Here is a 144,179-nt window from a genome sequence, read left to right on the forward strand (position 1 = left end):
AAGTAAAGAACCCAAAGGGCTTCTTGAAGTGTAGTCTGGAAATCGATCATAATAAATAGGTTGAAACACATTTGCTCGGGGTGGGGAAGGGTTTCCAGAATCTCTGGACTGTACGGTTTCCCTAAACTGATGGAGAAATGTTTAGCCTTGACTTTAGAAAGGATTTATTGATTTGAATGATCAGATATGATGCCCTGTTTACCGCTAAACTGTTTGAAAGATAACAAGACTAATTTGGGGGTTGATCCTTTCAACAAATCCACTCTTGGTGGGCTGGGAACAGGCAACTTTCTAAGTTGTGCAACCTTTGAAAATTGACATAGTCTGTTAAAATATCAACTGAAAGAAAGGAACAAAAGCTGCCACAATCTAATACAGAAAGCACAGTTTTAAGTATATGCACACAATGACTTTGCTTTCTTGCAGGGAGTAGGCACTGGCATATGTGTTGCTCTATTCTTCTGTTTCCAAACAGGACATTTTAGGTGATGCAGAATTCTTTCAGTGGTAATTTTTCCCCAAATTTATGATTTTCTTTTCCCACTGAGACTGGTTTGAAAGAAAGGAAAAGATAAAGACTGGTGGATTGACTACCACAAATCTAAACAACGGCTGAGTTAAGTTAAGCTTGTTAAGCTTGTTGTTAAGTTAAGCTTGTTGTTGTTGTTGTTGTTTAAGATTTTATTTATTTATTAGAGGGAGAGAGAGAGATCACAAGTGGGCAGAAAGGCAGGCAGAGAGAGAGGGGGAAGCAGGCCCCCCGCTGAGCAGAGAGACTGATGCAGGCTCTATCCCAGGACCCTGGGATCATGACCTGAGCCAAAGGCAGAGGCTTAACCCACTGAGCCACCCAGGCACCCCTACTTATAGCACCTTTCAATTAAGACACTAAATTTTTTTTAACCCACTGAGCCACCCAGGCACCCCTCCCTTTTTTTTTTTTAACACAAAGTTTTATTGTGAAATCCCCACCTCAGATGGCATATAACAAAGTGCATAAAATGAGGAGTATTGCTTTTTACTATAAAGCAAACCCCTCTGTAACCACTGTCCAGATCAAGCGGTAGACCTTGGTAGTGCCCCTCCTGCCCAGAAGGCCTTTGTCCCAATCACAACCCCTCCTTCTCCCACACCAATGACCACTCTCCTGATTTTAAGGACAGTTACTTCCCTTAAACTTTTATTTTTAATCACCTCAGTAGAGATCTCTAAATGGTATAATATAGTATTGTATATTTTTGAACGTAATATAGAAATGCAGTATTGAATTGTAGTTTTTTGTTTCCATCATCTTTCACTCAACTTGGCAGTACGATTCATTTGTCTGGTTTTGAGTAACAAGAGTTCCTTTATTTTCATTGCTAAATGGTATTCCAACATTGATGGTATTTGAGTTGTTTCCAGTTTGGGACTGTTACAGATGATATATGAGCACCCTTGTCCTTGTCTCTTGGTATACTTGGGAGTGCATTTCTGTTGATCATTTTCTTAGCTGTGGAATTGTATCTTGTCATCTCTTAAGGTACTATCACAGAGCAGCCTGTAAGAGCTTGCAAATCATGGATATAGTCAGTGCTGAGAGATCCTGGAACTACCCAAAGATGCCACAAAGTCAGTTCGGTTGGGGGATGGGCAAAGGATGGCTTCACAGGTTTGTCTTTACCTTGAGCCTGGGCAGACCCATTCATAATGGTTCAAGATCTTGTTTAGAAGGTGTTCTGTAAGAAGTTTGTGGCTATTCAGCATATGGGAATTACACTGCTCAGAGCAAGTATTTGATATTAATGGAATTAAATGGTTAAAAGAAGTCTGAAGGATGAACTGGAAGAGAAGATTAGATAGAGGGACCAGCGGGTTAGACGGTTGGGTAGGTGAGTGATTATGAGAACTTCATGTACTCTGGAGAGGGATAATGGAAGTACAAGTACGGACAAGCCATGGCTGGTGCCCAAACTGGGTGTGTTGAGTGAGGAGGAGTAAGTGTGGGGCACGTATGGTTGGCTAGATCTTGAGATGAGCCAAGAGGCAGGCATGGGGAGAGGGTTATGGGCATAGACTTTGGACTCAACCACTTCTGTGAGTTCTGAGTGACCCTGGCTACTTAACTGAGCCTCATCCTCATTTGACAAATGAGGTTAACAATAGGACCTACTTTAAAGGTTGTCATGAAAATTAAGGGAGATAATGCAAATAAAATATTGGCATGCAGCCAGTAAGAAGCACTTAGTGTTAGTCCCTGCTGCTGTGACTGGTAATTATAATTGCACTTGCTAGAGCTAAGGAGGACATACCATCAGCCATTAAAGTGTAAAAGAAAGACTTCCAGAAATGATTTCGAAAAAGCCATGATACAGTGATAATTTTAGAAATGTCTAGAATTCCTGTAGGCAAGTGTGTATAAAATAAATACAAATAAAAACCTGTTGAATTGAGCATACATGGCCTGAACTTATCAACAGCTGGATTCCTACAAGAATCCTATTCCAGGGGCGCCTGGGTGGCTCAGTGGGTTAAGCCTCTGCCTTCGGCTTAGGTCATGATCTCGGGGTCCTGGGACTGAACCCCGCATCTGGCTCTCTCTGCTCAGCGGGGAGCCTGCTTCCTCCTCTCTCTCTGCCTGCCTCTCTGCCTACTTGTGATCTCTTTCCCTCTGTCAGATGAAAGAAAGAAAGAGAGAGAGAAAGAAAGAAAAGAAAAGAAAAGAAAATGCTACTCCACTCAGGAAATGTTCAAGATCTCTCTCTGCTAAGTGAGATCTAAACCAGATAAAGTGGTATTTGAAAACATTTTAAAAAGAGTGAGGATAAACTGTCAGGTGCTGTTGCTACCTTTGAGAGGGAGGATAGAATCTAAATGGTTTTAAAGACAAGCTGTGATCTAATTAATTATGTTGCTCTGTGGCTGTGATCTACAGGGCATCTAGAAAAGTTACATAGTGGTTCGCCTCTTGGCTGCCCATTAGCCTCCACCTGAGAAGATTTTGAACTATCCCAAACCCAAAGACTGATTAAATTGGTCTCGGGTGAGCCTGTGTATTGCCTTTTAAAGTGATTAATTCCAATATAGTTACCATACAGTGTTCTGTTTGTTTCAGGTGTACAATACAGTGATTCAACAATTCTGTTCATTATTCAGTGTTCATTAATATTAGTGTACTTTTAATCTGCATAACATCTTATGCATATAGTAATTTATATCACATCAGTGGGGGCTTAAGTTTGAACCTATTCCTCCTCTCTGCGCTCTCCCCCCCTACCATGTTTGAAGTATATGGCGTCATATTTCATATTCTTTTATTCTGTGGCTCCCTTGACTGTTTTTTTATAGATATGCTTAATTTTACTGCTTTTGTGCTTCCTACCTTTCTTATTCCCACTTATGGTCTTTCCTTTCTACTCAAAAAGTCCCCTTTAACATCTCTTGTAGGGGTAGTATAGTGGAGACAAATTCCTTTAACTTTTGTTTGTTTGGAAACTTTCTCTCTCCTTCTATTCTGAATGACAGCCTTGTTAGGTAGAGTATTCTTCATTGTAGTTTTTCCTTTCAGCCCTTTGAATATATCATGCCACTCTCTGCTGGCCTGCAAAGTTTCTGCTGAAAACTCAGTTGACAGCCTTATGGGATTTTCCTTTTATGTCACTGTTTTTCTTCTCTTGCTGCTTTTAAAATTCTCTATCACTACTTTTTGGCATTTGAATTACTATGTGTCTTGGTAGGGGCCTCCTTGGGTTGATTTTGTTGGAGGATCTCTGTGCCTCCTGGATCTGGATTTCTGTTTCTTTCCCCAGCTTAGGGGAAACTTTCAAGTATTTCTTGAACTACATTCACTGCCCCTTTGTCTCTCTTCTCCTTCTGGGATCCCTATAATTGGGAATGTTATTACACATGGTAAGTTGCTGAGTTCCCTAAGTCTATTTTCGTTTTGTATTTTTTTTTTTCTCTATCCTGTTCGGCTTGATTGCTTTCCATTATGTCCTTCAGGTCACTGGCCTGTTCTTCTGCTTCCTCTAGTCTACTATTTATTCCCACTAGTGTAGTTTTAATTTAATTTTTAAACTAAGTTCTTTATCTCTGATAGCTTCTTTTTTGTTTTCCGTCTCTTTGTTAAGTTTCTCACTGAGATCCTCTACTCTTTTTGGAAGTCCAGTGAGTCTCCTTATGACCATTACTTTAAAGTTCCCAGACATATTATTTATCTCCATTTCATTTAGCTCTTTTGCTGTGATTTTATCCCGATCTTTCATTTGGGACAATGGCCTCTGTCTCATTTTGTCTAACTATGCGTTAGGAAAGTTAGCTACATATCCTGCTCTCTAAAGTAGTGGCCTTATGAAGAAGCAGTCCAATAAGTGCCCTGCAGTATAATGCCTCCTGTTCCCCAGAACCTGGCACTTCAGGGGTGTCTCTTATGTATATTGCACCCCCCCCGCCCCGCCCTGCACTGTTGTGGCTGAGCCACTTTTCCCTCCAGTCCATCTGCAGTATCTCTCTTTGCCTGTTGTGTGCAGGGTTTGGTCCGTGTTTTAGTAAGCTGATCGGGGGCCATCTTGGGCTTGAGTGAGTCAGACCAGGTTTTTGCCAGATGCAGTAGCACCAAACTGCAGGATGCTTTCTGTGTTGTCCACTGGGAAGCTCTGCTCCCAGCCCACTATTGAGGCCGCAGTCAGACTGGTGTGTGGTTACCTTCCCCTTCCCCCAGAGCAGGAGTCACTTTGGAGTGATGTGGATCCTGTGGGGGCTGCCTGCACACTGCCAGGCTCGTGGCACTACTTTGGGTGGGCTCTGGCCAAGGGCATATTGGAGGGGCCAGGTCCACAGAACGCAGGGGTGGGACATGTGGCATTAGCAAGGTCCGTGCGGATGTGCTGCAGGAGAGGCCCTGTAGCTGCCAGGGACCAGGGCTGGTGGTGTTGGATGGGGTGGACGGATCCACAGAAGAGCTGGGGGTGGGTCATGCAGGGTGGTGTGGTATGTACAGGTCTGTTGTAGGAGGCCTGGCTGGAGGGGATGCGTCCACAGGAGAATGCAGGGGCAGGTGCACTGCCGGCAAGTTAGGTAGAGTTTTGCTGCTGCACTGGTTCCCACAGGTGTCCGGGGGGGGGGGGGGGGGGGCAGGGCATGGGGGAGGGAAATGGTGCCAGCCAGCTTTTTTGTTCTTGAAGTCTCCCAAAGGCACCTGCCCCTTCAGCACCTGCTCTGAGATTAGTTTAGCTCCCCACTGTTTCTCTGTCCTTCCTACCCTCTTTGATGTGGCCTCTTCTGTGCATTTAGCTGTGCACAATGTGGTCTTCCAGTCCTCAGCTCATCTTCGGGGTTATTTACACTGATGTGGGTGTTACCTCATTATATCCACTGGATGTTGGGATCTTCCTACTCCCACCATCTTCCTGAAAGTCTCTGTGTATTCTTGGTTTTGTTTTGTTGTTTTTGTTTTTAAAGCTCTGTGACCCTAAACATGCCACCAGATTTCAAACCACTGGACAAGTAAGCTGTATTTTCATCATTATCCAAGAGGAAATGATGGGAAAACCAGCCTGAATTATAGGGCAGATTCTCCAAGTAAATATATAGGAAATTACTACTTTCACATCTATCATCTCACTTAATCCTCTAGGTAGGTAGGCAACAGCCCCTTTTATAGGCCACTCTGGCTCACTGAAGTAACATCCTCATGGGCACAAAGTGTGCCTCAGTCTTTGTGAGCTTTAAAGCCAAGACTCCTACTCACCTTACATGGATTATCTTCTCTAGTGCTCACAGGATTGGGGGAAATATGCCCAAACTAGTTATGGTTTGGACGGTCCACTTCCTTATGACTAAGGACTGTCTCAGCCCATAGTCAGTGGGTATTAACTGCTCACAGACTAGCACCCGTCAACTACCACAGGAGGCTGCGCTCCTCCCAGAGCTATGTATGGAAAGCCATCTGTGAGACACCTATCACATGTGCTCAGGCTGAGACCTTAGGCCGGTTCTAGAGTGGAAAGTTGGTAACCCCCCCACCCTAAAGCAAAGCCTCTTGCCCATTGTCCCACCATCATGACCCATGCAATGAGAATTACACTTTCTTAATAAGGTTTTTTCCTGATCAGACAACTCTTGTTCACTGTAGTAAAGCTGGAAGCTAAAACATTGAAAGATCCTCTGCTACCCAGAAATAACCCGTTAAGAATTTTTTTTTTTTTTTTTTTTTTTTGCCTTAAGAAAAAAGGAATATTGGTTTTAACCCACTGGATGGCTCAATGGGTTAAAGCCTCTGCCTTTGGCTCAGGTCATGATCTCAGGGTCCTGGGATCGAGCCCCACATCGGGCTGTCTGCTCAGCAGGGAGCCTGCCACCCCCTTCTCTGCCTGCCTCTCTGCCTGGCTCTCTGCCTACTTGTGATCTGCCAAATAAATAAATAAAATCTTTAAAAAAAAATAAAATATTATGTATACAGTTACCCCTTAACACAGGTTTGGACTGTATGGGTCCACTTATACATGGATTTTTGGATAAATATGCTATGTAATACTATAAATGTGTTTTCCTTAGGATTTTAACAATTTTTTCCCCTAGCTTATATTAAGAATACTGTGTGATAATACATGTAACATACAAAATATATGTTGACTATGTTGTCAGTTAAGACTCCCAGTCAACTGCAGGCTCTCAATAGTTAAGTATCTGGGAGTCACAAATTCCATGGGGACTTGTGGCTGTGCAGCGGACTGGTCCCCCAGCCCCTCATTGTCCAAGGGTCACCCATAGTTTGTGTCCTATTTTTCTCCATTTCATTTTTTTATCCCTGAAAACATAACAGCTGCAAAATGCCGTCACATGAACAAACTATAGTTTAATCATCCCCTCCAATTTTCCACTATTAAATCCTAGGAAGGACTATGTGAACGAGTGTGTTTTATTATTATGGAAAGAGTATATGGCCATTTTAAGGCTCTTCAAACTTACTTTCAAGTTGCCTTTCAGAAGAATTGTACAAATGGCCACAGTACTATTTCCTCATGGGACTCTTGCCAGAATATATTGATCAGTTTGATAAAGGAAAACATATAACATTGTTTAGCTGTGAACACCTTTTCGTATTTCCTAACCACTTTTATTAAGCCACTGAAAGATTATGAGCAGAGTAATCTTTCGAAATGCAAATCTGCTCGTATCAAATACCTCCTGCTGAAAGATTTCAAACGCTTTTCTTTGCAGAACCAATTGCCTTAAGAACCCTCCACCAGTCTTCACTCCAGCCAGTTTAGGGATGCGGTGGCCGTGACCTTTTGCACCTTTTCCTCTGCCAGCTCATCTTTGCTCCTTGCTTAGTTCTTACTCATCTTCTAGCTCTTGGGGGCCATTTCCTCCAGGCGCTCTCACTGATCACTGTTCGCTGCTGTCGCCCTATTGCAGATTCTCGGACCACGCGAGTTCTCTGTCACTCCTGAATCAGCTCTTTAGACATACAGCTGCTTTGCCCACAACATTATGTAGTTCTACAAGAGTAGAAATACTGTTTTGCTCACTCTTCCCTAGTGTGTACGCACGAGACTGGCACTGTATGCTGAAATGATGCAGAAATGACCAAGCTGTGCTATTAGAAGGTTAGTCTTGTGTCAAAGACGAACCTATGTGTATAGAATCTAAATCATAGTTGAGACTATTAAAAGAGGGCAGATGGTAACACTGCTGGGAACTAAGGGAGTTGAGTTTTACTGCAAAGGAATTCCAGTTTGATATAGAGGAAATAGCAACTGTCTGAGAGAACAGAGATGGGATGAGAATGGAAAAATGCACGGAAGATGGCTTTGCTATTAAAAGCGTAGTATCTCCAGAGCAGGCAATACAGAATATTAAAAAGGCAATGAAACAACATAGACACAGTATGAATTTCCCTGCCTCACTTCTTCCCTCGTCAGCTGTGTCCTCTTCTGTGCTCCCAGTTTACTTCTTTTTAGTTCAGCCATTAACACCCATGTGTTCTGTTTGTTTACTTCTGGGAGCTCAGTGTAACACCCCACTCCCCAAGTCAAGCACTGATGTCAGTGTCTACCAATGCTTTATCTCAATCCTGTTTCTAATCACTAAGTAGCTGTGTAACCGGGTAACTCAGTTAATATGTACCTCAATTTTCTCATCAGAACAAAGATAACTATTAGAATTCTTTTTTTTGGTAAAGATCTTGTTTATTTATTTGGCAGAGAGAGATCACAAGTAGGCAGAGAGGCAGGCAGAGGGAGAAGGGGAAGCAGGCTCCCCGCTGAGCAGAGCCCAATGCAAGGATCCCGAGATCATGACCTGAGCGAAAGGCAGAGGCTTAACCCACTGAGCCACCCAGGTGCCCCTAGAATTGTTTTTTTTAAAAGCAAAAGAGGTAGCACATATAACGTCTGATAGAGTACCTGACTTAATTTATTTATAAATTTATTAATTACAGACTTAATAAACATGCTATTACTATATTGTTCTTTTAGAAGATTGTGGTATAATTCTGATAACATGTGAAGAATCCAAGAATCCCTGACATACAGTAGGTGTGCACTGTTTGATGAAATCAGTGTTCATTAAGACCTTATAACCAAGAACAATCTTAATTTTACATTTTCAGTCACAGTATCAAAGGTGGAACTACACTAAAATTCAGCACTGTGGTGTAGTATACCCCTTTCTGAGAGCAATTTGGCAACACTATCCAAAATTAAAAACGTGCATATCAGAAATTCAGTGTAATCACATTCACAAAAAAGAGGTTCATAGAGCTAAGTCACAAAGGGTGCTCCGTAAAATTGTTTCTAACAGCCAAAACCTGCACATAATTTCAATGTCCATCACCACGGGAACATGATATAACCATTATAAAACAGGAATGGACATTAAGGTATACCTTCAATTTATTCCGTAGACTGGAGATGTAGAACAGTTTACAGAATATACTTCCTGTGGTGGGGAACAATCTGTGAAACTGTTTTCCTGGAAACTTAGTAAGCATTTTTGTAAATGCACTGAAGATTTAGGAAAGATACACAGACCTTTTTGAGAGTTCTCTCTGGACAGAGAAATCAGCTTAGGAAAACAATGGAATTTTACATTAAATATAATTGAATTTTTAAAATTTTATATTGATTGTATATGTAATCACATTTAAAATTCTTCTATGGGGAAATAAAAACTGGCCAGATAATCTACGTCTAGGAATTACTCCCCAGAGAGTAATCTGAAAAAGGATACATCACTTTATATACAAAGATGTTCAAATCAGTCTTATGCATGTTAGCACAATTTTTATTTTACTAATTTATTTATATTAGTAAAAACAACTTCATACCCAACAGCAGAGGGCTGGTTTAAGTAATGGTACACAATACGCACCAGAATACTATATAGCCATTAAAAATGATACTATAGAATTTTTATTAAAATTAAAACTTCTGAGGGTGGTTGGGTTATGGACATTGGGGAAGGTATGTGCTACAGTGAGTGCTGTGAAGTGTGTAAACCCGGCAATTCACAGACCTGTACCCCTGGGGCTAATAATACATTTTATGTTTATAAAAAAATATAAAAAATGAAAAAAAATGAAAACTTCTAAATATATCATTAAGTGAAAAGGACAAGTTACAACACAGTTTTGGGCAATTTGAGCAGCACTGTTACCTTTTTTAAATGGTAGGATTACAGGTGGTTTTTCTCCTTTTGTGTTTCAGTTTCTTCCCTCATCTAAAAATTTTTCTAAAATAAAGTTTTCCTAAAATTTCCTACAATGATTTTGTAATTAGAAAAAAATGCTATTAAAATATATGCTTATAGCTGACTCCAAGCCTGCTTTACAACTTGGAATTAATGTAACTATGGTGCTAGTTACTTTGGTACAAATCTAGGAAATACTTCAATATGGGTTTGGAAGGAGTTATAATGAGGTAAAAGTCACTATTTCCCAAGAATCTTAATAATACAATGTTAAAGACACTTCTTTGTTTATCAAAAAAATTTATTAGAAAATATTACATACTACATATCTGTTTTAAGAGCATTGTTTCAGTAGACAGCACTCCGTCCTCATAGTACAAACAACGTCTTGTGGACCGGGGGGGGCAACACTGGGATTCTGATGCTACATCTTTTGGATGGAACATTCAAACAGTACACACTGTGGCCATTTAAAGGAAGATAATGGAGAAAATGTGGTAATTACCAGGAAAAAAAAAAATCACAAAACTTTTGGAATGTTAAAGTAATAAGTAACTACTTTTAGTCTCAAAATTCTAGGCATCACTACAGCCTAAAACATTGGTCAATGTGACTATTAAGTTAATGGGACCAAGGAGTCAAAGGTTAATACTGAATCTTAATAAGTAATGAGAAATCTGTAACCCCACAAAATGTTTTTAAGTTCGCGCACATGCAAAATTAATGAAAATTTCTGAAAAAAGCTAGAATGGGGAATGTTAAAGCATTGTTTTTTGAACATAAAGCATGCACTTTCTAATACATTCTTAAGTATTTCTAAGTTTTAAAAGTCAATTCTAATCCAGTAACATTCTTCATTAGCATTTAAAATGCAGTGTAACCAAGTACCCCAAAGCAGATATGGAATACACCCTTGTTATTTTCAAGAAAGGTGGAAATAATTCACGGCACTGCTACCAAAGATGTGAAACTTTAACTCTGGACCATACCACCTAGTTTTTTCTTCAAAACTTTTAAACGTATTTGTAAAGCTAAATGGTAGAAACAAATTGGAAAATGTAACCCTACTCCCAAACATCACTGAAAGAAAATGTAGAAGTATGCCCTGTGTGATTAATCATCTTAGGCAATCTGCTACAAAATTTTCAAAGTGTGAACCTGCTTTAACTGAAAATACACTGTAAGTTCACACAATTGTTCTAGAGTTCAAAACAAACAAATGAGGAGGTGTGTGTTGATATTTAAAACAGTCTTAATATTTTATTAGAAGAAATATACTTCCAAACTTCTTTCCCCTTCGTATCTAAACACAAACTTTAATTAAAAATATATATATAAATCAGTAGAATATCATATTACAAATGCCCAGAAATGCAGAATAAAGATCAAGAACTGCTCGGAAATATTTCTAACACTTTTTGGGATTATACTCATAATCTAATGAAGATTATGAACTAGCACAATCATTATTGGGGCCAACAATTCAAAATATTTACCTTATCAAAGCTAGCACCAAGAAAATATTATGCACATAAACTTAAGAAACAGATCATCTTTACTTCAGAAAAGCACAGTCCTATGGAGTATTACTCTCTAGGTTAGCTAGTAAAGGGTCAATCTGTCTCACTGAGGCATCCATCTATCTGAGCCATTAACATCTTATCCGAATAGCTTTCCCATTATTTGGTATCTATTGAAAACTGTTACTGGAACGAAAGATAGTTTATCATGGATGTAACTCATGTTTTCTTCTAAGATGCCAATTAAAATAGTGGCTCTCTAACGCTTTGAACTTACCTTTTGTAAAAATTAATATATTCTAATATTTTAAAAAAGACAGTCAAATCCCTAGTCCCTGAAAGTCTAACCAAGATCCCATTATTTAATTCCTCTCTCTTTCCAAAACACAGGTTTTAATGTCTACAATTTTCCAACATGGTTAATAGCTACCATATGGTCACCTAATTAACACTTTATTCACTGTAAAGTATTTGGAGACTTCTCAAGTGTGAAAAGAATTTCATTAGTGATTAGACAGATGAGCAACTGAAAGCCACTGAAGTGAGTTTCATAATTCTACCTTCCTCCCAAGGAAGGGAGGGTCACTATTACACAGCAACTCCCCAGTTGGCAAAATAAGTTATCACTTCTCTGACAGGTAGAAGATATCATGAAAGAACATAATTTTTACAAAGTCAACACTTTTTCCAAACTGGTCTTCTAAATTCAACAGTTTTAGACTTCCAAAGTTGTAAATCTAGCAAATCAAACTGCTTCATCTCAGTTGGGGGAAAAAAAGGCACAAAAGAAAAACAAGCAGCATAACCTTTATTTGGTGATACAATAACAGTGTTCCAAAGTTTTGAACACTGAATTTTACTCATGTGATAGTTTGTTTTCTATCTAGGCAATTTATTCAGATGTGTGCTTTAAAAATACACATTAGGAACCCTGCAATTGGTATATTCTGTTATTAGAAATATTTTTCATGGTAATACATTATTTACCTTTCTATAATTAGAGGGAAAAATCATAGAGATCATACTTTATTTTTAGCCTGACAGAATAAATGTATTATATATATCTTTTCCAAAACCAGTGCACTTAGAAGACTCTAATTTATGCACTCCACTGTTCAAATCAAAAAGCTGTACATCTTCCAGTATCCACACTATAACACAGTCTTAGTAAAAATGCACACTCCTTTAACCCCTTTACTTTCCCTTGAATTTGCTTTTATTTTCGGGAAGAGGAAAGGATAAAGAAGTTGCAGTGCAGAACTATATTTATTTAGAACAAAACTTTATATTCTACATTAAAAAAAATAATTTTATCAAAACCAAATTTCAATCACAGTTATGATTTTCAGTTAAAGGTACATGTTGAAATTGCACTTTGCAGATATCTTGATAGTGTCCTTTATAGTGCTCCCCATTTCAACCTATGTTTTTTTCGGTAGACACAGGTTCTTCCAGAGTTTTCTTTTGGCTTCCCTTCCGTGAATATTTGTATTTGTCTACATAGGCTTTAACCAGATTTGCCACTTTAGTAGAATTTACTTCTCCACTCTTACTATGACAAACCTATGAAAAAAGGAGGGGGAATATTTTTCTCATACTTCAAAAGGATTACAGCAAAATGGAAAGCTTTTTGAAAACCCCCCAAAAGACAATCAGATAATTTTTTATGTTTCATATCTCATGTGAACTTATTCAAAAGGTAAAAAAGTAGACAAGAATTAGAAGTTAGTACTTATTATTTTAATAAGCCTTAAGCATTCCTTTATTAAAACAGAGGTGATTCAAACAATACATACATAACTCTGCTAAAGCTGGAACTTACTTTATCTACTGCTTTCCGTACAATCTCTTTATATTCTTCCTTGGTGATATCTTTATTTTGGTAAAATGGCTTAATGGCCAATTTTACCTCCTGTGCTGCTTTTTCTTGGATCTGTAATTTCTGGTAAGAGGAAAAAGTATAATTACTCTTTGCCCAATCACATACTTTCAAAAAATTTCTTTATAATACTGAAAACACTATACTTCTACATTGTTGCAAGAATTCTTCAAATATTGGTGTCATAAATATAAAAGTTATTTATTAACACATATACCAAACATTTCTAAAACTAATCATGAAAAACTACCAGTAACTCATTGGACACCAACATTATCTAGACAGAACCCTTCAAATAACACTGGAATTTAAGACTATCAACAGAAATTCCCTTTACCAATTATACAAAACAAAACTGTTATTTTTTTCATCTTTATCATATACAGAATATTGTAGGTTGCTCTCAACCTTGAACTTGCCTTGTCTGTCTTCGAGCTATCTGCGCTGGCTTCCACTGTAACACTTACTTTGCTTTCTGTCAATTTTACAGCAGCATTAGAGGATTTGCTGTGACTTGATGACGAAGTATTACCAGAACTTGGTCCCTGAACTGTTCCCAAATTTCCTGGGGCTGCTGTTGGAGCAGGCAAGACTGGTGTACTCATGTTGTTACTTACATGAGAAGCACTAGGAATACCCTGTTTTAAAAAGTTATCATCAGTTAATGAATTATTTGTTTTCAATAGAAGTCTTTTAGTCATTTATTAGAAATAACAAAAAAATTCAAAGTGAATCAACCTCAGTACTTAAGGAATTCTTATTTCAGGTCATGTATATCCAAAGGACTCTGAAGAAAAATGATTAACATTCTTAAATAGAGACCTATGTAAATACGTTAAGTGACTTTTAAATTACATCTGCAAAAACTGTCATGTACTGACAACACTAAAACAACAAGAAAGAAACAAACAGCATTTAAAGAACAGTATCTCTCCTGAGAGGCTCTTTATGAAAATTAACTAAAGTACATGCCTCCACTTTAAAAATAGAGGAAAAGGAGACAGTGAAGTCAAATGGCTTGCAGAGAGCTGACAGGAAAAAAAGGAAAAAAAAAAAAAAAGAAAAGAGGTCCCAAATTCTGGAATCCTATTCCCCTTATCTTCCAACTATACACTGCTGTTAGGATTCTAGAATTTGTGAAATGAAGGCACAGAACTATAAGGAACACTATGTTTACAAACTATTGTTCAAATTTTCTATATGCCTCCGAGTCACTTCTTTCTTTTTAGCATGGTAAACTCAGTGAAAAAGAAACACAGATGGCAACAGATAATGAACAGCTTTATCTGGCATTTGTCCCAACAAGACAATATTAAGTTTCATCATAAGTTACCACCCCCTTAAAATTCCAATAAATTAGAAAATTATTTTAAAGAACCCACCAGCTGATTCTAATTTGGCTCGCAATTTGGTCTTAACTTGAAAAAGCAAATCTGTTTGGACATCAACCACAGTATATACGTAGCTTAGATTTGATGATATGCATTCATTTTCTTATTTGAGGGGTGGGAGGTTTGAGGAAGGACAGTGAGGGAGGCTATGAAGGTTTACCATAAACCTAATCAAATAAATAAATGTTTTGGATGCCAGAAAGCCCTTTCTTGCACATCTGTCCCTAACAGCTAAATGCTTATAATGGTTATGTTGATTAAACTTTGGATACTAAAAACATACCTGCAATTGCTTTCCATCTGGCTGTGAAGCAATGTAGCTGACTTGTTGGGATGGTGGGGGAGGGGGTGGTGGTGGTGGGAGTCCCTGAGATACACTGGTAGGAGCAGCCACCTGCACGAGAGGCACGCCTGTGTGCAGATGCAAGGGTAGCTGAGGATGAATGTTAAATGGATTGCGCTGGATGTTCATCAAAGGAGCATGAACACCCACTGGATATGGGTAGATGTTCATAGGCTGTTGTGCATTCATCTGTTGCTGCATTACATTCATTTGTGGTTGCATCATATTTATAGGTAGCTGAGAACCATCTCCATGTTGGTTTGTTTGCTCTTTTAGGTTAGAATCTATCAAAAGAAACAAAGACTTGTGAAATAAAATCATGTTGCAAACTTCTTTAGCCAGAGAAGCAAAGAACCACTGGTTATAGTAAGGCTAAATAGCAATGAACAAACTCAGAACACCTAAACGAATCTCGGATCATTTAGTCTAATCCTGTCATTTCTAAATTATGAGGGCTGATTTTCTAACTAAAAAAAATTTAGAATTATTTTTAGGAATAAGTTCACATAACAACATCTGTCAACATTAGCAAAGAATCAGTACCTCAAGAAATCTGCTAAAGAAATAATCCTATAAAATTTAATTAGAATACTAAATTAGAAGGTTAATCACTTTTTTTTTAATCTTTAACAGCTTTTTTCTTAAAATGTTCTTCACAAGAAAAGCCAAGGAAAAGTAAATCGTTATTAGAAGAGTAACTTATTTATATGAATAATCATCAAAAAAATCCAAATGCTCACATCTGAGATAAATGAAATAGAAGTTAAATCCTGCACGAGAACATCTCAAATTCTTCTATTTTAACAAACTGTACTTATAGTACGTAAGTCTTTGGCAAGGTCGGGGGGTGCTGCACACGGGTGAAAAAGGCAGTAAATGCTGATGTGTATATATATTTATATAATGCAAAGTGACTTGTTAAACGGGGATTCAATTTAACATTATAAAACTATAAACACGGATCATTGCAATTCATATAAATGTTAAATTTATAATCTTTTTTTTTTAAAGATTTATTTATTTATTTGACAGAGAGAGATCACGAGTAAGCAGAGAAACAGGCAGAGAGAGAGGAGGAAGCAGGCTCCCCGCTGAGCAGAGAGCCCGATGTGGGGCTCGATCCCAGGACCTGAGATCATGACCCGAGCTGAAGTCAGAGGTTTAACCCACTGAGCCACCCAGGCACCCCTATAATCTCCTTCTTTAAATAAAACAGTATTACTAAATAAGCAGAACATGTTACCTTGTTCAGTTGTTTCCTCTTCTTGTCTCATCCATCCAGACTGTGGGCCTGAAGAATTCCTCCCTCGTCGTGAATAATAGTTTTGTACATCTGCTGGTAGAGTCTTTCTCACAGCCCAACTAGATGCAGATGTCCACCCAGATCTATCTGCCGGTGTATCAAATGAAAACTCCTGTTGCTCACTTTTCCGCTTATAGGGTTGCTGTTCCACAAACTTGAAAGACTCATTCCCTGAACTATTTGAATTCCCTGAGAGGGGTTTTCGGTTTTGCCACCGATTTTCATTTTGATCTGAATAGGCAAAACCACCTCTGTAAGTGCCTCTGCCACGGTTACCTCTACCACGGTTAGAAATCCAACCTGAACCAAAGTTTTTATTCCAAGAATTCCCTGAATTTTCATTTCTGTTTTCTTCCCAGTGAGAATCTTTTAACTTGTCTGGATTCCTGGTCCTTGGATCAGGCCCAGAATTTATTTTTTCTGTTACCCAACTGGGACAGTCATTTCTATGTTTGTCAGCAGAATTTGGATCATCAGCACCTGGACCGTCATTTTTTTCTTTTCTTGTATTTTCATTCTGTTTCTCTGGGTCATTCTTTCTGTACCGATCATTTCCTCGTGGACATCTCCAGCCATCATTTGCCCATCTTTCCTTCCAGCGGGGAGAGTAAGTGTCTCTGTCATTTCTACCAAATGATGAAGTCTTAATTTTTGTTCTAGATCTTGATGGTGACCTAGAACGAGATCTGGATCTAGACCATCTTCTGGTTCTCCTTTCTCGATCTCGATCTCTCCTTGGCCCATCTCTATCACTTTCTCTTTCTCTGCTCCGGGACCTGGATTTTTCCCTTGGGGAAGAATCTTTTACTCTTGATTGAGATCTTCTGTTTTCTCTAGAAGTGTCTCTTTTGGGGGAGAGTGATACAGATCTTTTGCCTTCCCTTGTACTATCTCTTTTTGGAGATCGAGACTGAGATTTTCTCCTTTCTCTTGCGACATCCTGTTTTGGGGACTGAGAACGAGATTTTCTACGTCCTCTTGCAGATTCTTTCTTGGGAGAGAGTGATAGAGACTTCCTGCTTTCTTTTCCAGTATCTCTTTTGGGAGATGGAGACTGAGACCGCTTCTTTTCTCGTGCAGTATCTTTGTTGGGAGACCAAGTTGTAGACGGGGAGTGAAATCTAGATCTTCGCGTACGAGGCTTTTTGGCTTTCTCTACCACATCTATGGGGCTTTCAGATGGTTGAGATACAGTTTCAGCATTTCCGTCTGCAGGATCAGAAGATGGCGTATTATTCTGAGAACTATGCTCCTCCACAGAATCTGCATTCAATTGTTTAGTATCAGCATTTACAGAAGGTTCAACTTCAGATTCATTCTGGTCACTGCAAAGTGAATCACATTCCATAGGTATCATTTCATTATTGTCCTCACTAAAAGGCTTCTGAATTTGTTCAATGTGTGTGTTAGGCAATTCTGTCGATCCGGAATGTTCAGTAGGAGATTCATTCGTTTCTAATTTGGTGTTAAGATTATTTTTTAATAAGTTATTTTCAGAGTCTTGAATACTACTGGAATTTTCATTCTCTGAAGTATCACATGCTGCAATTATTTCTACATCTTCAGTTTCAACATGCCCAAGCAACTGAACCTCTGAGCTCTCTATGGATATTCTGTCCACTGTTTGCGCAATTTTACCCTCAGAAGATTCTAATTTGGGGCTATCTACAAGCAGATCTGTTTTTACTGTTGAATCTTTATGATCAGTAATTTCTACCACAGGACTCTCCATAACTTTTTCTTCATTAACCACCGACTCTGCATTCTCTGGTAACTCACCTAAGCTTGGTACAGATTCGTCTACTTCAACTTCAGATCCTGAACAAGTAAGAAGATTATCTGAATGATGATCTGTACATTTATCCACCTTTACCTCTGATTCTGAAGGTCCAGATGTTTGGTCTTGATTTCCTAGTTGATCACCTTCTTTTCCAGAAATATTTTTAGGGGTCTCGCTTTCTAACCATAAGATATTAGCTTCTATACTTGTATTCTCAACTTTTTGAATGTCCTCTTCCTCTCCAACTAGTACAGGAGGATCTTGGATATGAGACTCCGAATATGAAGATTCCACTGCTTCCTCTGTATCATGGTTCTCAGTATGTTCCTCACTTTCTTCTACCTGCTCATTGCAACTTCTCAAGTCATTAACGGACTCATTTTCTACACTTGCCTGCACAGTACAACTGTTACTACTTTCTGCATCTGATTGGTGCTCTTTTTCTAACACAGGTGGTGTGTCAGATTCTGCTGTTTCTTCATCTATTGAATCACTGGAAGATGATTTTTCAGGGGCAGATATAGAGCTCCGAAGTTTCTTTTTCAACAAAGGTGGTTTTCTTCCTCTTCTTACAGACTTCCGTTTTGGAGCCTGTCTTGTTTGCTTTTCTGACGCACCTGAAGAGGAAACACTTACAGATGGATTGTTGTTATCTGGGGCATCACATCCAGAATTATTTGATACTGGGGATCTCTGAGACTGACTGACTGTTTCAGCTCTCGTATTACGTGTTGATCTCCTTGTAGGAGTTGTTGCTGCAGGTTTTCGTCTTGTTCCTCTGGTATTTGATGTACCAGAAGTTTGCTTCTTCTCTTCTCCTTCTTGAGTATGTGCTAATGCATATCCCTTGTAGGAGGTACCTAATAATATATACATTTTAAAAAGTAAAAAGTAAGTATATGTTTCAATAAATGAGAAGCCTTTGGCTTCAGGTTGTGTTACCATAAATGTCTATAACAAAGTGAAACAAAATATACTAATGAATCAAGTCATGAATAAATGCATAGCTACTAACATCTAAGTAACAGCAGGTATTTATCAGGTTCTTTTAATGCTACTGAAATGAATTATCACAAGATTTGAATTCTTGTGGGCAATCTATAGGAAAACCAGAAGAAAATATGTTTGGTTTGATAAATACCACTGCGTTATGAATAGGTAATACCTAGGCAAAAAAACAAGAGAAAACAAATATATCCACAAATATAAAGACTGACACTATTTGTTCATAATTAATAGGAGATGTAAACTACATTTTGAACACTAAAGTCCTAAACAGAAGGGAGACTTCTAGCCAGTTTCTCAAAGATTTGATGATTTAATTTCTTAAGTAAAAAAGATTTTCTACTTGGAACAATTTAAAAGTCAAGTCGCTACCCAAATATTTACAGAAATATCTAGGACTTACTATCTTTACCTTATTTTACAGTTTTCTAAGTCATGAACACTCACTGGATACGGAAAGAAATTAATAATAATTTTCTAAAGACTAGAAAAACATTACACAAACTTTACCAAAATTTTCTAAAGATATGGTACTTGTTGGAAAAATAGTTCTTGGCAACACAGAAGAGATGAGAGGAAGTACTTGTGTTTCAATATTCCAGGGTATAAAACCAATTCTGAAAATTCAAAACAAAACAAAAAAAGACATTTTGTTTAAATGGTTTAAAAAGTTACACCAACAATTTAAAATTACTACTTTCCCAAATCAGGTTAGCAACTTTAAAATACAGTGTACTTAAATTAGTTTTTGCCAAAATAATTGAAAATGTAAACTCCAGGTTACACATGTTCAAAGATGGCTACCAACTGGCTATATAGAAAAAAACCTTAAAAGTATATTTTTCTGATAAATTAATGGCAAAAGGAGACCAAGGACAACTTCATATATAATACATGTTTCTCTTTTAAATAATTTAATGTAATATTTTGCCAAGAATTTTTTTTAGTTTCTGCTTTTTTAATCCATTCTAAAAAAAATTCAACTTGGAAAATAAAATGTATAGATAAATAAAATGCACAGATTTTAGGTGCACAGTTTGATGACACCTGGCTGATGTATATATCTGTGTAACCACCACAACCCCCAACCAAAAGGTGATTTCATGCCCTCTGCGCTACCCATGCCCCTTTCTGGGCAACCAAAGGAAAATTTAGCCAAGTTAATCAAATCAAGGTTTTAAGAAATCAGCACGGTTAAAGAGTAATCAGTCCATGAATAAATAATTTAACATAACTTGGAAACAGAACTGTATCACTTGAATTTGAAGCATGTCATACATACGTGGGCTACATTTTTCACTACATTTGTTTTATAACACATTTCAAAAGCAAAAACATCAAAATAAATACATTTTTAAAAAGGAAAAAAAGAACTGATTTCTGTTGTTCTATTATATTGTGACATTCCTCAATCTAAGGATAATGGCTCTTCAAAGCTCCCAATGTCCCTATTAAGTTTCTACAACCAAACCCAATTCACCCTCAGCTTTTTTCTGATTCGTATTTGTTCAGTTCAGATCGCCTAATAAAAAAAAGAAAACCTATTTTATCCCAATGAAATCTGGAGTAGGAGCAGAAAAGCTTCAAAAACAATGTGCAACTACACATACACAAAAATATTTAAGATCTCATATTACATATCTGGACTTCCTAATTTCACTTCCATTTATATTCCACTGTCATTCCTAGAGGGAAGGCCTCTATATTACAGTGTTATATATGCAGAACTATGTTACAGTGTTATATAAGATAAAGTTATAATGTTACAGGAATGACAATGGCAAGGACCTCAATCAATCTTTTTGTAGGAAGTTAATTTAAGTATGTGTGTGTGTGTATATATATATTACACCTAGCAACGTGACAGTAGCTACAGGACTTAAACTAAGAAAGAAGGGACTACATTATAGAAAATCATGAATGCCAGGGCAGAGTATAAAGACTTAGTAAATAAATTTTAGAAAAATCTTTTGGAGAGGGGAAATGTCATGACCAAAGAAGTAGTGTGTCAGCTAACAGCACACAGGTAAGATTCGAATGAGTGAAACAACAGAAAGATGACAGATCCAAATGCCGTTACTAACAATGAATCTTATCATTTTGGTGCTCTCCCTTTTATTTTTTTAATTTTAATTTTTAAAATTTAAATTCAATTATCCAACATATAGTACACATCATTATTTCTTTTTAAATATTTTATTTGGGGCGCTTGGGTGGCTCAGTGGGGTAAAGCCTCTGCCTTCAGCTCGGATCATGATCCCAGGGTCCTGGGATCAAGCTCCACATTGTACTCCTTGCTCAGCAGGGAGCCTGCTTCCTCCTCTCTCTCTGCCTGCCTCTCTGCCTACTTATGATCTCTATCCGTCAAATAAATAAGTAAAATCTTTAAAAAAATTTTTAAAAGAATAAAAAATAAGGATTTTATTTATTTGACAGTGAGAGACAGTGAGAAAAGGAACACAAGCAGGGGGAGTGGAAGAGGGAGAAGCAGGTTTCCTGATGAGCAGAGAGCCAGATGCGCGGCTCCATCCCAGGACCCTGGGATCATGACCTGAGCCAAAGGCAGACGCCCAACAACTGAGCCACCCAGGCACCCCCACATCATTAGCTTTTGACATAATGTCCAGTGACTCATTATTTGCGTCTAACACCCACTGCTCATCACATCACGTACCCTCCTTAGCACCCATCACCCAGTTACCCCATCCCCCACCCACCTCCCTTTCCACAACTCCGTTTCTGGGATTCAAGAGTCTCCTTTTTAAATGACCCAAGTATCTACATTTATTAAAGAGATAGAAAAAGGTATTTTTCAAGGGATTCTTTAAATACCAATCCTCTTTAGGCAGTTGAGACACCAAGTTTAATTTGCATAAAACTTTCTTAGAAACATAACTATTGATTAAGATACCTCTGTTACTTAAGTATTAATGACACCTTCTGCTTACGTTAGCATGTAAACACTTCAGTAAAAAAAAATTTTATTTTACCTTCCACTTCCAGGTGACGTATGAGGAAACCATGACAAGTCCAATTCCTGTCTCTTCTGCCTAATCAATGCACTCATTTCATTGATTTCTATAAATTCTGTACTAAAAGATAAATTTTATACCCTCATCAGAATTCCAAGAATTAAGTTCAGCGTAACACTTGTGTTAAATCATGATAGCAAAAATTTTTGCTCCTAGCATTATAAACCACATTTAAAAGAGACTTCTAAACACTCTGAATATGAACTCATTACTAATTGTAAAATTTATTACAAATCAAAATTCTCTTTATCTGATTCATAAAAATCATGCTTGAATTTGTATCTTGAAGTGACAGAATTTTTAAAAAGTCAATTCAGAATAACATCCTTATTACGGAGAGAAAAAAGCAACACTGTTTTCTATCCTATGAACCAAAGCTGCAGCCAGCAGTCCCAGCAGAAATTGTATTTGCAGTAGTTTTCCATCTGAAACTAAGTGTAAGACAAAGGAAAAAATAAAGGAAGGTACAGTTCCTATACCCAAAAATGGGTAGAGTTCAGCTTTTCAAAAGGCTACTCAGATCTAATTGTTATCTTTGGTGACCTTTGCCAAGCTCTAAAACTAAATCATGCAATCTTGACCTGTCTTGTTCATTCAACTAGAGCAGGTGATTTTAAAACCCCAACTTAACCTTCAAACTTCCACAAATATTTACTTAGTATCTACATGCCAGTCACTACAGATTCAAAGATGACTGGTTCTACTCTAAAAGGGTTCTGCTTGATTACAATTTAACAAGTAGCATACTTCTCCATCACATAAAAAGCCAGTGTAGAACAATTTATTATTAATGAAGACAAAACCCACTAGATCATGGGCAGTCACTGCACGCTACAGAGGGTCACAAAACAGCAGGTTTCCTCTTTGCCAGAACTAGTTTGCCAGAAACAAGATGGGCTTTCATACTTGAGCCAGAACTTAAAATTTTTACCAAAAATTAATTATAATAATGAAACATCAAGTACAAATACATAAATTAAAATAGAAAATACTAACCAATAAGTTCTACAGGTAAAAGATTCTCCAGTGTGACTACTAGAAGAAAACATATTGGAGAAAAAATTTCTGAAGCACTGAATGGTACACTGATTTGATCTTCGAGGCTAGAAAAGTAGAAAGAAGTTAGTGAAACAGCAAACAATAAAACCTCCATGATAAATAGTATATATTTAAATGTTCTGATATAGCCAAGTTATAGTTATGTACTAAACAACGACAGAATGTTATTATCTAAAAGTTTTTCTTTATTTGAACAAACCTTATTTGTTTTTATTGTTGCATTTTTCTTTCCTTCCATTTCACTGTGTGTAGAATTTCCTGTACAAAGATATAAAAAGACTGTTACCTTGTCTTAATTTTTATTTTTTTAAGATGTTATTTATTTTAGAGAGAACATGCACACAGCAGGGGTAGGGGCAGAGGAAGAGGGAGGGAATCTCAAGCAGACTCCAGGCCCAAAGCAGAGCCCTACACAGGGCTCAATCTCACGACCCTGAGATCATGACCTGAGCTGAAACCAAGAGTTGGATGCTTACCTATTGAGCTACCCAGGTACCCTTAATTTTAATTTTAGAAGGTTGTACCCTACTACTCGTCCTGCCCTGCTCCCTCTCTCTTAAAAAACAAACAAAAACAATAAAAACCAAACCAAACCAAAACCAAACCCAAAACAAAAAGAACCAAAGGAGTGCCTGGGTGGCTCAGTCAGTTAAACATCCGACTCTTGATTCCTGCTCAGGTCATGAACTAAGGGTGGTGAGACTGAACCCCGTGTTGGGCTCTGTGCTGGATGTGGAGCCTGTTTCAGATTATCTCTCCCTCTGCCCCTCCCCGAGCCCCATTCTCTCTAATTAAATAAATAAATAGTAAAAAATAAAAAATAAAAAAATAAAAGGTTGTAAAGCAGTACTGACACTGGCCTATACTGGCATACTGATAAAGTTAAAATGTGTAGAAAAGTTGCATTTAAAATAATAGTACTTGCATTTTATAATTTTTTCAGATGCTGATTTTATCCTGTTAAACTGCCGATACAAAGAAAATTTATACAGCCACAGCACAGAAAACTGGTATGAAACTGTGCAAGTGCTGTGCTCAGAGGATGAGTATTAAAATTCTAGTCAACATTTTCTGGCAGCCTATGTAAACTTAAACTACTTTGTTACAAAAAATATATACAAGATGTTAAATTATATAATATCAGTAATGCACTGAATATAACCTTTCCTGCTGTAACTTAAAAACCAGCAACTGTTAAATCACCTCAAGCAGAGCTGACCGGAGGAACTGGGGCCATAAGCCCCATAAATTATCATTTAGCTACTCGTACCAATGTCAAGTAACCTCCTTTCTCCTCAAAACTTTAAAAGTAGGAAGACCACATAGCTTTCCGTTAGAGCAATGTTTCTGGCTGCACTGCTTATGGTGGGTTTTTTGTTTTGTTTTGGTCTTACCTGTTATATCAGGAAATTTATTTCTATGGATACACACTTCCAGGTTAAGGAAGATAAAGGATAGTTTCTGCTAATCACAAAAATTGTGTTAGCATCTTTACAGATTATTGCTCTTAGTTCTTTACCATGGACCCTATGTGATTAGTCTTCTTTGCCTATCAGTGCATTTGTTGCCTGCAATAAACCGCTGCTGGTACTGTTGTCACTGCTCTCGCCTCAGAACTCTATAAAGTGCACAGTGCAAATGACAACACATCTTTCAATCTTCAGCCTTGCTGGCTTCACAAAGGACCTAGTGACCTTGTTAAAATAAATCACTCTAACGAGGAGGCCTGCTTCCTGCTACTTGTAAGACCATATGTATTCGGGGTTTCTTCAGTCAGTCCAGTTGGTAATAGGTTACATTCTACTCAAGAGCATACTAATTTCCTTTTAAGCTACCATACAACAGCTGTTTGGTTTCCTGCTATTATCATCCTTCACACATGTCCCACCCAGAACTATTCTAACAAATGTAATTTCAACAATGGGGAAAGAGGTACTGGCTGAGTTCCAGAAACTTATTTTCTTACTCTTCAACGTATATTTAAAAGATGATACTAATTTTATTTATAAGAAAAATTTTATTTATTTATTGGAGAAAGAGATGAGCAGAGGGAGAGGGAAATTAGACTCCACTGAGTGTGGGGGCTAATGTGGGGCTCAATCCAAGGACCCCCAAGATTATGACCTAAGCCAAAGTCGGGACACTTAACCAACTGAGCCACCCAGGCACCCCAATACTGATTTTTTAAACTGTGCATCAAGTCAGGAATAAAAATGTGTGATAGGTATCCAGCCACATTCTTAGAAGTTTAACTATTTCTTTCACCTAGGCACAGAACTGCTGTTATAGTTGGACAGTGTACAACCAGTACAACCAGTACTGAGTTGTTTTCACTCAAGTTTCATTCACTTAACACTTCTAAGATTGTAAAGTTTACATAGCACTCCATCACTTGAAAACCTATCTCAGGAAGCCACCACTAGATAGAATGCTCTCTATGCGAAAAACTGCTTGTTTTCTGGCCAAATGCTAAATGAAAATTTGGTTCAAAACATATTCCACCTATCTTTGGGTAATTCTCAGGTAATTACTGAGCAGCTCCAATAACAATCTCAAAAATACTCAATACTGGTGGATATGCCTAAATTGTGATCTCCCAAAGACCATTTCACAAATCCACCCTACTAATCTAACTGCCTTTGGACAGCAATGAGAGGCCTTTACATTTCATTTTTTATCAAAGTAATGCATGCACAAACTTCAAAAAATCAAACAGCACAACAGCAAACTACAGAAATTCCTATTCCCTAAAAGCGCTCATCAAATCCCTTAACTGTTTCTTCTAATACTTGCTTCTTTATTTCTAAATAACAAGCTTATACTACTCTACCTTGATTTTTTCTGGTTTCAGATATTTTCCAATTTTTTTTACGATAGAAGATAAAGACTTTTCTTTTATACCACTGCCCTACTACGTTAGCTGCTGCTTCCACCAAATGTTCTTTTTGATATATCAACATTTGATATAAGCAATATTACTATAACTATATAAACATTATTCAGAGCTGAACCATATACTACGTTATTATACTTTTTCTTATATAACTGCTTGCTTTTCCTACGGTTAATTAACTACTTTGTTTTCTCTTTTCCTTTTTTCTCTTTATTACCTATGATTAATTTATAGCTAACTAACAAAAGTATAAATCTTCTCTTAATATACTCAAACACATCAGCTCATCCACAAACTCTGCTTCCCACTCATGGAAATGGTATTCCTTTGTCCCACTCTAGTCTGAACTGGTAACCTTCTAAAAGTTGTTTAACAGTCATTCAGAACTATCCTCTATCATCATCCTGATAATCCCATTTACCTTTTCCCTACGTCAGAACTCATTTTTTGGAACAATGTTCATTACTTTCTTATTTAGTGAAGCAAGGGCTCTTACAAGTTTGACAATGTCTATTCTACCCTAACACTTGATTGACAGTTTAACAGGGTTTACAATGTCCTGGTTTGCAATTATTTTCCCCAGAATTTTCAAAACATTGCTCCAGTGCTCCATCCATTGTTGATAACATTCTTTTATGCATAGTCTTGTTTTCTCTCTCTAGAACCTCTGAGGATCTTGTTATCTGCAGAGTTCTAGAATTTTATGAAGCACTTTAGTTCTTTCCTCATTTACCAGGTGTTAGGTTATTTCTTTATTCAGATACTCATACCCAGCAACTCTGGGGAAATTTTCTTTTGTAGTACCTTAGTAACTTTCTGCCTTTTGGCTTGTTTTCTTTCTGAACTATTATTGGTCCGTACTGAACCTTATAGACTAATACCCTACATCTTGTCAACTTTTCATCTCACCTTCTCAGATTTCTCAATTTATTCTCTATCCCTGTTGAATTTTTAAAATTTCTACTCTAACATTTTTAGTTTCCAAGTTGTCTTTTTTTAGTCTTTCTTGTGTCAATGATGAACTATCCCTTATCTCTGAGAATATTAATTTTTAAACTGTTTCCTTTCCCAGCACTTTTTTTTTTAATATTTTATTTATTTATTTGACAGAGAGAGAGGGAGAAACAGGCTCCTCACTGAGCAGAGAGCCTGATGCGGGGCTCAATCCCAGGACCCTGAGACCATTACCTGAGTCGAAGGCAGAGGCTCAACCCACTGAGCCACCCAGGCGCCGCTCCCAGCACTTGGTTTATTCTATCCTTTTGTCTCTGTTGTGACCTCTCTTATATATATATATATATTTTTTTTAAAGATTTCATTTATTTATTTGACAGAGAGAGATCACAAGTAGGCAGAGAGGCAGGCAGAGAGAGTGAGAGGGAAGCAGGCTCCCCACCGAGCAGAGAGCCCAATGCGGGGCTCGATCCCAGGACCCCGAGATCATGACCCGAGCCAAAGGCAGCGGCTCAAACCACTGAGCCACCAAGATTTTATTTATTTGACAGCGAGAGAGAGAGAGAGAGAGATCACAAGTAGGCAGAGAGGCAGGCAGAGAGAAAGAGAGAGGGAAGCAGGCTCCCTGCCAAGCAGAGAGCAGAAAGCCCGATGTGGGACTCGATCCCAGGACCCTGAGATCATGACCTGAGCCGAAGGCAGCGGCTTAACCCACTGAGCCACCCAGGCGCCCTGACCTCTCTTATATTGAAGGTTCCCCACGAATACCCAGTGACCCATGATTTGTGAGACACTAAAATACTGACTGAAAATCTTGAGGATGGGTGGTCAGAGCGGTTCAACTAATGGGTTTCACTGTAAGCTGATCAAGCAGGGATCTGGCTATTTCATTCAGAGACTCCCAAATATTAGAATCTCAAGTATTTTGTCTTAAGTAAGCTAGCATCTCAGAAGATACCTCCAATTTCCAATTTGGGAATAAGCAAGAGTACAAGTGCCATGGGTAGAGAATTAGAGGCTTTAACATTTAATTTCCCTCTTCACTGTTGTTTCCTCAACCCTCATTTGTGCCAGAGTTTAATCTGATTTAACCACTCATTCTATAGAGGAAACATCCAATTTTTGCCTGGGGGGACTCCACCCCTACCCTATTCCGCTAAAACTCTGCAGGATAAAATCCTTTAAAACACTTTAACCGGGGTGCCCGGGTGGCTCAGTGGGTTAAGCCTGGGCCTTCGGCTCGGGTCATGTTCTCAGGGTCCTGGGATCAAGTCCCACACAGGGTTCTCTGCTTAGCAGGGACCCTGCTTTCCGCCCCCTCCCTGCCTACTTGTGATCTCTGTCTGTCAAATAAATAAATAAATAAATCTTTAAAACACTTTAACCACGGGGCGCCTGGGTGGTTCAGTTGTTGGATGTCTGCCTTCAGCTCTAGTCATGGCCCCAGGGTCCTGGGATTGAGCCCCGTGTCAGGCTTCCTGCAAAGCAGGAAGCCTGCTTCTCCCTCTCCCACTCCTCCTGCTTGTGTTCCCTCTCTTGCTGTGTCTCTCTGTCAAATAAAGAAAATCTTTAAAACAAAACAAAGAAACACTTTAACCAGTTCTGTTTTTTGGTACCACCCATGTCCCTGCCTTCAAAGATAATGGAGGTCCTCAGACCCAAGACTGCCTAAGGTTCTATGGCATGTAAACTGATTTTTTCTTAACTCCACACTCCCCATGAAAGGTTCAGCTATCTGCTTAGACAATTTTTTTTCTTTAAATAAACTCTACCGGCAACACAGGGCTTGAACTCATGACCCTAAGATTAAGAGTCACATGCTCTACTCTCTGAGCCAGCCAGGCACCCCATCTGTTAAGACAATTTACCATTTACCTCACACAATCACTTTCAAGTTTTGTGGACAACTCTTATGTGCTGTCTCTTCTCCCTTGTTCTCTGGTCTTGTGGCTTAAAATTTTTCTTTTCATTCTTTTGTTATCATTTTAGTAGGGTTCTGGGAAGGATTAGGGAATTAAACAGGTGCTGTTTGTCAATCTGCTATGCTTAGCTAGAAGCTTGTCTTGAGTTCAGCACATCCTAAACATGTTTCATGAAATACTAATTCCAAAAGATGTTTCATGAAAACATCTTTTCTACAATACAAACAAGTATGAAAAAGGCTCTTAACTTAGAGCCCATTACTTGGCAGGTACCCAATTATAGCTTGATTAATTGATTCCAAAGTTAATAAAGCCATAATTAAATGATCTAGCATGTACTTAAAGAAGCACTCCATTAAGAAATACCTAAAAAAGGGATACTTTTTATAAACTGCATCAATTATAAACTATTAGTCCAAACAAAAGATTAATGTTCATTCTAAGAAGTAAGTACAAAAAGGACTTTAAAAAAAAAAGTATGACAACTCAGTTACCTAGTGTGAGTAAAGAAAGTGATATTTCCTCAACAAATTTGCCAAAGGTATGCTATCTAACCTTTCCCAGTATCTTCAAGTGAGGCACCAGTATCTTCATCATATGAAGAAACTAAATTAAACAATTTACATAATTTTACTACAGTCACAGATGATTTAATGCAAAAACCAGTACAAAACCTAAGTGGCCCAACTCCCAATAAAATCTATTAGGCCTTCTACAATGTTAACTAATGTATAATTTCTAATTCAGATAAAAGAATTTCACAGTTTCATATGCTCTGTTCATTAGTTTGAGTAGTGTATAACATAAAGATAAATAACTTCAGGCATAAAGCCATACATAAATGTTCAAAGAACAGTCCCTTCCTGCTTCAAAAAACTTTAAGAAATGAAAGAAGTACACTAAGCTGCTTCTAAAATCTACTTAAGCAGCCCTAGGTAAGGAAAAAAGGTTTTCTAAAAAAGGTTTTTATAAAAAGAAATTTAAATCATCCTTAGGACACAATGGCTCCTGTTCAACGTAACAGGTCAAGTAAATATATATTTAATATGTATAACTTGCCACTAACTCTACCTTCACCTTAATTTAATCTCTTCATTCTTTGCTCAGTCATCAAGTGACTAAATTTAAGGGTCCAAGGTTGCTTTTCTCTTGTATAAAAGTTCATTTCTATCCTAAACTTTGGGACAATTACAAGTGACAATTTACAGATTCTCTCAGTGTCTTTTAAGGAGGCAATCTGTTAATTAAAAAAAAACTAAAAAATCTCATGCAGAATATGGAAAAAAAAATTTTTTTTAAAAGGAGAAACATGGGGGGCGCCTGGGTGGCTCAGTGGGTTAAGCCTCTGCCTTCAGCTCAGGTCATGATCTCAGGGTCCTGGGATTGAGCCCCGTATCGGGCTCTCTGCTTGGCAGGGAGCCTGCTTCCTCCCCTCTCTGGCTGCTGCTCTGCCTACTTGTAATCTCTCTCCCTTTCTGTAAAAAAGAAAAAAAAAAAATTTAAAAAAAAAAAAAAAAGGAGAAACATGGGGCGCCTGGGTGGCTCAGTGGGTTAAAGCCTCTGCCTTCAGCTCAGGTCGTGATCTCAGGGTCTTGGGATCAAGCCCCGCATCCCGCTCTCTGCTCAGCAGGGAGCCTGCTTCCCATCCTCTCTCACTCTGCCTGCCTCTCTGCCTACTTGTGATCTCTGTCAAATGAATAAATAAAATAAAAAAAAAAGGAGAAACATTTTAACATTTAACCTTTTAATGTAGTAGAACCAATGAAAACACACATCAGGAAGAATGTTACCAGCAAAGGGCAGTGATCACACTGGAGCACTATTAGATGCTAGGGGCTCTTTCTGTTACCGCTTCATACTGAATGAAGGGAGGGCTGCTGACTCACTTTCTTTTTTTTTTTTTTTTAATTAAAATTCAATTAATTAACATGGTGTATTACTGTACAGTTCAGTGATAGTACTTTTAGTATTAGTGTATTACTGTAGAGTTCAGTGATACATCAGTTATATATAACACCCAGTGCTCATTCCATCAGGTACCCTCCTTAATGCCCATCACCCAGCTGTCCCATCCCCCATCCCTCTCCCTCCAGTAACCCTCAGTTTGTTTCCTATGATTCAGAGTGTCTTATGGTTTGTCTCCCTCTGATTTCATCTTTTATTTTTCCCTCCCTTCCCTTAGGCTCTTCTGTTTTGTTTCTTAAATTCTACATACTGAGTGAAATCATATAATTGCCTTTCTCGGATTGACTTATTTCATTAAGCAAATACCCTCTAGTTCCATCCACATTACTGCAAATGGTGAGATTTCATTTTTTTGATGGCTGAGTATTTTCCATTGTATATATACACCATATCTTCTTCATCCATTTATCCACTGATGGAAATCTAGGCTCTTTCCACAGTTTGGCTATTGTGGACATTGCAGCTATAAGCACTGGGTGCAGATGCCTCCTCAGATCACTACATTTGTATCTTTGGGATAAGTAGTGCAATTGCTGGGTCATAGCTCTATTTTTAACTTTTTGAGGAACCTCCATACTGTTTTCCAGAGTGGCTGTACCAGCTTGCATTCCCACAAGCAGTGTAAGAGGGAGGAAAGTGACTATTAAAGGTTAAAAACTCTTTAATGTCCTATTCCTATAGCTGTGGTTTCTAAACTTTAGTCTGAAAAAAAAAAAGGACTGATAACACATTTCTGAAAGGTAAGGCAAAATAATCAAGGTTAATTGATCTATCAAGTAGGAAACAGACATGATGCTATCAAAATGATAGTTAATTTTATATTGTTTTTTAGCTCAAAAGTACATCCAAATAAGACCCATCAAAATAAGATAATAATCTAATAAGCTGCAGACAACCATAAAGTGAAAGGCTTAAGATGGGTAACATTACTAATACCATGCTTTAATATTTCTGCGTGGTAGGAAGAGATACCAGATACGGAGTCAGAAGACTGATCAAATTCTGGCTGCTCCAACTGTTAGCTGTGTGATCCTGGCCAAGACTGAGCCTTTTAAAACTGTCTTAAAGTTTACAATTATTAATGATTTTGAACATTCCATAAAGTACAAAAAAATGACACCTACAGAGCAGACTTGACTAATGTTAAATTTAGCCATTTTTATTTAACATTAATCTGTCTCCTTCCTTTATTAAAGGAAACTACTTCCCTGAAATTGGAGGTAATGTTCTCATGCATGTTTTTTTTTTTTAAAGATTTTATTTATTTATTTGACAGAGATCACAAGTAGGCAGAGAGGCAGGCAGAGAGAGAGGAGGAAGCAGGCTCCCCGCTGAGCAGAGAGCTCAATGTGGGGCTCAATCGCAGGACCCTGAGATCATGACCTGAGCTGAAGGCAGAGGCTTTAACCCACTGAGCCACCCAGGCGCCCCTCATGCATGTTTTTATTAAACTTCCTGAATCTCAGTTTTCTATTTGTTACATCTATAGATCAATTATCTTCTGTCATCAGGTAGTTGCAGCCAAGGACAATCAAACTGTTAAGCACTTAATGGTCACTACCACTTTGCATGATAACCTGAAAAATGCCATTTAGAAAATAAGACAAGAAACTTAGAATCATATAATGAAAAAACCCATATACCCAAGACAATATACTGCATTTTGATGAAGTTAACTATAAGGCCTTGAATTACTTTATGTACCACTATGGGGGAAGGGGTAAATGGCCAATTAAATTCTCACAGTACTTTTTTTTTAATTACAGAAAATTTCAAACAATAGAAAAGTAAACAGACTAGCATAATGAAATCCCCATATACCCGAATCTCAGTCTCCAAAATTATTAATTCATGCCCAGTGTTAATTTATCTACAACCTTCTCAGGATCATTTAGAAATAATTCTGGACATTGTATCATTTAATACATTAAGTATTTCAGTATGTAACTCCAAAAAGACAAGGGGGGAAAAATCCTTAATACCATTCTCACAAATAAACAAAAACCCAGTAATTCCTTAATATCAAATACCCAATGTTCAATTTTCCCCAACTGTCCACAGTTGTATTTTTTTTTAAAGCTTTTATTTATTTGACAGAGAGATCGAATGCACATAAAAGCAGGCAGAACAGCAGGCAGAGGGAGATGGAGAAACAGGCACCCCGCTGAGCAGAGAGTCCATTGTGGGGGTCCATCCCAGGACCCCGGGATGATGACCTGAGCTGAAGGTGAACACTTAACTGACTGTGCCACCCAAGCATCCCAAGTTGTATTTGCTTACTTTCTTTTTATGACATGTTAGAATAAGGATCCAAATAAGGTCCATAAATTGTGGTTGCTTTAATGTTTGTCTCTTTAATCCACAGGTTCCCCTCCATCCCTCTTAAACTCCTTGGAATTTTCGGACTGAAGAAACCCAAGTCATTCATCTGTGTCTAAATTTTGCTGATTGCATCCCCTTGTAGTTGCTTAGTATGTTTCTGTGTTTCTATATACCCTGTAAATCAGAAAGTAGTCAGATTTTTAATCAGATGCAGGGTTTTTTGTTTTTACTGCTGTATATTTGTTATTTACTTCTATAAGGAGGTGTTTAATGTTTGCTGCTCCCTCCTTTTGTGATGCTAACAACCACTGCTGACAACTGCTTAGGAGCCATTAATTCATTACAGTTTACAAAATGCTGATATTCACAATCTGCAATTCCATCTAAAATTACTTGCTGAAATACTTCTTAAAAAAATTAACTTTCCTTTATTACTGTTCAATTATCCTCATCTATCCATTTACCGCGAGGAAAGGCATGAGATATGCTTTGATATTTTTCTTCATGTACCGGTTTTCAAAATAAGTTAACCTCCCAGCATCCTCCTAAACAGATCAATTAGTATGTCTACTTATAAGGTAGCATGATGAACTCCTGGATTTCAACTTACCTGACAGGTCTCAATAACTGTAGTTTTATTACTCTTCTTGATGCTCAAATTGTCCCATTTTTGGCAAGAGGGAGCCCAAGCAAATTGATTCCTAAAGACTTTCTGTTATGATGCAAGTAGTGTTTAAAAATTTCTTGCTTTTAGAAAAATGTTCTAAACACATCTTATTTACTACCTCAAACCTGGAATCAGTCAGTCATTTATTTCAAGATGCCCTGGTACTTTCATTGGGAAATGGTATTAGAACACAACCTGGGCACCAGGTTGGGGTACACCGTTTTCCTATCACTTAGAAATTTTATCTTATAGGGGCGCCTGGGTGGCTCAGTGGGTTAAAGCCTCTGCCTTTCGCTCAGGTCATGATCCCAGGGTCCTGGGATCGAGCCCCGCATCGGGCTCTCTGCTTGGCAGGGAGCCTGCTTCCTCCTCTCTCTCTCTCTCTGCCTGCCTCTCTCCCTACTTGTGATCTCTATCTGTCAAATAAATAAATAAAATCTTAAAAAAAAAAAAAAAAGAAATTTTATCTTATAAATACTATAACAACTCTTCAGTGTTTTACACTTCAGTGACCTTGTAAAGAATTCCCCCAAAATTCATGTCCACCTGGAACCTCAGAATATTTTGACATTCAGAAATATGATCTTGGGGCACCTGGGTGGATCAGTTAAGCCTCTGCCTTCAGCTTAGGTCATGACCTCAGGATCCTAGGTTCGAGCTCCTCTAGGTGGTATAGCAGGCTCCCTGCTCTGCAGGGAGTCTGCTTCTCCCTCTCCCTCTGACCTTCCTCTACACTTGCACTCTCAGATAAATAAAATCTTTACAAAAAAAAAGGAGAGAGAGAAAGAAAGAAAGAGGATCTTGGCAGATGCAATTCAGGTAAGATTGATATAAGACCATACTGGATTAGTGTGGACATTAACTAAATTCAATGACAGTGTCCTTATCAGAGACAGAAAATGATATACAGGGAGACAAAGAGGAAGGACATGTGAAGACAGAGACAGAGATTCCAGTGATGCAGCTACAAGCCCAAGAATGCCAAGGATTGCCAGGAGCCACCAGAAGTTAGGAAGAGACAAAGGATTCTTCCCTAGAACCCTGAGAAGGATTATGGGTCTGCCAATACTTTGACTTCAGAATTCTAACCACCAGAATGGTGAGAAAACAAATTCCTGTTGGTTTAAACCACCAAGTTTGTGGTTAGTTTGTTATAGCAGCCCTAGGAAATGAATATAGATCTAGGCATTTTTTAATAAAATCATAAACAAAAAATATACAGGTATAATAAATAGCTGAGGTATTTGTAAAACCTCCTTACATGTAGAATCAAGCTTTTTCTAATTACACACCCTCCTTAACTTACAATGGGGGTTATATCCCAATAAACACACTGTAAGTTGAAAATACCTTAAAACGCATTTAATATACCTAACCTACTGAACTTTACAGCTTAGCCTAGGCCTACCTTTAACACACTCAGAACATTAACTTTAGCCTATAATTGGGTAACACCAAACCTATTTTATAATAAAGTGTTGGATATCTCATGTAATTTATTGAATACTATACTGAAAGTGAAAAACAGAATGGTTGTACGGGTAGAGAGTGGTTTTAATTATATTAGTTTTGTTACCCTTGTGATTACATGGCTGACCAGGAGCTACCTAATATCACAAGAGAGTACTGTGCTATATATCGCTAGACTTGGAAAAGATCAAAATTCAAAGTACACTTTCTACTGAATGTGTGTCACTTTCACACCACTAAAAGTCAGAAATCCTAAGTCTAACCATCATAAATCGGGGACCATCTGTAAGACGGCCCGAAGATAAATAGTTTATTTGCATATGACATGCGAACATCCGTATTTCTTCAGAGAGCCTCTATTTGGTTGTAGAGTAGGCATCTTACATGTTCAACAAAGAATTCTTGATTATACCCTCCTAAACATTGTACCAGCCTTCACCATTTTAGTAATCAGCAACTCCATTTTAACAATTAGGCCAAGACCTTAAAATCAACCTTATACCCAACATCCAATCCATCAGCAAATCCTGTTAACTTCCCCTGAAATACAATATATTGAGAATTGAACCACTTCTCATTACTTCCACTAATACCTTCCCCGCCCAATCTACCATGATCTTTGGCCAAGAAAATGACCACCTTACTAGTCTCTCAGTCCTCCTATGATCTGTTCCCCCTTAATAGGCAGAGTTGTCCTTTAATAATATGTCAGATGTTACCCCAGAAAGTGCTTCCCATCTCACACAGGCCCTAACAGCCCTGCCCACCAATGTCTTATTCTTTCTCCTCTACCTATCTAACTCAATCATTCCAGTCATATCGAGCTCCGTAATATTCCTTGAACATATCAAGGTTGCGCTTGTCTCAGGGCTTTTGCACTTGCTGTTAGCTCAATTAGAACACTCTTCCCTGAGATATTCTTTATGACTTCATCCCTTAATTCCTTTAGGTTGCTATTCAAATATAAACTCACCAAGAGGATTTCCCTGACCACTTACATGAGATATCACCTCCACAATGTCATCATCCTTTATCACTTTACCCTGTTCTATTCTTTAAAGCATTTATCACTACCTGTCATATTACACATTTATCTTTTCATTGTCCACAGAAGATACTCTGTTAGCAAGCACTTTGTCTCTTTCATATACAGCTATACTCCTAAGAGTCTACAACTGTGCTTAGCATTGTTTGTTGAATGGGATGAATTGATCTCAATTCTCTGGCTCTACTAGTACAAACATCTCACACTGAGTACATAATGTTTATGGATTTAGAACTTAAACCTGAGTAATTTTCATTAAATACAATACTTAAATACAAACTATGTTATCAGGTACATAATCTATTTCAATGCAGGAAGTAAAACTGGCCATGTTGGATATATTAAATTCCCCAAGTACAAAGCAACATCACAGAAAAAAACTAAAAGGAAAATCACCAAGTACCCTCCAATGAATCCAGACTTGTAAACACATTTGCTCATAATTACCTAGGTAGTAGTTAGTACTTCTGTAGTCCACTCATAAAGCATAATGAGTATTTTTGACTATCCTAAACCAAACAAATAATTCAGGCATCTTAACAAGTAGACACAGCGCTACGTTAACAGGGCTTGGACAGTGTTAACCTCCTGGCAGAATAGTTTTCTCTCTCTAAAAATAAGGCCACGCAGAAGAAAAACCCTAAAGGAAATTACAGTAGTCTTAAAATTAAGCTTAATATAGTGAAAGCATGTCAAATTATTTAAAGAAAATCTAAAACATCATTTAATCTTCCTCAGCTGTACATTTTGTATCAGATCCTAGAATTATACCGAGCAAAGGCTATGCATAAAAAACGATGCTAATCTATAGCAATGACAGAAAAAGTTTTGATATAAAGTTTTTAACAAAAGAAAAATGCTATATGACCACAGAAATCCTTATATTGCAATTTCATGTAAATAGTGAATTCAAAGGCAGTAAATCTAGGGATCCATGAACCTGAGAGATCATGTTAATTCTAATCAGCAAAAGTAGCAACATCCAAACCTCATAATCTACAAAAAAATGAAGCTGATTATCATTAACTTTTAAGAACAGTGAATTCAGGGCGCCTGGGTGGCTCAGTGGTTTAAGCTGCTGCCTTCGGCTCAGGTCATGATCTCAGGGTCTCTGGGATCGAGTCCCGCATCGGGCTCTCTGCTCGGCAGGGAGCCTGCTTCCCTCTCACTCTCTGCCTGCCTCTCTGCCTACTTGTGATCTCTCTCTGTCAAATAAATAAATAAGAAATCTTGAAAATTAAAAAAAAAAAAAAAAAGAACAGTGAATTCATAATTCTTTGTATCTATAAACAGAACTTCATCGGAACCTAATCTGGAAAATAAATGTTCACCTTTCCTGCTTATAAACAAACTATGGTAAGTTGTTCTTTGGAACAGAATCAATAGCCTGTGCCCAGAGGAGGAGTCACAAAGAACTGCGGGGCCATTTTTCTCACACCGTGCTGCAAAGCCTTTCTAACTTAGAGAACCATGCACTAGAAAAGAACAAAAGACAGGAATATTTAACTGCTCATCAGATAAATAATGTAAGAGGTGCTCCATTTCCAAACAGTTTCAAGTTAGAAGTGTGATTAGAGGCCAAACCACAACTTCTTCTGGGAACTGTGAATTAACTTCCTACTGCCATACACCTCTCTCAGTAACTACAAGGCTACTGCTTACAGTTTCTGGCCCACAAGGTATTTTACCTTATCTCCCCTAAGGACTTTTGCACTAATGAATGGAGTAAGACCACATGCAGGCTGCTACCCACCAAGTAATTAGAAAACACTCTTTTCTCCTTTTCCTTTTAACACACACACACACACACGTGTGCACGCACACGTACTCACACTCAATCTCTTCCCTCCTTCCAAGCTGAGCATAAAAGGGGGGAAGAGAAAGCATAAATGATTACATGGCAACAGTTAATATAGGACTGAACACAATGTACAGAGCTCGGGAGAGTTTTCTGTATGACTATATTCTGAACCAAAATGTATCTAATAAGAACTTTAACACAAGCATCAAAGAAACAAAAAAAGGTAGAAAACACAAGTTAAAAAAGTCACTTACTATGTGTCATCTTCAAGTCCTTAAGTTTTGCATTTAACAGATCTTGTTTTATGACTTTTTTTCTGTAAACATTAATAGAGAGGTGAAATAACTAAGAGAACATTGTTGTTCTGCTCATTTTTCAGTTCACTGCCAAGCAAAATGAAATGGATTATGCACTGAGTTTTAAATTCTAGCAAAGAAAAAATGACCAGTTGCTACTCCCCATTCAGATGCCACTCTCCACTCTAATGACTTACAAGGGAGGTTCACTACCAAGAAAAACAAAAAACAAACAAACAAAAAAACCCACAATCCCCTTCCCTGGAACTGGTAGAAAGTAACAGAGAGGAAGGGGCATCAGGGGTTTTGTATTACTTTAGAAGGGAGAGGCAGCACTGAACGGATATCAAAGTGCTACAGAGACTACAGTGAATATAAGATTAAATGAAAGGAATGTTGGGGTGCCTGGGTGGCTCAGTGGGTTAAAGCCTCTGCCTTCGGCTCAGGTCATGATCCCAGGGTCCTGGGATCGAGCCCCGCATCGGGCTCTCTGCTCCGCCAGGAGCCTGCTTCCTCCTCTCTCTCTGCCTGCCTCTCTGCCTAGTTGTGATTTCTCTCTGTCAAGTAAATAAAATATTTAAAAAATAGTAAAAAATTAAAAAAAAAATGAAAGGAATGTTAAAACATCCAAAGACTCCAAAAAAGAATATACTATAAATATTCAATAGCTGACAGGTTTTCCGCCTTGGGAGAAATTATGGAGGGGCTGACTTGGTAGGCAAAAGCAAATTATTATTTTGCATTTGTTATTTCTCTATACCATCCTGCTACCACAAATCCCTGAGAAAAAGCAGTTAAGCATATGGACTACCTCAGTTGTGTTAGACCCAGTGTATGACCCTGTTATATAGGACATACAGTGATGACCACTGCACTCTCAGTAAGGGCCAAAGAACTGTGGTAATTCAGAGGAAGCATAAAAAAAGTATATTCTTGACAGTGATAGCGAGTAACAGGAGATGTCAAGAATGAAGCTAGCAGAAGTTCCTCAGTGTCCTAGGAAAAGTGTGCTACCATCTTCTATGTAAACATAAATGCAAGAATCAAAACTGACTCCAAGTTAAAAAAAAATATTAATAAAATTTGCTCTAATGCAGTTACTAACTTAGGTTTATGGCTGTTCCACGAATCCCTTAAAATCACATACAAAGTTCTGTGTATATGTTTTATGACCTGTTTTTCTGGTAGAAGCTGTCTATAGTCTTCTTCAGATTCTAAAATAAGTCCATAACTTCAAAAAGATCTAAAGAGCCGCAGTGTTATAAACTGTGGCATGATTGCATAAACCTTAACAACTATTGTCAACTGTTTTAGTAACTAAATAAATCTACTCTGTTCAGAAATCAGTATTCTGGGGGTGCCTGGGTGGTCCAGTCTGTTAAGTGTCCAAACTCTTGGTTTCAGCTTGGGTCATGATCTCAGGGTTGGGAGATGGAGCTAAGCGAGGCTGCATGCTCAGCACAAAGTCTGCTTAGACTCTCTCTCTCCCTCTACCACACATCCCCTACTAAAATAAGTGAATGAATCTTTGAAAGAAAAAAAAAAGACATCAGTATTCTGATTAAATATACTAATGAATCATAGGTTTAATTATGAATTTGACTATATATATTGTCTTAAGAATACAATTTTTGGAAAGCTCTGAATATATGTCAGATCAAAATGGGCTTAACTTCTAAATGTATTGGAACAATTTAAGTATTAATAATGAATTAATTTCCAGTACACTATCTACTCAATTTAGTTCAAAAAATATGTTAAATACCTAATAAACTCAAGTACTAAGTACTGTATTTCCAGGCAATTACATTTTAACAACAGTAATTAAAGAAAGTAATCCAAACATGTTAAAACATAAATGGTTGTTATGGTAGGTACCAAGTGCCTGCTACAATACAAAAAAAGAAAACTATAAAGATAATAATAAGCAGTTTCAATTATAACTGTCTCATAAAGAATGTTGTGCTACATCATTAGTTATTTTCTACTTTTTGTCCATAAATACCAGAGCAGTGCTACCCAAAATGTGGTCAGTGTACCAGTACTTACTCATTATTGGTTTGTCATAAACAGAAATGAATAAGCTTTAATTTACACTGCTATAATATTTTTAATTTATAAAAACATTCACCTAGGGGTGCCTGGGTGTGGCTCAGTGGGTTAAGCTGCTGCCTTCGGCTCAGGTCATGATCTTGGGGTCCTGGGATCGAGCCACGCATCGGGCTCTCTGCTCGGCAGGGAGCCTGCTTCCCTGTCTCTCTCTCTCTCTGCCTGCCTCTCTATCTACTTGTGATCTCTCTCTGTCAAATAAATAAATAATTAAAAAAAAAATTCATCTAAACAGATTACAGAAAAAAAAACAAAACAAAAAAATTCATCAAAAAGACAGTTCAAATTCAATTCTCAGATTTCAGCTGGTCATTTCTTAATATCAAGTGTGTGCTTTAAAAGAAATAATTAAATACATTTAAACACCACATTGTTAAAAAAAAAAGACAACTCTTTATTTTTTATTATTAGCTACCTTCTGGTTTTTTTTTTGTTTTGTTTTGTTTTTTTAAAGATTTATTTATTTATTTGACAGAGAGAAACCATAAGTAGGCAGAGAGAGAGGGGGAAGCAGGCTCCCTACTGAGCAGAGAGCCCGATGTGGGGCTCGATCCCAGGACCCTGAGATCATGACCTGAGCCGAAGGCAGAGGCTTTACCCACTGAGCCACCCAGGCGTCCCAACTACCTTCTGGTTTTAAACGTTTGGACTCCACTTATGAAGTTCATCACTAACCTCATACAGCTTTTAGAGTTTTCACAACAGGAGAGCTGCTTCTTAAAAGAGCTTTCAGTTTTCTTGTCTTTCGTTTCTCTCAACTGTCTTTTTACTTGAACCTAGAAGAAAAGCAAAATCCTTAGAGTGATAATCCAGCATCACAAATGATAGCCTATCAATTCTCCTCTGAAAGGGTAAAAAAATTAAAGAAGCAAAATTTTCTGAATGAAAGGGTAGCCCAAGCACATGCTTATTCATTCAAGTATCCTAAGCTATAAGACTGGTAAGTGTGCTAAGCTCCAGGGAAACAAAATAGTGAGAGGCATGTAAACAGAAAGTGCTCTTGAGCACAGATCTCTGTATATATGTAGGAGAAATGTACTATTTGAGGATAACAGAGAAGACTTTAATGAGTCGGTCTTAAAGAGCAGGAATTTGTTTAAGAAAAAAGTATTCTGAATAGAAGAAAGAACATAGTTACAAGGAACAATGAGAAGCCAATGCAGATGGGGAAGAAAATATTAGCAGGATATGAAGCTGATGTAACATATTAGGAACAGATTGTAAAGGGGTTCAAATAAGAAAATAATTCCAGGGGAAACAGTGAATAAATGTAGGTATTAAAGCAATGTAGAGAACAAACCAGTTAAGGAGAGACTATAAAGTCTGGGAAACCAGAAGAAAGCTCTTAGAGTTGTGTAGCAGATCTATACACTGTGAGAGATAAGAAACTAGCCATATGTGGTTACTGAACACTGAAATGTGGCTTGTCTGAACTGAGGTATACTCTAAGTGTAAAATATACACTGTATTTCAAAGATATAGAACAACAAGGTAAAACCTCTCAATAATTCTTTAAAAATACTGTATATTGACATAATACATTAGTTATGTTGGATTAAATATACTATAAAAATTTATTTTAACGGTTTCTTTTTACTCTTTCAATGTGACTACTGAAAGTAAAAATTTTAAATTATAGTGGCTTGTACGCTATTTCTATTGGCAGAACCAGTCTAAATGACAGCATGAAGGTCTACAAAGAAGTGATTAAAAAAAGAATGAAGAGAAAACAAATTTAAGACATTGCTCAGAAGGAAAAAAAAAACAAAGACATTGCTCAGAAGGAATAGGCAAAGATGAGAGAGAAAGAAAAAATGGGAAACTCCCAGATGAGTTCTGGATCTGTTAATGTTTACATTCCTCAGTATTCTACATGGAGATATCCAACAAGCAGATGAAAACATAAATCTAGTTCTGAGGCAAGAGATCTGGGCTAGTGATAGTTTTAGAAGCCATACAAATATATGTAAGAGCTTATAACTACTGGAGTACTTGAGATTTAGAGAGAAAGTATCCCCAGGACACTGAAAGGAATTTAAAATTTAAGAAATGATTTTTAAAAAGGTAAAGAAGGCAGAAAGATGGAAAAGATTGTGAAAGGTCAGAAAAGTAAAACATACATACAAAATTCATAAAAAGATATCCTATAAGCCAAAGAAAATAAAGGGCAGACAAAAGTACCACATGCAGAAAACAAAAAATTATCCCAAACCTTAGTGAGGACACTTTTACAGAGGTAAATGTTCAATATGAATTGAAAAGCAAGTATAAAAAGGGAGTAAGCAAGTATAGATCTCTCATTCCTTTAGCTGGAAAGGGATAAATAAAGTGAAGATTCAGAAGTAAAGGTCAAAGGAAAATATTAACAGCATGTCGTTAATATCACATAATAAGAAATACTTGTTAAGTCTGACTAAATTAGGTTAACACTCCTCCAAACATTTTTTTTTAAAAATTTATTTGAGAGAGGAAGGGGCAGAGGGAGAGAGAGAGAAAGTCCCAAACAGATTGTGCTCAGTGTGGTAACTAACCTGGGGCCCAATCTCACAACCCCAAGATCACAACCAAGCGGAAACTGAGAGTGGGGCACTCAACCAACTGCACCACCCAGGCGCCCCTGCAGACTTTTAATTTAAGTAAAATGCAAACCATATTAAAGAAAACATAAATTATTAATCTAAGCAACAAAAACAGTATTTCACATAAAGCAACAAAACAGTTTTAGAGGAAATTATCTTTGGAAGCTAGTTCATGCCAATACATCTTCAGCAACATCATATATATAGTCTGGAAAAAGAGAATCTACCTTTCAGAGAAGCCATGCTTTAATTTTGATCCTAACATTTCTATAGTATCTTTCTCCAAGACATACTAATTTATAGAGATGCACAATTAACACAATTACAACAAGCAAAATCATTTTTTACATACGTCATAATATTTGAATTATAGTCTCATTTGTTTCTTATGTCACTGAGACTCATCTGGTAAAAATATATCAAAACAAATTATAAATACCTACCTTGAGAATACCTTATGCTTAAATAGTTGTATGTCATTTCCATACTCCCTTTCTACTCATAAAGACAGCAACCGAGTTGTTATGGGCTTATCATGCTACTTGGGAACAGTCTTCCTCACTGCCCCTCATCACTGGCATCAGGTATGTATATATTAAGAATTCCTTTTTTTTTTTTTTTTTTTTTTTTTTTTGGTAAACTCTACCTGCAAACAGGGGCTTGAACTCATTACCCTGAGATAAAGAGCTGCATGTTCTACCAACTGAGCCAGCCAAGTACCGCGATACATCATTCATGACTTGTAAATGGTTATCTCAAGAAATCTTCTCATATATCTTATATAACTACTTACTCTCCTTTTGTCATTTCACCTTTTATTCATTAACTCAGGAATATGTTCCTATTTCTTTTTTCTTCTTTTATCTGTAAGCCAAAAATTAATCTAAATACAAACCATAATCATGGTTCATAACCATAAATAACATCAATGAGGTATGTATTTAAATGTGCATCTCATGAAAGTGATTGGGATTAAGTATTACAATAAAATTGTACTTAAAGAATAAAAGTCATCTGGGGCACCTGGGTGGCTCAGTGGGTTAAAGCCTCTGCCTTCAGCTCAGGTCATGATCCTAGGGTCCTGGGATCGAGCCCCACATTGGGCTCTCTGCCCGGCAGGGAGCCTGCTTCTCCTCTCTCTCTGCCTGCCTCTCTGCCTACTTGTGATCTCTGTCTGTCAAATAAATAAATAAAATCTTAAAAAAAAAAAAAAAAAGAATAAAAGTCATCTGCCTATACTAACCCTGAAACTGTGAGCAGTCTCTCTCAAGATCCCTACAAAACCCATTATTCTTCTCCAATTGCTCACTTTCCTTCAAGCACCAGCATTTAAAAACAAAGATACCATTTTATATTTAGTCTTATTGGCTTAATCTTCCAAACATAATAATGCTTTTCATGAAAAACAATTTTCAGGTCTTTCAAATTTAAGTTTTTGTGGGGTTAAGTCTTTGAATCTCATATTCCATTTCAAATCCCTTTTCAATGAAAAAATATATTCAAAGTGCTATCCAATTAATTAGTAAATGTTTCTAATATATAAACACCCTCACACTAAAAACATTCTAAAAATTTAAACCTCCTATAATTTAAGACTAAATGTGAAACTTCCTTTAGAGCATCAGAAGTCATATTTTGTGGAAAATCATAAGGTGACTACCATGGATATGTCTTCTTTAAGAGGGCAAAGAATAAAAAGGGTTCATAATTTTTGTAGCCTCGTAGAAAAGTCTAGGCTTGCCATGCTGAATAGAAATAATAATCACATATTAAACCTAAAGTAGAACAATTCATAAATATATCCAAACTGGAAATCTATTAAGGGAAAATCATCTCAACTAAGTTTATACATTTCATACTGCAAAGTAAAACATAAGCCTTACCTTAACACAACCTTCCAATGCACTCAATTTAAATACTGCCTGAAATGGTTTTCGGTCTACAGGACATGAAGCCAGTATCTGAAATACGATTAGCAAATTGTAACTTTACAAATGTTTCTTTAGAACAGATCAAAATTAAACCATAACAAATGCATTTATATAAGTTTTCCACTAGAAAAGGATACAGAAAATAATTTCTCTTCTTTCAAAGATAAAGATAAAATACTTTCCACCTGTACCATGTCAAAGAGTAATAAATATCCTAAACTTGTTCACTTCATTCAAACATTTACTGAGCACCTACTACATGCTAGCTAGATAAGTGTACTACACCAATCCACAAGAGATAAAATCTTTATTATCAAGATACCAAGATATTTTCATAAAGACCTGCTTGCCCAGCTGAGAACTACTGGTATACTGAAAGGAGAACTACATGGAAATCAACAGCTCTGTGACCTAAAGCACTTGGGCAACTCTAAATCAGCTGTAGAATGGAATGACTTGGACAGGTCCTGTACAGATTTTAATATTCTATGACTTAATATTTCTCCCCAAATCGATTGTTTTGAATGAACAGTTACACCAGCAATAATGTTTCCAGAAGTAGTTTCCTATATATCCTTTAGGATACACATACATGTATATATGGTGTATGTTTTTAATATATAGAATAATTAAACATATGCTGAACTAAATTTTTTTCTCTTAATTATGTATCTTAAACTGGTTTATATTACTATGTGAGTGGCCCCATTCTCTATTAATAACATGGTATGCTTAAGAGTTTTAATTTACGGGGCGCCTAGGTGGCTCAGTGGGTTTAGCCGCTGCCTTCGGCTCAGGTCATGATCTCAGGGTCCTGGGATCGAGTTCTGCATTAGGCTCTCTGCTCAGCGGGGAGCCTACTTTTCCCCCCCTCCCCCACGCCTGCCTCTCTGCCTACTTATGATCTCTGTCTGTCAAATAAATAAATAAAATCTTTAAAAAAAATAAGTTTTAGTTTACATTTCCTTTTATAGTAAGATTGGGCATATTTTCGTATTTTTAAGTGCTTTACAAAGCTCCTTTTCTTTAAATTGTTTATTCATTGCCCTTTGCCTAACTTTTTTATTAAGTTTCTAGTCTTTTTAAAATTGAATTGTAGGCACTCCTTACAGATTAAGGAAAATTGTCTTTTGATCACTGTGATTCTAAATGAACTTTGATAAAATTATTTCCTATACTTTCAAAATAAATGTGCATCAACTATAGGAGTTTCTGTGATTACAGTATTTAAATATTGCACAGAAATAGTTTATATTATTTAAATTATTAAAGATACAGTATGTTGCCCATTGGTAGTATGATGAAGGGAAGACTCTATACCATATAAAAATACCAAAAGGTGATATTACTAGTGCTTATGGTTATAAAAGTAAAACAGGATTTTAACAATGTAACAGCAACAGCCTAAAAGACCACAAGATAGTAGTGGAATTTTGATAAATTATCTTATATTCTCTAGTGAAAAATGTTGTTGGGGCACCTGGGTGGCTCAGTGGGTTAAAGCCACTGCCTTCGGCTCAGGTCGTGGTCCCAGGGTCCTGGGATAGAGCCCTGCACCGGGCTCTCTACTCAGCAGCAAGACTGCTTCCCCTCCTCCCCTCTCTCTGCCTGCCTCTCTGCCTACTTGTGATCTCTGTCTGTCAAATAAATAATAAATAAAATCTTTTAAAAAAATGTCATTTTTGCCTTTCTGGACTATGGAACATACCAAGATACACTTATACAAGCATAGGTCGATAGACTATGTGTAGCCTTTGATCACAGAACACATTTTCACAAAGCCTGTGAATCACTTTGAGAGCAGCCAAAATAAAATTGAATTACTTTCTATTTACTCTAAAAAGTAGTTTTTCTCTTCCTCTTAAGTAGGCCTTGATAAAATGCTTTGCCACATCTGAATTAGGAAATGTGACCTTACTGCATTAAATCAGTTCAGACTGGTAGAAGCCAGCTCAGCTTACTTCCAAGTAGTAGGGATTTAGGACACTATTACTTTCCTTACAGAAAACTTGACCCCTTAAGAAGCTTTGCAACAAGTAGTGACAAAGCTGTCCATATCTTTTTTAATAATGCACTGCAAATATCAATTCTAGTTGAGTTCTAGGAACTCAACTATGTGATTGTTGCTTACCATATTAACATTTACTATATGAAATTTCTTAAACTAGAATTTAAGGAAATTAATTTAATTTAATACAACTAAATTTAAAACAATTTAATACAACTAAGGTTGTACTAATATATTTATAACTCAAAATAATATTTAAAAGTAAAAATTTTCAAGGTGCCTGGATGGCTCAGTCAGTTAAACGCCCAAATCAAGTCACCATCTCAGGGCTGTAGTAGGGTCAAGCCCTGTGTCAGGCTCCACGCTGGGTGTAGAGCCTACTTAAGATTTTCTCTCTCCCTCTTCTGCCCCTCCCTCTGTCTCTCTCTCTGGTTTAAAAAAAAAATTAATAATAAATAAAAACTTTCAAGTTCTTATAAATAACTAAAGTTTCAGAATATTCTACTTCTATTTTAAAGGTAAATTTAGATAAACATTAAAAAAAAAGGATCAAACAATGATAGATGAAAACTCTGTTTCCATCCACATTCTTTAAAAAACCATTAATAAAGATGTATGGAAGTTCTGAATTTACTATCTACTTTCATATCTTGCCCTGATAAGTAACCTTGAGCAAGTTACAGACTTTGTGCATCTCAGTTACCTCATTTGTGAATATGTGGATAATAGAACTTCTAAGGTTCTTACGGGAATTAATGGAATTAATCTTAGAAGAGTGTATGGCATATACTAAGCATTGTGTAAAGTCTTCTAAATATCAACTAACTTCACTGCACAAAAAAAAAAGCTTAGTTCATTAAAAAAAAGACAACCCACAATATGATTTATACGTGCATGTGAGAGACCATTCTCAATGATTTTTATGGAAATTAAAATATTTCATTTTTTTGGGGCGCCTGGGTGGCTCAGTGGGTTAAGCCTCTGCCTTCAGCTCAGGTCATGATCCCAGAGTCCTGGGATCGAGCCCCATATCGGGCTCTCTGCTCAGCAGGGAGCCTGCTTCCCCCTCTCTCTCTGCCTGCCTCTCTGCCTCCTTGTGATCTCTGTCAAATAAATAAATAAAAAATCTTTAAAAAAAAAAAATTTCATTTTATTATAACTATTTCAAAACACTATGATCTAACAAATAAAGAAAGCCACTGTGTTCAAGAAACTTACTCTAAATTAGGTGCATTGAATCTTTCAAAAACTTTGAATTACGTAACTGTATTTTCTTCCTTATCAAATTTCCTCATTTGACACCAGCTATATGGCACTCCTGCCTTTAAAACTGACAGTTTTAACAGACATTCCATTTTGATGTTTCAAATAACAGGGTTCTGAGTAAGATTTTGTTTTTGTTCTGTTCTCCTTAAGCTTAATTGCCACAGATTTGTTTAAGGTTTCATTTGAAGAAAAGGTTTCACTGCTATTACAAAAACAAAAAGAAAACAGCAAAAAGTCAGAAAACCACTGTTACATATTATCAAAATTTGTATATGCTTACATTTTTCTAAATCTAGTTAGTACTAGAAAATAAGTTAATAGATTTTCTTTAGGTCAGGCTCAGCCATCAGAAAAAAATAGCTGAAAACCAAGTTATCCTCCCCAGTTAAGGAAGCAAAGGTCAGAAAACAAGCTACCTATAATATCTTTGCCATGGCTACTTAGAAATGATGATATCCAGTTCTGACCTTAGAACAGTTTAACAAAACACTTCAAAGGGTAAACAGAAAAGAAATTGGGTTATCCTGAGTTAAATCGTCATAGCATACTTCAATAAATTAAGACTGACTAAAGAAGGGGCACCTGGGTGGCTCAGTGGGTTAAACCCTCTGCCTTCAGCTCAGGTCATGAACCCAGGGTCTTGGGATCGAGCCCCGTATCAGGATCCCTGCTCAGCAGGAAGCCTGCTTCCTCCTCTCTCTCTCTCTGCCTACTTGTGATCTCTGTCTGTCAAATATATAAAGATAAATAAAATCTTTAAAAAATAAAAAAGATTGACTAAAGAAGATTAAAAAAAGAAATCAAAACAGATTTTTAAAAAATCAAGTGGCTCATTAATTTTTTGTTAATGTATACTGTAAGAAAAGTACACAGGGCAAAGTTCAAAGACACCATCATTAGCAGGTGCTAATAAAATTACATAATAAAATTACAGATAACATGATGATCAAATACCTTTACTAGGAAAGTTCTGCAAATAGAGTTTTAAAAATGGTTTGCAGTGGTCTAATTTTAAGGCATTCCCAAGGGTACTTCACCCTTATATCCAACAGACAGCCATTCAGAAAATGTCAGATATTTTAATCTTAGTTTTCATAGTTTGTTACTAATATAGATGATTTAGTTTTTAAGTTGTATGGTTTTAAAAAATGCAAAGTAAAACTAATGTAGAAAATTCTGAACTAATATGCTTATTGTGCTTAAAAATGTGACTTTAGTTTTGAAGAAAATTATCCCAAATTTCGTTTTCCTTATATACAACAAAGTAAATACCCCTTGATTATTCACCATTTTGATTTCTTATATACATCAAAAATAATCACCTATTTAAGCCAATATGACTTTCATTTCAATAATTTGTAAAGTATCTTACTTTGTTTCATAATCAACATAGTTCAATATCACCATTCAACTTGATAGAGCTACAAAATTAATAGAAATTGATCACTGCTTTACAATGTAATGTGTATTGAAAAACAGAGCATAATTTTATTGTGCAAGCTCTGTACTAAGGTTTTATCAGTGGAGGCAATTTTGATAGAAAAAAAATAAATCTTCCTAATGATTTTAGTAAAACATACCCTAGTATTCTGAAGCGTTGTAAATTCCCAGCTCAGACAAACCCATATTTAAATGTAAGAACAGGAAACCTTCCTTATTTGGAATTCAGGATTCTTGATTCCTAATATTTCTTGCTTCCTGTTGCTGCTCTATCCTCAATCACAAAGGCTGCCTACAGATAGCCCCTCCTAGAGAGAGAGAAGCAAGTGTTAAAGGTAAGCGCTTAAGACTAAATCTCAGTACTTATGCTTATAAGTAGGTTTGTCTGTTCATGGGAATCTCTAGAACATCTATTCTTCCTACTAACAAAAAGAGCACAGTACATAAAACTACAGTTCAAAAGCAAATTAAAAAAAGGATTTAGGAATGCATACCATTAGAGGCTTATTTTGAAAACCTATTCACAAGAACCTATTTTTCTTGTTAATGGTTCTAAGATACCTAGCCTGAACACCTCCAAAGAAAGTGCTCACCTGTAGTCAGACAGACTACATGATCCCTATCACACTTAACCAGTTCTTTCAAGACAGTCCTTGTGAGTCCACGTTAGTGAAACTGTGGTTCTTTGTAACAGCTTTCAGGAATGTATTCCTAAAGGACAAATAACTGTCAATGACAAAATTAACACCAAAAAAGCATTTTATCGAACTACTCAAGGGAACCCTTTCTTGTTCTTGAAAACTCAACAGTTGGTTAAGAATTACTTTTAATTCTAATTTCTTTTTACATTTAATAGTTAACACTTTCTTTCTCTGGAAAAATAAAAATACTAAATTCCATAAACTACCTACACAAATCATTTTAAAATTCTGACATTTAAAAGTAGGCTATACAGAAATACACCTTAATTTACCTAACTGGTAAAAACAGTATTAAATAAAAATCTATTACATTTATGCTTTAGATTACGAGTGTTCACTTTAGATAATGAGTGGTTCACAATGTAAAAATATTCTTTGCTTTACCAAAGGATTCATCTATGAGGTGAAACAACAGGGGATCTGGAATAATTAGTCACAAATTCAAGCTCTGGAGGACCCAGAACGAGCAACCTCTCTTACTTTTAGGATAGTGATAGACAGCCCTGAATCACTTCTACACAAGTTGTAATAATTAAATGAAATAATGCATTTGACAATGCTTTACAAAGTTTTAAAGATAAGAACTAACAGTATTGCTCCACAGATGTTTACATATTTGTTCATAGAGAACTACACGACAGAGAGGTTTAGTTTCGTCAGGAATAAATAAAAACTAAAATTCCAGGAAAAATTTGAAGAAATCCAGGCAATATAGCTTTGAAAAGTATTCTAATCACTAGAGTGTGTAAATTTCTACTCACTGCATAAAGAATATCTATATATAAAACACATCAGTAATCAAGATATAAGTCAACTAGTCAGGTTCTGATTTTTTGGTATGTATTATTAACTGAAAAATAAATTCCTCACCTGGTTGCACTGAACACTGTCATCTAACTTTAAGAACTGTACTCATCATAGTAAGACCCTCTTCATTTCTACTCTCAAAAGATAAAACATACCTTTGCCAGCTGTCCAAATTTGATTTCCTTAACCTTACTTTCTCAAACTGAAGCTATCAGCATTTGGTATGAAATGGAGTACTGAGATAAGTAAGTTGGAGGATAATTTGCTTACAGAAGGAAAGATAATCACATTTTAAAAAATACTTAAAAGATAAGGAAATATTTTATATTAAAGATAGAAAACCCTAGTGGATATCAGAACCTCCTCATCGCCTATGTGTGTCCCTCACATAATCTCTTAAATACTTCAAACATAAAATGCTTCCAAGGCTTTAAACTTTAACCTTTTTAGGGCCAAAATTTTAACCACTTCTTGGCAATCTGCCAAATCACAAATCCTATTTTCTCAACCTGTGAGTCTATGTGTGGAAGTGATATCTTATTGTCTTTAGGAATCACAATTATGGATCAGCTATCAGTACTACAGCTGTGTGTCAGACTTCTCTGGCCTTCATCTTTCTAATTATCTACTTTAAAATATACAAACTTAGGGCATGCCTGGGTGGCTCAGTTGGCTAAGCATCTGCCTTCAACTCGAGTCATGATCTCAGGGTCCTGGGATCTGGCCCCAAATCATCAGACTCCCTGCTTGGTAGGGAGCCTGCTTCTCGCTCTCCCTCTGCCCCTCCTCCCTGCTCATGATCTCTCTCTGTCTCAAATAAATAAATAAAAGGAATAAAATAAACTAAAGCGTGCAAACTCAGAGGATCAAGGTTAAACTTACAAAGTAAAAACTGTCAATATGTTTAGACTATATAGGTAAGGTAAAATATATAGATAATGTAGGTAAAATATAGGTAGGTAAATTTGGCAAAATAACTTTTTAAGTGGCTAACAAACTTTAGTGTATTGCTCTGTGCGTAATTCATCAGTTCAGAGGTCTACTTTGTTTAGTTTTAGATTCTCAGCCCTAGTATTAATGCTTTAAATAAAAATTTCAACTTTCCTTAAGTGCTAATTACTGTTTACTATTCTATTTGTACACCATCATCATCACCATTATTTCACAAATCAATAGGCCTACCATGCAAGAGTTTCTTAAAATTAAACATAGTCATAGTGGACATGCTTAATTTGTTCTAGTGTCCCAAAATGCAGGAAATTAGGTAATGGGCCACAAAGGCCACTATAGGTTCTATTACCTTGAATCCTTCTGCCCTGGGGAAGGCACACTGTATAAAATACCTACAGACTAAAGCTTAGTTACTTGATCACTTGAAAGGCCCTACATGGCTTTTGTTTTAAATAACCACAGAACCAAAATTTTAGAGCTTGAAAAGATTAAAAACTAACTTTGACTTTGGATATAGAAACTTTAGGAGCATGACAAATTTCAGGAGGGTGTCTGAAATAAATACACCACACTACCATATACCTTAAGTTTACTTATTTCTTACAGAGGAGAATTTCTTCAATGCCTAAAATATTAAGGTAAAAGTAAATAAGTACTTCTTTTTGGTTCTTGATATCCATTCTGAATCCTATTTCAATGAACCTGGAGTACAAACCTCAGACAGCTCAGCTGAATTTCTGAAAGACACATAAGCTAGGAAGATGATTCTCAACACATTTTGTACTGTCTTCTTATTATGTAGACTTCTAACAACTATAAATTTCACTTTGATTTCTAACTTCCTACTAAAAAAAACTGAACATTGGTAAAATTTTAAACTATGGATCAATTTTTTTAAAATTATTTTAATTTCAGGCTATCCCTTGAAGTATTTAGCAACAAATTGGAGTTCAGAATCCTTGCCTTAAATATTAAATAAATATTGACATAGTGATTTAAATGAAAGAATATTTAAAAAGCCTTAATATAGGGGCTGGCTCCTTAGGAGCCTCTGAATACAGATATGTCTAAATACAAACATGTATATCCAAAGTCAAAATATTCATTTATTATTTACAATGAACAATTTATTAGATTGTGTTCTTGTTACTGGTCCATTCAATGATGGATGCTCTCCTGATTAGGGACAATGAAATAATTCAGAATATTCCCTGGTTATTCTCTGCATTCAAGGTTAATCACTTTGTTTAAACCATATTACAATTTAAACTCCCCCTACTTTCTTTTAAAAGCAGTTTGGCTTTAATAAATGTTTATATCCAAAGGAGTAACACAAAAGAGAAAATACTACATTCAAGAAATGTGTTGACTGCAACATTATATATGTTATCAAGTATTTTCAACTTAAAAAAAATTTTTTTTCAGGGGCACCTCGGTGGCTCCATCAATAAAGTGTCTGATTGTTGATTTTGGCTCAGTCATGATCTCAGGCTCCTGAGATCGAGTCCCACGTCAGGTTCTGTACTCAGTGGGGAGTCTGCTTGGGATTCTCTCTCTCCTTCTCCCTCTGCCCTTTCCCCCAACACTCCCATGCGCTCTCTCTCAAATAAATAAAATCTTACAAAAAAAAAATTCAACAAAAGTTAAAAACATAGATAAATTTAGAACTGAGTTGAAAATGTGCATAGTCCACAACCTACTAGTAGTTCTACTTCTAGATATATACCCTAGGGAAACCCGGAACATGCATACCTTGATAAAGTATATGATTATGCTGAAGACACATGTACAGCATAATGATGGAGAATCATACCTATTTTATACATTCTAATTTCACAGAGAAAGGCACATACTCAGACTACGTTGCTGAATCTTACAATTATATGATCACTAAATAAAATCTTATAAAAGCACTGAATTGAAACCTTCTATGCATCTAATAATGTTACTTCTCTACTGGAAGCAAAATCTCTACTTTTAAAATATTTAATCACAAAGCAAACCAAGGTGCATTAAATTCAAGACAGATGAAATCTTTAATTGGGTGGCAGAGAAAAATATGCATTCATTAGTCAATGCTCCTGTAAACACATGGAGATTCATAATTATATTAAATAATTAAATTAAACTCAACATATTTTTTCCCAAAACACATTTTTACCTCTCCTTAGTCCCTACTTGTCAAGACCAGTTGAGGCTTTAATCTAATTAGAACTGTTTCCAGGTAGGGGCGCCTGGGTGGCTCAGTGGGTTAAAGCTTCTGCCTTCAGCTTAGGTCATGATCCCAGGGTCCTGGGATCGAGCCCCGCATCGGGCTCTCTGCTCAGCACGGGGCCTGCTTCCTCCTCTCTCTCTGCCTGCCCCTCTGCCTGCTTGTGATCTCTGTCATATAAATAAATAAAAATCCTAAAAAAAAAAAAAAAACAAAAAACAAAAAACAAAAAAAAAAAAAACAGAACTGTTTCCAGGTATACTGGTATGAATTCAATTGGTATAACAAATCTTTTTTCCTCCTTCCAGAACTCAGCCACAGCATCAGTATACAGTTATAGTCTCCTTTCTACACTATTAATGCAAATATAAGTGAAACACAGGACTTTGAAAGCCCCAATTATGTAAGAAGCAATTATCCAATGTGCTTAAGGACATCAACTTGAATGCAGCTACTGTTGAAAAAATATTTTTGTGATTTATCTCTTTTACTCATTTTTATACCCTGAAGGACTACTAACTCAGAAAAATACAGCATGATTCATATGACAATGAATTTTTATTTCATAATTCCTAACAATAGGGCTCATAATGCATACTCAGTGATTCAATGTACTATTACCATGATCTACTTGGCCTGAACTAAGTCAACATAATACATTAAAAGTCCAAAATATCCTTTTCTTAATCACTTACTACCTAAGAAGAATCTCAGTAATATCATTAACTTGGACTCTGAAATTATTTTACACTACATTAAAGACAGGAATTAGAGAATGGCAGTTCTAAATTCACTCCTGCCTCTCTAAGCTATGAAATTATAAAACTGAAGAACACTAGTATATCTGCTCTTGTTATTCCACAAAGCTGACACAAGAAATCAAATAATCTACATTAAAATTCTCTGAAAAATATAAAACACAAAACGGACAGAACGTGTTATAGTAGTAAGCAGATATTATCTCAAGAGGATTAAGTACAGTGAAGATGAATTATTGCATTTCTACCCCCTCGCCAAAAAAAAAAAAAGAAATCTGTTATTCCTATAAGGTTGTTTTTTTTTAAAGATGTGCACTTAAAACTTTTTAATTATAAAATAACAAAAAAGATGTGTAAAAAAAACTAGAAGAAAATATACTGACAGAATTGGAATAATACAGGGAAATTTATCCACCGTAAGGGGAAAAAATGTTACTTATAAAAGGCATTATCAGCTCTTTAGGTGGCATGATACCATGCTAGGAAATTAAAATACAATAATATTAGTTATTCTCAGACTCACCTCTGCCCATTTAAGAATACAGGTTATGCAGAAGACATGATTACAGCTTTCTGGAAAACCAACTTCTTTCTCTAACAGGCAATTAAGACATATCGGACATCTGTCAGCTTCACTGTACAACAGACCAGTGGTAGCAGTATTATCTTTGTTTTCTTCACCTGTAAAGTAAAGCAGCCATATACGCTTTCAAGTTTTCCAGACCAAATGACATGTTCAAGGCAGTATCAAAAACTAGATATTCTAAAGGGCCCCCCAAAAACAAAGTAATTAAGTCTTACAGTGTAATAAACATCTCCTTGAGCACAATACCCCAACATTTACTAATGTATATTTTTAATGGGGAAATAAAAAGAATTTTTAATGAATTTTTAAAATAAGTAATAATCAGATGGTTCGAATATTTTAAAGTAAAAAAAGTTATACTGACAAATCTCCCACTCAAATCTACTGCCATCCATCCAGCCCCACCAAATGTAATAAGTAACAACTATTACATTTCTTCTGTGTTCTTCCAAAGATTTTTTTTTTAATGCAGAAGCAAGCAACTCTTAAAACATATCCTTTTAAAGCTCCTTCTTCACAAATACTAAAACACTATATACACTAGTCTGCATTTTTTTTTTGTTTTGTTTTAACTTACTGATGGACTACAGTTGTAGTTTGAATAGATACTATGAAATTTTATCCCTTACGGTTTGTACTAATTTAAATGCCCACCAGCAATATAACCAACATAAAAGAATATGTACTGTTGGCTCAAAAGTAAAAGAAACTTGAAAATTCAACATAAAATGAAACAAAAATAAAGAAATTGTCAGCTGAAAAGCAAACAATATACACCAAGCAAGTGGAGAAGTGGAGATTGTCCTGAGAGCAAATGTTAGTATTGGGGTTCACATCTAAAGATTTACAACCAATCACGGCAGGGGAACTGATCCTAAGAGACTTCCATTATCAAGTCAAGACCCCAATGGGGCTAAAGTAGAGCATGGGTTTAGGAAAAAGCAAATACAACTCCTCTGAAGGAAAACATCCCTTACGTAGGCCCTCAGAATTCTACAGATTAAATTTATCAAATAAGAGTTCATAATCAAACATTACCAAACCTACGAAAATAAGTTACTTTGAGTAAGAATCAGCAGAAACAATTATTTATATTTTACACACTATACTCACTAATGATAAATGTATTTAGATGTCCACTGGCTTCAAATATCAGAATTTGCAAATACAACATAGAATGATTAAACAGTATATTAGACCCAGAAGAAAAGAATATTTGTGAACTGTAAGAGAGATCGGAGAAAACTACCTAGACTGTAAGAGACATACAAGGAGATGTAACCTGGGAGAGTGGGAAATGAGGTCAAAACAAAGTCTAACATACTAATTGAAGCCCAGAAGAAGAGAAGAAAGAATATCCAACAGTTAAAGCAGTAATGGCTGAGAAATGAGAAAACAAACAAAAAAGATCCAAAAGATAAAGGACATAGAAAGTATGGTAACCAAGAGAAATGAAAATAATCCATGCCAGAAACAATGCAGATCTGTACAACATCAAGGACATCAAAGATAAAAATAAGATCTAAAAAGAAAAATGAAAGAAAAGGCAGATCATCTCTAAGGGACTGACAATTAGGCTGAAAAGAGATTTTCTGACAGTAAAAACAAAACCATTAAATGGTTAAATAATGTCCCCAAAGTGCTAAGAGGAAAACAACAAAAACTTACCAATACAGAATTCCAGCTCTTTGAATAGTTCTGAAGAGGTCAAAATAAACACAAAAACTTAAGAATTTACCACTAATAAACTTTCTTTTTTTTTTTCTTTAAAGATTTTATTTATTTATTTGACAGAGGGAGAGAGATCACAAGTAAGCAGAGAGGCAGGCAGAGAGAGGAGGGGAAGCAGGCTCCCCACTGAGCAGAGAGCCCGATGCGGGGCTTGATCCCAGGACCCTGGAATCATGACCTGAGCCGAAGGCAGAGGCTTAACCCACTGAGCCACCCAGGTGCGTCCCCACTAATAGACTTTCACTAAAAGAACTTAAAGTTTTTTTCAGGAAGAAAGAAAGAAATGGAGGATGCCTGGGTGACTGCCTTCAGCTCAGGTCATGATCCCAGAGTCCCAAGATCCAGTCCCACATCCTAGGCTCCTTGCTCAGCAGGGAGTCTGCTTCTCCCTCTGACCGCTCACCTCCATGCTCATTTTCTATCTCAAACAATACATAAATAAAATCTTAAAAAAAAAGAAAGAAAGAAATGGCGAAGAAATCCCCCCAAATACTATCCATTTAAAAGTATCAACTAATTTGTGGTGTTTAAAAAAAAAAAGGATGACTATAACCTATAAATAAGAGTAGGATGATCAGAGTTAAAATGTTCTAAGATTCTCTTACTGTTAACAGTGAATATTAAATTATTAAATTTAGAAGTAGAGGAAAAGATCAATGCCAACTATTTAAAAAACCCAAAGCAGAAGATTATAACAACAAACATAGATTAGTATATTCATAAACCAGTAGAGAAAAAAATTTAAGAAGAAAGAGTTCAAACAAACAAAAAACCTTGATCAATCAAAAACAGTCATGGGAGGAGGGAAAAAAATGTATACACTTCTTATTCAGGAAGCTTATTTCAGAATTTAAGACCAATGAAAATAAATGAAAACAAAAAACTTTTTGTAAATTTTGAAATGTACACAAATGAACAGTTTAGAAACACTAAGTTTTTTGCTTTCAACACACAAGCTTTATAAAAGATAAAAATTTACCTTCCGTATCTTCATACTCTTGGTCGCCCACATTTAGGGTATATATAATTTTCCTCTTCATTTCTCTTTAAAAATGGGCTTCCTATAGGATGAATTATAACAGAGAGTTTTTATGTTTGTATTCTTCCAGTATCAATGAAAAACCCAGAACTGTAAGAAATTATTTTACACACAAAAGAACATAGTACAAGCCAAGCCAGTAAATTTTATGGATAATCCAGTACTCTTTTCACTCCTTGCCATCAAGCAGTCTTACTGAAAGGAAAAGCCTTCTGTAAGTATAAGCAACAAAGATTAAATGATAGATTTCGTGGTACAGCCATAAATATAATTAGAGCTTAGGGAAAAGAGATCAATTTGAACTGAGTTTTCACTAGATGTGATAGGTTATATGTGTTGAGCTTACTGCATTTAAGAGGCAACAGTATAAAGTAGTAAAATAGCATTTACCGAGGCCAATCTGACAACAACAAGAAAAATGTAAGAAGAAAGGGAGAAAAGAGGGGGAGAGAGACAGAGAGAAAGAGAGTCTGTGTGTTGTGTGTACTGAGGAGGGATATATGCCAAGAAGTTCATCTGGATGACTACGGTAATGAGTAAGGAAAGCAATAAGCAAAACAATGTAAATCAAGCAGGGACAGATTACAAATGGATCTCCAATGACTGAGAAGTTTAGATCCAATCTTACAGATTCCTCTGAAGACTGAAATGATAAAGTATTAAGACTCTTTTAAAAGAACGATCTGCCAGTAAAGCACAGAAATGGATTATAGCAGGGAGAGATCAGAAGCAGAGAGATCTGCATAGTAGGATAATTGGCTATGAAGTGAATAAAAAAGGAAGGAATTAACAAATAAGAATTTCTGAGATATGGTGACTAAATAAACACAGGGAAGGAGTCAAAGATTACTCTGGCCTTGAGCACTAAGAAAATGATTATGAGAGGCAAAATGAGAAATGTGGGGAAAGGAAATGAATTTGTTGGCCAAGGAGAGTAAGTGTATGAGGTAAAATTATTTTTTAAGTTTACTCTGAATTCTTTCTTGAACTGATGCAAAATACATGATTGAAATGATCTGTTCAAAAACATTTTGGAATATCTCAGCACAAGAAATCCCCAATTTCATCAATTATAATTCTCCCGTATTGATACGAAGTAATTTTTCTATTAGTTTCTTCAATAATTTAAACATACTAGTTTCTACATTAAAAATATGTATTGCCCAGGAAAATTCTTTTAGGCTAAATAAGGAGAAATGCAAAGACCCACACTTTGGTTCAAAAAACCAACTCTAAAGCAGAAGATAAGAAACTTAGTAGCACATGGAAAAATGATTTAAAGGTTTTAGTAGATTAAAAAGGCAGAATCAGTAAGAATTAGAGTTACTTTAAAAAAGTTAATTTAGGGGCACCTGGGTGGCTGGTGAAGCCTCTGCCTTCAGCTCAAGTCATGATCTCAATGTCCTGGGACTGAGTCCTGCATCGGGCTCTTTGCTCAGCGGGAAACCTGCTTCTCCCCCTTTCTCTCTGCCTGCTGTTCTGCCTACTTGTGTTCTCTCTCTCTGTCAAATAAATAAAATCTTAAAAAGTTAATTTAATCAGTCTGCATTAATAAAAGCAGATTGTCAAAAACAAGAGGAAAACTTCCCCCTCAGCCTGTATTTGCAATATCTGTTTTAGTTCTGATGCTATTTTATTTAGGGACAAACAAGAAAATGAGTTATGTCCATGGAAGATGACTACTGGTGACAGCCTTGGAAACCATTATCACGTGCAAAAAGGAAAAAAGTAGCAAGAATGTTTAGCCTGGAATAACAGAAAGCTTAAGGAGAAGTTTAGCAGTTAATTTCAAATGGAATGGCTGTTCTGAAGGGAGGTAGAATAACTATCAATGAAGGCATTTAATCAGAGGCCCAGTGACTTCCTCATGGGCTATTTTTTTTTTAATTCAAAGATTTATTGAGTGTCGTAAGTATACTATTACACAATGATCTAAGTATAGCATTGAACAAGACAGACAAAAATTCCTGACTTTACATTCTAGCAGGGAAGATAACACTAAACACACTAAAATATCTGGTACGTTGAGAAAAGTAAAATACAATTATAAAATAAACATACAATTATGGAGAAGCTGTTATTTCATACAAGTATTTAGGGAAAGCCTTTCTGATAAAGTGAAATTTGAAATGGCAATCTGAAACAATCAAGGGAGAGAATTATGGATTACCTAAAGGACCTGCATTCTAGGCAGAAAAGAACAGTAAATATAAAGTCCAAAGGCAGTAAAGAGCAGTATGTCCGATATGTCCAAGGAAAAACAAGGAGGCAAGTGTGGTTAGAACAGAATGGAAGACAGGAAAAGCAGTAAGAGGACAGACAGGTAGTAAGACCACGCAACATCTTAAGGGCTAAGGTAAACAGACACACTGGCTGCTTTTCTGAGTGACATGGGCCAGTGGAAGATTTTAAGCAGAGGAGGGGGCAAAGGAAAAAGCAAGTTGACTGGTCATCTAGGGAAGGAGAGGACAACGGCTTGTACCAGAGTAGCAGCAACGGTGGTGAGAAGGGATCAAATTCCAGCTATTTTCTTTTTCTTTTTTTTTTTTTTAAAGATTTTACTTATTTATTTGACAGAGATCACAAGTAGGCAGAGAGGCAGGCAGAGAGAGTGGGGGGAAGCAGGCTCCCCGCTGAGCAGAGAGCCCCATGCAGCGCTAGATCCCAGAACCCCAAGATCACGGACCCGAGCAGAAGGCAGAGGCTTTAGCCCAATGAGCCACCCAGGTGCCCCTCCAGCTATTTTCAAAATACATCCATCAGGATTTGCAAAAAGACTGAATGTGAGGTATGTGTTAAAGAGCAAGACTCTAGGATAATTTCAAAGTATTCTGATTTGAGCAACTACAATAACGGAATTATGAGACAGAAGATAACTTAAAAATATTCAGTCGAAGATTACTCTACAGTATCACTTGGGAACTTGTTAAAATGCAGGATACCTAAGGCATCACTCTAGACCTAGAACATGCATTTTATCAAGATCTGGACATTATGTAAAAGCCTGAGAAACACTGCTCTAGGTAACTTCCCAACTTGATTTTGAAGGCATACTGTGCTCCTGGTATGATTGATAATTGACTGTAATCTTTATGTGGGGAAATTCATACCATACCAACTCCCCTGGTATCCTAAGAATAAAAAATATTTGAGAGTTAATTAAATGTGAGAAAATGCCAATTTTAAAATTAATACCATATTTTAAAAATCTAGGAAGTTCTCAAAACATGCAATATACTACAATATACTATTCCTTTACTTAGCTAAATAATTTATGCCCTATTGGATAGTCTACGCTGTTTTCACATTTCCTTCCTTAAGAATATTAAACTTATATTCTTGTATTAACAAATAAATTGTAATCTATAATTAACATTTTACAGCAAATACTCCCCTCTCTATTTTAACGCATGCAATAAAGTACATAAGCAATAGTTTATCACTGAGAAGCCCTCAATCAAGTTACAGACTGCCCTTCCTTGTTAGAAATCTGCTTAAAACACCAAGTACTCCAAATTCTTAGAAGCTGTACGCTTCTTCTTGAATACATCATGTATTAACTGCTGCCATATCTAACACCAATTATGCTACATTACTAGTTTATTCATTCAAAATGAGGGGGTTTTAGCATTTCAGTAGATAAAGGTCACAACTTTTGGTTCAATAGCATATAAAGTTATAACTTATTCATGCTTATTTGTTCTATTTGCCTAGATTCATTTTTAATCTAAGGATTCATGGTTTTTAATACCAGTTTTGTTTTAAATTTCCAGTAACAGGAGCACAGGAATACGATACAGACACCATGGTCCTAAGTCAATAATTTGTGGTCAATTAAAAGAGATAAGCTTAAGAGATAAGCTGTGGGGGTGGACAGAACTTTCCCTCCTTGTGGTTACCCAAAAAGTTAGATTTAACTTGATTTCATGATATTAACTATTAATGACTCTTAATCATATCATATTCTACCTTGACTCCTTAATAGTTTGACCGAGTTCTGTAAATTATCTATAAATCAAACAGAATCTTCTTTTAAATTTGGTTTACCACAAATGAATCTCAAAGAATGGTTGTTCATTCTTGATTTTAATTGTTTACTTTTCAGATGACTTTAATTTACAAATTTCAATCTTTAATATCTCTTCTCAGGCTCCACCTTTCCAAGCTAAAGTCTCTTTTAAGTCTTTTATCCCTAACATAATGATCTTAAAGCACTTATATCTTATAAGTTGCCCTTTTTATTTCAGTATATATTGCTTCTGTTATGTATTAGAAATCCTATTCCAAATATGCTCATAAAATCAGTTTGGGAAGAATGACCCAATTTCCAAATTTTATTTATCATTAAAACATCAACTTTTAGGGGCACCTGGGTGGCTCAGTGGGTTAAAGCCTCTGCCTTTGGCTCAGGTCATGATCCCAGTGTCCTGGGATCGAGCCCCACATCGGGCTCTCTGCTCAGCAGGGAGCCTGCTTCCCTCCCCCCCTCCTCCCCGCCTACTTGTGATCTCTGTCTGTCAAATAAATAAAAATTTTTTAAAAAATCAACTTTTAGATGTGGAATTTTAAAAAAAAAGCACTATTACCAATCAGTTTTCAGAATTCATAACTCATTTTCCCACACATACCCTGGAATACATGGAAGCAAGAATCCCAGGCCAGCCATTATAGTGCATTCAAGCAACAGTAGTATAGAAGATAGTTCAGTTCTCTAGAACAGGATAGTTTAATTCTCTAGAACAGGCCTGCCCAACAAGAACTGTTCTTTTTTTTTTTTAGATTTTTATTTATTTATTTGACAGAAAGAGATCACAAGTAGACAGAGAGGCAGGCAGAGAGAGAAGCAGGCTCCCCGCTGAGCAGAGAACCCGATGCGGGACTCGATCCCAGGACCCCGAGATCATGACCTGAGCCGAAGGCAGCGGCTTAACCCACTGCGCCAAACACCTGAAATGTGGCTACTACAACCAAGGAATAAAATTTTTCATATTATTTAGGTTTTAATTAATTTAAATTTAAGTAATCCAATGTGGTACTGGTTACTGTGCTAGACAGCACAGTTCTAGGATGTAACTACCATTCTCTATAAAAGGAAATTATTTCAAGTTACACCTAAGATGCTAAGACACTAGCAATGTATTTTCTATTGTAGTTGCTGAAGCACAACAAGCTCAAGGAATCAGAGAAGGGACAAGGGGTTCCTGCTAACAGAAACTGAACAATTTAGCCTTGGCCAGCTCCATTTAAAATTTCTATCCTTCCCTTCTCCCTATCCTTTTCTCTTTCCAAGTCTGTTACCTTCCATTTACGTCCAGTTCACTTCAAACCTCCTCCTCCTTGCTTCCTCCTACTGCCCTTCAAGCAAGTCCATGGTATCTAAATACACGAACATCCTAGTTAAGACTTAGAAGGACATTCAAATCACAGCTCCCCTGCCATGCAGTAAGTGGCTGTTATTATCATTACTATTTTTTTCTAAAGATTTATTTTTAGAGAGAGCTAGTGTCTAAGCATGCATGGGGTGGGGGCAGGAGGAGGGGTTTGTGCAGCAAGAGAGGGAGAGAGAATCCTCAAGCAGACTCCCTGCTGAGCACAAAATCTGACATGGGGCTTGATCCCAGAACCCTGAGATCATGACCTGAGCCGAAATTAAGGGCTAGCAGCTCAAACAGCTGAGTCAACAAGGCACCCCTATTTTTATTATTGGTGCTAGTAAGAACAGAAAAATAGGGAAGGGTAATAAAAGTGTTAACTGCCCAATTTCTGTGTTTTCCCTAAGCAGAAGTGAAAGACAAAGGCAAACAGAGGGCTGAAAAAACAGGAATCAACACTTCTGAGTAACAACTAAAATTGATAAAGTCTACTAATATTCTGTCAAGAGTAGTCAGATCCATTGGGTACAAAAAGAGAGACATATGAAAACCATGAGAAGTTTAACTCTATTTCCCACCCCACTCTCACACCCAATTCTGCCATTATAGACTATCATAAAGGGCACAGACATGATAAATGGGAGCCAAGACTGAATGAAAGGGATTTTGGGAAAAAGTAAGAGCTGTCCCTGTGCTGAGCAAACTTGTGCCAAGGACAAGCATATTTCATGAAGATGCTAAATACTATACTGATTCACACGGCTAAGGTCTTCAGAGAATCCAGTGACTCCCAGAACTACTCTAAGATAATCTATTCTTCTTCCTCCTTTATTTCCAATCCCCTATCCAAGATAAACGGGTCCCCAAATTCAATCCCCTGTCCCAAAAATTCAGTTAAAAACAAGGGGGCATTGAATGAGGTACTCTGAGTGGTATATTTCTGTGATTAATGACTTGGGCACTGGTGTCAGGCCAACCTGTGCTTATGACACTGACTAGCAGTAATAAACACGCAAATGTTACATTACTATTCAGTGCAGGATCTTTCATCTCAATCCCAGTCTTAAATAAAGCCATTAACTGGGGCACCTGGGTGGCTCAGTGGGTTAAAGCCGCTGCCTTCAGCTCAGGTCATGATCCCAGGGTCCTGGGATCGAGCCCCACATCGGGCTCTCTGCTCAGCAGGGAGTCTGCTTCCTCCTCTCTCTCTGTCTGCCTCTCTGCCTACTTGTGATCTCTCTGTCAAATAAATAAAAAAAAAAAAAAAAAAAAAAGCCATTAACTGCCTCCCAATGCTATTAAAAATTTGATCTTCCAAGGCTATTTTTTAGTGATGTCCAGGGAGGGATAGTATCCATTATTATAGGCCAATGTTCAAAAAGTGGCCGAGTTTTTCTGTAAATAAAGTTTTGTTGAAGAATAGCCATGCTTATCCCTTTAGATATTGCCTATGACTTTTGCACTACAATGGCAAATATAAGTAACTGTGAAGAAACTATACTCTGCAAAGCCTAAATTACCTACAACGTGGCCCTTTCCAGAAAAAGTTTACAGATGTGGCTCAGTCTCTCACTTGCAGAGGGCTCTTCAAGCTTTCTGAAGTACAGGCATCTCCACATCTATATTCAACCTGTACTCTGGCACAACAGTTACTTATTACACATTTGAGTCAATGGTTCTACAGTGTTGTCCTTGAGTTCCTTTTAAAACACCCCTGAAGGCTATGTGATTTTGTTGATTTATCAACATTTATTTTCTCAGTGTGGCTTAAACTATCACAGATATTTGCTCTAGCACCTTCAATTAATTCACTTCAGAGTAAGGTTAAAGCAATTAACTCCTTCAGCTTAATAATTATTTCCTTTACAGCCTCTCTGATAATCAACTCAGTCCTGCTCTATAATTTTTGATTTTTAAATCCCTTACAAAATGCTCCAATTTTTTTTCTACCTGTACCGCAATGTTATTTGAGTTTGTAAGTAGACTTCTTTGCTTCAGGTGGGCTATTCTAACATGTTTTTGTACGCTTCCATATAGAGACAGAATGACCCTTTAAGCACAGGTTTTTAGGAAAAAATTGTCTAGGTTCAAACCACAACTAGTCTGTCACTTACTTAATATCTTTAAGCCTGTTTCCCCATCTATTAAATGGAGATAAATGTAGTAACCACTTCAGTCATTATGAAGACTAAATTACATAATCACATAATCCTTTTATTTTTATTTTTTTAAATTTTTTTATTTATTTGACAGAGAGAAATCACAACTAGGCAGAGAGGCAGGCAGAGAGAGAGGAGGAAGCAGGCTCCCCGTGGAGCAGAGAGCCCGATGTGGGGCTTCCTGGGATCAGGACCTGAGCGGAAGGCAGAGGCTTTAACCCACTGAGCCACCCAGGTACCCAGGTGCCCCTCACATAATCCTTTTAAAGTGCTTAGCACCAAGACTAGGACAAAAGAAGTACTCAACAACTAACAGTCACAAACACCGCCCCACCCCAAAAGGATCTTAGATGTATCATAGGATATAAGATGGTTAATCTGTATGACTTCCACTAGGATAAGATTTTCATTATTTTAAAAACTTCTGGGGGCGCCTGGGTGGCTCAGTGGGTTAAGCCGCTGCCTTCGGCTCAGGTTGTGATCTCGGGGTCCTGGGATCGAGTCCCGCATCAGGCTCTCTGCTCAGCAGGGGGCCTGCTTCCCTCTCTCTCTGTCTCTGCCTCTCTACTTGTGATCTCTCTCTGTCAAATAAATAAATAAATAATTAAAAAAATTAAAAAAAGCTTTTAAAAACTTCTGTATTTCAAAGAATATCCACATACAGAAAGAATGTGAGAAGGAAAGAGTTCACAAAATTCAAATTGTCAAATAGCTTTTTGAACAGATTTTATATATGGATAAACATGTTCTTTATTCTATTTATCTGGAAACAAAAATGTCACAGCATGACAAAATCTAGGACTCAAAAGAAAATAGTTCTAGGATTATTATAACATCCTATTTCCTACTTTATATATGTATAGGAGATAAAACACTATGTTTTAACACGGCAACTCCAGCAAAAAAGAAGTCATACATAGTTAAGTAAAGCTATAACCACAATTCCCGAGGTAGTACCTACAAGTGCCATTTTAAGTTTTTCATAAGTATGGAAATATTCACAAGCCCTCTTACCTTTAAGATTCTTCAGGTGGAACAGTCACGTAATCAGTTTTCCAGCAAACTATTCTGGGGAGGGAATTATGAAAATTAGTCCTATTTTACTTCACTTTCACCCAGCTGCAACCCATTTATCTTGGGTTCAGAATAAAAGAGAACAATTAAATATAAAGAATGATTTATTCCAGAAGGCCTTGAGTAGTGAATACATTTTATTTAGAATGGAAGACATTTTGACACAGTTAAGTATATGCCTTCAAATATGAAGATACTCACAGGTAATGGAGGCAAACAATGAAAACATTTTGTTTAGTGGGAGAAGCACAAGTCACATTGCAGCATATAGAAAAAAACAACTGAAAACAAAGTAACGGAGAATTAGAAAAGATCTACCCCAACAAACAGACTGGCCACATCACCTAAAAAGACGATTTAGGAAAAGATATAGAAATTCAACAACTACTAGAATTTAAATTACTTCCTGAACTCCAGACCTTAAGTATGCTTAACCAATAGTCACTGTTCTCTTTTGTTTCCCCCTCTCTTTCTTTCAGTTAGGCCCTATACCAGACTCCTCACCTTGCTACAGTCTGTATTTATTCATTCAATAAATACTTTGCCAGTGCCCCTATTTTCTAGGTACCATTAGGCCTTACGCACTGACATACCTAACAAAAACAAAAACAAAAATCAACAATTATAATGCAGTACAGTAAGCAGGTGCTATAATTGGGCTAAGGGCAAGATATAAAAGGAGCACATAATAACCTTCAAATCCTTGCAACATATCTACGTTTGTAAAAAAGGCTTCCCAATTGAGAGCAAATAGATTAAAAATATATTTTTCTAACCCCCTGACCATTCTGTACCACTGGAGCATTTCCATCTTTAAAGGACTTGGAACTGGAATTGCCAATTTAGACATGATAGTGAGAATTTTAATTTTTTAAAAAATTCATTTGAGACAGAGAGAGTGAGATAGTACATAAGGAGAGGGGCAGGAGAGGGAGAAGCAGACCCCCAATTGAGCTGGAAACTTAATTCCAGGACCCCAACGATCACGATCTGAGCCAAAGACAGACACTTAACCATCTGAGCCACTCAGGTGCCCCAAGAATTTTAATTTTCAAAACAAAGGACACATGTGAATCAGAGCACATAGGTAAGCTGATGTGCTTGCTATGTTAGACTTCCTATATGGAAATGACCATTGGGCAAACATAAAAGATAACACTGTGCCCAACCCCACACCATAAAGGCTTAACCTCCAAAAAAGGTTTTCAGACAATGGCTATACATATACACTGGTAAAAGAGAAGGATCTTTTATCTTTCTACAAATTTTATAAAATAGTACATTTCACATAATTATCTGAGTATATTAATTGTCTAACTGAACACCATATATTTAAAATAATAATTGGGGCAGGGCACCTGGGTGCCTCAGTTGGTTAAGCGTGTCTGCCTTCGGCTCAAGTCATGATCCCAGGGTCCCGAGATTGAGCCCCACATCAGGCTCTCTGCTCAGTGGGAACCCTGCTTCTCTTCTTCCTTCGCCTGACCCTCCGCCTGACCCTCTGTCTGCCACCTTGCCCACCTGTGCTCTATGAAATACATAAATAAAATCTTTTAAAAAAAAAAAGTACAATGAAGAACGAGCAAATTATGATATGTATTTACAAAAACAGCAACAAAATTTTCATTTCTACCAATAGTTTCAATTTCACCCCACCTTTATAACTACCAAGAATAAAACTGAAATGGATATGAAACCTAAGACTTTCAACCAATTTTAGGTTTAGTGAACTCATTTACATGCTGTTATGGTCTGAATGTTTGCATCTCCCAAAATTCACATGTTAAAAGGCTGAATATGTGATGGTCTAAGTGGGGCTTTTGGGAAGTGCTTAAATCATCAAAGTGGAACCCTCATGAATGGGATTAGTACCTTATAAAAGAGGCTACAGAGAGATCCCAAGCCCCTTCTACCACATGAGGATGCAAGGGAAAGTCTGTAACCTGGAGAAGGGCCCTCACCCAACCATTCTGCCACTCAGAAACTCTGAGAAATAAATTTCACTGCTTATAAGCCACGTGGTTTGTGATGTTTCATTACAGCAGCCAGAACAGATAAGACACATGCTCTTCTTTCAGTTACTACTGCACAACAGTCCCTGAAACTACTTTCTAATTTAGTTTTTGGTAAGATTTTCAGTGATTTGGTTGCTTGTCAGCACCTGATCAACAACGGGAATTTCTGGAAATCTTTCATATTCAATTCATTGAATCAGGCAAAAAAGCTTGTTTTCCAAGGACCATTCACTGATGACCAAATAATCTTATATCTTGTTGTTTACCAAAGAAACTGAAAATAGAAAAGATGAAGTCATCTACACTTATCAGTCTTATTATAAAATCAGCTTCCCATATCAATCTAGGAAGTGAGGATATGCTTCAGAATGTCTCTAAAATTCCTGTGGAGTGTCTGCAACATCATGTGAGAGCCAAGAGTCCACTAATATGAAGCATATCACTTCATACTAAGCTCTACAATGACCAATAACCTAATTATTTAGAAGAAAATTATTTTTTAAATTCCATTTATTTGGAAAAGAGAGTGCATGCAAACATGAGAGGGGAGGGAAAGAGGAAGAGAGAGAAGCACACTCCCCACTGAGTAGGGAGCCCAAGGCAAGGCTCAATCCCAGGACCCTACATCATGATTTGAGCCAAAGGCAGACACTTAACCAAATGAGCACCCAGGCACCACTAAGCAAATCATTTTTAAAAGGTTAGAATGACTAAAGAAAAAAATTTCCAAAGTGAAGGGAACTGAAAATCCTCAGGCAGAAAACATAGACTAAACTGAAAATAGGAAATCAGTTTTTTCAAATGTAATATAATTATGGAAGATTAGATTTCATGAAGACTATGCTCTAAAAGAGAAATTAATTTTCCTATTTCCTTTTACATTTTAATGTAGTATCATCTCCTCAATAGGGCTTGCACTGGGGGCGCCTGGTGGCTCAGTGGGTTAAAGCCTCTGCCTTCCGCTCAGGTCATGGTCTCAGGGTCCTGGGACAGAGCTCCACATCGGGCTCTCTGCTCAGCAGGGAGCCTGCTCCCATCCTCCCCACCCCACCCCACCCCCCTGTCTACTTGTGACCTCTGTCTGTCAAATAAATAAATAAAATCTTTTTAAAAAAAATAGGGCTTGCACTGTTACATGTTAAAAAAATATTATTGATAAACCATATATAAATAAGGAGATTCGAAGTTGCCATTATATTCTGAAAGTGGCAGTAAGTAAACTGGGGAGTTCTGGTTCTAGGTAAAATGGAGTAAGCACATTCCACCTTGTTAATCTCACTGACTGAAACTATAAAACCCAAACAGAATAAATGGAGCAGCTAATTGAAATTTTGAAAGTAAATAACAGCAGGTGGATTGAGAAAGAGGCCAGAATCTGATATATTTTCAGGCTGGTAGTGAGCTCATGACTTTTCCACCTAGTTTTGCCCCCAGCCTGGGCTTAATGCAACTTAAAACCCAAAAAGCTGTTGTCAACAGGAGAGAGAAAGAGCAGCGAAAGAGAAAGCTCTACGAAAGGCCCTCTGTCTCTGTCCAAAGAGTGGAAAAGAGGTCTCCTAACTGCTTAGAAAGAGTAAGGGAAAGCTCTTTTTTTCTGTTTCTCATTCCCCATGACCCAAATCCCAAGCAATCCTGCGGTGACAGCTGCAACAGTGGCAGGCAGTGGGGCCGGCAGAAAACTCTGAGGGAAAGGTACCATCCTCACTGACTGAAGAAACTGGACTAATCTCAATTTTCCTCCTGTCTTCCTGTCACTTGCCTCCAGATGCAACTGTAGAAAATACATACCACAGTGTAATTAATGAAATGAGACTGGGATTTCCAGCCAGAGGACGGGGGCGGGTGGGAGGGGGTGGTCCAAGGGATCTAGAAAATACCATGAGCATAAAAGATGGGAAAGAGTTTTAGTAACTTATAAGTTGTTTGTGAACTCCTAGCTTACCCCTGAACTGTTCATCTACAGGTTTAATCTTAAGCAGCATACCACAGACTCTGAAGATTAAAATAAAATATAGGATAAACCCCCATGCAAATCACAGATTGGCTACTGGGTAATACACATTATGGGAAAAATTCAAACGTACTACAAAGGTTTTGAAAACAGAACTGAAATTAAAACTATAACCTGGGGACGCCTGGGTGGCTCAGTCGGTTAAGCCGCTGACTTTGGCTCAGGTCACAGGGTCCTGGGATCGAGTCCCACATCAAGCTCCTTGCTCGGCAGGGAGCCTGCTTGGTGTGAGCACTCTCTCTCTCTCTCTCTGACAAATAAATAAATAAACTCTTTAAAAAAATAAAAATAAAAAATAAAACTACAACCTGAAGAAAGCTGGTTAGAATTGTGGCCTAAAACCTAACTGAATCAACTGCCTACCCAAACAAAAACATCAAGTCTCTACAGCATTTAAGCAAGACACTAAGATATAGCATAATGTTCAAAATCTCCAAAACACAACCCAAAATTACTCGGCAGAAAAAAACAAAAAAAAAAATCTCAAACTCCTGTGGGAAAAAGAGAACCAAGAGAAAACAACACTGAGATAACACAGATCTTAGAGCACTGGGTGAATTACCTGACAAAGACCTTAAAGCAGGTTAAAAAAAAAATGCTCCACAAGAGCAAATACTCTTGAAATAAATGGAAAACTAGAATGTCACAGCAAAAACAAAAATCCCACAAAATATAAAGAACCATCAAATGGAAATTTTAGAACTGAAAAATGCAATAACTGAAATAGAAAAATACACAGGACAGACTTAATTGCAGAATGGAAAGCCAGTGAACTTAAAGACAGATCAACAGAAATTACCCAATCTGAGCAACAGAAAAAATATTGAAAAAAATATTAGTGCCTCAGGGACCTGGGACAACACCAAAAACCTAACATTTATGTCAAGAGCCCAAGGAGAAAAAAAATGAATTCAATGCAGAAAAAAAGGAAGATAAAGAGAAATAATGGCCAGAAACTCCCAAATTTGATGGAAGATACAAACCTTCAAATTCAAGAGGCTCACAAACCCCAAACAGGATAATGAAATCCATGCCTAGACACACCATAGCTGGGTTTGTGAAGATGGAAGAGCAACAGAAATAATAAATACCTGGATAAATATAATTAACTACCCTCCTCTTGAATTCTTTAAAACATATCTGACAATGAAAAGCAAGTATTACAACTCTTTTTTTTTATTTTTTTTAATGACACTTTCTAGTAAGATTTCCTGTAGATGTAGATGTACACAAGACAATTGCAACATCAAGGGGAAAGGGACCAACATGATGATAAGGTTTCTATATTTCACTTGAAGTGACAAAGTATTGATTCTAAGTTAACTGTGAAAATATAAATGTATTATAATCCTTAGAGCAATCACTAAAAAAATGATATATAGGCAAAAACACAATAAACTAAAATGGAATACTAAAAAACATTCATATATCCCAAAGAAAGAGATTCCATAAGAACAAAGAGGGAACGAAAAAAATAAAATGGGGGCGCTTGGGTGGCTCAGTCAGTTGGGCATCTGACTCTTGATTTCAGCTCACATCATGATCTCAGGGTGGCGAGATCAAGCCCCTCACCAAAGGCATGGAGCCTGCTTAAGATTCTCTCCTTCTCTCTCTGCTCCCTACCCCCTTGCACATGCATGTGCTCTCTCTCTCTAAAAAATAAAAAAATAAAATAGTAGAACTAAATCCAAATATATCCAGTTATAAATGTGAGATGCACGGTAAGCATGATTGCAAAGTATTTACATCAGAAAAGGTCTCAAATAAACTTCTATGTTAAAAAACTAAAAAAAGAAAAAGATATACAAAGCAGGCAGAAGGAAAGAATTAGAGAGCAGAAATCAATGAAATCGAAAACAGAAAAACAGAAAATCAATGAAACCAAAAGCCTATTCTTTGAAAGGAAAATCAATAAAAATCCTCTAGCAAACAGCACTAAATAGACCTAGTACTGTTTAAAGAAATTAAATCTGCAGTCTTTCAAAAAAAAAAAGAAATCTCCAGGCCCAGATAATTTCCCTGGTGAATTTTAAGAAATAACAACAGTTCAACACAATCTCCTCCAGAAAATGGAAGATAAGTACTTCCCAATTCATTTTATGAGTCCAGCATTATCCTGATAGTAAAACCAGACAAAGATGGTAAAAAAAAGAACAAACTGACATACTAGATTTAACAAAAAATAAACTATGGTACACTCAGCCATGCAATGAAATACAACTCAGTCCAAAAAAAAAAAAAAAAAAAGGAATGGACTAGCACTTCACTCACCAATTTAAATGAATCTTAAAGGCAATATATTCAAAGAAGCCACTGTCAAAAGGTTACATACTACACAACTGCATTTATATGACATTCTCAAAAGGTCAAAACTGTAATGACAAAGAATTCTTTGATTAGTTGTCACTTGGGTTTGAATAGGGTTTAACTACAAAGATAGTGTGAGGATCTTTTAGGAGGTAATGGAACCCTTCTGAATCCTGACTCGTGATGGTAATAAAAACCTACATGTGTATTAAAATTCAAAGAACAATAAAACCAAAAAAGGTCAATTTTACTTATAAAATGTTTTATAATTAAGACTATCATATGAAAGTAATCGGGGGCTAGAACATAAATTGTTTATGTTTTCAACAAAGGTCCTTTTTCACTGACAATTTCACGGTCTCAATCTTTCCAATGGCTCTATACTATTGCTAACACATAGAGGTCACCCATCTTATATTGTCACTGATGAGCTTGAGAGGAGGTATCTAAATTTTCTATTTCTGGTTCCTGTATTTCTGTCAAAGGTCATGTATTCTATAGGCTGTGGAGAAACAGAGATTAAAAGCAACAGGCACAACCTCACAATTCCATCAAATTCTAAGGCAGTGTTACAGATCAGTTCCAAGACCCTAGTAATGGCATGGAGCTGACGAGTTTTTCACTACTTGGGGGAAGACTAGGATTACAGATGACTTCCAACTGGGTGATCCGCTTTTTTTTAAGACTTTATTTATTTATTTATTTATTTATTTATTTAGTGTGTGTGCACTGGAGCAAGCAGGGGGAGGAGCAGAGAGGGAGGGAGAGGAAGGGGGAAAGAATCTCAAGCAGACTCCGCATAGAGCACAGAGCCTAACCCAGGGCTCAATTCCACAACTCTGAGAGATAATGACCTAAGCTGAAACCAAGAGTTAGACGCTCAACTGACTGAGCCACGGAGGTGCCCGTGGGTTACAGTCTAATGTGACAGGTGTCCACCTATGAAAAGAATATATCTATGATGCAATACTTTCTTTTAAAAAAGAAAATGAGTGTCTTCTATGTGCCTGGCTATTTTTCATCATGAAATGGTTGATAAGAAAATCATATGAGGGGCGCCTGGGTGGCTCAGTGGGTTAAATCCTGTGCCTTCGGCTCAGGTCATGATCCCAGAGTCCTGGGATCGAGCCCCGCCTTGGGCTCTCTGCTCCACAGGGAGCCTGCTTCCTCCTCTCTCTCTGCCTGCCTCTCTGCCTAGTTGTGATTTCTCTCTGTCAAATAAATAAAATATTTTAAAAAAATTAATTAAAAAAAAAAGAAAATCATATGAAAAGCTTCCACTATTTCTCCAAATGAAAAACATTATAAAGCAATATCATGTTATATGTCCTCCAATAATTTCAATACATATTTATGCAATTCTTCTCTAATAACCCCACCACCCCTGCTTAAGGTATGGTAGATGGAAGAGAAAGGAGGAACTGATTGTGCAATCGTCACCTGTCTTCAAGATTCTCATCTCCATTTTCTCATCCCTATCTACTAGAACAAGATGACATAACTAATCAAATGGTTAAAGGCAAACCTAACACTCTCACTTTTTTGGTTTCTTTCCATCAGCAATTCCTCAATGCCTATTACAGGTCCCTTGAAGGGGAGAGTTATAAATGTGGAAAAGCAGAATTTACATTGAGAAGATTAAGTGTTATACCTACTACGGACAAAGAACAAAAGAACAGTGCAGTGGTTGAGACTCATCTCACAGCCAAACTTCCCAGGAGGACTAGCTATAGGGGAGCCCTTGGGCTCAACAGCACCACACCCTCTTATCTGGCAAGAAGAAGAAAGTCATCCTGGATGGAAGTATGGGAAGTAAAGGAACTATTATCTTTTCATCCTTTTTTTTCCTAATCCAAAACAGAAAAACTATCAATTATATCTTTAACTTAACATTTGTTCTCCTTTAGAAAGATGCCCAACCTGAAATGGCAATCCCTGCCTACCCACCTCCCCAAAACATACATAGGACAGAAAACACTCGCAAATAAATAAACAAATCCTAAGAATCAAAGAGGAGTTAATGACAATAAATGACCACATACAAATGCTTGTTACAGTGGAATGGAAATGGATTTCACATGTAACAGGGAAAAAAAGGACAATGTTCAAAACATAGTTTCTGAAATACTTTGTTTAAACAAGATTTTAAAAACCTTAATTATAGAGTTTCAGAAATTAGTCTCTTTTCTGCAAAGATGTGAAAGGTCACTCTTGGGTTCCTCAAGAAATGTCATTCTCTAATCCTCTGTAAATTGGTACAAATTGCTATAGTGAAACTAGTACTGAAAAGAAAAAAAGCAATTGTTTTGTGTAGTGAGCAGGAGAATCACACTCTCTCTACTTCAGTCCTGCCTATTATCTGAATTTCTTAAACTCACCTAGGCAGTTGTCTCAGATAAATACAGTTTTATGTTACCTAAGTATATAATTAATGTATTCTCAAATGAATATTTCATACATAACTTAAAGAGACATTTCATCTTACTTCTATAAAACATTACTATTCTAATCCGGAAATATGTTATCACATACTGTGAAAACAAAAAATGAAAAAGAACACTCTTCTACATTAACACCAGGCATGGGCAGATAACTGGGATTCTTTCCTAACTGTAATCTTATTATAAATGCTCCAAATGCCCCAAGAGCTGGACTTTCAGGTATGCATTCCACACTGTTTATAGATATTACTTTCTGACATTTCCTAAATGAACTCATTTAACTTTTATAGTATTTTGTGAAAACTTCTCCATCCTATATACAATGAAATTAAGTAAATTGTCTAAGGTCACAAAGCCAGTTCTAAGTATCAGGATTGGAACTCAACTAGCCCTTTGTTAAAAGGGCTTAAAAGAAAACAGGTATTAATCTGGGTAACTATATATTAAAGGAAATTAATGGAAAGCCAGAGATTCTCAGGAGAGAAATAATGGCTATAAAATAATTGAGAAACAAATGGAAATTTTAGAACTGAAAAATACAGTATCTGAAATAAGATCTCAGCATATTGAAAACACAAAGGAATGAGTCAGTAAATATGAGGATGTATCAAAAGAAATCTAATTAGAAGAAGAGAGAAGTGAAAGAATGAAAGAATATGAAGAGTCTCTGAGTCCTATGGACAATATCCAAAGTTCTATTTATGTCATCTGAGTTTCAGAAAAATGAGAGAAAGAGATTAGTACATTAAAAAAAAAAAAAGCAAACAAAAATGTTGAAGAAATAATTTCCAAAACTCTCCCAAATTTAAAAATTCACAAATTTTGCGAGATGATGAATAAGATTAACCCAAAGGATAAACATGCCTAGGAAAATCATAATCAACCACAAAAAAGCAAAGGGGAAGGAAAAAAATCTTTAAAATAGAGAAACACAGCATGTAGATGAAATTAATGATTCAAATTACTGCAAACTTCTCATCAGAAACAACGGGATATACAAAGGCAGGACACCTTCAGTGCTAAAGAAAATAACTCTTAATCCAGAATTTTGTATCTGGTAAAGAAATCCATCAATCCATCAGAAATAAAGTGGAAAAGGCATTTTCAATTAAGAAAAACAAAGAGATATGGGCTATGGTGAGTGCTGTGAAATGTGTAAGCCTGATGATTCATAGACCTGCACCCTTGGGGCAAATAATACATTATATGTTAATAAAATTAATAATAATAAAAAAAGAAAAACTAAGAGAATTTATCATCAGCAAGGCTACCTTAAAAGATATGCTAAAGGAAGTTCTCCAAGCTGAGGAGAAATGGTATTAAGAAACTTGAAATTCCATTAACAAAAAAGAAAAATAGTCAATAGCCACACATAGATAAGAGACTATTTTTCTCCTCTTAAATTCTTTAAAAAGCATGATTACTGCAAGCAAAAGTTACATTATTGTCTAGTGGGGTTTTCATTCCATATACATGTAATACATACAACAACTTTAACATAAAGGTCACTGGAGGAGTTGTTTGGCTTCTACAGTTGTAAATATTAACTCTAAATAGATTATTAATATTTCAGTACATATATAATTCCCAGAGCAGCACTGTCCAATAAAAATATTGAGCCACACATAATTTTAAATTTTTAGTAGTCGTATTTAAGATAAAATCAATCTAGTATATTTTATTAACCCAAAATGTCCAAATGTTAACCAGTAAAAAATTTATTAAATGAAACATTTTATTTTCTTTTTGTGGTAGTAAATTAGTCTTTGAGATCTGTATTTTCCATTTATAGTATATCTCAAATAAAGCTAGACACATTTCTAGTTGTCAAGAGTAAACCTAATGCAACCACAAAGACATAAATCAAAGAGATATAGTCAAAAAGTCAACAGATAAATTTAAAGTAGAATATTCAGGGCACCTGGGTGGCTCAATGGGTTAAAGCCTCTGCCTTCGGCTCAGGTCATGATCCCAGGGTCCTGGGATCGAGCCCCACATCTGGCTCTCTGCTCAGCGGGGAGCCTGCTTCTCCCTCTCTCTCTGCCTGCCTCTCTGCCTGCTTGTGATCTCTGTCAAATAAGTAAATAAAATCTTTAAAAGAAAAATAAAATAAAATAAAAAATAAAGTAGAACATCCAATATATTCACTTAATTGAAAAAAGAGCAGGAAATGGGAAACAAATTAGTATATCATATCAATAATTACATATAAATAACCTAAACATACTGAGAGATTGTCAAGATTAGATTTTACACAAACGAATTACATGCTGTCTACAAGAAACTCAATTAAAAAAAAACTTTTTTTTTTTTTGAGTATAGTTGACACACAATGTTACATTAGTTTCAGGTATACAACAAAGTGATTCAACTTATCTATATGTTATGCTATGTTTCCCACAAGTGTAGCTACCATCTGTCCCCATACAATGCTATTACAATATTAAGACTATAGTCTAGATGCTGTGCCTCTTATTCCTATAATTTATTCATTACACAACTGGAAGCCTGTATTTCCTGCTCCCCTTTATCCATTTTGCCCAGCCTCCCACCCTCCCCTTCCCTTTGGCAACTATCAGTTTGTTCTCTGTATTTATAGGTCTGGTTTTGCTTTTTAAGAAATTCACTTTAAATATAAAGACACAGGTTAAAATGAAAGTACAGAAAAAGATAATGCTATGCAAACAGTAATCAAAGAAGCCAGAGTGGCTATATTAATATAAAATATATTTTTAACTTCTTTTAAAGGCTTGATTGGATTTGTGTCTCCCTCATTGTTTTAACTACTTCAGTAGCAGTTTTGAAAAATAAAAGTATTTTCCATTTCAAACATCTCCCTCATATTACTCACACTGATGTCTAAGAAACTGAACACGTACAACAGTTCCTAAAGAAATATGGCCTTAGTGCATTAAAGCTGTCCTATCTGAAGGCTCTTCTATGATAAGGTTTTCAGGTGAATGATAGCTTACAAATTTTTTAAGTTACTAATATTTATTCCCTATTAGAACAATAATTTAAAGAAACAATTTTCTTGACAGGCCATCTAGGCATACAAAATAGTGTTACAAGTATATTTACCTTAACAGATCATTTATCATTTGTAAGCTGTTTCACTTATCCCAGAGAATTTTCAAAGCAATGATGCTGTGGCTGCTCTCTTGGATATTTGTTTTCTGTTTTCATTTACTTTAAGCAGCTGAACTACTAAAATGGCCAGGGTATTGATCCTGGCTTGGAATACAAAGACAGATTAAGATACTATAACCCTCCCTGCTGCAAAAGCTAGAGCTAGAGAAGTAGCATACAAAAGATGAACAAGATAGCATATGCTAAGAGCCAAATGTGAACTACAAGCATTTTTCAGGACTAATTTAGTCAGAAAGAATTCATTTAGTACAGCAATAGGAGATAAGGGTAAAGACATAATTATAGGCCAGAATGTAAAGGGAGTTAAAGTTTAAGTACAAGGTAGGACCTTAAATTGTGTTTTGTACAAAGTAGGAAATCGCTAAGGAAAAGAACACCTTGATCCCATTTATCTAATTTGACATGTTTAAACTGGGTGTTCTGAAATAACGTAGCAGCAGAAAGTGGAGAAAGAGAGGAAAGTATGGGAAACGAATTAGGAAAAAATGGAGGAACATTGGGGAGCAAATTAAGAAGGCCTGATTAGGACTAAGCCCTTCAAGGGCAAAGGCCATGTTTCATCCCAGATCTCCCAGAAACAGATATTAACAAATTTATAGCAGATTATGTAAGGGAAATGCCTACTTTATATCAGGCCATAAACTGGCATGCCTTTGCATATTTAATCCTCAAGATCCCATACTACAGAACATTTTAAAAATTAAAACACCACTAATATTTATACTAATAATATTGCATTAAAAAAGTTTGAAAATTGCTAAACAGAGTTAACTTAAAGGTATGAGACAAAAGGGACTGGAGTTAGCTGCTATTACCATTGGACTCATGTAAGTGTTCCTTAAAAATTAAAATAGGTGAGGACACTGATTAAGTCACCAATAAAAGGTGACAATCACTATCTGGGACAACTGGAATGCAAAGCTAGATCTGACTGACTCCAAAAAACCAATTTTTACTTTACTGTCAAAATTTTACTAAAAGGACTCTACTGAAAGTACATCTGAGAACTCTTGGGTAAATGGGAAAATAAGGAGGAAGATTAGTATTATCACTAACAGAGATGTCAGAGTCTCAAGAGGATTTAAATTTTAAAAGTTGAGAACCTATTTGATCATAATTTTCACTACAAGTTTTGGTGTGATAATCTTTTGTAAAAACAAATGAATATAATCTTTAAGAAAACATGTCTGTATGTTGGTATTCGGCCTGGAGGTGTTGGAACCCAAGTTAACGCCAGGTGTCCATATGAAGGATATGAGGTAGCCCAGAGTGAGGTACTGGAACTCAAGCAGAACAGTGAGATCCTCAATATGAGGTATCCGAGGGGCCTAGGATGAGGAATGCCTCCTGGCACAAATCATCAGAGCCTTAGGAAGAGTGAAAATGTTATGCAACATGGGGGAGGAATTTGGCTACATCCTGGTGATTGATCATAAATAAATACACTAAGGATATTGGGTCAGGTTTCTCCTTCTGAGAGAAGGGAGTTATAAATTTGGAAAGGGAGAAAATGAAAACAAACACTGGAAAACAAACACTGAAACTGGAAAAATTAGTACGAGCTCATGGTTTTTTATATATACAGAAATAAAAATAGCACCCAAATCTTGGTTCTCTAAATACCTTTCTCCACTAAAAGAAATCCCTCCTTGAGATACAGCTGATTTCCAGGGTCACAGCAGGGAAAGTATGTGCAAGGTGACCCTAGAACATTTTCTTGTGTCAAACAGTAGGGAAGCACTCAAAGCACACAGAAACCAGCTTGAAGGGGCTTGCATTGGTCAAAGCTGGGACAATTTGAGAATAAATAGCCAATCTGATAAAGAATGGGCTATTTATAAAGTATCAAAATACTTCCCCACAAAATGCTTGTTAGTTACTAAAAAGAAAAAAAAAAAACTTTAGTGAAGAAGCTTGAGAGACTTCACCTTAATCAAGTGATCAAAGCGTACATCATCAATAACAGCACAGACAGAAATGGTATGCCATCCAATAGGATGCAATGAGAACACAGCATCATTACTGAGACACTCCTAAGGGGAAAAAATGCACAATTTGAACCCAACCATGGGGAAATACCAGGCAATTCTAAATTGAGAGACATTTAACAAAACTAACCTGCAATCTTTTGAAGTGCCAAGGTTATACAAATCAAGAAAAGACTGAGGGATTGTTCTAGGTAGAAGTGTAAAAAGACATTACAGTTAAATGCAACACAAATCCAAACTGGATCCTCCTGTTAACAAATGAAATTACTGTGGAAACTGGAAAACCTGAATAAGGTCTGAGAATTAAAGTGTAGTAATACACCAATGTTTAATTTCCTGATTTTTATATATTTATATAAAAGAAAGTCCTTATCCTTGTTTGGGGTGATGAGAATGCATCTGCAACTTACTCCCAAATGGCTCAGGGTTTGAAAAAACTTCTCTGTACTTGTATTTGAGACTTAAGCAGGATTGTGTCTGCAACTTACTCTCAAATGGTTCAGGGAAAAAAGTCCTTTGTATTGTACTTAGAATCTCCTGAAAGTTTAAAATTGTTAAAAAAAAAAAAAAAAAAGACTATAGCACCTAAAATGAACATATAAGCAGACTATTACTCCTTCCAAATGAAGAATATGTGCTTCCACCTCTTCTTATAAGAAAAGACTCTATTATTTATGGGATTCTTAAAGACTTTTGATCTATATCTGCACCATAATGGCTATTCCTTCCCTCGGCTGCGCTGGCCATATTTCAAAAGCTCAACAGCCACATTAGCTACTGTACTGGAGGCAAAGATACACATTTCAATCATCACAGAAAAGTCTACTACTAGATAGTACTGACACAGAGTTTGAAAGACCAACTGATAGAACAAATAACCAAAGGCCCAAGAATCAGATGGACTTGAGTATGTATTTCTTAACAAGTTCCCTGACACTTAGCAAGTCATTTAACTTCTCTAGAGCCTCAGACTCCTTTCTGTAAAATGGATTAATATGCCCAACATTGCAAGGCTGCTGAAAAGGTCAAATGAAAATTTATGTAAAATGTCTAAAACAGAGTGGTTGGCAAATAACAAATGTCTGACAAACATTAGGTCTCTTCTGTAATGTGGACAGATAATTTCTTAATCTTTGATCTCAGTTTTTTTTACTAGTTAAGTAATTACAGGAACATCAATTTGAAAATAAGCAGCTTACTATCTTGCTTATTCAAAATGCCAATCAGCTCCTTGTTGTTAAATTCAACTAAAAAATCTTTTAGTTCTTGGGGCATCTAGGTGGCTCAGTCAGTTAAGCATCCTGACTCTTGATTTTGGCTCAGGTGGTGATCTCAGGGCGGAGATCCAGCCCCTTTTGGGGCTCTGTGCTGGGCATGGAGCCTGTTTAAGACTCTCTCTCCCTCTCCCCCTCTTTCTGTGTCTCTAAAAAAAGAAAAATCTTGGGAGGCCTGGGTGGCTCAGTCCGTTAAGCATCTGCCTTTGGCTCAGGTCATGATCCTAGGGTCTTAGGATGGAGTCCTGAGTTGGGCTCCCCGCTCAGCAGGGAGCCTGCTTCTCCCTCTCCTCCCCACTTATGCTGTCGCTGTCTCTCTCTCCCTCAAATAAATAAATAAAACTTAAGAAAAAAATCTTAAACTTTTACATTACTCAACTCTCATCAACACCTGACCCTACTGATTACTCTTCCCCTAAAATACTCTATTCCTTTGGTTTCTGTTAATACCACACTCAATTCATACTTCTCTGACCTTCACAGTATTCTTTGGGAGCTTACATTCCTCCAGCATACTTTTTTTTTTTTTTTTAAATGTTAGAGACCACTGTGATTCCATTCAAGTTATATTCCCTCCCTTAGGCAATTCCACCTGTAGTTTCGACTATCTATATCTGTGGCTCCAGTTTTCTATTTTCAGCTCACACCTCTTCTCTGAAATTTAGAACCATATTATGTAATTTCCATCTGAAAGTTCCAGAGATACCTTAAATGCAATATGCCAGAATCAAAAGCACCTTGGACCTTATGTGGTATCACCATCAACCCAGCTGTTTCCGAGTTGATGGTTGAAATTTCTATGTCCCGCACTTTCTGTCCATCAACAGAGGCCTGATGATCTTAAATCCACTTAAATTCACTTTTGCCCACCTCCACAATTCTCATCCTATTTCAAGCTATCCTCCATCTCTTCTGTACTACTACTGCAAAAGTTCTAATCTCCCTATACCCACTCTTGCTGCTTCTCCTCCCTTTTGATACCCACTACCACAATCATAATTCTACTTTCTGGAACTACCAAAAATAAGTCCAATTTGGCTTCTAAACAACAACATTTTAGACAGTAAGACAGTTATACCACTTTACTCTTAGCTAAGTATTCTTAGTTCCATTTATATCCTGACAGATTAGTTTTAAGATCACATTCGATCATACTCTCCTTTGAAAATTTCCCCTGAACTGAATATAAACCACAGATACAAGTAATTTAGAGTTCATGCAAAAGACAGGCTTGCAAGTTTAAAGTTTTGAACCACAATTACTATTTTTAATGTTTCCAGCTGAAAGCAGGTTGACCTATTAAATATTAAATAAGCATCTACTACATATCAGGTATTGTTCAGATATTTGGGGACAAAACAATGACCTAAACTGACAAACCCTGTTCTCACAGAAATTCACTAAAGTGAAAAAGAAGTACAATAAACTTAAGATAGGAATGTATACAGTATACAGAAAGTGATTAACGCTATGGAGAAAATCTGGCTTACAAAGTGACAGGAAATGTGGGAGCAAGGTCTGCTATTTTATACTGAGTAGTCAGAGAAAACTTTAGTAGCAGAGTAGAAGTTGGTGGAACAGAGTGAGGTAATCAAGTCAGAGAGGAAGAAGAGAGTCAAAACACAGAACCTGGTAAACCACAGACTTGGATTTTACTATGACTGAGAAGGGAAGCCATTTGAGAAGACAAGTGACATGGTTTGACAAACTTCATCAAGATCACTCTGGCAGCTGAGTGTTAAAGACTATATACTAAGCAAAGGTCATCGTGAGACTTTTTAGGAAACTATTTTGTAAGTAAGAGATTGGTATTGTTTTTACATTTTATAGTAAAACTGTATGTGCCTAAGCACCAGAATTAACAAAGCCACAGATTTAAAAAAAGACAATAATGAAAATGCAAAGATGAGTCTTGGAAATATTAAGAGAATACCGGGTATTTTAAATCTGAGCTCTACTCAGTACTATTACCAGTTAGTAAAATTCAAATGCAAGATAAGGTGCAAAGCTACTAATTTATTCTTTGGACAAAGGGTATAACTAAGAATTTAGGTTTTAAGCTTCTTTATTTCACTGGGCAGGGTAACATTGGGCAAGATCCAATGTACATCACTAAAAGGCAAAGAAGGGTAGATGATGGCAGACCTTGCTAAAGGGAAGCTACAATGAAAATTATTCTAAGGCTGACTCTCTTTATTACGTCTACATCTGCCACTCTCTGGTTAGGTTTCACAACTGTCTCTCACAGGTGTACCTAAAAAGTTCAGTTAAGTCGATGAGTAGTAAATACTTCTCCTACCATTAAAACATGCTACTGATGGTGAATCAACAACATCAGGCAACTGAACTGTTTCCTCTTACCTCTAATCAACAGCACAGCTTTTCAGGAAAATTGCCTAAACACAGGCTAGGGCCCAAAAAATAATGGGGAAGCTGGGTGACCCCTGAAGAGTTTCAATCTTAACTCATGGACCCCACTACCACCACCTGAAGACACACCCAAAAAACACTCTTAAAATTTTTTCATTACACATTTGAGGCAGGCAGTATATTTATGAACAATTTTCTATTTTCCTCTACAGTTGTATTCCCCCTTAACATACTGAAGAATGCTTTTAGAGTGTGAGTACACTAGGCGTAAGCAAACATCTAAATCTTATCCTACCAAAATCTTAAAATGTACTCAAAATCTTTTTTATTTTGATGTACTCAAATTCTCAGGCAAAAAGGTCACCATCTGAACGTAAAAGTTAATTTTTATTAATATACTTGCAGGCACCGAAAAATATTATAATGCAAAACTGCAGCTACAGCAAGAATAACTAATATTTTTAAATTATAAATTAGATTCTTTGAGTATAAAAACAAAAGAAATTCAAAGACAATTTCAAAATTCCATCTGCCCAATAATTTAAAGCAACAAAAATAAAAGTCCCACCAACTTTTTTACTGCAACTCTTAACCAACAGCAAAGAAGTGAGATGATTAAGCCAACTGCCAAAGAAACAAGAAAGAGAAAGCAATGGCCTAGAAAGAGATTTGATTCTTATCAAAATTTTAATACAATTACCAATAAAAACAAAAACTGCCAGTTATTTAAGAATGTTTTGCCTTCAATAGTCCCCTGAAGTAAGCAGTCACATGCTCGAATTAACTTTTAAAATGAAAAATGCATCCATTAATACGCTTTTTCCGAAATTCAGTGAAAATCCCGAAACTGGGAAAATTTAAGATCAGCGTCCACTAGCCAAACATTAAAAACTTTTTGATCATTTTGCTTAAATATCTTAGTTCATTAGTGGTATGAATAAAGATGTTAGTTAGAAGCAATCCAAAATAAATAATAATCGCTCAACTCGGCAGACACTGTAAGAAATCCTCTAGAGAAATATGTTAGGGGCATTTTACAATTCAACATTTGAATATGTATTTTAACCAACTGCTTAAGCCAGGCATTTACTTTCAAAATCAATTTTTCAAAATATGTGGGTAGCAGCACGGCCAGCAATCTCTAAAAAACATCTTTAATGGTTCAAAATTCCTAGGTGTGAGGGGGGCGACTCATTAAGCTAAGTTTAGATCCGTCCTTTTGTTGTCAGCCCAGGAAACGGGTTTAAAATTGGGGGTGGGAGAGCAGTTTGAAATTCAGGACCGGGGTAAACGCCGATGCCTAGCAGCGCCGGCTCTTCCCTATTCGCGCACTGAGAGGTCACGGCGCAGTAAAGTTTGGTTTCACAAGCGGGCTTGGACACTATTGACAAAAGCAAAGTCTTCTAAGTAAGCGAACTCGGGGGTGGGGGAGCACCCGGAAGCCCAGCAAGACACGTTTCCACTGCAGGGAGCGAGTGTATGTGTGCCGACTCGGTCGTGGAGCCCCTTGCCTCACCCCCCCCCACAAGTGGACCCCGCACCCAGGCGGGGACAGGCTCCGCTGGCAGAAGCGGCGAGAGCCGGGTAGGCCACAAGGAGGAAATGGGATGGGGTGTCGACAGTGAGGCGGCGGTGGCCGGAGCGGGGCCTCCCTCGCGGGGTAGCTAGAAGGAAGAGGGGCCCTCCCCGCCGCAACTTCCCCCGCCTCAAGAGGCAGCTCCAACTTTCCTCCAAGCGCAGGACGCTGCCTGGGCCGCGCGCGATTCCGAAACTTTGTCCGCCCTCCCGTCGCCCCGGGACCGCTCCTCAGCTCAGCGCCAGCCCGTAACAGCCCCCACTTCGCCCCGACAGCTGCCGGAGTCCATTCGCCTCCGGGGTCGGCCCGTGTTTACCTCAGGCCGAGGTCGAGGCGCTTGCTCCAGCGGCGGCGGCTCCACTGCAGGTCCCTAGGTCCCCGTCACGACGCCAAGTTCCCCAACATGGACTCCTTAGTCCGCTTGGAGTTGTTCCGGGGGTCGCTCGGGCGCCGGCTCTACCCGCCGGGTCGGGAGGTGGCGACGGAGCAGAGAGCGGACCCGGGCTGCGCTTCTCCGCGCGACTTGCGCCACCGGGGCTCCCCCTCCCCCCGCCTTGTCTGGCCTCCTCCCTCCCCTCCCCGCTCGTGCCCTCCCCCTTCTACCCCTCCGCTCCGCTCAGCCGCGCCGCCACATGTCGGCGCGCTACGGTGACGACTGCGGCGGCGGCGGCAGAACCCGCCGCACTCTTCTTGCTTGTTGGGCCCCCGCGCGCACTGCTGCAACGCTCAACCAGACCACTGGGAGGCTCTGGCAAACCACCCTTAGCGACCTAGGAACGTGGCGGGTGGAGTGACGTCACGCGTCCTGGGAGTGGGAGGGAGAACCGCGGCGACTGGCGCGGGCTTCTGGGAAACGTCTTCCGCGCGCTGTCGTCCTCCCACCCTGCAGATTGTGCGCAGGCGCCGTGTGTGAGGCGCTGGAGTTCGCGCTCCTCTGGCTGCAGAGCGGGCTTAGCTGCGGCGGACAATGAAGAAGTCCCTTGGGGACCTGGACATGAGGTGGTTTGCATGGCATTTGCTACCCTATCTTTATGGTAATCCTATACTGAAGAGTGTTCTTGGGCTGTGTGGCGGTGGATTGAGATTTCACCCAGCACCGCTGTCGACCTGAAATACACCTTTCAGGGGAGGTTGAACTGTCCTTAACTTGGAAGCCCACCTCTTTCTTTCCGCCTGGCGGCTTTTAAAAAACACTTAGGGGAGAGGTTTTCCCTGCGGCACGTCGAGCCTACGCTTTTCCCCGTGTCTTAATTACCACAACAAAAAATTAAACTTGGTTATGATTATCTTAGAGGACTTCCACTCTGTGGTCAGGCAGCGGCGTGATTCTTCGATACTTTGTCGGGACCTCCGATGTGGAACATGGGTGCCTTGTTCATTCCCCGTCGGCTCGTCAGAGCTTTCATTTTCCTTCGGAAACACCTTCACAGGCTGTTTCTTCAAAGTCACTGACTCTTCCACCTCCTAGTTTCTTTTCCGGACAATTAATGCACGCTCCTGACTGCTCCTCCCGCGCCGGCGGCCACCCCCTCTTCTTCCAGCTGGTCCTTCCTGTCCCCCGCGCACCTCGGGGTCCTGCTAATAGCTCCCGCGGGAGGAAGCTCTGGCCCCGGGCCGCCCGGCCGACGCGGCTTCTCCCAGGTCTCAGTCTCAGCCAGACGCGCCGCACGCCCCTTTCCCTGCCGTCCGCCCCATCCCCTTGCGGTGCACGCGGCGCCCCCCTTAACCACGCTAAGCCTTGCCAGGATGACTTTTCCTCACCACGTGGTGGATATCCCGCCGGCAGGCCACCTCTCTGCCGCTCTCGCCCAGACTAGGCAGGTTGCCACGTACCCTGCTCCCTGTACTGTGCGTGCATTCTGTTTGGTTGGCTCCGAGTCTGCCTCGCTCTGTGAGCTGTGGGGCAGGGTCTCCCCACGTTCCTAACAGCAGCACCTGGCACAGTGAGCTGTCATTCAATGAGAACTTGGTCAGTAATAGCAGGGGGAGTGACGAATGGCAGCCTTGTCCCCGACTTCAAAGTCTTTGGAGTTTTTACGATGTATTGTTTTTGATACGAGGTCTGGGGATTTAGGTGGGCTTTGCCGTGTTCGGAAAGTTTGAGGGAATGATGATATAGAGGAGTTAAAATGTTTTTTTCTGATGGAAGAACAAAATGTTTATGAACGGCCTTTTCCTGTCACTCTCAGAGCAAACAGAACTCCATAAAATAACTGGGTCAACAAGCACGCTGATGAGCCATCCAACAGAAGGGTGTAGCTTTGTCATGTATACAGGCACAGCTTCACCCTAGAGAATGCGACTTCCGGGAGTGTAACTTCAAGTGGAGACTAATGGGGCAATATTCTTCTGTGGGTATTTTACATGAAAATCTATTTATTTGTTTAAAAAGTATTCCTTCTTGAAATTTAATTAGAGGTCAAATGATAATATCTGCCAATAGAAAAAGGCAGGGACGCCTGGGTGGCTCAGTAATTAAGCGTCTGCTTTCAGCCCACGTCATGATCCCAGGATCCTGGGATCCAGCCGGTATGGGGTTCCCTGATCAGCTAGGAGCTTGCTTCTCCCTCTCTTTCTTCTTTACCTGCTCTCCTGCTCGTGTTCCCTCTCTCAATGTCTCTGTCAAGTAAATAAATAAAATATTTTAAAAAGTAATAAAAATTTAAAAAGCAATAACAGTATATACCATTTCAGCAAAACTAAACAATATAAATCATTTCCCCCCATTGAGGCCATTTCGCCTTTGTTTTATCATTTTATTTTATTTTGTTTTCATCATGATAAATATACTCTTTGATCCCTACCCACCTCCCCTTTTGTAACAATCGGTTTTCCACAGTTAAGAGTCTGTTTCTTGTCTCTTATTTTCTTTGCTCTTTTGTTTTCTTAAATGACACGTATAAGTGAGATCATATGTTATTTATCTTTCTTATTTCATTTAGTTTTATACTCTAGCTCTATTCATGTTGCAAATGACAAAATTCTTTTTTATGGCTAAATAATATTCCATTGTATATATGGACCACATTTTCTTTATCCATTCATCTGTTGATGAACACTTGGATTGTTTCCAGAGTTTGGCTATTGTAAATAAGATCCTGCAAAAAACATAGAGGTTCATGTATTCCTTTGAATTAGTGTTTTTATATTTTTTGGGTGAATACCCAGTAGTGTGATTACTGGATCATAAGATAATTCTATTTTTAGTTTTTTGAGGAACCTCTCTACTGACAATAGGAATTTTGGGATATATTTAATTCTCTGGCAGATAATTAATTTTCCACTTTTTTACAGTTGGACTCCATAGGTATTATGTAAGAATATTTTAAGAGAAAAATGTTTTTAATGCTAATATACTAGCAGTTTCTACTTTCATGTGCTAGTAGAAAAGAGAGTGGTGGCTTGTAATAGGCCATCTCTTGTCTCTCCAGGGAAAAGACTGTGTATTTCTGTACTTGCAGCATCCTCCTAGTTACGTTTGCATGTGAGGATTTGTTACTGTCTCTGTGGTTTCAATTCTTTATTTATAATATAATAAAGAGATACAGAGTTTTAAATAAATGATGAACTATAAAATGCAGGAGTAAAGATTGATATATTAACCATCACTGTCAATATTTAAGATTTGATTATAACCATAAATAACACAAATAATACCCATTGTAAAACAACCTTCAAGTGAATGCCCAATTGGCTTATTGGATTTTGGCACTTAAAATATCAAACATGTTGGGGTGCCTGGGTGGCTCAGTGGGTTAAAGCCTTTGCCTTCGGCTCTGGTCATGGAGGCTCCAGTCATGGAGGCTCCAGTCATGGAGGCCTCATCGGTCATGGAGGCCTCATGGGGATCTCTGCTCAGCAGGGAGCCTGCTTCCTCCTTTCTCTCTGCCTGCCTCTCCGCCTACTTGTGATCTCTATCTGTCAAATAAATAAATAAAATCTTTATTAAAAAATATCAAACATGTCACATAGCAACAGCAACCCATACAGGCATCTTTAAAAAAAAAAAAAATTGAAGGGTAATCAGTGTATTGATTTTGAGAGCTTTACCAGAGATAACTATTATTAATTTAACTGCTATAAGTTGAATACAAAATAACATTGAAATTAAGAGGTGGAATCACTGTGTAACTGAATTAAGTTGGAAATAAGACTCTCATATGGACTCTTACATGGTATCCTTGCAGTTTTTGACAAATTGCCTAATTTTGGGGGTCCTCGGTTTTCATATCCATTACAGTGGAAAATTTTATTTTAATGATTTCTGTGGCAGTTTTATAACAGGAGTGTATGAATTCCAAGGGTGTACAGTTTAAGACTCTTACAAGTAAAATATGACCAAATAATTTATCTTTTTAAGGAATGAAAAATACATGCCATAGGGAAAAGTTATTTTATAGGAATTTAAAAAAAAAAAAGCCAATGTTTTATCTCTGTTTTCACAACTGTGAAGAATTTTAATCAAGATGATGTGGATTATTACACAGTCATTTTCTATGTGGAATTAAATTTACTTCAGCACCAATCAGTTGGGTGTCTACTATCTGGGGAGTGCTGTGAGGTTGTTATAGATAAATGAACAGTGTCTCAGAGGCAGTTTAATGGGTACTGATAATTACAAAAGGGAAGAATATAAGTGTCATAAAAGGAATAAAAACAATAGTGCTGGTTGGGAAAGGGGGTATCAAATGAGAGAGAATACCAAAAGGACCAAGGACAAGTTCATAAAAGAACAAATCTAAACAAAATAGAGTCGTATTTTCCCATATTAAAGCTCCAGTTTCTCTCAGGTTGGTTTCCCAACCCCCACAGCACCTCTTACCATTTTTTACCACTCCCCTCAAGTCTCAACTTTACAATTACTCCTGCAGAGCCCTTCAACCCTGACCCAGAAAAAGACCATAGTCTTTTAACTTTCTTCTTTCCCTATACCTGCCAATTCTGTCTATAACTATCTATATCCATACACACTTCTTTTCCTCTACCACAGAGGAAGCACTAGCTCTTGTCTTGCTTAATGCTTACTTTGCTTTCTACTTGTGCTGTAGATCTGTTTTTTCCAGACTTTGGGATTTACAGACCATTAGGATTTTTACCAGTTCAGGAACTGGCATAGATAGGGCTATTAACTTTTAATCTTGACAAATAATGATATAAATTTTTAAAGTCCTCCCATCTCTTATCACCCTCACTCAATTCCTTTAAAGAAAATGCACTTTCAACACTAAAGAATTAAATTTTTAGGAACTACACTGTTTATTTGCATTTCCCTGTGAAACAATGAAGCCATCACAGCCCTGGCACTTTGGGGACTCTGCTCTGAAATGGATCCTCTCCATCCCCTGAGGGCCCACCTGATGGGTTACTCTGTCTTCAATCTTTTCAATCTCTGCCTTACTGGAGATTAATTTATCTTTCTTCTCTCCAAATCTAAAAATAGTTTATATCTAAGACTACTTCCTCATTTCACTTTCTACTCACTTGTTTAAAAGGTAATAAACATTCATTTTTACAATTCAGACAACATAGAAGTATAACAAAGAATATTTCAGAAGAAAATAAAGAAAAAGATAGTTTTCCTCTCCCCATCCCAATCCTAGATAAAATCAAGGTTAAAAGGTTAATGTTTTTCTCCATATTTTTTCCAATGGTTATAGAGATACATATTAATAGAAATTTTGATTTTTTACAAATAGTAAATTACACCATATGTATTTTTCTGCAACTTTTTCTTACTAAAGTTTATAACGGATACTCTTTTCTTGCTTGTTCTTTTAACTAGCTGCACAATATACTGTTAATGTACCATAATTTTTAAGGCATTCCTTTATTGGTAGATAATATAGATTTGTCCAGATTTTATGCCATTATAGACATTGCTAGAATGAGTGTCCTATGTGCAGTTTCTTTCTATAGACTCAAATCCTTAACATGAGATTATTGGGACAAAAGATACGTGCACATTTTGATAGATACTGCCTGGAGAGGATATATATGGATTTTTTTTTTTTTTTTTGTCTTGTTTGTTTTGATACCCAGCGTCCATCTCCCCTTTTTCTGGTAACAGCACCTCATTTTCTTTAGATGAATTACTCCTCTATTAAACTATGGGATTACAAATGGTATTGACTCCTCCATTGGCTTCTACATTTGGTCAATGAGAGTAAAATATCACAGAGGTATAATATTCTATAGTTCAGGAATGGGCACATGACTCAATTCAGGGCAATAAGAATTAGATCAAGGACTTTTCTTCTCTGCTAAACTTGTTGATGTAAGGATGTAAGCTCTCTTCATGAAGAGAGACTGTTACAGAAAATGACTTCCACTCAGAGGAAGACAGAACTAAAACATGGAAAGAAACTAGATTCTAATGATAACATTTCAGTAGATTCCATCTAGCTATGTCTAGATTTTCAGTTATGTGACTCTATAAATAACTTTTGGGGACATGGTGGGGGGTGAGTTGAGTTTTCTATTACTTGTGATCAAAGATATCTTGAGTAAGACACTGCCGGGTTACCTCTAGAATTATTGTAGTTCGCATTCCAATCAAAAGGTAGAATGTCTATTTCTCTATCTCTTACCAGGACTGAAGCATGAATCTTACATCTTTGTTGGTGTAATGTGCATTAAATGCTATCTCACTATTATTTTAATTAGTGTTTCCCTGACTACTAATAGGGCTGAACTTGTTTTCATATATTTTGAGGCTGTGCATAGCCTTATTATGTTTTATTGTTTGTCTTCATCTTTTTCTGAACTTATTGTAGGATCTTTTTTTTTTTTAATTTTATTTATTTATTTGACAGAGAGAGATCACAAGTAGTTAGAGAGGCAGGCAGAGAGAGAGAGAGGGAAGCAGTCTCCCTGTTAAGCAGAGAGCCCGATGCGGGACTCGATCCCAGGATCCCGAGATCATGACCTGAGCCTAAGGCAGCGGCTTAACCCACTGAGCCATCCAGGCGCCCCTATAGTATCTTTTTTGTGTTAGAGCTCTTAACTTGGTGTTCCATATATGTAGATACTATTTTTTTCATAATCATCTTTTGACTTTGCTCATAGTGGCTTTTGTCATAAGAATGCTTTAATTTTTATATTGCCGAACCTATCCATTCACTCTTAAACCCACAACAATTAGGCTTATTTCGTCACCACGCCTCTGAAACTCCTCCAGGAAAAAATCACCAGTGACCTCATATTGACCAAGTGTGATGAACTCTTTATAGTCCTCGGCAAGCAGTTGTTGTCTTCTGTTGACTGCCTACTGTGTACCAGGCTTTGTGCTGGCACTGGTGGTATAAATAAGATATTGTTCTTGCCCTTAAAGAGTTTACAATTTATTGCAACAGTCAACCAAATGAACATATTTCAGTATGTAATTGATGCTGATGTTGAGTTTGTGTTATAGGCTGAATTGTGTTCCCCCCCAAAATTCATGTGTTTTATTTTTTTTTTAAGATTTTATTTTATTTATTTGACAGAGAGAGAGAGAGAGATCACAAGTAGGCAGAGAGGCAGGCGAGAGAGAGAGGAGGCAGCAGGCTCCCTGCGGAGCAGAGAGCCCGATGCGGGGCTTGATCCCAGGACCCTGAGATCATGACCTGAGCCGAAGGCAGTGGCTTAATCCACTGAGCCACCCAGGCACCCCATGTGTTTTAAGTCCTAATCCCCAACACCTCAGAGTGTAATTGTATTTGAAACAAGGTCTTGAAAGAGGTAATTAATTTAGAATAAGGTCTTTAGGGTGGGCCCTAATCCAATATAACTGGTACCCTTATAGCAAGGGGAGATTACACATAGACATGTGTGTACACCTAGGGTAAACCATGCAAACACAGGAGAATATGGCTATCTACAAGTCTAGGAAAAAGGCCTCAGAAGAAACAACACTGCCAACCTCTTAATCTCAGAATTCTAGCCTCCAGAACTGTGAGGAAATAGATTTCCACAGCACCCAGTCTGTGGTACTTTGTTATGGCAGTCCTAGCAAATGAATATGGGTTGTCTCTACAATATCCCTTCCATACCTCCCCCTTGTGTAGAATCCATGTGGTTGTAGAAGGCAAAGATTAAAACATACCAACAATTCCAGGAATGAACTCTGATTATTTTAAAGCACTCAAGGTAATCCCACATCTCTTGCCACAGCAAGTGGTTTAGGAAACCCAGACTTTGACCAATTTGTATCTGTGAACCTTGAATTGCTAGTGACTCTGAGAAAGATTTTTCCTTATTTAAATAAAGCTGCTAAAAGCCTGCTCTCTTTCCATTTGGATGGTGAGGGTTGAGAATACAAACCCTGGAATTACTGCAGTTACTGTCATTGTGAACAAAGCTGGCTTTAGAGTAATGCTGATTCTCTCTAAGGCAGAGCAGAGAAGGAGCAAAACTGGGTCCTTGACATCTTTAAGCCACTGAATCAAATCAATCCTGATACCTGCCCAGTTATGTGAGCCAGTAAATCCCCTTTCTTATTTAAGTAACTTCTGGTTTTTAAAAAACTCACAATACAAAAGCTCTTAACAGTTATAAGGTACACAGGGAAGGGAATCTGTCACAGATTGAATTCCCCACAACTATACTTTGACGCGGAGATTCAGGTGCAGAAATTTCTTTGGGGATTGCTCTTGGGATCCAACTCTGGAATGAGTAAAGGAAGTAAGATTGGACAGAGGAAGAAGTTAAACTATGATGCAGTCCAGCAAAGGCGTCAGCCTTTCCTGCAGAGAGCTCTGAAGACTTTATGCTACCTCAATTACCAGCCATTTTGGCAGAACCCAGAAAAGTAAGGAGGCCCTCTTAAACCAAAGGTAAGTTCTGGAGTAGGATTCATTTGAAAGCTATCAGTCTCCAACACTTCTAGCAGCTGTGGAATGACTTGGTCCTGGATGGGGAGATCTTGCAAGTCAAATCTCTGCTCACTTAGAGGTATTCCCCTCTTTCAGGGCCACTCTTAAGTAGCTGCCTGTGGCACTTGGACATTGGGACTGCCACTTTTAGGTCCCCCACATCCTAGGGTACCAATGGAAGATGGGAAGGCCAGGCCAAGCATTAGAAATAAAATCTTTGTTGGACCCAAAAAAGAAGTCCATGGGTCTTGAGGAACTCTTTGTATTTTTTTTTTTAAGATTTTATTTATTTATTTGACACAGAGAGAGAGATCACAAGTAGGCAGAGAGGCAGGCAGAGAGAGGAAGGAAAGCAGGCTCCCTGCTGAGCAGAGAGCCCGATACGGGACTCGATCCCAGGACCCCGAGATCATGACCTGAGCCGAAGGCAGCGGCTTAATGCACTGAGCCACCCAGGTGCCCGGAACTCTTTGTATTTATCAGTTATCTTTTCTTCTTGGCCTGTTCCTGTTATCTCATGAGCTACTACTTCTTCCCATAATGGAACCTGGCCTTTCTCTTTGGAACCTCCTTTCTCTTTTCCTGTAGGGTGGCCATCATGACCTGTACTTCCAGGAAACCTTGCAAGCCAGATGCCCCAGGTATGCAAACTCCCAAGAGGGCTTCAGATGCACAACCTTGAGGGCAGTAAAAGCCACCATTCACTTTTTCTTATGAGGTGGGGGGACAGGAGCAGGAGTGAGATCCCATCAGATACCATGAGGCTGTCCAAGGTGGCTGGGTCTTACTTGGTCTTGAGCAGCAAAATACCTTGTACCATTCTGCCAAAAGATGTAGCTAGGGGCCCAGAAATAACAGGGGACTGGAAGTGGTAGAGCTCACAGGATGAGTTGGTGTTCATGCATTTGTGGAAGAAGACCAGGTACAGCAACTTGTTTCAGTAGAAATTGCCAGGAATGTGGATGCCCTCACAGCGCATGACCACCAACTTCTGCCTGGCAATACTACTTAGCCATGATGCTCACCTGACAACATAGGAGATGGCCTTGGCTATCCATGTACTGTGACTAGCCCCAACACCATCTTTGGTATCTGCCTGGAGAAGACCAGTAAACTATTCAACAAAAGATATTTAAGACTCCATTGCAGATGACATGACCTCACTCCAGAACCTAAGGGATTTGTGTTGTGATTGTCCCACTGGGACTTGCCATAAACTTTTAAATTTATATAGAGACAAGAAAGTTCAAATATACAAGGAGAAATCAAAAATCATCATGAATCTCATCATTAGAAACAATTCTTGTCATCAGCATCCTAGTGAGTATCTCTTTGTACCATTTCCCATATATTTACATAAATAAAACTATATGATTGCTGTTTTACAACCTGCTCTTTGATTCAGTAATACATCAGTGAATCTAGATATACATCATTCTAGATATACATCATTCCATGCATATTTAGATATACAGACATCATTTGGATATATCATAATTTAACCAGCTTGCTGTAAACAATGAGTTCTTAACTGGATGGTACTGCCCTCTAGAGTATGTTTTGTGTCTAGAGTTTATTTTGTGTCTAGAGTATTCACGTTTTGAAATACATATTATTTTTGTTACAAATCGCTTTCCTTTTATTACTCTTTGGTATTACAATTAGGTATATTTTGCTTAAGGTATCTATGACTTCCATTTTAGGACTGTAAAGGAAGTGTTAACAACATATGTATTACAAGAAGGGAACTGATTTGGCTGGGATTGAGAAGAATTGCTTATAGATGGACATACAGTATTTCCTTTTCTTTTTTTTTCCAATTTTCAATATTACAAAGCATGCTTTAATGAACATCTATATGCATTCATCCTTTGGAGTAGGTTTGCCACATTAAAGGTATGCATGTTTAAAATTAAAAAAAAATTTTTTTTTAAGATTTTATTTATTTGTTTGACAGACAGAAATCCCAAGTAGGCAGGGAGACAGTCAGAGAGAGAGGAGGAAGCAGGCTCTCCGCGGAGCAGAGAGCCTGATGCGGGGCTCGATCCCAGAACCCCGGGATCATGACCTGAGCCGAAAGCAGAGGCTTTAACCCACTGAGCCACCCAGGCGCCCCTAAAATTTTAAAAATTTTGACACATTGCACCAATGTACCCATACACCAACAGGGCATGAGAGTGCCAGTTCCCTCATACACTACTTACCAACAGGAATATAATCCTGATGTCTATCCTATTGCTCTTCACATAAAGACTAGATAAAATTTTCTTAAAAGTCATGTTATGCTCTAGGATAAGTCTAGAGTCTTCTTCATGATTCTGAAAGTTCCAGGAATTTACTTTATTCCCAGTTACATCTGGTTTTAACTTCTGACTTAACTAATTTCTCTTTCTCTTCTATGTTTTGTTTTGTTTTTAGTTAGCAACTATTTTGAGAGACACTAATCACACCATACAATTTGCCCATTTAAAGTGCACAGTTCAATGGTTTTTGGTTTATTCAGAGTTATGCAAGAATCCTTGCCATCACTGTTTTTTGCTTTTGAAGATTTTATTTATTTTAGAGAGAAATCACATGGCACCAGGGAGGGAGGTGGAAGGAGATGGAAGGGTTGGGAGAGGGAGATGGAGAGAGAAACCCAAGAGACTCCAAGCTGAGCATGGAGCCTCGTGTGGGGCTCAATCCCAGGACCCTGAGATCATGACCCAAGCCAAAATCAAGAGCTGATCACTCAACTAGCTGAGCCACCCAGGTCCTTCCTTCGGAATCAGCGTTTTAAGAGCATTGTTCTCATCACCCACTCCCCAAATCCTATACCCATGAGCAGTCACTCCTTATCCCCCAGCCCTAGGCAACTACTAATCTACTTTATGTCTCTATGGACTTGCCAATTCTGGATAGTTTATATAAATGGAATCATAAAATATGTGGGCTTTTCTGACTGGCTTTCACTTAGTATAATGTTTTCAAGGTTCCTTCATGTTCTAGCATATAACAGTACTTCTTTTTTATTCTTCTTTAATTTATTTTGTTGAGTAATAGTCTGTCATATGGATATACCATATTTTATTTATCTATTCATCAGTTGATGGGCGTTTTGGTTGTATCCACTTTTTGGCTATTATGAATGATGGTGTTATGAATATTCATGTACAAATTTTTATGTGAACATATGTTTTTATTTCTCTTAAGTATATACTTATAAGTGGAATTGCTAGGCATATGGTAACTCTGTTTAACCATTTGAAAAACTGCCAAACTCTTTTCCAAAGACATTGCACCATTTTATATTCCCATCAGTAATGTATGAGGATTCCAATTTCTCTGCACACTCAATAACACGTGGAACTTTCTATGTTTTTTATTATAGCCATCCTCTTGAATATGAATTTGTATCTCATTGTGATTTTAATTTGCCTATCCCTGGTAGCTAATGAGGTTGGACATCTTTTTGTGTGTTAATTTGTCTATATATCTTTGGAGAAGTGTCCATTCAAATCATTCACCCATTTTTTTTTTTTAGATTTTATTTATTTACTTGACAGAAAGAGATCACAAGTAGGCAGAGAGGCAGGCAGAGAGAGAGGGAAGCAGCCCCCCCGCTGAGCAGAGAGCCCGATGCGGGACTCGATCCCAGGACCCTGAGATCATGACCTGAGCCGAAGGCAGCGGCTTAACCCACTGAGCCACCCAGGCGCCCCATTCACCCATTTTTTTAAGTGGACTCCACACCCAGCATGGAGCCCAATGCAGGGCTTGAACTCAGGACGCTGAGATCAAGACCTGAGCTGAGATCAGGAGTTAGACACTTAACTGACTGAGTCACTCAGGTACTCCTTATTTGCTCATTTTTAATTGGGCTATTTTTCTTTTTATTACTGAGCTGTAAATTCTTTATATATTCTAGATACAAGTCCTTTATCATATATTTGCTTTGTAAATATTTTTCCCACTCTATGAATTATCTTCACTTTCTTGATGGTGTTCTTTGAAGAATGAATTTTTAAATTTTGATGATGTTGAATTTATCTATTTTTATTGTTGTTGCTTGTGATTTGGTTACGTATCTAATAAACTGTTGCCCATTCCAACATCACCAAGATATATGCCTATATTTTCCTGTAAGAGTTTAGTAGTTTTAGCTCATACATTTAGGCCTTTGATCCATTAATTTTTGTATGTGTATATGCATAAATTTTGTGTTTATACAACATCAGTCTTTTGCATATGGATATCCAATTGTCCCAACATTTGCTGAAAAGACTTCCTTTCTTTATTAAAATATCATGGCATCCTTGTTGAAAACCTATTGACCACAAATATGAAGGTTTATTTCTGGACTCCTCAATTCTATTACCTTGATCTTTATGTCTGTCCTATCCCAGTTGATCTTTTGTCTTGATTACAAGTAGCTTAGTAGTAAGTTTTGAAATTGGAAAATATGGGTCTTTGTTCTTTTTCAACATTGTTTTTGTTATTCTGGGTCCCTTGGATTTTCTTATGAATTTTAGGATCAGCTTGTCAAATTCTGCAAAAAAAATGCAGCTGGGATTTTGATAGTGATCAGACGGAATCTATAGATCAGTTTGGGGATTATTGCCCTCTTAACAATATTAAGTTTTCCAGTCCAGTGCATGACACGTCTTTCCATTTATTTACTTCCTTAATTTTTTTCAACAGTGTTTTTGTCATTTCCAGAGTATAGGTTTTCCTTTCTTTTTTTCCCCTTTTGGTTTAATTTATACCTATTTTATTCTTTTTGATGCTTTTGCAAAGGAAATTGTTTTCTTTCATTTCTCAGTTTGTTCACTACAGGTGTGTAGAAATAAAATTGATTTTTGTGTATTGATCATGTTTCCTGACTTTTGCTAAAATTTTAGTTCTAATAGTTTTTTGGTGGATTCCTTAGGATTTTCCGCATACAATATCACGTCATCTGTGAATAGAAGTAGTTTTACTTCTTCCTTTCAAATATGGGCTTGTATTTCCTTTTCTTGCCTAATTGCCCTTGCTAGAATAGAATCCCCAGGACAGTGTTGAATAAAAGTGGTAAGAGCTGACATCCTTGTCTTGTCCTGGATCTTAGCGGGGGAAACCATTCAGTCTTTCATCATTAAGTATGATGTTAACTATGAGTTTTCATAGAAGTCCTTTACATTAATGAAGTTCCTTTCTATCTATGAAGTAAGTTTGTTGAATGTTTTTATCATACATTGGACTTTATCAAATACTTTTTCTGAATCTGTTTGAGACTTTCCCCTTTGTTCTAGTGATAAGGTATATGAATTGATTTTTTGGTTACACCTTACATTTCTGGAATAAATTCCATGTGGTCATGGTGTACAATCCTTTTTATATGTTGCTTTATTCAGTTTACTAACTCATCTCTGTGTTTTGCAGTTTATTCTTTATCAATGTCCAGGTATTAACCCAAATATGGGGCATGGCTGCTTCTCCTTGATTTTTTCCAAATACCGTTGTAGTGATCATATCTCATTTATTCTGGTACCTAGTATCTGAACTCTATGAGTCTTGGTAAGAGTCAAAGTCCATTTCTCACTATAGGAATTACACAAGTCACTTTTGCAGCCTCTCTTGGTACTATGCAGAGGCATAGGATCAGTCAGAAACACTTTACTTTATATTTAATTTAAGATCTAATGATACTAATAGTATGGTTAAATTCTCTCACTCTTCCTCTCTTTTTCTGCACACTGTTAAATGCTTCCGTGCCAGAACCAGGTTTGGAAATAATTTGGTTGTTTTTACCAGCTGCTTAGTCCCAAGCCTAGTTCCCTAGCTCTCCTAGTCCTTGGGTGAGCTGCCCAGCATCCTTCTATTAAATTCCTTTATGATTAATTCAACCAGAGTTTACTTTTATGAACAGCAACTAGTATCCTTGCCAGATATAGGCAAGGCATTACTGTTACTTGACTTGAACTACTAATTTAGGAGATTATGTTAGATATTGCATCAAAGAACCATACAGGAAATAATTCAAAATCAAATATTTGGCTTCTCCTTTTTATTTTTTTTAATATTTTATTTATTTCTTTGAGCAAGCAAGAGAGAGTGAGCACAAGCAGGGGGAAAAGCAGAGGCAAAGGGAGAAGCAGACTCCGTGCTGAGCAGGAAGCCTGATATGTGATCCGACGACCCCAGGATCATGACCTAAGCCAAAGGTAGATGCTTAACCTACTGAGCCACCCAGGTGCCTCTGACTTCTCCTTTTTATTTATTTATTTATTTTCAGATTTTATTTATTTATCTGACAGAGATCACAAGTAGGCAGAGAGGCAGGCAGAGAGAGAGGGGGAAGCTGGCTCCCCGCCAAGCAGAGAGCCTGATGTGGGGCCCAATCCCATGAGACCATGACCTGAGCCGAAGGCAGAGGCTTTAACCCACTGAGCCACCCAGGCGCCCCTCTCCTTTTTAAAAAAGAACCTTGACTGAGGTGGCTGGGTGGCTTAGTCACTTGAGTGTCCAACTCTTGGTTTTGGCTCAGATCATGATCTCAGGGTTGTGAGCTAGAACCCAACATGTGTTCCATCTCAGCAGGGGGGTTGCTTGAGATTCTTTCCCTCCACGTCTCTCCCTCCCCCCGCTCATGCATGCTCTCTCTCTAAAAAACTAAATAAATCTTTTTTAAAAATAATAAAAATAAATAAAAAGGAACCTTGGCCTTTTCTCCTAACACAAGCTCTAGCTTTCCACAGGTGCTTTATTTCATTCTCTTTCTTTTTTCTTCTCTCCACCCCATCCAGAATTCCTGTTCATTTTTTAAGTAAAGAGACTTACCCAATTCTACTTTCTCTTGCCAATCCCAAATAAGTTATCAAGATCTTTTTGTAGGTAAAGATAGCTCTTTCCCTAAAGCAAACTAGTCACATAATTTTTTCCATTCCACTACATTTGATATTCCGTGTTGTTTTGTCATAACCAATCCAACAACTAACAAATAATATCACACTTGTAAAAACTTGCATTCTTCAGATTATTCCTTTTTTTTTTTTTTTTAAAGGAGTGAGGGCTTGTGGGTGTGCACCAGTGGTCCAGTGGTGGTGGAGGAGTAGAAGGAGAGGAAGAGAGAGAATCTTAAGCAGGCTCCACACTCAGTGGGGAACCTGACATGGGGCTCAATCTCACAACCCTGAGATCATGACCTAGGCTGAAATTAAGAGCCTGAAGCTTAACCAACTGAGCCATCCAGGTGCCCCTGGATTATTCTGTTTTTAAAAAAAATAATTAAAAACGTAGTGATCCAAAGGGGCACGTGCACCCGAATGTTTCTAGCAGCAATGTCTACAATAGCCAAACTATGGAAAGAACCTAGATGTCCATCAACAGATGAATGGATAAAGAAGATGTGGTATATATACACAATGGAATACTATGCAGCCATCAAAAGAAATGAAATCTTGCCATTTGTGACGACGTGGATGGAACTAGAGGGCATCATGCTTAGTGAAATAAGTCAATCGGAGAACGACAACTATCATATGATCTCCCTGATATGAGGACATGGAGATGCAACATGAGGGGTTGGGGGATAGGAGAAGAATAAATGAAACAAGATGGGATTGGGAGGGAGACAAACCATAAGTGACTCTTAATCTCACAAAACAAACTGAGGATTGCTGGGGGGAGGGGGGTCGGAAGAGGGGGAGTGGGATTATGGACATTGGGGAGGGTATGTGCTATGGAGAGTGCTGTGAAGTGTGTAAACCTGGCGATTCACAGACCTGTACCCCTGGGGATAAAAATACATTATATGTTTATAAAAAATAAGAAATAAATAAAAAAAATTAAAAAATAAAAAAAAAAATAATTAGAGAGGCACCTGGGTGGCTCAGTGGGTTAAGCCTCTGCCTTCAGCTCAGGTCATGGTCCCAGGGTCCTGGGATCAAGCCCTGCATTGGGCTCTCTGCTCAGCGGGGAGCCTGCTTCCCCTGCCCCCTCTGCCTGCCTCTCTGCCTCCTTGTGATCTCTGTCTGTCAAATAAATAAGTAAATCTTAAAAATAATAATAATTGGAGACCAGGATTTCTTTTGGAAATTGCCTGTAATTTTACTCTTTTTTCCCCTATGAAAATATTTGTCTTTTTCTTGTTGTTTTGTAAATTATTTTAAGCTCTTTATATACAGGGAATATTAGTATATGATCATATTTGTTGCAAATACTTTCCCCTGGTCGTTATTTGTCATCATCATTGTTCACGATGAAACTGTTTGTTTCACCAAGTAGAAATTTTGGTTTTACTTTTTAGGAATTAAAACCTTGCAGGCTTTTCTTTTGTGGCTTCTAGATTTTGTCATGCTTAGAAAAGCTTCTCCTAATCACTGCCGCTGGCTCTCACATCATATAAACATTTATCTTTTTTTCTCCACCCATAATTCATTAAAAATTAAGTAATCAATGGTCAGATTTATAAAATGACTTGCCCATGGTCATGCAACTAACTAAAGTTAGTAATAGTGTGCAGAAAAGATGGCAGTACTTCTCAAACAGTCCTAAAGAATAGTACTTTGTTTAATTTAAAAACTTTTTAATGTTAAGTGAGATTTTCACCCTTTAAAAATTCTGGCAATTTTCCAGAAGTTCTTTTAGGAAATAAAAAGAAAATACTCTTTTAAACACTGATAATCCAGAAGACACAGTGGGATTTATTAGATATAGATATACTCACCCTTGAGAAATTCCTTTATTAAAACATATGGGGAAATAACATATAGGAAAATTTGCATCAGTTTAATAAGCCAGTCACTTCTCTTAAGTCTTATTTTCCTAAAGTTATCCTATAATAGTTAGAGCCAACAGAAGATAGACTACTAAAAACAAAACAAAACAAAGCAAAACAAAAATGACTATATTCTTTCTTAAAATGATGTTTGGCATATAAAAATCATTTACACACTAATTTTCAGCAGTACTTTTGTCAGCTTCATAAATTACTATTTTACTATATCAGAATCTTATATCTTATATTCTTATTTTTAACAAGGGTATTTGCACACCTCTCAAGCCAACAGAATGTTAACATGCAATAGATACAAGTCTTCTGAATTTACTATATGAGTTCCACTGATTTTTGCTTTCTCTTCTAGATTTATTTTTAAAATAATAGAACAAATCCATGAGATAAAGCCATACTCAGAAGGATCTAATAATATATAGATAAACAATAATTGGCTATTTTCCAAAATAAACCTTTTCTTAGGTGAATTTAGTTTCAAAGTAATTTAGTCTTTATGCTTTGTATAACAATAAAAACTTTTATTTTTTTTATTTATTTATTTTTTAAAAAGATTTTATTTATTTATTTGACAGAGAGAGAGATCACAAGTAGGCAGGGCAGCAGGCAGAGAGAGAGGGGGAAGCAGGCTTCGTGCTGAGCAGAGAGCCCAATGTGGGGCTCGATCCCAGGACCCTGAGATCATGACCTGAGCTGAATGCAGAGGCTTTAATCCACTGAGCTACCCAGGTGCCCAACAATAAAAAGTTTTAAGGACAGTCTTTACTTTGATTAAGCTTTAACATCCAAGGAACATCTTCAAAATCTGCCTCACTGGAATGTTCCTTCTAACGATTATGACGAACAGTCAACATCAGTGAAGCAATCTGGAATACAGAGCAGGAATGGGCAACAATCACCATCTAACTAACAGAATATTTTTTTCATTTATGCATGTTTTCTTTCAGGATTTCTTCATGGTACACATAGCACATAGTTACAATTCAAGTGTTCATAGTTTTATTTTCTTGTTGCCATTATGTCATAAAACTTGTGTTATTACCATTTGATTGACAGGAATTAAATTACCACAATATTCCTATGAGGATGTTTCCTAATTTAATTATTATTTTTCTTTCCAGCTACTAGAATATTTCAATTATGTCTCTGTTGTTTATATTACATGTACTTTAAAAAGGATTTGAGGCTGTATAAAAGCAAAACATAGATAACTGAAATATAAATAAAGAAACCTTTGTAGGTGTACCTGGGTGGCCGAGTTGGGTTGGGCTTCTCACTCTTGATTTCTGCTCAGGTCTTGGGGTTGTGAGATCAAGCCCCACATCGGGCTCTGCGCTCAGCATGGAGTCTGCTTGAGAGTCTCTTTCCTTCTCCCTTTGCCCCTCCCCCAACTTGCATGCACGCTCTCTCTCTCAAATAAATAAATAAAATCTTAAGAAAAGAGAAACATTCATGAAGTATTTAATAAATAAATATGCTAAAAGTCTATATTATTTAACAAAGTAGCTCTAAGTTTCATTCCAGAGTATACTTTCAAACAGCTGTTAAAATAAGTCAACCTAGGTAGAAGACTATGAGCCTACAGGTACATAAGTGTGAATATACAAACATTTGGGAGTGAATTTTTTTACAGAAATATTCACTTCCAGCTGCTTTAAAAGATGAAGCTTCTTCATTTTGTTTAGTACTGTCTCAATCATATTTTTTTCATTTTGGTAATGCTATCCTTGTAAAATGAATTGAGAAGTGTTCCCTTATTCTCTAATTAATTTTTGAAAGTTTTGTATAATATTAGTATTGTTTCTTCCTTAAGCATTTCATAAAATTCACCAGTGAATCTGTATGAGGCTGGCATTTTCTTTGAATGAAGATTATAGATAATAGATATTTCTTTTTCTTTGGTGTCAAATTTGGTAAGTTGGATTTCTTAAAGAATCTGTCCATTTTAGCTAAGTTGTTGAAATTGTTGGCATATTATTACTCAAAGTATTCTCTTATTTTCCTTCTGTTATCTGTAAAGTTTGTGATGAGGACCCCTCTTTCATGCCTGATGTTAATAGTTTGTGCTGTCTTTCTATCTTGATCAGGATAGCTAGGACTTTAGTGATTGAATTGATCTTTTCAAAGAACCAGACTTTGCCTCTATGAATTTTCTCTGTTTTCTATTTTACTGATTTTTGCTTATTGTTATTTCCTTATTTCTACTTTAGGTTTCATTTGCTCTTAAAAAACAAAAAAACAACCAAAAACACTTTTAAGGATGCCTGTGTGGCTCATTTGGTTTAGCATCTGCCTTCAGCTGAGGTCATATTTCTGGGGTCCTGGGATCCCACATTGGGTTCCTTGCTCAGCAGGAAGTCTGCTTCTCCCTCTGCCCTGCCGATGCCCCTGCTTGTGCTCTTTCTCTCTGACAATTAAATAAAATCTTCAAGGAAAAAAAATAAACTTTTAAAGAGGGATCGTCAGGTCATTGATTTTAATTTCTCTCTCTCTCTCTTTTCAAAGATTTTATTTACTTATTGAGAGAGAGAGAGCAAGTGCATGAGCAGGGGGAGGGACCAAGAAAGAGGGAGGGAGAGACTCTCAAGCAGATTCCCTACTAAGTGTGGAGCCTGATGCAGGGCTCTATCTTACAACCCTGAGATCATGACCTGAGCTGAAATCAAGAGTTGGGTGCTCAATCAACTGAGCCACCCAGGCACCCCCGAACTTCTCTTCTAATATAAACATTTTAAGCTGTAAACTTCTCCCTGAGCACAGCTTTAGCTGCATCCTGCAAATTTTGATATATTGTGTTTTGATTTTTACTCAGTTCTAAATATTTTCTGATTTCTTTTGTCATTTCCCTTTGACCCATGTAATTATAAGGGTTTATTTTATTTCCAAATATTTGAAAATTCTTTAAAAACATACATATCTTGGAGCACCTGGGTGGCTCAGTGGGTTAAGTCTCTGCCTTCGGCCTAGGTCATGATCTCAGGGTCTTGGGATCAAGCCCTGCATCGGGTTCTCTGCTCAGCAGGGAGCCTGCTTCCCCCTCTCTCTGCCTGCCTCTCTGCCTGTCTCTCTGCCTACTTGTGATCTCTGTCTGTCAAATAAATAAATAAAATCTTAAAAGAAAAAGACAAAAAAAAACATATCTTACTATTATTGTTTCCCAGTTTAATTTCTCTATTTTCCAAGAGCATAACTTATGTGATGTCAATCATACAACATTTATTGAGACATTTTTTATAGCCAAGTATATTTGTCTGTCTTGATAAAAAGTACCATGTGCACTTGAAAAGAACATCTGTTCTGCAGTTGCTGGGTGTAGTGTTCTGTATTAGGTCAGATAATTAATCATGTTGTTCAGGTCATCCATGTTTTTACTGATATTTTACCTGTTTATTCATAAATTGGTAAGAGAGAGATATTAATACCTCCAAATGTATTTATGGTAATGTGTTTCTCTTTCTTTAATTCTGTCATTTTTGTTTCATGAATTTGAAACTTCATTACTGAATGGGTATGCAATTAAGATTGTTAGATCTTCCTGTGAATTGGCCCTTTTCCATGAGTATGAAATGTCCCCTTTGTTTCTGGAAATACTGTTTGAAGCTATTCAACATACTAATTTGGCCATTCCATCTTTCTTATACTTAAAATTTTCATGGGCTTTTTCTTTCCATTTACTTTCAACTCATCTGTATATTTATATTTAAAGCATCTTATAGAGACTGTATGGTTGGGTCTTCCTTTATATAAAAATCTAATCTGATAATCTTTGTCTTGAATTGGATTGTTTAATCAATTAACATATAATACAATTACTGATGTGATTGGATTTAGGTCTACTATTTTATTATTTTGTTCACTATTTGTCCTCCTCATTTTTGGTTCCTCTTTCTCTTTTCTTGATTTATTTTGGATTATTTAGTTATTTTTTAAAACTTCATTTTATTTTACCTAGTGTTTTAAAAAATTTTATCTAGACTAGACTTTGTCTAGTTTTTTTTAGTTACCTTTTTGCATTTTTTAGTAGTTGTTTAGGGATTACAATATATACATTTAGTTTTTCACAGTTCACCTTGAATTAATAGTATATCACTCCACATAAAATGTAAAAACTTTGCAATTATATTGGTCTATTTTCCTGCTCCCTACTGTCCTTTTGGCTATAATTGTCATGTGTTATATTTACTTATATTAAAAATTTCATAAGAAAATGTTATAGTTTTGTCTTTGATTTGTCCTATGTGTTTTAAAGAAATTAAGAGGAAAATAGCCCTTTATATTTATCCAGATATTTAACATTTCTAATCTTTATTCTTTCCTGAAGATCTAAGATTATCTCATGACATTTTTCTTCAGTGTAAAAAACTTCCTTCAGAATTTCTTATATTGAAAATCTGATGGAGATAAATTTTCCAAGCTATCTTTTATCTGTGTTCTTATTTTGCATTCGTTCTTGAAGGGTATTTTCACTGGATAAAGATTTCAGGTTTGTTGATTTTTTTATTGTTAGCACTTTGACTGTGTTATTCCAATACTTTTGGCTTCCATTGTTTCTGATGAGAAGTCAGCCATTTGGTGTACCTGGGTAGTTGAGTCAATTAAGTGTCTGTCTCTTGATTTTGGCTCAGGTCATCATCTCAAGGTCATGAGATTGAACCCTGCATCAGGCTCCATGCTCAGCAGGAAGTCTGTTTATGATTCTCTCTCTTCTCCTCCTTCTGCCCATTCCCTCACTCTCTCTCTCTAAAATAAATTCTAAAAAGTTAGCCATTAACCATATCTTCTATATGTTACTTATCATTTTTCTCTTATTGCTTTCAAGATTTCTCTTTACCTTTTGTTTTCATCAGTTTGACTAGGATATGCCTAGTTATTATTTTCCTCATATTTATTATCCTAGGGATTTGCCGAATTTCTTGTATCTGTATTTATTATTATACTGACAAATCAAGTACATTTTCAGACATTTTTTCAAGCTTTTTTTTTTTTTTTTCTGCTTCATCCTCTCCTAATTTTCCTTCTGTAACTTCAGTTTCTTAAATTTTGGACCTTTGGTATTGTTCACAGCTTCTTGAATATCTGTTTATTTTCTTTCTGTCATTCTTTCTCTATTTTTCAGATTGGGGCAGTTCTATTGGCTTATTTTCAAGTTTACTGATTCTTTCTCTTGTTATCACCATTCTGCTGTTAAGACCATCCAGTAAATTTTTTGTTTCAGTTATTGTTGTTTTTTTTTTTTTTTGTGGGGAGGGGTTTGTTTGTTTCTTTTCATAATTTTTCTCTTCTGAGCCTTTCTATTTTTAATTTATTACAGTGTATTTTTCTTTACCTCATTAAGCATAGTTATAATAGCTTGATTAAGTGCTTGTCTGCTGGCTTCAGTCTGCTAGTACCAACATCTGAGTCATCTTTAGATTAGTCTCCATTCATTATCTTTCTTTGAAAGATAATCACAGTTTCCTGATCCTTTATACGTCATATAATTTTGGATTGTATCTTGAATATCTTTAATTTAATGTGGAGATTTTGTTTTCCGTTTTAGTCCTCCAAAGAGTGCTGATCTTTTTGTTTGAGCATGCAATTTACAGCAATCTCTTTTTGGTGACAGCTCAAATTTCAATTTAGTTCTTTTATACCTGAGCTATTTGCTGTGTGTTTGCAGTTCAAGGGTCAGCTGGAAACTTGGTTATATTTTGGAAACAGAATTTAGGGATCTCTCTTCGGTTCTTTCTTTTCTAAGGTTCCACTCTCACCTTATAATGATGCAGGTTGCCCTGAACTCTGTATTTTCAGTCTTCAGGCCAGAAAGACTACAGATTATTGGAGCTCTGCATAGTGCCACAACTCTGGCCTCACCTCAGGCTAAACTGTCTTCCACACAAAATGTGAAATGCGGGGCGCCTGGGTGGCTCAGTGGGTTAAGCCGCTGCCTTCAGCTCAGGTCATGATCTCAGGGGTCCTGGGATCGAGTCCCACATCGGGCTCTCTGCTCAGCGGAGAGCCTGCTTCCCTTCCTCTCTCTCTACCTGCCTCTCTTGTGATTTCTCTCTGTCAAATAAATAAATAAAATCTTAAAAAAAAATATGAAATGCCTTGTGTCACTCTCATCTCCCAGTTTTTCAATTTTCCTCCCAAAACCGCCTGTTGTTTTTTACTTTCTCTCCAGAATCTTCAAGTAATTTTTGTATATTGTCCAAAGTTTATCTGTTACCTGTAGAAGAATTAATGTTTTAGGAGCTAACTCAGTCATCTAATTCTCTATTTAAATTTTTCTTTTGAAAGATGTTTTAAAAATTCTCTTAAGTGACCTCTGCAAACTGCAAAAGAAAAGTTCCTCCCTTTTTTCTTTACTAGTCAACTCCCACTCACTTGGAAATATCTATTATTAAAAAGATAGTCTATCTCCCTTCTTACCAATCTCTAAACTCACACACACAGTTATATTAAAATATAAAGGATTTTTCCTTTTAAAAAAAGGAATCAAACTGTACTTATTACTATATAACTTTCTTAGTGTGCCTTTTTTTTTAAAGATTATTTATTTATTTATTTATTTGACAGAGAGAGATCACAAGTAGGTAGAGAGGCAGGCAGAGAGAGAGAGAGAGAGAGAAGCAGGCTCCCTGCTGAGCAGAGAGCCTGATGCAGGGCTCGATCCCAGGACCCTGAGACCATGACCCGAGCCAAAGGCAGAGGCTTAACCCACTGAGCCACCCAGGTGCCCCTCTTAGTGTGTCTTGAATAGATTTTCGGGTTAACGTATACACATCTAACACGTTTTCAAAAACTTCAAAAGTCTAGATTTGTGACTATCCATACAGAATATTAGCAAATAATGTCTTGAAGGTAAAAGTAACATTTCTCATCAGTTCTTGTGAGCTCAGACCCCAGCCCCTGTCTGGATTAGTAGAGAGGAAGAAACAACAATCTCAATACTGATTCTAGAATCCTTCTAGGTTAAAGAAGACTGGGGTTTTGGGACACCTGGGTGGCTCAGTCGGTTAAGTGTCTGCCTTCAGCTCAGGTCATGATCCTAGGGTCCTGGGATTGAGTCCCACATCGGGGTCTTTGCTCATCATGGAACATGTTTTTCCCCCTGCCCCTCCTCCCACTCATGCGCTCTCTCTCTCTCTGGCAAATAAATAAATAAGTAAATAAATAAGGAAGTAAATAACTTGAGTTTAAAAAGAAGACTGGGGTTTCCTTCTATAGAGGGTTAGAATCACTTCAGATGGAAATTGTATAGTGTCTTCCTCATGCAAAGAGAATTTACTGAGACTATTATGAATAATCAGAGCAAAACCAGAAGAGAATTTTACATTGTTAAAACAACAGACGAAGCACTTTCTATGATAACACTCTAAAGCTTTATGTAACTGATCTCTTTTCCTTGGATGGTGGGATCATTAGAGTCAACTGAGAGTAGTTCCATGGTAAAAAAGGAAACTAATAATAGGACTGGATTTTTTTAAAGTCAGATGATTTTATGGCCATTTATGGACTCCTTAGCTGAAAATTATAAGTTTATCTTATCTGATTCCTATCTAATCATGTTGTCACATGAAGAACTCAAGGAATAAATTTTACTAAATCTAACATCAATTGAGATCTTTATAACACATTTAGTTTATTTTTTCTTTTGATCACATAAAGCTTTAGCTCTTTTCCAGAGATATGAGATTTTTTTCCTGAGAGATCTCTGTGTATCAGTTTGTTTAAACACAATGCCAGAGCATTCATTCTGGGTATTATATTCCAAATACGAATATGTGTTTTGATTGTAAATAATGCTGCAATGAATATAGAGGTGCAGATCTCTCTCCAAAATGGTAAATTCATTTCCTTCAGATATATACCCAGGAGAAGAATTGATGAATCATAGGATAGTTCTATCTTTAAATTTTTGAGGAATTTCAATACTGTTCTCCACAGTGGCTGAAACGCAATTGTGATTGCTTAAAAAACTCAACACTTCCACTCCTTCTCTCTTTATGTTTCTGATGTCACAGTATATCTCTTTTGTATTGTGTATTTATTAAGAATGTATCATAGCTATATGTATTTTTATTTTTTATTAGTTTAATGTTCTTCACTTTTACCTCTTTTTAAAAAAGATTTTATTTATTTGACAGAGAGTGAGAGAGCACACGTAGAGGGAGCAGCAGAAGCAGAAGGAGAAGCAGACTCCCCTACTGAGCAGGGAGCCCAATGCGGGGCCCAATCCGTTTTATTAGAGTTAAATGGTTAACACACCACTGTAATTAAGTATTCTGAATTTGATTAAATCTTTACCTTTACCCATGTGTTGTATATTTTCATGTGTTTTTATGGTACTAATTAGTGTCCTTTCATTTCAGCTTGAAAAACTCCTTTCAGCATTTCTTCTAAGGCAGTTCTGGTGGTGATAAACTTTCTCATGTTTATGAGCTTCGCAAACTTGGATGCGCAGATCTCTCCCCTGATTTGGAAAGCTCTCAGCCATTATTGCTTTAAATAAGTTTTCTGCCCCCCATCTCTTTCTCAGACCCCAATAATTCACAGATTAAGTCTTTCAATGTTATCCCATCAATCGCATAGGATTTCTTTCTTTCTTTTTTTCTTTCTTGTTTCTTCATTTTTTTCCTTTATTCTCCTCTGGATAATATAAAGGTCCTGTCTTCTGAATCAGACATTTTTTCTTCTATTTCATTCGTTCTGATGTTGATGTAATCTATTACATTTTTTCATTTCATTCATTGTATTAATCAGATCCAGAATTTGTTTTGCTCTGTTTGTTTATATCTCTTTGCTCACTTTTTCATTTTATTCATATATTCTTTTCCCAATTTCATTGAATTCTCTTTCTTTGTTTTCTTGTAGCTAATTGAGATTTCTTAAAACAGCCATTTTGAATTCTTTATTGGGTAAATCACAGATCTCCATGTCTTGGGATTGGTGACAATGATTTTTATGATCATTTGATTGTGTCATGTTTTCTTGATTTTTCATGTTCTTTGATGTCTTGCATTGTTGTCTTCACACACTTCCTTCCATCTTTGCTGGGTGACTTTGGGAGAGAAATATCTTCCATCAGCCTTGCTACAGATTCTGAGGCTTTCTTAGATCTTTTACAGATATGTCTGCTGAACATTTCTTGCTTCATCTTGTGGCAGAATTCTTATGCTTCTTTGCTTTCTCTCAGTCCTGCAACATACCTTTATGCCAATAGCCTACCTTTGCTTTCTAAGGTCAGTGCTAAAGCTCAAATTTGTGGTCTCTCTTTGACTCATGGATTCCGTCTGGCTTTCTGTATATATTCACTAGATTACTCTCACTGACTCTGAGAGTGCATGTAGGGAACCAGCCACAGAGTGGGGTACGTGCGTGAGACAGATTGAGTGCTGGGGATACCTGTGTGCTGTTGGAGTGATTTCCAGGCAGTGTCCCCAAGAGCTTGTGGGCAGGCTTCTTGATGGAGTTCATGATGCTGTTAGTGGGATCCATGTCCCTTTAATGCCATTAGAGAGTTCTATCTGCTGCCCTTCTAGGCTCCTTCCATCTGCCAGCTGTGCAGCTCAAGACTCAGTACGGCTTTGGGTGGGGTGAGAGAGATATGAACCTCTCTGGGGGCTCCCACACAGTCACACACACTCACTTTCGCCTGCAGGAGAAATCACAAGCCGATTACTTCTCTCTTGACACTGAGCTGTGCCACCTCAGATAAAGTGTGGTACAAGTAAAGTCACTTTTTCTTACTCTCTCCAGTATATCCAAACTTGTTTTGTTTGTTTGTTTGTTTTGTTTTTTGTTCCAGCAGTGTGCTAGAACTTCTCTGCTAGACTTCTGGACTTTCACAAAAGCTCTTCAGGGATTGTCTAAGACAGTGTTCATGACCGGCTTCCAGACCACAGCCAAGAGGTACTGGAGCTGCTTTATGGACTACCAGAGGGGCCACAGCCAAGACTAAGGTCAGTATGTCTGCTACTGAAGAAATGGGGTAGGTAATGCTCCTCACAGGTCCTTTGGTGTATGGTGATGTATCCTGCAGCTCCAACAATGGAACTATTTTTGCCTATTAATGGTTACCAAATTATTGCTGGGGGCTTAAAAGTGAGCCACGTCATATTTGGCCATTTTGCTAGTGTCATTCTACACTGCATTCTTGCTCGCATGGTTTCTGAGAATTTGGGTGTGATTCTTATCTTTGCTCCCTTATAGATAAGGGTTTGTTGTTGTTGTTGTTGTTGTTATTGTTTTAAGACTCTGGCTTCTTTTAAGATTTTGTCTTTATCTTTGATTTTCTACAGTTTTTTTTCAATGCCTCAGTATAGTTGTTTTTGTAGTTTTTTTTTTCCCCCCTCACTTTTCCTGCTTAGTGTTCTCTGAGCTTCCTGGATGTGGAGTTTGGTGTCTAGTATTAATGTGGGGAAAATTCTGTCATTATTGCTTCACGTATTTTTTCTTTTCCTTCCTTTTCCCTTTTTTTTCCTTCTCCCTCCCTCCCTCCCTCCCTCCCTTCCAATATTTCCATGACATGTATGTGACCTTTGGTAGTTGTCTAGGATAAAACAATCCTTGGTTTTTCTTCACTCTCACACTACCACCACTTCACTTCTGAAAACAGTTATGTGGACTCCCCCCCCACGATCCCCCCCCCCACACACACACACAACCAAGCAATTTTCAGCAACACCAGCTGGGTGTCCTACAGTTCAACTCAATATTTTTTTTTTTAAAGAATTTATTTATTTATTTGACAGAGAGAGATCACAAGTAGACAGAGAGGCAGGCAGAGAGAGAGGGGGAAGCAGGCTCCCCGCTGAGCAGAGAGCCCCATGCGGGGCTCGATCCCAGGACCCTGAGATCAGGACCCGAGCTTAAGGCAGAGGCTTAAACCACTGAACCACCCAGGCGCCCCCAGTTCAACTCAATTTTAACACTATCCGGAGTTGGTGTAGACCCCACAGGTTAAGGGCTTGGTCTCAGAAGACTGCCCTTCCCACCTTAGGTATCATTTGCAAGTCCCAGCTTGTCATTTTTTCCTCTCACCAACCAACCAACTATAAATTGAAGGTTTCTATGCCCCACCCTTTGGGTTCAATCTTTGGTAGAACAGCTCACTGAACTCACTTTCACTTATATGTTACCTATATGTCTGTTATGTAACACAGGATATAAAAAAGTACAGATGAATAGCCACATGAAGACATACATTGGGTGAGGTCCTGAAGAGTCCTGAGTGCAGGAACTTTTGTCCCCATGGAGTTGGGTGTACCACCTTCCTGGCACATGGATGTATTCACCAGCCTGGAAGCTCTCTTAGCCCTGTACTTTGGGGGTCTTATGGAGGCTCCATTATATAGTATGATTGGTCAGTAACTCAGTCTCCAGTACCTCCCTCATTCCTGGGGGATGGGGGGCAGGATGGAATTTCCTTATTTATTTCTGCTGAACAACTCTCATCCTAAAGCCATCCAGGAGCCCACCAAGAGTCACCACATTAGAACAAAAGACATTCCTGTCACCCAGGAATTCTAGGGAATTTCGGAGCTTTCTGTTACTGACTAGGGTCAAAGAATAAGTATTAGAAGAAAATATGCTCCTAATATTCTTATCACATAGGAAATTACAAGGTTTTTTATGATCTCTGTACCAGGAACTAAGGGCAGAGACCAACATACATATATTTTCTTTCTATTTTTTTTTTAAAGATTTTATTTATTTATTTATTTGTCAGAGAGAGAGAGAGAGAGCGTGGGCACAGGCAGGCAGGCAGAGTGGCAGCAGAGGCAGAAACAGGCTCCCTGCTGAGAGCAAGGAGCCCGAAGCGGGACTCCATCCCAGGATGCTGGGATCATGACTTGAGCCGAAGACAGCCGCTTAACCAACTGAGCCACCCAGGCATCCCACGTATATTTTCTACTATGTCACAATAATTGTCCCACAGGACTTGGATAGACTCTTCTGGTTTTTTCAGTATTTTCTGTTTTCCTTTCATTTTTGGAAATTTCTATTGTGATCTCTTCAAGCTTGGCTATCTATTTCTAAGCTGTGTCTTCATTTCTGTTACAGTGATTTTGACCTCTAACATTTTTTTTTTAAAGATTTTATTTATTTATTTGACAGAGAGAGAGCACAAGTAGACAGAGAGGCAGGCAGAGAGAGAGAGGAAAGCAGGCTTGCTGCTGAGCAGAGAGCCTGATGCGGGACTCGATCCCAGGATCCTGAGATCATGACCTGAGCCGAAGGCAGCGGCTTAACCCACTGAGCCACCCAGGCGCCCTAACATTTTTTTTTTTAAGATTTTATTTATTTATTTGACAGACAGAGATCACAAGTAGGCAGAGAGGCAGGCAAAGAAAGAGGAAGAAGCAGGCTCCCCGTGGAGCAGAGAGCCCAACGCGGGGCTCGATCCCAGGACCCTGGGATCATGACCTGAGCCGAAGGCAGAGGCTTTAACCTACTGAGCCACCCAGGCGCCCCTCTAGCATTTCTTTTGATTCTTTCTTAGAGCTTTCATCTCTTTGCTTACCTTGCCCATTTGTTCTTACATGTGTCTACTTTAGGTAGAGCCTTTAGCATATTAATTGTTTTAAATTCCTTGTCAAATTATTCCATTATCCTTGCCACATCTGAGTCTGGTTCTATTGCTTTCTTTGTCTTTTCAAACTGTGCTTTTTGGCTTTTAGTATGCCTTGTGGTTTTTTTCTTGTTTGCCAATCATGATGTACTCTGCTATAGATGGAATTTTGTATTCTCCTCAAATTCAAAATTCCCCCCAAAATGTTCAAACCTAATCCCCAATGGGATGATATTTAGCAGTAGGGCTTTTGGAAGGTGATTAGTTCATGAGGGGGGAACCCTTACAAATGGGACTAGAAAGCTTATAAAAGAGACCCCAGAGAACTCCCTTGCCTTTTCTGCCATTTGAAAACATACCTAGAAGATGGCTGTCTATGAACCAGGCTATCCTTGATCTTGAACTATCCAGCCTCCAGAACTATGAAAAATATTTTTTGTGTGTGGTTTATAACCCACCCAGTTTATAAACTACTACTACAATAAAAAAAAAAAAAAAAATATATATATATATATATATATATATATATATATATATAGTAGCCTCAATGGACTGAGACATACTAGGTGAAAGTAACTGGTTTAAGTAGGTCTTTAGGACTATGAAAGTAAGCTATGGGGGAGGGGTGGGTAGGAAATGTTCTATAGTCCTATGATTATGTCTCAATCCCTTTTTTTTTTAGACTTTATTTTTAAGTAATCTCTACACCCAACATGGGACTGAAACTACAACTCTAAGCACAAGAGCCACGTGCTGTACTGACTGAGCCAGCCAGGCGCCCCAATTATATCTCAGTCTTTCAGCAAAGATTATACCTCTGGACTGCGGGCTTCACAAGTGCTTCTCAGTTCTCCCATTTCCTCTTTAGGTGGGATGAGTGGGATTGAGTTGGGTATTTCCTTTCCGCCTGGTCAGTTAGTCTCTGATGAAACTTCAGTAGTTCATGCTCTGCTAAAGTAGTTTCTCTTGAGGATAGGCCTTACTAAGAACAGAATGCTCTGGCGTTTTTAAAAACGGTTCCTTTTCCATTCTCCCTGATGGAAGCATGAATGTATTTTTCTCTGACATTCAGTGTGAGAACTACTTAGAGCTCTAGGAGTTAAAACACCAAAGGTATGGGAGCTCTTCTGAGTGGGTCTTCCTGGAGTTTTTAGCTATCAGAATTGTCCACACTGAGCTTCCAGAAATTCACCAGTGACAGTTTAGGCTTTCCTTCCTTGGCCCTGGCTCCCCTTGAGGTTCCTGCTTATGGGTTTCTGCTCTGGTAAGTTATAATTCTTTATATTTGTCTGTGTGTTTCTCCAATTCGGGGGAACGGAACAGTGATTTGGCTCTTGACCTCACTTCTCTGACAGTCATCAGAGGAGTTTTTGTTTTTTCAGTTTGTTCCGCTTTTACTCATCAGCATTGAGTGGTGGCTTCTATGCTGCTTATATGTTTGGACTGAAAACTAGAAATACTATGATGTCATTTTAATGATGAAAAAAACTGAAGGAATAACAAAGAATTGTTGAGTGAAAAATAATTTAAAATTCAAATATTATCTCTCTGTACATTTGAATTCAAATATCATCAATATTCAGTTCAAATTTTATACCCTGTATAAAAAATTTGTAAGAAAAAATAATTTGTTAATGATTCTTTCTAATTAAACTTGGTAGATTCTCAGCTTTAGATTTGGCCATATTTTCTGCTGGTAGAATAAGGATTCTGAGTACAGTTCAGTGATTATTACTCAATCTGTTTTGGGTCTAGCCCCCTGAACATGTTGCTGAGTCCCAGGGGAAAAAAACTAAATGGCTTTAAGTAGAAACCAAAAGGATTGTTTCATTAAAATCTTGAGCCCACTGGGTCCCAAATATCTTTGGTACTGCACTTGAAGTTAGAAATTTGAGGGAGCCATCTGCCCACCTCCGCTATGGACAACAGTGTAGTTTGGGTACCTTGAAAGCTAAGTGTAGTTGTCTTTGGAGAACTGCTGTGCCTGGCAAGCCTGCAGGAGGGACTGTGACATGCAAAGGAACAGCAAGTGATGGTGCTAAGTTCCCACCAGTTCTCAACAGAGCAACAGTAGTCATCAGCAAAGAATTACTTTGCTAAATGGAATTGTAATAGAGGGGTTTTTTGTAGCCCAGTAGAACAAATATGGTGAAAGTTTAGGGCAAGCAAGACATCATAGGAATACTTAGGAGATACTTCGGAAGGAATCCGAGATGCTCTGTCACCAGTAGGAAGCACCTAGGAACTAAACTTTGAGCTTTAATAAAACTGTGACATAATTTGTGGTGCCAAGTGAAATTTGGCTGTATTATGTTAATATCCATCAATATCTTAACACATAAGCCCTTTTCACCCTTGTTACCATTAGTGAGAAGCAGCAGGGTTTTGTTTTTGTTTTTGTTTTTGTTTTTGTAGCCTTAATGTTATCAGTGAATGTATAAAGCAAATAAATAAAAGAACCTCTGCTAAAATGTCATCACTCACCTGCTAAGAGGATCAAGTAAAACTCATGTTGGCTTACACATAGTGTCAAAGGGGTAAGACAAGCCAATATTTATTATCCATAAGTCACAATATGCCATTTTCAAAATGAGTTTTATATTAATACTTATTAAAGAAAAGATATATTCTAACTTTGTGAAACAAAACTGTAGAATGACCCATTCCATTTGCAAATACATTTAAAAATAAATGCAGTCTTAATTTAGAGACCACCAACATTGACACTGGTCCTTTCGAATTTAAAAACACAAAGGAAATTTTAATAGCATCCAACAGAAAAAAGTTATCTCATTATAGAACCTATAACAAAGAGTTCCAGGGTTTTGGAGGAACAACGAAATGAGATGTTAGATAATTGAGCATATAATGTTATTTTGCCATATCGTCTCCTGAGGATGATATTGGATAGATGGTTTTCCTTAAGTAGAAATCAAGCTATTTCAAGTAGAATCCCCACTGATTATTTTAATATCATATTGTTTTAGTTCTAACATTTAACATTTCCTGAAGATTCTGAAACACTTAGTACTAAAGAGAAGACACTAAAATTGATATTACTCAAGGGAAGAAATGAGCATTATGTTTCTTTTTAAATGGTTATAAAAATAAAATTTCCTGAGCTTTCTTGCTTGTTTGAAAATCCATCATTCTGAGTACTTGGTCTAATTTGGAATCAGAAACATTAATTCTGTGGCAGCCTTGAATTGCCCCTTAAGCTTAAGAACCTTTTATAGTCCTTTAAAAGAACCTTCTGTCATGTTGGCTCTTTTTCTCAGATTTACTCAAGTTTTCCAGAGACATCAGGAATATGTATAGGGCATTCATTCATCTTAGCAACAAATTCATTTTAAAATTTCTTCACTGGAAAAATTAGTATGGAATATGACAGACTGTCTCTTATGTGCTTTTTGTCACAGACATTACTTTTATTTTTATTTATTTATTTATTTATTTTAAGATTTTATTTATTTATTTGACAGAGAGAGATCACAAGTAGACAGAGAGGCAGGCAGAGAGAGAGAGAGAGAGGGAAGCAGGCTCGCTGCTGAGCAGAGAGCCCGATGCGGGGCTCGATCCCAGGACCCTGAGATCATGACCTGAGCTGAAGGCAGCGGCTTAACCCACTGAGCCACCCAGGCGCCCCAGACATTACTTTTAAATAAAAATCTGAACACTCTTATTCTCTTTTTTTTTTTTTAAAGATTTTATTTATTTAATTGACAGAGAGAGAGATCACAAGTAGGCAGAGAGGCAGGCAGAGAGAGAGGAGGAAGCAGGCTCCCTGCGGAGCAGAGAGCCCAATGCGGGGCTCGAACCCCGGATCCTGAGATCATGACCTGAGCCGAAGGCAGCGGCTTAATCCACTGAGCCACCCAGGCGCCCCTCTTATTCTCTTTTTAAAGGATAGGCTTATTTGGAAGATTTTATATGTTAATTCTAATAAAAATTAGATCAAGGTGTCATGACCCAAGTGTTATAAATGTTTTTGGTGATAGTGAGTAGATTCACAAATTCAGACATTGAACTAATAAATATTTTGACTGGTAATTGTGTACAACTTGGGGATCTAGGATCATAGTGTTAATAACTACATTTTCCAGTGGTGTAGAGTAGTAATCCTCATAAATTTTCTGCCTTTTCTTATGTCTTTTCAACACACTGTTCTTTTTTTTTTTCATGATTGTATAGCAAGGAATCCTTGGAACATGTCTATTCTTTTCTCTCAAACACATTTACTTAATATTACATATTTTAAAGGTCACCATGCCTGGCAGCTATTCTATTATGGTGTGTTTTAAAAAGATAATTAAGGTCAAAGATACAGATTTGAACATATAATAATCAACACAAAACTGAAAAAGAAGAATAAAATTGGAGAACTCACACTGCCATATTTTAATACTATAAAGCCATAGTAATCAAGCAGGATGGCATTGGCAAAATAATAGACACATAAGTCAGTGAAACAGAATAGAGAACCCAGAAATAGAATATCACAAATATAGTCAGCTGATTATTGACAAAGGTACAAAAGCAATTCAATGGATAAATAATAGTCTTTTCCATAAATATTGCTTATAAAATTGGACATCCTTATGCAAAAAAATTAACATAGACACCAACTTTATACCCCTCACAAAAATTAATTCAAAGCAGATTATAGATCTAAATATGAAATGCAAAACTATAAAGCTTATAGAAGAAAACATGAGGAAAAATCATGACTGAGTTTGGGGATGAGATTTTATTTATTTATTTATTTATTTATTTATTTATTATTTTTTTTAGAGAGAGAGAATGTGAGTGGTGGGGGAAGGGCAAAGAGAGAGAGAGAATCTCAAGCAGACTCCTTGCCTGGCACAGAGTCAGACATGGGGCACACTGGGATCATGACCTGAGCTAAAATCAAGAGCTGGACTGACTGAGCCACCCAGGTGTCCTAGTGATGTGGTTTTATGTATAACACCAAGAGCATGATCCATGAAAGAATACATGGATATTGGACTCTACTAAAATTCAAAAATTTTGCTATGCAGAGGTGCCTGGGTGGCTCAGAGGGTTAAGCCTCTCTCTGCCTTCAGCTCAGGTCATGGTGTCAGGGTCCTGAAATCGAGCCCTGCATTGGGCTCTCTGCTCAGCAGGGAGCCTGCTTCCCCCTCTTTCTCTGCCTGCCTCTCTGCCTACTTGTGATCTCTCTCTGTGTGTCAAATAAATAAATAAAATTTAAAAAAAATTTTTTTGCAATGCAGAAGATCCTATTAGAAGGATGAAAACACAAATTACTGTCTGGTAAAAGATTTGCAAATCACATAGCAGATAAAGGACTATATCAATAATATATAAAGAACTCTTAAAAGACAGTAATAAGGAAACAAAACAATTTAAAAATAGGCAAAAGAGAGAGAGATTGGCAAAATGGCATAGTAGGGAACTCAAAAAGTCCATCTCTCCGCAAAAGCAGTGAGTAAGTGGCAAAAAAAACCCTAAACCTGTCACCATAAAACTTTTCGGGGGATTCTGGAATCTAAACAAAAGCTTGCAACAAATAGAGTAACCCTTAATAAAAAAGAAAAGCTTACTTTCAGTGAGAGGATAATTAAGGTCATATGGAGGGTAATCTGATAGAGATGCCAGATTATATATAATCTGCAATATATAACGTATCAAATCAATACATTGTGCACCTTCAACTTATACCACATTATACATCAATTATATCTCAATAAAACTGGGAGCGGGGAGAAAAATCAATATACCCAAATTTGTGGAATACAGTAAAAACAGTGCTAAGAGGGAAATTTCTAGTTTTAAACAATTATATAATTATTTTTTAATTTAAATTCAATTAGCCAACATATAGAACATCATTAGTTTCAGATGTATATTTCAGTAATTCTAAAGAATATATTTTAAAAAGGAGGATCTCAAATCAACAACCTAGCCTTCAACCTTAATGAACTAGAATAAGAAGAAGAAATTAAAACCCAGAGCAAGCAGAAGGAAATTATAAAGGTTAGAGTGTATAAAGCTAAAGATAGTTTTATCTTAAGATTCAGAAATAATGCTCCCTAAGTATTTACAAACTGATTTGAAAAATTATGTCCACACAAAACCCTGCATGCAAGTGTTTAAAGCAAGTTTATTCATAATTGTTAAAAACTAGGAGCATTCAATATATTCTTTAATAAGTGAATGCATAAACAAACTATGGTATATTCAGACATTAAAAGGAGTATGCTATCAACCATGCAAAATGTAAGTGAATCATAAGTGCATATTGTAAGAAAAAGAAATATCTGAAAAGGCTATATGTTGTATGATTCCATATCATGGACATTTTGGAAAAGGCAAACTTATAGAGATGGTAAACAGATCAGTTGTTGCCAAAGGTTTTTGGAGGAGGGAGGGTTGAACAGGTGAAGTACAGGGAATTTTTTTGTAGTGGAAAATGTTCTGTATGCAACTGTAATGGTGAATATATGACATTATGTATTTGTTAAACCCCATAGAACTACAGCACAGGGTAAACCTCAATGTAGCAAATTTTAAAAAGCTTAGGAGGTTGGGCAGTCTCAGGATGGAATGCATACTTTCAGAAAAGAAAATTGGGGTAGGGGATGGTCCCCTTTGTAAAGGGTGGAAACTAAGACTAAAGGCAAAAAAAAAAAAAAATTATACATAAGCACTGTACCCTAGTTGGTAAAGATGTATCTCATGAACATATGACATCACTATGACCTCATGTTTAACTTCATATAAATACATATGGGTACATGAAATATTTTTAAGTATGTATGTAATGTGGGCCACTACACACATTTTTTCCTTTCTCTGTCCTCTAAGAAGGCTAAGAAGCAATGACACCCTAGTAACAATGAACACACCCAACATCCAGATCTTGGTTTCTAATACTATTCTTCAACAATAGGAACCAGGGTTTCTTGGAGAAATGGCTGATAGTAGAACTGGGGCAACACATATATACAAGATGCTTCTGTAGTGTTTTGTAGTTCCAAAAGGTAAGGGAGTTCTCAAAGAAATAAATACTACAACAATGTGTGTCAAAAGGACACAGAAGCCAATTGAAAGACTTCCCAATGGCCAAAGCTGGAACAATTTTAGGAATAAAATAAATAATGTAGAATTGGATTACAACCCAAAGTATAAAATAAATATCCATGAGTCCATATTAGGGAATGTTTGAATAAATAAGTAAATATGAGAGAATATATACATTTTCTATACAGAAACATTCCAAATTTTTTATATAGATATTTTGTTGTTATGGAGGTGGGTATATGTAGTAACTTCTTTCCGAAGAATACAGTATGAAAAGGAGGAAAAAAAGAGTAACTTCACAGTAGAGACACCTGGTGAATACTACCTTAGCCAGATAGTCAAGGTCAATAGCAACAGTAAGAAGTCATGTTGATAGTATGTACCCTTGATATGATGTGATGAGAATAGTACTTTATTTACATCGGCGATCTTTCCAAAAGGCATTAAACACCAGTACAATCATGAGGAAAAAAACCCAAACAAACCCCAATATTGAGAGACACTCTACAAAATAATGACTAGTACTTTTCAAAACTGAAGATCATTAAAAATGAGGAAAGTCTGAGAAACAGTCACTCTGTAGAAGAGCCTGAGGAAGGATGATGAATAAATGTAGTATGATATCCTGGATGGGATCATGGAAAGAACATTAGGTAAAAATGAATAAAATCAGGATAAGATATGGACTTCAGTTAATAATGATATGTCAATAGTGGTTTATTAGTTGTATTAAATGTACCATACTTGGGGTGCCTGGGTGGCTCAGTGGGTTAAAGCCTCTGCCTTCGGCTCAGGTCATGATCCCAGGGTCCTGGGATCGAGCCCCGCATCGGGCTCTCTGCTCCATGGGGAGCCTGCTTCCTCCTCTCTCTCTCTGCCTGCCTCTCTGTCTACTTGTGATCTCTGTCTGTCAAATAAATAAATAAAATCTTTAAAAAATAAATAAATAAATAAATGTACCATACTAATATGTTAACGAAAGGGGAAAGAATATAGGAAGCATATGGAAAATCTTGTTCTATTTTTGCTACTATTTTGTAATATAAAACTCTTCTAAAATGAAAACTATTTTTTAAGAATATATAGAAATTATATAAGAATGCATTCATGGGTGATAAAAGAAGTTGAGGTCTTCCAGCTGTCCCTTTGTAGACGTAGGCATCAGTAGCGCTAGTGAGACTGTGCCTACTGAGTCAGAAGAGACTCTGCAGTGACAGGGGGCTCTGGGCTTAGAACCTTGTCCTCAACATTAGTAGTATACTTCATCATTAATAACACTTACTGAACATAATCAGGAAAAGCTGTGACCATAGACACCCGCACAAAGATGTTAACATGACTTGTAGATACAGCTGGTCAGCTTTCCTTCGCTTCCTCTGTAGCCACATCTCATACCAGTCTTTTCTTGTTTGCTACACTCTAGCTACACTGGATTTCTTCCAGTTTCTCATAGATATAAATATCCATCCTCGCCTCTGTGTCTTTTCTTTCTACGTTCAGTTCTTTCCAAGTCCCAAACCCCACCTTTACCCTGTTTGCCCAGTTAATTCTAAGTCATCCTTCATTTGAAATGCCATATTTTTAGGAAGGTCTTCCTGGCATTCTAGACAATACACTATACTTCTCCATTTGTGGCATGCATCCTATTTGTAATGGCTTGTTTCTTTTTAATTGAAGTATAATTGATATGTAACATAGTTTCAGTTGTACAACATAATGATTCAGTATTTGTATACACCGAGAAGTGATCACTACAATAAATCTAGTTCCCTCTGTTGTCATATAAATTTACATAATATGAAATACATATAATTTTTAAAATTTACATTCAATTAACTAACATATGACATATTATTGGTTTCTGAGGTAGAGGTCAGTGATTCATCAGTCTTAAATAATACCCAGTGCTCATTATAACACATACCCTCCTTAATGTCCATCACCCAGTTACACCAACCTCCTACCTCCTCCCCTTGCAGCAACTGTCAGTTTGTTTCCTGTTATTAAGAGCCTCTTATGGGTTCTCTCCCTCTCTGGTTTCATCTTATTTCATTTATTCCTCTCTTCCCCTATGATTCTCTGTTTTGTTTCTTAAATTTTACATATCGGTGAGATCGTATAATAATTGTCTTTCTCTGATTGACTTATTTTGCTTAGCATAATACTCTCTAGTTCCATCCACGTTGATGCAAATGACAAGATTTCCTTTTTTGATGGCTGTGTATTATTCCATTGTGTATGTATACCACATCTTCTTTATCCATTCATCTGTCAATGGACATCTGAGCTCTTTCCATAGTTTGGCTATTGCAGACATGGCTTCTATAAAAATTGGGGTGCAGGTGCCCCTTCAGATCACTACATTTGTATCTTTAGGGTAAGTTCCCAATAGTGCGATTGCTGAGTCATATGGTAGCCCCATTTTCAACTTTTTGAGGAACCTCCATACTGTTTTCCAGAGTGGCTATACCAGCTTGCATTCCCACCAACAGTGTAAGAAGGCTCCCCTTTCTCTGCATCCTTGCCAACATCTGTCATTTCCTGACTTACTAATTTTCACCATCCTGACTGGCATGAGGTGGTATCTCATTGTGGTTTTGATTTGTATTTCTCTGATGCCGAGTGATGTAGAGCATTTTTGCATGTTCTTTTGGCCATTTGGATGTCTTCTTTGGTGAAATGTCTGTTCATGTCCTCTGCCCATTTCTTGATTGTATTGTTTGTTTTTTGGGTGTTGAGTTTAATAAGCTCTTCAGAGATTTTGGATACTAGCCCTTTATCTGTCATTTGCAAATATTGTCTCCCATCCTTATATCAGACAAATTAGATTTTAAACAAAAGACTGTAATAACAGATGAGGAAGGATACTATATCATAATTAAAGAGTCTATCCAAAAAGATCTAAGAATTGTAAATATTTATGCCCCTAACATGGGAGCAGTGATTTATATAAGTCAATTAATAATAATATTAAAGCAACACATCGATAATAATACAATAATAGTAGGGGACTTGAACACTACATTCACAGCAATGGACAGATCATCTAAGCAGATCAATAAGGAAAGAAGGGCTTTGAATGCCACACTGGATCAGATGGACTTCACAGTTATATTCAGAACATTGCATCCTAAAGCAACAGAAAACACATCCTTCTCAAGTGCACATGGAACCTTCTCCAGAATAGATTAGATATTGTGTCACAAACTAGGTCTCAACTGGTACCAAAAGACTGGGATCATTCCTTGCATATTTGGGGGCCATAATGCTTTGAAACTTGAACTCAATCACAAGAGGATATTTGGAAAGAATTCAAATATGTGGAGGCCAAAGAGTATCCTACTAAAGAATGAATGAGTCAACTAGGAAATTAAAGATTTAAAAAATTCATGGAACCAAATGAAAATGAAAACACAACTGTTTTAAACCTTTGGGATCCAGCAAAGTTGGTCCCAAGAGGGAAGTGTATAGCAATAGAAGACTTTCTCAGAAAATAAGAAGGATCCCAAAAATGCAACCTAACATTACACCTAAAGGAGCTGGAGAAAGAACAGCAGAGAAAGCCTAAACCCAGCAGGAGAAGAGAAGTTATAAAAGATTAGAGCAGAAATCAATGAAATAGAAACCAAAAGAACAGTAGACTAGATCAATGAAACTAGAAGCTGGTTCTTTGAAAGAACTAATAAGATTGATAAACCCCTGGCCAGAATTATCAAAAAGAAGAGAGAAAGGACCCAAATAAAATCATGAATGAATAAGAAGAGATTACAACCAACATCGAAGAAGCACAATTATAAGAACAAATTGCAATCTGGAAGAAATGGATGCATTCCTAGAAATATATAAAGTACCAAAACTGAAATAGGAAGAAATAGAAAACATGAATAGACCTATAACCAGCAGGGAAATTGAATCAGAAATAAAAAATCTCCCAATGAACAAGAATCCAGGGCTGGATGGCTTCCTAGGGGAATTCTACAAAACATGTAAAGAGGAATTAATACCTATTCTTCAGAAGCTGTTTCAAAAAAATAGAAATGGAGGGAAAATTTCCAAACTCATTTTATGAGGCAAGCATTACCTTGATCCCAAAACCAGGCAAAGACCCCTCTTAAAAGGAGAATTATGGACCAATAGGTGGATGCAAAAATTCTTACCCAAATACTAGCCAATAGGATCCAATAGCACATTAAAAGGATTATCCACCATGTGCAAGTGGTATTTATTCCTGGGCTGCAAGGGTAGTTCAATATCTGCAAATCATCAATGTGATACATTACATAAATAAAAGAAAGGACAAAAACCCTGTGATCCTCTCAATAGAGAGAACTTTTGACAGAAAGTACAGCATCCTTTCTTGATTAAAACTATTCACAATGAAAGGATAGAAGGACATACTTCAATATCATAAAAGTCAAATATGAAAAGCCCACACCTTTTATCATTCTCAGTGGGAAAAAAACTGAGAGCTTTTCCCCTAAGGTCAGGAACATGGCAGGGATGTCCACTATCACCACTACTATTCAACATAGTACTAGAAGTCCTAGCCTTGGCAATCAGACAACAAAAAGAAATAAAAATGGCTCAGTTTTATTGTTTTGCATGTGACTGTCCAGTTTTTCCAACACCATTTATTGAAGAGAGTGTGCTCTCCCCATTGTATATTCTTGGCTCCTTTGTCATAAATTAATTGACCATATATGTGTGGGTTTTTTCTGGGCTTTCTGTTCTGTTCCATTCATGTATGTGTCTATTTTTAATGCCAGGTCCATATGTTTTGATTACTATAGCTTGATAATATAGTTTGAAATCAGGGAACATGATGCTTCCAGCTTTGTTTTTATTTCTCATCATTGTTTTGGCTATTGAGGATCTTCTGTGGTTTCATACAAATCTTGGGATTGTTTGTTGCATTTCTGTAAAAAACGCCATTGAGATTTTATAGGGATTGCACTAAATCTATATATAGCCTTTGGTAATATACAATTTTTAACAAGATGAATTCTTTTAGTCCATGAGCATGGAATATCTTTCCATTTATTCATGTCTTCTTTAGTTTCTTTCATCAATGTCCTGTTGTTTTCAGTGTACTCTTCACTTTATTGTTTAAATTCATTCACAGGCATTTTATTCTTCTTGATGCAATTGAAAGTAGAATTGCTTTCTTAATTTCCTTTTCTGTAATTCATTGTCATCTTCTGCAACTTTGTTGAATTCATTTATTCATTCTAACAGTTTTTTGGTGGAGTTTTTAGAGTTTTCTAGATATACAAAAATGTGCTGTCCACAAATAGTGACAATTTTACTTTTCTTTCCAATGTCAGTAAATTTTATTTCTTTTTGCTTAATTGCTTTGGCTAGGACTTCCAATTCTATGTTGAATAAAAGTTGTGAGAATGATCATCCGTCTCTTGTTCCTGATCTTAGAGGATAAGCTTTCAGTATGTCACCATTGAATATAATGTTAGTTGTGGACTTGTCATATATGGCCATTATTATATTGAGGTATATTTCTTTTATACCTTTCCTTTATATTCCTTTGTTGAGAATAATGATTCAAGATTTGTATATGTTATGAAATGACTACCACAATATGTCTAAATCTCCCCCTTACCATTAAATTTACATAATATGCAATACAATCTTATGGACTCTAGTCACCATGCTATATACATTATATCCTCATGACTTTTTTTTTAATAAGTGAAAGTTTATACCTTTTGACCCCCTTTTCCCATTTTTCCCACCTCACAAAACTCTTTTTATATTTTGCTGCTTCTATGTCTGGTGCATAAATATTTATAAATGTTTAGCTTCTTGCTGGATAGACTCTTTATCGTTACATAATGACTATCTTTGTCTTTTATTACAGGCTTTATTTTATAGTCTGTTTTGTCTATATAGGTACTCCAGCTTTCTTTTGGTTTCCATTTGCATGAAATATCTTTTCACTTTCCCTCTGAGGTCGCTTGTAGGCAATATATGGATGGATTTTGTGTTTTTTATCTACTCAGCTACTCTTTCTTTTGATTGGAGTGTTTAGCCATTTACATACAAAGTAATTATAGATAGCCATTTTGTTATGTGCTTATTGCCATTTTGTTACTTGTTTTCTAGCTGTTGTGTGTAGCTCTCTGTATCTTTTTTTATCTCTTGTTCTCTTCACTTTTGGTTTGATGCCCTTTTTTACTGTTGTATTCAGATTCCATTTTCATTATTTTCTGTATCAACTGTAGGATTTTGCTTTGTGGTTACTATATGGCTTACATATATCAGCTATATGTAAATCGTATAATTTTAAGTCAATAGCAAGTTAAATGTGAATGCATTCCAAAACTATATTTTTACTCTTGCCTCCACCACATTTTATATTTTTGATGTCAAAATTTACATCTTTTTATTTTGTGTTTCTTTTAACTGATTGTTGTCATTATTTTTACTACTTTTGTCTTTTAACCTTCATGCTAGCTTTATAAGTGATTAATTCACTATCATTACTATATATTTACCTTTACCAGTGAGATTTTTCCTTTCATGTATTCTCTTGTTACTAATTAGTGTCTCTTCTTTTCAGCTTATAGATATTCCTTTAACATTTCTTGAGGGCCAGTTTAGTGGCGGTGAACTCCTTTAGTTTTTCCTTGTCCAGAAAACTCTTTGTTGATCCTTCTATTCTGTAAGGTAACCTTGAGGGGAAGAGTATTCTTGGTTGGGGGTTTTTGCTTTCAGCACTCAGAATATATTGTGCCACTTTTGGCCAACAAAGTTTCTGCTGAAAATCTACTGGTAGTCTTATGGGGTTTTCCCTTGTATGTAAAATGTTATTTTTCTCTTGCTGCTTTTCAGATTCTCTTTATTTTAAACTTTTAACATTGTAATTATTATGTGTCCTCATGTGGCTCTCTTTGGGTTCATCTTACTTGAAACTCTCTGGGCTTCCTGGATCTAGATGTCTGTTTCTTTCCTCAGGTTGGGGAAGTTTTCAGCCATTATTTCTCCAAATAAGTGTATCTGAGTCTCCTATAATATGAATATTTTTCCTATGGATGTTTTCCTATAGCTCTTTTTGGCTATCTTTACTTTTAAAATTAATTTTTCTTTTTGCTGGTCTGTTTGGGTGGGTTCCATTACCCTGTCTTCCATGTCACTGACCCTTTCTCCTGCTTTGTCCAGCCTATTGTTAAACCCCATTAGAGTATTTTTTAGTTTGGTTATTGTGTTCCTCAGCTCTGTGACTTCTGTTTGGTACTTTCTTATATCTTATAAAAGTATTTATCCATTCTTTTCCTGAGATTGATGAGCATCTTTGTGACCATTACTTTGAATTTTTGATCAAGTAAATTATCTCATTTTTTTCCCTAGGGTTTTATCTTTTTTCATTTGGAACTTATTCCTCCATTCCCCCGTTTTGCTTGATTCTCTGTGTTTGTTTCTATGTATTAGGCAAAACAGCTATCTCTCTTAGTGTTTAAAGAATGGTCACAGGAAGACTGGGGAAGCATTTCTGTTTGTTGTCTCTGCAGTACCCTGGGAACTACAGCCTGCCAGTAACTCTGTTTCAGTCGTGGGGGACCCAGAAATGCAAGGCCCCTGGCACCAGAGCCAGCATTCAAGGGGTGACCCCTGTTTGGGCTACATGCCCCTGATGGCTTTGGTGGGGCTATGAAGGAATCTTGAGTTGGAGAAACCCCACCTACTGGCTTTGGTGGGGCAGGACCACAGTTGGGCGCATGGGTATCAGACCACGTTATACATGCAGTGCGGGGTTGGTTGAGGCACTTGGCTAGGGCAGGCCCATCTGCCAGGTTTGGTGGAGCATGGCTAGCAGGGGTGGTGGTGTTGGGCCAGAACAAGCAGCACTAGCAAGGTAGAGAAAGACTGCAAAAATGGTATTTATCAGGGCCTCTGTCCCTGGACAGTTTCAGTGGACCTCTGCCCCTCCAGCAGATACTTTACAATTACCCATTGAATCTTCTTTACATATGGTCTAAGTGTTTTTCTTTTTCTTTTTTTTTTTTAATTTTTATTTATTTAATTGACAGAGAGATCAAGATAGCAAGAGAGGGGAATACAAGGAGGGAGAGTGGTAGAGGGAGAAGTAGACTTCCTGCTAAGCAGGGAGCCTGATGCATGGCTCAAGCCCAGGGCCCTGGGATCATGACCTGAGCCATAGGCAGCTGCTTAATGACTGAGCCACCCAGGCATCCCAGTCTAAGTGTTTTTCAAATTGCTGCTTTTGCAATGGGTTCCCGGGGGAGTGAGTCTGTGCACAAGCTCTTTAGGAGTGGACTCTTAGTTTGCTCCATCCCTTTGGATCTCCTGGATATAAGCCATGGTGATTTTCAAAGCCAGATATTCTGGGGGCTCATTTCTCTGGTGCAGGTCCCAAGGATTGGGGGTGCCTGATGTGGTTCTCAAAACCTTCTTTCTTCAGGAATATACTCTGTATTTGTGAGATTTCTCCCACTTGTGGGTCACCGTGCTGAGGTTGGGGTTTTGGCCAGACCACATCCCTGCCTCTCCTGTCTGTCTCATTGTGCCCTTTTTATCCTTTGTTAAGGAGTAGCTGTTAAGCTAGTTTTCAGGTCTTTAAAAACAAAACAAACAAATAAACAAAAAAACCTTTTCCTATGTGTAACTGTGGATTTGTTGTGTCCTTGGGCAGAGGTGAGTTCAGGGTTTCCCTTGCCACCATGTTGAAGTGCACTTTCCTGTAATTGCTTGCTGAATCAGACTTCCCTACTAGATAGTGAGCAGCCTAAGGACAGCACTGCTGTATCCCAGTGCCTACCTAGCACAGGGCGGCCTGCAGCATCAGAGGGGTTTGGTAAGTATTTATTGAACTGAAAACAATGAAGAAAGATTTAGTACTGAACATGATGTTCAGTAGAGCAAGAACTCTGGAAGGAGTGGCTGTAGAGGAGATTGAAAAAGCAGGTGGAAGAGAGATTATAAAGGAACTTATAAAGGCTAACCATAGAGTTTGGGCTTCAACCCACAGTCTTGAATAGTCTAAGGCTGAAGAATGATGTAAGCTAACTGGTACTGAATTTCCTAAAATTTTACGTGTTGAAAATATTTCTCATTACTTTTATACTTACAAGACAGCCCAGCTTCCTGTATGTCTTTCATCTTCCACTTCCTGTCATTCAGATCATTACAGGCATTACAACACTATCATATAGCATTGACTTTTTATTATGATGAAGTCTGAGGCCAATACAATTTTTTCCCTTTTCTGGGACCTGCTTTTTCTGCTTGGATGCTCCCATCAATCTTTATCCTGAAATTTTAGTCACTATACCAACAATCAAATTTTTCTTGCTTTATAGATCTTCTGTTTTCAGACTTCTTATTCTAGAAATACTTTGAGTGTTTAAGGGTACAGATTGTTAAATACGGCAGTTTTAAATCCTGGCTCTACCACTAGCTGCGTGACTTTAAGCAAATTACTTAACTTCCCTCCATTTCAATTATTTTATCTATTAAATGGGGAGAATAATAGTAGCTAGTATGATTGTTATGAAGATTAAATGAGATAATCATCAGAAGTTTTGGAACAGTGCCTGGCACATAAAGGCTCAAATAATTAGTAGTTATTATAATGATCATTATTATCATTAATGTTATTAGGTTTTTAAATTTTTTCCATTTTATCTTTCAGCTTCAGAAATACAAATGATAGCTATTTTGTATCTGCTATATCTTCCTTTCATAACATGTTCACAAGAACTATCCCTGTAGTTTGTTCTGTTTAATTTTCTCTTATGTTTCATTCTCCAGAACAGTGTTTAAATTTTGTTTATTCTATTTCTAATGTGACTTTTTGTCTCTGTGACATTTTAATTTTTCCTCTCATTTCTTTCCTGAGCTTTGCTGGCTAACTTTTTATCTCCTTCTGTTGCTGTAGAAGCTCTTCTTTGAATTATTTTACCTCTTTTTTTCAGCTCTTCTTAACGTGAAGTTGTGTTTGTAGTTTCCTTGAAGCTATTTCTTTAACTTTAAAAAATCTGTTTCCCTGTAATTGCTTTTGTTTTCGTTTCTTAGATACATGCCTTCTGTCTTTCCTTGTGTTTCTCCTTTTTCTTTTTTTTTTAAAAATTTATTTATTTATTTTAGTTGGGGCAGGGAAGAAAGAGAGCATGCGCATGCAAGTTGGAGGAGGAACAGAGGGAGAAGGAGAAAATCCCAAGCTGAATCCCTGCAGAGCATGGACCCCCTAGGTGGGGCTTGATCCCATGACTCTAATACCATGACCTGAGCGAAAATCAAGAGTCAGAGGCTTAACCAGCTGAGCCACACAGGCACCCCCTGTGTTTTTTCTTCTGTCTCTTTTTTTCTTTTCTTGGCTTTCCTTCCTTTCTTTCCTCCTTCTCTTCATCTCTTTTCTCCCTGTCTCCCCCTTATTCACTTCCTTCTGTCTGCCTTTGGGACTGTTATTTATGTTTGTGAATAATATAGGAGAGATGATGGGAGCAGAGTAGGAAAATGCTGAGCCATGAGCAAGAGCAGACCTGCTGCCTCTCCTAGATAGGATTGAAAGATGTAGAAAATCAAAATACAGGATGTCCAGTTAAATTTAAATGTCAGATAAACAATGAATAATTTCTTAGTATAAGAATATAATGAATATTTCATACTATAATTTATCTGGCAAACCTATTCCTAGGGTTATTTTTGCCCAGGGGCCCATTTAACCTGTTTCTGGCTTTCCAGAGATTGATGGGCCTTATATCAAAGGCTCCTAGGATATTCTTCCTTTATCATATCTCATTTTGTGATCAGATGGCTTGGACTTAGGTATTAGAAATAACATGGTCTCTCCTGCTTCACTGTCATTTGTAAAATTCACTGTCAATTGTAAAATTGAGTCTCTATAAGATAGCACCCTCTGTTCTCAGAGATGACTGAGACCACTAGATTTTATTGTCTTCCTGATCAAGAATAACCAGCTATTCCTTTCAACAGACACATCCCTGTGCAAAGGGTACCAGTGGAAGTTCTGTGGCCCTACTCCGTGTGCAAAAGGTGCCAACTGAAGTTCTGTGGCCCTGTTCTGTAATTAAAGGGTGTGTATGGACCCTCTAGCTCACTTGTCTAAGCTCTTTTCCTCCCCACTTCCCAGAAGTCACCCAAGTCATCCCAAGAGGGGATAGGTCCAAGAAGTCACTTCTGTTCTCAGCAGGACAGACAAGAGGAAGAGGCATATACAGATTCTGGAAGATGTTTGTTTAGGTGAGGAGAATTCTAGAGTCTCACGTACCTGGAGGGTGTTCTGGGGTGGGAGGGTGAGTGGGCACAGATCCCAGGGAGCCATGTATCCTTGACCTGTAAGTTCCAGGTCCAGAAGCAGCCTAAAACTGACAGCAGGGTTCTGGTTTTAGAACAGTGCTGCCTGTTAGAACAGCATTACTGCTTTTGGGAAATCTGTAGTTGCTTGAGGTTCTGGAAGGCATCTGGAAGGAAGCTTTAGTCTCATCCTTTTATGCATCCAGGCCCCTTAAAATTGGTATCACCATGTTTGGTCTACTTTCTTACCTTCTTTGCAGTATCATGGTCAAACCATCTGCTTCTGTCTGGCTAAGCAGGCTTTCCCATCCCTGAGCCCTTGCTTCATGACATCACTAGCAATTTTCCTCTCCTATGCTGATCATTTTTTCCCCTCTCTACTATATCTTTTTCATGAGGATACAATAATACATGCTATTATTTCTCCAATTAAAAAAAATACGACAAATTAAACCAAACCAATAAAAGAAACACACTCCCTCTGGATCCCATCTCCCCTTCCAGTTAGTGTCCTGTTTCTGTCCGTCTTTTCTAAGCAGATGCTGCAAAAGGAATTCCTTGACTCTTGTCAGATTCTCTCATTTCATCTTGACCTCTTTCCAATCAGACTTTTGCCTTGCTGTGCCCATGAAGCTACCCTTACCAGGGACATCAGTGGCCTTCATGTTGCTTAATCCAGTGGTCAGTTTTTAGTCCTCATCTTTCTTACCTTTCTGCAGGATTTGACACAAATGACATGCTCTCTTTTTATGTATTTTTTAAAGATTTTATTTATTTATTTAACAGAGATCACAAGTAGGCAGAGAGGCAGGCAGAGAGAGGTCGGGGGGAAGCAGGCTCACTGCTGAGCAGAGAGCCCGATGCCAGGCTCAATCCCAGACCCTGGGATCATGGCCTGAGCCAAAGGCAGAGGCTTTAACCCGCTGAGCCACCCAGGTGCCCCGACATACTCTCTTTTTAAAACAATTTCTTGACTGTGTGTCTAGCCCAAACATCTCTCCTGAAAATAAATCCAGATATCTATTTTTCACTTTACTTGTATGTGTAATAAGCTTCACAAACTTCAGATATCCAAATTGAGCTCCTGTTATTCCTCACCCCAGCTCCTTCCCAAACCCACTCCTCCTGTGACTTCCTCCATCCCATCAAAGACACACCATACGTCCATTTACTGAGAACTAAAGCCCAGGAGTCATCCTTGTCTTTCCTCTTTCTCATATTTTCCACATCCAATCCATCATCAACTTCTGTCTGGTCTACCTTCAAGGTAGATCTAGAATTCAACTATCTTCAACTTCTTCCCTGCTACCATCTTGGTTCAAGCCACCATCGTCTCACATTGAATTATTTTTAAAAATGATTTTATTTATTTAATTGATGGAGAGAGAGCACAAGCAGGGGGGAGCAACAGAGGGAGAAGGAGAAGTAGGCTTCCCGCTGAGCAGGGAGCCCGACGTGAAGCTCATCCTAGGACCCTGGGATCATGACACAGACGCCTAACCAATTGAGCCACTCAGGCACCCCTACCTGGTCTCCCTGATTTTACTCCTGCTCCCCCTTCAATGTAGTCTCAACACAACATAGTGACTCTTACACCAAAAGTCAGATTATGTCACTTCTTTGTTCAAAATCTTGCTGTTTTTCTCAAAGTAAATAATAAAGCCTTTAAAAGACCTAGAGAACTTTACACACCAACTCCAACCCCAGTTTCCCTTCTGATCTCATCTTACAGTACTCTTGGCCTCTCGTATTAGGATTCATCCACACAGCCTCTCTGTTGTTTCTTGAATACGGTAGGCGTGTGCCTTTCAGGACCTTTACACTCACCTGGGATTCATCAGATATTCATATATCTTACCCAGAGGGTTTATGGTGGGAAAGTAAGATAAATACTTGATACTTTCCTTTTATTCATTTTTATTTCCAGAATAATGTGCTAGTACTCTAGCAGCCTCCAAAAATGTCAAATGAACTTTTTTTAAATTAAAGGATTAAAGTGAACTCATAATTTTTAATACATCTTGTGTGTTTCAACTTAAGGCAGCCATTATTGTTTCTGATGCTGAAGTTGTCTTATATCCGACCAGTAAGAGGGCTCCCAAGAGAAATCTCAAGTTCTTTTGATATGACCCAGTAGTCTTGGATAGCTTTTTTGGTATTCTTAACTTAATATTTGAATCAAAATTTACTTGCCATCTGTGCCCGAGAATGTGGGCTATGAAACCAGATATGTATGGATTTATTTAGGTTTAGCAGTAATAATATCTGTGAAACTCTGGGAAAGTTACTTAACATGTCCAGTTCATGTTCTGAACTTATAAAGTGAGAATGATAATACATATTCAGCAAGATCCTTTGCCAATTAAGTGAGACATTGTATATAAGGCACCTGGCATATAGTAGACACTTAGTAAATTATAGTGCCTATAATTTTTTTTAAAGATTTTATTTATTCATTTGAGAGACAGAGAGACAGAGAGAGCACCAGCAGGGGGAGAGGCAGACTCCCTGCCTAGCTGAGAGCCCAACATGGGGCTCGATCCCAGGACCCTGAGATCATGTCCTGAGCTGAAGGCAGATGCTTCACCATCTGAGCCACCGAGGTAGCTCTGCAGTGCCTATTATTAAAATTGGAGATAAAACCCTTTTATCCAAAAGTGACAAGTTGCCTCGCCATTACCCTTTAAATGAGGTTGTCAGAAAAGTGAAGCTAATAATAAATTACATTTATTCTGTATTTATTATATGCAAAACACCATGGTAAGCATTATTGCTTTACTTCAGTTATTCCTCTAAATAACCTTATAAAAGCAAGCATTAACATATGTTATATATTTACGTGTGCCAAGCAGATATATAATACATCATAGTTTTTTCCTATATAGATTATGAGTCTTGGGCTTAGAGAAATTAACTCATTCAGATGAACTAGGAAGTGACAGAATTCAGAATAAAATCTTCTGACCCCAAAGTATGAACACTTAATTCTATTTAGGTGTATTATATTGTTCTAAAATCGTAGTCTGGGTAAAATTCTCTTCTGAGTACTCTCAAATCTCCTTAGATTATCTTGGCACTTATTATTTACTTATCTGCTTTTCTCCAAAGAAAATATTGTGTTTTAAGCAATAGCCAAACTGGACCAATAGCCAGCAGGAGTCAGAAACCTGACTTTTTAAATGTCATTTAACATTTGACATTTGACACTTTTAACATTTAACATTGGACAGCCTTTTGTGAGGAAGGAGAGTGGATGTGAGTCATTCAGTGCTGGGAGAGGCGGGGCAGAAAGAACACCAAGAATAGATTACTGCTTTGTTTTTGTTTTTTATTCTTTTGAAATTTCTCTTTCTTTCCCTCTTTTAAAATTTTTTTATTTTTATTTTTTATTTTTTTGACAGAGAAATCATAGGTAGGCAGAGAGAGAGGAGGAAGCAGGCACCCCGCTGAGCAGAGAGCCGGATGTGGGGCTCGATCCCAGGATCCTGAGATCATGACCTGAGCTGAAGGCAGAGGCTTAACCCACTGAACCACCCAGGCGCCCCTCTTTCCCTCTTTCAATGTGTGATTTCTGTATACCTATCTAAAGTGCATATATTTTGTTAAGAATTGCTTCTGAAATAATGAATTTTAAGTCATTTGGACTCTTTCACATTTGTGTAGATAAGGTGTTCTGTAAGTCTTAATTTGATCCCAATCATGGTTTCTAGTGTATCATTACTGACTTTTTTGTGGCTAAAAATCTCAGACAGCCTTCCCATCTTACAGACTCTTAAATATAACATCATTTTAAAAATTATTTTGAAAGAGTTAAGTTGTGTAATAGGAAGCGATGAACTAAGAGTAACATAGAAACTGGAGGATGATAAGAGAAAAATGAAACATATAAAATTTCAGGGGCTTACTCTCAAATTTGTCCTATGTAACTATTTTACAACAGTGAATTTCCATCTAAAAAAAAAAATCCCATCCTATATCTATTTCAAAAACCTCTGCTGCCATTAAACTGTTCTTGTAGAAAAATTTCTCCTCCCTGAAATGGAAATGTAAAAGGTAAAAATTAACTGTTCTTTCCACTACATTTCATTTCACCAAAGTCTTAAACTCAAATTTTAATTTTGACCTTATAATTGCTAATACAGTCACAAACTGAAGATCAGTTCTGAGTGGTGTGCATAGTACTATATGCCAAGTTCATGTAATGTGAAAAAGTTCTCTTCATTTTGCAATACACTTCCTTTTAAAAAATACTAACTTCATGGCTTTCCCCTTTCTTACGGTAAACAGATTTGCTTACAAAGCTTTTCAAGGCTGAAATAATAGTTTATTTTCTGATATAACTTTATAGGAATAATTACATAGCCTTCTTTGCTTTGGAAACTATGCTGATTTCTTCTTAATAACTCTGATCATACCAATTAATTTCAATCTAATGGAAACACACAGCAAGGAGCCCAGAGGTTTCTGGGCAGAAATGTTATTACTTCACGGGAATTAGGAAAAGACATTAGCTTGGAGAATTCCCCAGCTATTTCTACCCAGGAATTTATACAATGATACCCATCAGTCTCAAACTACTTCCTTTATGTGTCCATCTCTTTCTTCCATGTCCATAATCTTTTATGTGCCAAGTTGTATTTTAAAATGCTAGTGGAGGGACGCCTGGGTGGCTCAGTTGGTTAAACCCCTGCCTTCAGCTCGGGTCATGATCCCGGGGTCCTGGGATCGAGTCCTGCATCAGGCTCCTTGCTCGGCGGGGAGCCTGCTTCTCTCGCTGCCTCTGCCTGCCTCTCTGCCTGCTTATGTGTACTCTCTCTCTCTCTGGCAAATAAATAAAATCTTAAAAAAAAAAAAATGCTAGTGGAAAGCAAAAGTAAATCTACCTGCATTGTCATTTGGGTAAGAATGATACCAGTTGGTAAAACTAGGTCACCCTCAGAAATGTTCCTGTGTCCTGTGGATATATGTTGTTGGTGTTTCCTGACTCTATCCTACTGATGGCCTCGGCCTCTTTGTCTCCACCTCTTTGATGACATCCTGTCTGCTGCCCTCTGAAATGGTACCCAAGGCACCACAAGTAACCACTTCTTCCTCTTCCTGAACACTCCTTACTGTAGGCCCTCAACTCTTATTCCTCATCACTGGCCTCCCTACCTCAGAATCTCCTCTCATTCAGTCCTTCTTACCACTCATGCTCTGTTGAGTCTTCAGAATGTACTTGCTTTGATCCTGGCACCAACTTTAAATTTTTTAAAAAGATTTTATTTATTTATTTATTTATTTGAGAGAGAGAACACAGTAGGGGAAGAGGGAGAGGGAGAAGAAAACTTTCCACCGAGCGGGGAGCCCAGTGTGGACTCGATCCCAGGACCCCGAGATCATGACCTGAGCTGAAGGCAGACACTTAACTGACTGAGCCACCAGGTACCCCTGGCACCAGCTTTAAAGTCTCCTCATAGCTTAGTGTATTAAATCTAAAATCTTCAGTTAAGACCTTCACCATGTAAATTCACCTTCCCTGCAAGGCCCCATAGACATTCTTACCCTATTCAATGAACTAGAACACACGGATCTTCTAGAAGAGAAGTCAGCAAACATTTTTTGTAAAGGGCTGATAGTAAATTTTTTTTGTTTTGTGGGCCATAGGGTCTCTGTCACAACTATTTAACTCTGCTGATGTGACATGGAAGTAGCTGTAGGCAATGTATTAATGAATATGACCATATTCTGATAAAACCTTATTTATGGAATGGAAGATGTTTTTAAAGATTTATTTATTCATTTGAGAGAGAGAGAGAGGGCACACGAGCTGGGGGAGGGGCAGAGGGAGAGAATCTCAAAGAGACTCCCAGTTGAGCACAGAACTGAACACAGGGCTCCCATCTCATGACCCTGAGATCATGACCTGAGCCAAAATTGAGTCAGATGCTTAACTGGGTACCCCTGAAAATTTTAATTTCATATAATTTTCATATGAAGTGTTATTCTTTTGATTTCTGTTTTCTCAACCATTTAAAAATATAAAAAGCATTCTTTGCCTGTGGGTGCACAAAAACAGGTAGGCTGGATTTGACCCATGAGCCATACTTTCCCAAACCCTGTCCTAGAAGCTCAGTGATCACGGACTTGTAGTCAAGCAAGGCCGACATTTTAAGATAGCAAAAGCCGCACTTCCTCTCCCCACAATGGCATCCTCTGTTACCCACTGTTAGTGTTCATCTGTAGTGGTGTAGTCTCCTGTCACACGAGGGGCAGACGTGCCCAACCTCTCTGAGTCTCCTCCTACTGAGGAGAGGGCTCTTGAATAACCACAATGCCACTGCATGTGGCTAGAGCACTGGGCGGGGGTCAGTGTGCTAGAACTCGGTGGGGACGGTGTAGCCCGTCAATGGCCACTAGAGGGCGCCATAGCCTGAGGCTGGGGAGCCCGAAGCGTTCTTTCACCACAGCCTGCAGAATTATTAAATCAGCCAAGAAGCAATGACAACTGACCATCAGGCTACCGCTCTGCCTGACCATGGGGAGCAACACAAGCAGGATCTCCAAGAATCCAGAGTCTTGAAGGACAACAGACCAAGTGACTTCCAACTTTGTCTGGAGATGATGACCAAAGCTAGCATCTCATAAAATTGAGCTGGGGTGAGAATTGCTCATGGCTACAATGAAACCAGCTTACTCCTTGCCTTCGCAGATCCTAAGTTGAAATCATTGAGTATGTTTTTGGTATTTTTCTTTCAAGTGCTAAGAAGTAAAATAAAGAATAAAGTAAAATAAAGAATTGGGTAGAGGTATAGGGGCTTGGATAGAGAGTGGTCAGGATCATGTTAAGATGAAAGCAGGCGAGGAAACAAGGGAAGGTTAAAAATGCTCCATCCAGGGGCGCCTGGGTGGCTCAGTGGGTTGGGCCACTGCCTTCGGCTCAGGTCATGATCTCGGGGTCCTGGATCGGGTCCCGCATAGGGCTCTCTGCTCAGCAGGGAGCCTGCTTCCCTCTCTCTCTCTCTCTGCCTGCCTCTATGTCTGCTTGTGATCTCTCTCTGTCAAATAAATAAATAAAATCTTTAAAAAAAAATGCTCCATCCAAATGAGCAATGGAGAGCAAAGCAGGAACGAAGGCTTAGCCACAGAGGCTTTCCCACTCTGCTCTCTGCCTCTCCCAATGAGAACTGCCCCAGTTTGCTTTAGAAATTCTTCAAAGCAAAGAGAAAGTGTGCAGAGTCCAGACAAAGATGATATCATTTGCTCAAGAGCCTGATTAGGAGAATGACATCATAAAATTGGCCTGATAGCCTAGAAACTGGCATAGGTTGTTAAAATAACAATCAGTAATCAAAATCCAAGAAGATTTAAATCAACATGGGTGATGGGAGGGAGGGTTGGTCAGCTGTAGGGGCAATAAAATCTCAATATGATTCTTATATTGTTTAAGGGATATAGATTCTGATTAATGCCAGATATTATTAGAAAAAAGTTTTAATATTTAAATAAAGGAAACCATTAAAAGAGAAATAAACTGTACAGCTTTCAAATGATTTGAGGAAAAAAAAAAAATAAAATTCAGTCAGTTCTTCCAAAGCCAAGAAAAGGAGATAGGGAGAAGAAAAAACCAGAAAGTATGGGAAACAAAAAAGATAAGATGGCAGAAATAAATTCAATACACTATGAATGAGTTGAATGTACCTAATTAAAATTCAGACACTTGGGGTGCCTGGGTGGCTCAGTGGGTTAGAGCCTCTGCCTTCGGCTCAGGTCATGATCCCAAGGTCCGGGGATCGAGCCCCACACTGGGGGCTCAGCAGGGAGCCTGCGTCCCCCCCCCCCCGCCCCACCTGCCTCTCTGACTATTTGTGATCTCTGTCAAATAAATAAATAAAAATCTTTTTAAAAAAATTCAGAGACTTATATATTGGGTTTAAAAAATCAGCTGTTTAGGGGTGCCTGGGTGGTTCAGTCAGTTAAACATCTGCCTTTGGCTCTGGTCATGATCCCAGGGTCCTAGGATTCAGCCCAATGTCAGGCTCTCTCCTTTTCGAGGAGTTTGCTTCTCCCTCTCCCTCTGTCTGCCACTCCCCCTGTTTGGGCTCCCCTGCCCTTTCTGTCAAATAGGTGAATAAAATCTTTTTTTTTCTTTTTTTTAACTGAGAACCATTTTAATTTATTTGTTTTTTCAGCATAACAGTATTCATTGTTTTTGCACAACACCCAGTGCTCCATGCAAAACGTGCCCTCCCTATTACCCACCACCTGTTCCCCCAACCTCCCACCCCTGACCCTTCAAAACCCTCAGGTTGTTTTTCAGAGTCCATAGTCTCTTATGGTTCACCTCCGCTTCCAATTTTTTTTTTTTTATAAACATATAATGTATTTTTATCCCCAGGGGTACAGGTCTGTGAATCGCCAGGTTTACACACTTCACAGCACTCACGATAGCACATACCCTCCCCAATGTCCATAACCCCCTCCCCCTCTCCGAATCCCACCTCCCCCCAGCAACCCCCAGTTTGTTTTGTGATATTAAGAGTCATTTATCGTTTGTCTCCCTCCCAATCCCATCTTGTTTCATTTATTCTTCTCCTATCCCCCTAACCCCCCATGTTGCTTCTCCACGTCCTCATATCAGGGAGATCATATGATAGTTGTCTTTCTCCGATTGACTTATTTCACTAAGCATGATACCCTCTAGTTCCATCCACGTCATCGCAAATGGCAAGATTTCATTTCTTTTGATGGCTGCATAGTATTCCATTGTGTATATATACCACATCTTCTTTATCCATTCATCTGTTGATGGACAGATGAAGGACCTCAATGTGAGAAAGGAATCCATCAAAATCCTTGAGGAGAACGCAGGCAGCAACCTCTTCGACCTCAGCCGCAGCAACATCTTCCTAGGAACAACGGCAAAGGCAAGGGAAGCAAGGGCAAAAATGAACTATTGGGATTTCATCAAGATCAAAAGCTTTTGCACAGCAAAGGAAACAGTTAACAAAACCAAAAGACAACTGACAGAATGGGAGAAGATATTTGCAAACGACATATCAGATCAAGGGCTAGTATCCAAAATCTATAAGGAACTTAGCAAACTCAACACCCAAAGAACAAACAATCCAATCAAGAAATGGGCAGAGGACATGAACAGACATTTCTGCAAAGAAGACATCGAGATGGCCAACAGACACATGAAAAAGTGCTCCACGTCACTCGGCATCAGGGAAATACAAATCAAAACCACAATGAGATATCACCTCACACCAGTCAAATGGCTAAAATTAACAAGTCAGGAAATGACAGATGCTGGCAAGGATGCAGAGAAAGGGGAACCCTCCTACACTGTTGGTGGGAATGCAAGCTGGTGCAGCCACTCTGGAAAACAGCATGGAGGTTCCTCAAAATGTTGAAAATAGAACTACCCTATGACCCAGCAATTGCACTACTGGGTATTTACCCTAAAGATACAAATGTAGTGATCCGAAGGGGCACGTGTACCCGAATGT

At 37.5% G+C, this 144,179-nt stretch overlaps 1 protein-coding gene and 1 pseudogene across 4 annotated transcripts; both read right to left on the reverse strand.

Moving 5' to 3' along the window:
* Positions 1-11,648: 11,648 nt before the first annotated feature.
* SCAF11 (SR-related CTD associated factor 11) lies at positions 11,649-86,722 on the reverse strand. 4 transcript variants are annotated; one of them, XM_046011600.1, is made up of 16 exons: positions 86,491-86,722; positions 66,983-67,031; positions 58,378-58,459; positions 55,605-55,762; positions 44,891-44,968; positions 41,104-41,204; positions 38,278-38,339; positions 23,184-23,242; positions 22,922-23,028; positions 21,884-21,985; positions 19,404-19,510; positions 16,049-18,748; positions 14,746-15,089; positions 13,491-13,709; positions 13,015-13,134; positions 11,649-12,755 (listed from the first exon to the last, which is right to left on the reverse strand). In XM_046011600.1, the coding sequence occupies exons 3-16, from the start codon at positions 58,436-58,438 to the stop codon at positions 12,609-12,611; spliced, it is 4,365 nt and encodes a 1,454-aa protein (XP_045867556.1). In that variant the 5' UTR covers positions 58,439-58,459; positions 66,983-67,031; positions 86,491-86,722; the 3' UTR covers positions 11,649-12,608. The 4 variants fall into 4 exon arrangements, with proteins under 4 accessions (XP_045867556.1, XP_045867557.1, XP_045867555.1 ...); XM_046011601.1 differs by having other exon boundaries at positions 13,539-13,709; positions 66,983-67,036; XM_046011599.1 differs by having other exon boundaries at positions 66,983-67,036; positions 86,491-86,721.
* Positions 86,723-95,509: 8,787 nt separating this feature from the next.
* Positions 95,510-113,258, reverse strand: LOC123946385 (annotated as a pseudogene).
* Positions 113,259-144,179: the final 30,921 nt, after the last annotated feature.

The sequence above is a fragment of the Meles meles genome, chromosome 7, assembly GCF_922984935.1.
Source record: "Meles meles chromosome 7, mMelMel3.1 paternal haplotype, whole genome shotgun sequence".
NCBI classification, from domain to species: domain Eukaryota; kingdom Metazoa; phylum Chordata; class Mammalia; order Carnivora; family Mustelidae; genus Meles; species Meles meles.

What these genes read in the sequence shown, in the direction of transcription:
- SCAF11 (XM_046011600.1), bottom strand. Translation starts at nt 58,438, where the DNA reads ATGAAGAGGAAAATTATATATACCCTAAATGTGGGCGACCAAGAGTAT. An exon ending in GGACTTGAAGATGACACATA is followed by an intron (nt 23,243 to 38,277) that starts GTAAGTGACTTT and finishes ATCTTTGTACAG; the next exon opens with GAAATTCTACACACAGTGAA. An exon ending in CAGATGGAAAGCAATTGCAG is followed by an intron (nt 13,710 to 14,745) that starts GTATGTTTTTAG and finishes TTTTTAAAACAG; the next exon opens with GGTATTCCTAGTGCTTCTCA.